This window comes from Artemia sp. Qi Xiang Cuo, chromosome 5 (assembly GCF_049724085.1).
Source record: "Artemia sp. Qi Xiang Cuo chromosome 5, ASM4972408v1, whole genome shotgun sequence".
Classification (NCBI taxonomy): domain Eukaryota; kingdom Metazoa; phylum Arthropoda; class Branchiopoda; order Anostraca; family Artemiidae; genus Artemia; species Artemia sp. Qi Xiang Cuo.
In genome coordinates, this window is record NC_142798.1 from 54,774,994 (window position 1) to 54,918,950 (window position 143,957).

Below are 143,957 nucleotides of genomic sequence, written 5' to 3' on the forward strand. Positions count from 1 at the left end.
ATTATTATTATTATCAGTTTTTGCTATTACCTTTCCCTTATTTGAATCCTTTTTTAAAATTTATACACACTGAATCTGCTCTTCTAGAACCGAATTCCGAATACGTTATTAGTTTACGAGCACATAATTCGAAAGGAGAAGGCCGTCCCATTTATGAAACAATGAGGACGAGAGAGGAGACTGTTTCGGAGCCATCGACACCTCCAGCCACCTTGCTCGGTTTGAAAGCCGTCGTTCTTTCTTCGTCAACTGTTGCGCTGTATTGGACAGACCCTTCTCTAGTTCGAAATAGAGTGAGTTCGTTTGTGTTTTATTTTATAATTAATTTTAGTCTGAGTTTAATTTTATGATTAAATGAATAGTTTTTTTTAGAAAACAGTTCCTTTACTGGATACAGTGCATTAAAGGATCATCCTATTTTTTCCATTACAAACTTTTTTAGCTCCTGTTACCAAACCATTTAGAGTTGATTGCGCTGTCTTGACATAACTTGTAGAGCTTGGATAAGAGACCCGAATAAAGAGCAGGAAACCAAAAGCCGAAACTTAATTTCCTGGAAATCTTAGAAAAACCATTTAAGTTCTCCCGTTTCGTACCGAGATAGAAATATCCAGTTTTAATGAAACTTATATCATCAGAAAGCGCGAATTTTATTTCCGATTAAACGGAGTAGAATTTCCCTTTGAAGTTTTAAGTCCTTCCTTATGACCTTATTCTATTCCATTCTGGGACGACCTGCTTTTTTGTTTCGCCCAAGATGGACGGACAAATAACACAATCTTTAAGAATCTGTCATACTTCATCACTAAAACGCGGCCTAGCCCTCAGTGTTAGTATTATAACCTTATAATAATTTTATGATTATTAAGTCTTAATTTATTTTATAGGACTTATTTATATATTATAATGTTACAGGATTTGATTACATTAATATTTGTATCAGAATCTTGTGATATCATAAGGTTTTCTCTTTTGCCACCAACTACTAACACCGCTATTATGTATAATAGCCTATTAAATTTATATATATAATACTAAATATAATATCTTTATAATAATTTTCTAGTGTTTTAATATATATCAGTTATTCATATATGTTAAAATGTTCTCACAACAATAATATTATTATTATAATTTTAAAGTCATAATTTTTCTTATGAAATAATTTAATATATATATATATATATATATATATATATATATATATATATATATATATATATATATATATATATATATATATATATATATATATATATATATATATATATATATATATATATATATATATATATATATATATATATATATATATATATATATATATATATATATGTATATATATATATATGGCCTTCTCGAAATTTTGTTCAGACGTAACTTACGAATTAACTTACGTAACGAAGTTCTATTAACGTAACGTAACGCGTCATTCCAATTCATTTCTCACTTTCCACCTTTTTAATTTTGTTCATTTTAGTTAATTAATAAAAAGGAATAGACCAGAAGTATACAAAGAAATACTAGAGCTATTAAAAGAAAATTTCAAGATCCGGGAGTTGAGCCAATTCTATTTCAGAGATTCCATCGTCATCTTGCATTGCTAAGAAAGATAAGGTGACTTGTATACACCCAACCCCTATTAAATATTTTGCCTCTAATGGTGTTTGTCTTCCTTATATTTACCTAATGATTACAATTTGGAGTTGAAGAAGGAGGGGCATTATCATTAGCCCCCCTGTTAGCCTCCCCCCCCCCCTTAGATTTTAAAAATACCTTTTTTCCGGTATGTTCATTGATTTTTTTTTCTGGTTATTCACTGAAATATTAAAAGGACAATAAAGTTGCCCTTGATTTTGAAAAATACATTTTGTCCCCTCCTCCAAATTTTTGTGAATTGACGCCACTGCTAAGGCCCAGCATAGGCACCGAAGAACTGACTTGAGTTTTACCGAAAAGCTTGCTCCCTTGAAGTATCTTACATATGACCTCCTAACTATTAAGAATCTTTCTCTTTGTACTACTTCTTGTTTATATAATTTAAAACATTTGGGTTCTTTGTATATTTATTTAATATCTTTTAACACAAATAAAAGAACAAAACATTTAATTTCAACTAATTCAGTTCACAGAAATTCACTCTTGAGATATGCTCCTGTCACTTCACTACAATGTAAAAAAAATTGATCTAATAGTTAGGATTAACATAGTCGAATCCCTCAAATTCATCACCGCTAAGCTGCTGCACCATACGATTTTCAGGCTCACTTAAAGCAGTTAACTCTGGCTTCTCCTTTTTAAACCTTTTATCGAAATTCTCTGCCTTTTTCTCATCACCAACTTTTGGCTTGAAACGGGGGTTTGGATTGTCTAGTTTCAATTTTTGACCAATCAATATCTTGGAATAAAAGATTAGTTCTAATGTCATCTTTCCCTTTTGGCCCACAGCCAAGTCTTTTATTTAGATCTTTCGTGAGGAACCCTTCGCAAGCATCTTTGGCGTCTTTTGACACGAATATGGGAAAGGAGACACTTTGCCCAACGATTGCAGAAAAAAGTTCTGACCGAGATTCACCCCTGAAAGGTAGTATCCCAGTAAGCATTTGGAATAGAATAACTCCATATGCCCACCAGTCGACCAACTTATCATACGGCTTGTGTAATATTATCTCTGGTGCAAGGAAATAACGTGTACCGCAAAATGTGTCGGTTTTTTTATCCCCTAGAATGCCAAGCTTACATATCCCAAAATCTGCCACTTTTATGTGTCCGTCTTGATCCAGCAGCACATTATCTAACTTCAGGTCTCGGTAGATGACTCATTTAGAATGTAGAAAGAACAAAGCTACAGCAATTTCAGCTGCATAAAAAGTTGCAACTTGCTCCTTGAATTTACCGCTCTGTGAAAGCTGAAACGCAAGATCTCCACCACTAACATATTCCATAATGAAATATAATCGATCATTAGTCTGAAAGCAGGCATATAGCTCGACTAGGAAATGGGATTTAGAGGAAAATGATAGGACATTTTTCTCTGCCATAGCGAATTCAATTGCATCATCTAAATCTACACCGTCCTTAATCTTCTTGTAGGTTTTCACTGCATAAAGTTCTTCAGTTCCTTTCCTTTCAGTTAAAAGAATTTTACCGAACCCTCCTTTGCCAATGATTCTCAAAAAATTAAAATCAATAAAAAAATCAAAATGAGAAAAATCCCAAAAACAAGGTTCAAACTTTTCGATTTTCTTTTTCGATTGACCAGTCCTTCATGCCAGATCCACTTCATCTGTCAAGTTATCGATGGTTGAACTCAATTTTTTCATTTGAAAATAAAAACTAGATAAGATGCCATTTAAATTACGTTGTCCAATTTCACTTTGATATTTTTCCAATTTTTCCGAAAGTGAGTTTGTTTTTCGCATGGAATCCATTATTTTCTTCCGTAATCTGAATCTTTTCTTCACTCCTGGGGATCTATAAAATATCGATAGCATTTTGGCAATTGTGGCAATCTCATTGGCTATTTTCTTGAACGGATCAATCTGTTTATTACCAGTTTTGTTTTCAATTTTGGAAACAATGTCAACCTTTTGTTCCATCTGTACTTTTTTAGCATCAGGTCCTACCTTAGAAATTCCAATAGGTACAACGATATTCACCTTCTTCACCACTGCTCTCTTCTCTCCTACAGGACACCATACACCTTTTTCCTTCCCGAAACTTTCAAGAACTGTACTGGGCATGATATATTGTTTGCTTTGAATTAACTTGTTAACTAATAATAAATTCACTGGAAACATTCATTTATATGCAAGAAGCAACGTCATAGAAAGCCAGAATAGGCAAGCTTGTGGTGACGTCATTCAACACCATTCTCCATTTTATCCGTCAAATTAGAAAATTCATTTGTGATGACGTCATGTAAAATCAATGGCTTCTCTATCCGGTATTAACAGTAAAAGAGAAAAATGCTAGCCGGTGTCATAGATGACGTCATCTAAAGGGGTTTGGGGTTAACGGTTCAAACCTCTTCCCACCTCAAATATTTATTTGACTTTTATTCTTGAGTTAAAAATGCTTTTTAAAAAAAATCTAATAAAAAAATAAAAAGTATTTCTCCAACTTGTAATTTGGTTGGACAATTGCTGGTAAAAAAAAAACTCGCCCCCCCCACAGAAAATCCTCTAGACAATTCCAACCCCGCTGAAAATATCCCAGAAAATCCCCCCCCCCCCACAAAATAAAATATCGGCATACTTCCCAATAAAAAATACTATACATAAACAATGGGCAAATTACGTGACTTATAGCTCTTTCCCTAGTGGCTTCAGGGGGTCATTTTATCCCCAAAGCCATAGTTATTGGACCTTTCGACTATTCTCAACAACCGGGCGATTGCAAACTTGTGAGGCGACAACTGTGGGGGGAAAGTGACGTGGGAGGGGGGCCACCTGTCCTACAACCTTTTTTTTCACTCAAAAAGGGCACTAAAACTTCTGATTTCCATTCAAATTAGCCTGCTCCTGGTCTTCTAGAATCACTTTAGGGTATGGTTCTCTGAAATGCTGAACGTGTCGTTGTGTTTTTCATTAAGACTACGAGACGTTTAGGGGACCTTTCCCCTCTTTTTCGAAAACCAGGCACATTTTCTAAGGTTCATAATTTTGATAGGTAACATTAAACTTAATGAACTTCATATATTTGGAATCAGCATAAAAATTTGATTCTTTTTATGTATCCGTTATTATCAACCCCCTACTCAGCCCCTCGCTCTTTACGCTAAAGTTTTTTATTGTTTTAAAAACCAAGTTGTGAGACAGAGTCAAACTTTAACGTAAAGAGCGAGGGGTTGAGGAGGGGGCAGCCCCTTTCATATACGGGATAATTTCTACTCGTTTTAAGTTTTAATGTAGCTCCTTGCTTTCAGTTAAAAAAAAACTCGTTTTTTTCTTATATAATTTCTAAACATTTTTGAGTTAATGCAGCTTTTATTTTGGCTCACCGTACGTGAATAACTAAAACGAAATTTGCATATTAATTTTACTCTTTTTCTTCTAAATGTCTTTCTCGAAATTCTGTTTAGACGTAACTTACAATTTAACTTACACAACGAAGTTCTACAGTCGTATATTTTTATTATGTATATTAGGGAGTTTGCGCCTTATTTAACACATTACTCTCTACGCTAAGTTCAAATTTTGTTCCAATTCTCAAAGAATGACCCCTTAATCACAAAAGGCCGTTAATTGGAATAAATAGCTCTGATGAAAGTACAAAAGAAAACTTTAGCGTATAGAGCGAGGTAATGAGTAGGGGGTGAACCCAATCATATACGTATTAGTTTCAGTTCGTTTTAAATTTTGATGTTGCTCCTTACTTTCAGCACCCCTTCAAAGCAATGTCCCTTCCCCCCATGAAAACTCCATGGATGATCCTCCCACGTAACACCCGACCCACCCCACCCCCCAACTACCAAAAAAAAATCCCCCCTAAAAACTTCTGTATACTTGCCAATAACCCATACTATATGTAAACATTGGGCTAAGTTCATAACTTGCAGACCTTCCCCCGGGGACGGTGGGGAATTAAGTCATCCTCAAAGACATAGTTATTGTACCTTCAATAAGAACCATATATTCCCCAAGGGCATAACTTACATCACCTGCCCTCGGGGGCTGTGTTGAGCCCTGAGTTTTCGTTATATGGTCTTTGAACTATTTTTAAAAAAAAGCTATCTCAACGTTCTTATCGGATGGGTATGAGGAAAAAAGGGCGTGGAGGGAGGGGGAGCTAGGTGCCTTCCAATCTCTTTTGCCTCTTAAAAAGTGAACTAGAACTTTCAATTTCAAATCAAATGATCCTTCTTGGAAGATAATAACGAGCATCCCTTAAAGAATATCCAGATAAGCACCAAGTGAATTACAGATACCGCGTGCCCCGGGGCCCTGGTGCATTTTTTAAGTACCAGAATTTTTGTTATATAATCTTTGAACTATTTTTAACAAAATAGCTATCTTAGAATTTTTATTGGAAGCATTTGGGAAAATAGGGTTTAGGGGGGGAAGCTGGTTACCCTCCAAGCGTTTTTAAGCGTCTTTTGACGCTTAAAAAGTGAACTAGAACTTTCAATTTCCAATCAAATGAGCCCTCTCGGAATTTTATACGACAGTGTTGTCTATACAAAACCTTATATGCCCCCAGGGCATAACTTACAACCCTTAGCCTGATTGCTGTGGGGGAGTTATCATCCTCAAAAAACATAATTTCCAGAACTTAAGACTACGTTTAATAAATTGGTTGTCTCCAAATTTCTAAGGGCTGTGTTGGGGGAAACGGTGGGCGTGAGAGGGGGGGGGGGCTATTTGCCCTCCAATCACTTTTGACTTTGGGGGAGTGTCCTCCTCAAAAACATATTTTCTATCTGAAAATCAGCTACGCTGAACAAAATGGCTATCTCAAAATTTTGATTGGATGTTTTGGGGGGAATGAGGGGCGTGGGGGGGGGGGCTAGGAGCCCTTAAATCACTTTTAATTATTAAAAAGGGCACTAGCCCTTTGAATTTCCAATCGAACGAGCCTTTTTTGAAGTTTCTAAGACACTATTTTGTATAAAATCCTTAAATAACCCAAGTCCATAACTGACAACTAAGACCCGGAGGGCTGTGGGGGAGTGTCCTCATCAAAAGATATTGACTATCTGGGCATCAACACCACTGAACAAAATGACTATATCAAAAGTTTGTTTGGATGGGGATGGGGGACTTAGGGGAGTGGGGGGGCTAGGTGGCCCCAATCACTTTCTAATAGTAAAAAGGGCACTAGCCCATTGAATTTCTAATCGAATGAGCATTTTGAAGTTTCTACGACACAGACTTCTTTAAAAAACCTACTATGCCCCCAGGGCATTACTTACACCCCTTGCCCTAAGTGTTGTGGGGGAGGGTTCTCCACAAAAACATTTTTTCTATTTGGAAATCAACTACGTTGAACAATATAGCTATCTCAAAATTTTGAGGGGTTGTATTTGGAGGACTGCGCGGCGTGGGGGGGGGGGCTAGTTTCCCTCCCATCAATGTAGACAATTAAAAATGGCACTATCCCTTTTAATTTCCAATCGAATGAGCCTTTTTTGAAGTTTCTACTACACTTCCTTCTAAAAAAACATTATATTCCCCCCGGGCATAACTTAAAACACTTGCCCTGAGGGTTGTGGGGGAGTGGCCTCCTCAAAAAAATATGTTATAACTAGAAAACAACTACGCCTAACAAAATGGCTATTTCAAAATTTGGAGGGGTTGTGTTTGGGGAAAGGAGGGGGGTGGGGGGGGGCTAGGGGCCCTCCAAACACTTTTGACTATGAAAAAGTGCCCTAGCCCTGTTAATTTCCAATCAAATGAGCCTTTTTTGAAGTTTATACGACATTGCCGTCTAGATACACCTTATAGGCCACCAGGGCATAACTTAAAGCTCTTGCCTTGGGGGTGGTGGGGGAGTGTCCTCCTCAAAAACATATTTTTTATCTGTAAAACATCTCCGCTGAACAAAATGGCTATCACAAATTTTTTATTGGTTGGGTGGGGGGGACGGCTGGGGTGGGGGGGCTAGGTGCCCTCCAATCACTTTCGACTGTTGAAAGGAGCCCTATAACTCTCAATTCCCAATCGAATGAGCCCCCTTTGAAGTTTCTACGACGACCCCTTCCGTATGAAGTGCCTCTAGGAAAAAAAAAAATAAATAATAAAACATTGTAGCCGTATGGCCTTTACTATAGGCAACGCTACAGCGTTGCCTTTGATTATTCTAAAAAGCTTTTTCCGTGGAATAAGTTTTTTCAAAAAAAAGTAAAGAGCTACATTAAACCGAAAATGAGTAGAAATAAAGTTAATAATTTTCCAAGCGTAAAACTACAAACAAATAACCATTAATAAATAATTGAAACCAAAAACGAATAGAAATTACGATAATTAACTTATTTAAACTCAAAACGAGCAGAAAATAAGATGAGTGGGCACTTGGCACGCGGCAGTCTTCTCTATATGGATTCTCAGTTTCTTCTAACCACAGTTAGAAGATTAGAAGTTAGTTTCTTGATGTCATGACGTCACCACAGGTTCGGTACAGCCACCGTGTGAAAAATACGGATTCTGTCTTAAAGTCCTGACCTATTCAGATCGTTTTTTGTGGTCAGTCATCTCTGTTCCTTCTTTTCCAACTGTATATTTCGTTATCTATTTTGGTTCATCTTTACCTCAAAAAGTTTTCTCCGTGCCTTTGTTTTAGCAGTTTAGATTCATACATCACCTCATTTAATTTCTTAAAGCATTATAGATAATAAATACGTCTTTTCTACCTTCCAAGCACATATCACTGTTCAAAATTTTGTTGACAATTCGATGTGATTCTTGCTGTCGTTTCTTCCATGCCTTTTTCTTTAGCGTTTGCGATTCTCACATTCACTAGTTTTATAATAAGATTTATCTGTGCTTCATTTTCATCAATCAATCCCTTAAATGTTTTAAATTATCTTAAATTAGAATTAGCGCCTTTGTAAAGTTAGTTTCTTTTGTTATTGGACCTTTAAAACTTTTGCTTTGGCTTTTCTTTTGTCATTATGAAAAACATAAAACCAAACCTTTGTTTTTTTTAACAGAGGCTGATACAGTATCAGGTTCTTGGCTAACGTCCTTATAAACTCTAATGCTGTTATTCTTAGCTATTTCATTGCTTGGAGCTTTTATAAACTGTTGAACGTCGACTTTTGCCCCGGCTTGTCTTTCGTCATTACGAAATATATATCGCCAAAAAAATTTTTTTTTTTAACAAAGGCATGGTAAGCATTGATGACCTTATCCCCGTCAAAATCCCAAACCCAATTATCATTTATATATTTTTTTAAACCCAATTTATGTATTGTTTTATTTTATATTATCCATTTGTGCATATACATTTTCTTTAATATCATTAACTTTATAATCATAATTTGAATTCTATGTTAAACTAAATTTAATTTTTTTTTTGCAGCCGACTAATGACAACAGATACTATGTTGTTCGGTATACACCGTATTTTGGCTCTGCGACAAAGGTTCGCTATAGGTATTTCAACTCGACGGATCTGAACTGTATGATTGACGATTTGAAACCGAACACCCAGTATGAATTCACTGTCAAAGTTATGAAGGGTAAGCTGCTTTTACAGTTACTTTAACTAAATTGACCCCCTTTACAAAAATTCGATATGTGACATACGCCCTTGTATATTCGGCCCCCTTTTTTGCTTCATATGTATTTATAAGGAAGCCATTTTTATTTCAATAGTGGTATTTATACATATTAGCATATTTAAAGTACCTTAATCTGTTGTAATCACACGTTTTCATTGACCCCCCCCCGCCAACAGTGGGGGGTTGCGACGCCGAAACGACCGCAGGTAGGGTATATTTGCCTCTAAACTGATGGGTATTTGATGAGTATTTACTCTGTTATTTGATCAGTAAAATGAGTGTTTGGTTAGTATTTACTGTATTATGGTTTGAGTGATATTCTTGTGAAAAATGTAAGGGTATTGCTTTGTTCAACTACTATCAAATCTTGGTTCTCTACCAGAATTCGTTGTCTGTTGAATTGTTCAAGATATGGTCATATTTTGTAAAGGCTAATAAGGGGAAAAGAGATGCATAATTGAATGAGAAAGTATTTACGACATGGTGCTTAGTTCTAGATTGTTACTTCCGTCTGGTCTCGCAGCCACACGTCAGTGGTGTTCAAGAACCAACGTTTTGTTCGAATACAGAGACATTTGACTCTCGAAGTGGCAAATGCTGTGTTCGAAGTGTCAATGTCACTTCGAACACAACATTGACATTTGAACACAGTTTTGACACTTTTGAAATGCCAAAAGTGTCAGTTTTGTTCGAAGTGTGAGAAGCTCGAGAATCAAGGTTGACCGTATAAGCTTTGCATTGCTAATTTTAATTACTAGGCCTCTTTTGCTAAGTTCTGATAGGAATTGGATATTGCTTTGGTGGCCTGATACCGTATAGGTTGACCGTATAAGCTTTGAATTGCTAATCTTAATGACTAGGCCTCTTTTGCTAAGTTCTGATAGGAATTGAATATTGCTTTGGTGGCCTGATACCATATAGGTTGACCGTATAAGCTTTGAATTGCTAATCTTGATTACTAGGCCTCTTTTGCTAAGTTCTGATAGGAATTGAATATTGCTTTGGTGGCCTGATACCACGTCCTTTATAGAAAAGAGTATTTTTATGCGGGTGAATATTATTGAAGTATTAATTTATAAAAGATTACTGTCAGCATATGTAGTACCGAACTCCCGGGGTCTTGTCCTCAATGCCACTAGTAAATAGCAACGTGAGTAGTCAGTGGCGTTAATGTAAAAAAAATTACGGGGGGGGGGGGCCAAAATGTATTTTTTTCAAATCCAGGAGGCGGGAAAAATTCGTCTTTTATTTGCAATTTTTCAATAAAAACACTAAAAAAAGATTGTTTCAAGGTATAGGGGTAAGGGCGAAAAATGCACTTGGAGCACATAACCTCATCCACTACCTCCCCCTCACCAATTGGTGCCACTGGGCTTTTTGAACTACCTTTTCTATAGTATCTGGTAATATGTATTATTGTGATTGTATTATCAATTGAGGTGATAAATGTGTACTGAATATGTGGTTCGCTTCTATCTTCCATTGAAAACTGTTTCCTCTGGTCGGTAAAATTATGCTTTTAAGCTTTTTGTTTACGCTCTTTTAAACGAAAGCTTTCCATTTGTACGCTGATAATCGCTATTGGTCTTATTCGCGTTATTCTCCGAAAATGAAGGATCCTTACTAACGGTATTTACCAATCAAGACAAGCCACTATACCCACTAAGACATGATTAATTGTCTTGACTTTTTTAATGCAGTTTCCCTGGTATTTGGATCTAGCTTACATAAAGTATTTGCTTCTGACCAAAGACGACGAATTATGTGAAGTGAAAACGACCAAACAGCTTTGGTATTTGAGCTAATCCGTTATAATCTCACGATTTTTTTCATTTTCCCATAATTTTCTGATTTTTCTCATAGAATAATGGGTTTGAAGGATTTGCCCCTCCCCCCCCCCCCCGAAAGAAATTCCTGCGTAGGTGCCTGGACTGGATTGGTAAAAATTATTCCATTTGCTAGGTAAATTATTGCCATTAGGTGAGCTCGGGAAAAGACTGCATCCTATATTGTTCAGTGATAATCAGTGCTTCCAATTGTGGCTTTGTTTCTTTTTCTTGTTTGTTTCTGCGTTGTTTATATGAAGCTTATTTTAGTAAAACTCTAAATTCTTAAATAAAATGCACGGAACATGAATAATATTTAAATTTGTCCTAGAGCCATGTATGTGACATGCATGTGTAACATAGGTTTTAAAAGGGAATCCAGCCGAAATTTTTTTTTTTTTTTTTCACTAATTCAGTCACAAATTTAAACTCATATTGTCCCTATCAAAGGTTAAAATCTATTGTTGTGCAGCTGACCATGGCCCGACACACATTTTGCCCATGCCTTTTCCCTACTCTGCTCTCTTCCCTATGGAAGAGAGCAACAGCTAAATAAGTTTCAATTCAGTCGGATAAATCACATGCTTAAAATATCAACAGCTTAGCTTGCGTAACTAACAAGTTCGACCACTACTGTGTATTAGTGAATTGTTATAGCTGTGACGTCAGAATCTCTTAATTAGAGACATAGTGATCTATCATTCAACGAGTGAACTTAATTGACTAGTTATACCGGTCTTAGACTCTGTCACTTGGATACTGCTTGGATACTTGCTAGTTAGTCTGTAATTGATGAAATTCTAAATGAAAACATAAATCTCACCTGAGAGCGAATTTTATAGCTGGAGAATTATGTCATAAGTCAGCCAGAAAATGTTTGATGATGGAATGAAGGTATTGGGAAAGAAACTGGATCTCATAATTAACCAACAAAAAGAGTTTGCCGTTACACTGTCCTTGATTTCGGATGAGGTTCAGACTTTGAAAATGAATCGAAGTCTCGTGATGCGAAGATTGCTAGTCTAGAAAGCCAGCTTGAGGAGCAAAAGTCAAAGTTTGATACAATCGAAACGAAACTGCTGGAAATCGAAGTAAAAGACCGAAAACTCAACTTAATCATCTTCGTATTACCGAAAGAGAAAAACCATCAGACAGTTCTCACGAATGTGCCTACGTTACTTACATCAAAAATGGAAATCACGGATAAAATCCAATTATCACAGTGCTACCGAGTGCCTCCGAAGTCAAATGTGTCTAGCCGTAGGCCGATCATCCCTCCAGTTTTCGTAACAGTGTCGACGGAAAAAGATATTCTATCAATCTTCAGTTCAGTATCAAAGCTGAATGGAATTGGGGTCTGGATTTGCAAGGACTTGCCACCCAAACTAAACTCTATTAGAAACGAGCTACTGTCTAAGGGTAAGGAAATGCAGGTAAATAGATCCGCACAACTCACACGAGTTAAACAAAAAGGGGCTAAACTCTGGCTAGAGTATAAATCGGATTCTGAGTCACAGTGGGAAAAAGCATAAGAAATATTAAAGGCGACTAGTGTATGATGTTAGATCAATCCCGCTCTAGATTGATAATTGTTTCGTTTTTGTGTTTGAGATATGTTGATTTTTTATTTTGATGTGTTATTTAGGCTAGCTCGGTTCAAGTTTATTTTGATTATTTCTACCCCAGTTATTTCTGTTCTACTTATACCTTCTCAACTTGGGTCTTCTCGAAGGATGATAAGCATAGTAGGTTTTCATGACTCGGCAGTGGTTTGGGCTCTTTATCACGCGGGCTTACTGGCGCGGGGTGGGAACTATCGAATATTATTTAGTTGACTTTAAAGTTTGCGGGTGCGGGGGGACCGTTAGATTGATAGCTTTGGAGGAAAAAGCCTTTAACCTATCTTTACTTTCTGAAACTTTTCATGTATTCGGTCAAAGAGAAAACCACACTTTTTCTAAAATAAAACCGTCATCTTACGTTTCTCCTGATGAAATAAACAGACTTGAAGATAATTCATTGCGAATGGGGTTTGTGAATGTACAAGGACTCATGAGTTCTATTGATGAACTAGCAAATTTATTGCCAGCAAATCAAATTGACATTTTGGGGATTTGTGAAACATTTATTAATGATAAGACCCATTATAATGTGAAAATCCCGGGATATAAATTCATTGATAAGAATTTGAGGTTTACACAGCAGGTCCGAAAGTGCCTTTTGGGATACTCTAACCAAACAGATGTCAGTGATTACTACAATGTTCATTTACCATAAGTTGGGGTTTTTTTGTGAGATGTCATTTATGTTGTCGATGGCAATACACCTGTTCCAAGTCACAACGCGTTCTGTGTATGCAAAATGCATTGTGGGGCGACTTAATTTGGGATGTCGAGTATAAGCCCATAGCAGAATCGTATTTGGAATTCGTTTAGTGGGAGGAAGTTGCTTTAAAATTTTAAGAAAATTTATTTCAACCAATATAAATGATTCCTGTAAAAGAAAAGATGCAGATTAGGCTCAAAATTTGAATTGAGAAAACAAGTCATGTTCTTAACTTAATTCAAGTTTACAACTTAAACCACATGTCCTCTACCCAAGCTTCTCCTGCCTTGATAATTGATTTCATCTTCTCTGCAATTTTTATGCAGAATTTTTAAGCATAATTTTTACAGATTTTCAGGAAATTCCTCTTTTTTCTTTTGCAGGGGTGGAATAAATGGAGTCAGTAGCTGTTGAAAGTATGCGTCGCATCAGTCAGTGCTCCACTTCTAATGTTCGAATTCTTTTTTCTTCTATGCTGTCTTTTCCTCCTACGAGCTTTTTGCTTCGTTTGAAGGAAATTATTGCAAGTTGTGCGTATCTTTCTTGAGTGCATTAAATAAAAAAAACAAGTTTTTTAAACTGAAAGTAAGGAGCGACATTAAAACTTAAAACGAACAGAAATTATTCCGTATATGAAAGGGGCTGCCCCCTCCACACCGCCTCGCTCTTTACGTTTAAGTGTTTTATTGTTTTAAAAAACAAAGTTGTGAGACAGAGTTAAACTTTAGCGTAAAGAGCGAGGCGTTGAGGAGGGGACAGCCCCTTTCATATACGGAATAATTTCTGTTCGTTTTAAGTTTTAATGTTGCTCCTTACTTTCAGTTTAAAAAACTTGTTTTTTTTATTTAATTTCTGATCGTTTTTTAGTTAATGCAGCTTTTATTTTGGCTCACCGTCATTGAATAAGTAAACAAAATTTGCATAAAAATTTTACTTTTCTTTTGCTAAATGGCTGTCTCTTAATTTGGTTCTGACGTAATTTACAAATTAACTTACGTAACGAACTTCTATATTCGTATTATTTTCTTCTGGCAAAAAACACAAAGTTGCATATTTTTGCAGATATGAGCTTGAAACCTATGTTATAGGGTTTTCTGATACGCTGAATCTGACGGTGTGATTTTCATTAAAAATTTTTCACTTTTAGAAGATGTTTCCCCCCTCTTTAAAAAATCAGGTGAGTTTTCTGAGGCTCGTAGCCTTTGATGAGTAATACTAAACTTAATAAAATTCATATATTTAGAATCAGCATTATAAGCCCATTCTTTTGATACATTTATTGACATCAAAGTTCCGTTTTTAAAAGTTTCGATTACTATTGAGCCGTATCGCTTGTTTTTTTTATTGTTTTTTTTTATTAAGTATATGTTATTAAGTATATGATGGGGTTCTCCCCTTAGTCAATACCACGCTCTTTACGTTAAAAGTTAAAAAAAAATTTAATTCACAAACCCCTGAATCACAAAGGCCGTTTAATTAGAATAGATAGCTCTTTAGAAAGCACTAAAAAAAACTGTAGCGTAAAGAGCGAAGTATTGACTTGGGGGAGAACCACCTCATATACGTAATAATTTCTGTTCATTTTAAGTTCTAATGTTGCTTCTTGCTTTCAGTTGAAAGTACTTGTTTTTTTTTAATTTAATTTCTGATCGTTTTTTAAATAATGCTTGGAAATCCGGCGCCCCCTTCATAGAAATGTCCCTTACCCCAAAGAAACATCCTCCACGGAAAGATTCTCCCGAGTAACCCCCTCCTACAGCCCCCTCCCCTCCCCCCACCAGAAAAAAAATTCTTCCTCAAAATGTCTGTATACTTCCCAATAACCAATACAATATGTAAGCAATGGGCAAAGTTCATAACTTGCAGCCCTTCCCCTGGGAACTGTGGGGGATTAAGTCTTCGTAAAAGACATATTTATTTGATTTTCGACTATGCTAAACACAATGGCTATCTCAAAATTTTAATTAGGTGAATTTGAGAAAAAAATGAGCGTGGAAGGGGGCCTAGTTGCCCTCCATTTTTTTTGGTCACTTAAAAAGGGCACTAGAACTTTTAATTTCAGTTCTAATGAGCCCTGTTACGATATTCTAGGACCACTGGGTCAATATGATTACCCCTGGGAAAAAAAAACAAAAAAACAAATAAACACGCACCCGTGATCTTTCTTCTGGCAAAAAATGCAAAATTCCACATTTTTGTAGATAGGAGCTTGAAACCTGTGCAGGAGGGTTATCTGATACGCTGAATATGATGGTGTGATTTTCATTAAGGCTCTACAACTTTTAGGGGGTCTCCCCCTTTTTTCGAAAATCAGCCAAATTTTCTCAGGCGCGTAACTTTTGATGGCTAAGATTAGACTTGATAAAACTTATTTGTTTGAAATCAGAATTAAAATCTGATTCTTTTGATGTATCTATTGGTACCAAAATTCCGATTTTTAGAGTTTGGGTTACTATTGAGCCGAGTTGCTCCTTACTTACAGTTCGTTCCCACGAACTGTTTGATAATGTGCTGATCAAGTGTGTTGATCTTGTCGTCTGCAAGTGTGTTTATTTGTGTGAAGGCTGTCTCCTCGACAACTTTTACATTATCTGGAAGTATTGTTATTGTGTTTTTTTTTTACCTTTCTCTAGTAAGATAAGCGATAGAATTCAAATTATGAAAGAAAAAAGATAATTATCATTTTAATTGAAAGTATATATAGAAAAAGAAAAAAAAGAATCACAATTTTGTTTTCTTCGGAGACGATAAGGCTGTTAAAGTGGATTATACAGCAGTGTTGTTGTTTTGCGGTTTTTACCGCCGCTAGTTTAGCCTCAATGTCTTTTGGCTGAATTAGTTGGAAGGGAATTTTGGCTTACGTATTCAATGATGCTCTGTAGATTTTATCTTATTATTGCTTTTTTGGTTCTGCTTGATTTAAATAAATATTGCATCATTGAATTTACATATTGTCGTTATGTGGATAATGGTTTAGATAATGAAGTTAGCTAAGAAAGTTCGTCTGAAAGGCTCATCATATAAGCTCTTTAATGAGAAATTCCACAAAAGTAGAAAATAACTTTATAAATTAAAACAATAAAAACTTTATATGCCCCCAGGGTATAACTTGCAACCCTTGCCCTGAGGGCTGTGGGGGAGGGGTTGTCATCCTTCAAGCCCTAATTTCCAAAACTTTCAACTACGTTGAATAAAATGGCTATCTAGAAATTTTGATTGGATGTGTTTGGGGAAAAGGTGGGCGTGAGAGGGGTGTTAGTTGCCCTCAAATCACTTTCGACTATTAAAAAGGGTACTAGCTCTTTGAATTTCAAATCGAATGAGCCCTTTTTTAAATCTTTACGAAAAAGATTTCAATAAAAACCTTATATGCCCCCAGGGCATCAATTATAATCCTTTCCCTGAGGGTTGTGGGGGAGTGTCCTCCTCAAAAATATATTTTCTATCTGGAAATCAACTATGCTGAACAAAATGGCTATCTCAAAAAAAATTTTGGATGTGTTTGGGGGAATGATGGGCGTGGGGGGGGGGGCTGGTTGCCCTCCAATCACTTTCGACTTTTAAAAAGGGTACCAGGCCTTTAAATTTCCAATCGAATGAGCTTTTTTTGAAGTTTTTACGGTAACGCCTTCTATAGAAACCTTATGTACCCTCAGAGCACAGTTAAAAACCCTTGTCCTGAAAGCTCTTAGAGAATGTCCGCCTCAAAAAATATTTTCTATCTTGTTCCCAAGTACGCTTAACAAACTGACGGTCTTAAAACTTTGATTTGATGTCTTTGGGGAAATGGTATGCATGGGGGGGGGGGGGCTAGTTGCCCTCCAGTCACTTTCGACTATTAAAAACGGTATTAGCCCTTCGAATTTCCAATTGAATGATCCTGTTTTGAAGTTTCTACGACAACGCCTTGTATAAAAACCCTATATGCCCCCAGGGCATAACTTAAAACCCTTGCCTTGAGGTTTGTGGGGGAGTGTCCTCCTCAAAAACATATTTTCTATCTGGAAATCAACTACGCTGAACAAAATGGCTATCTCGAAACTTTTATTGGATGTGTTTTGGGGGAATGATGGGCGTGGGAGGGGGCTAGTTGCCCTCCAATCACTTTTGACTATTAAAAAAGGCACTAGAACTCTCAATTTTCAATCGAATGAGCCCCTTTTGAAGTTTCTAGGACGACCCCTTCCATATGGAGTGCCCTGCTCTAAAGGAAAAAATAATAAATAGTACATTGTGCCAACATCGCTCTTATATGCCCTCAGTGTAAAACTTAAAACCCTTGCCCCGAGGGATGTGGGGGAGTATCCTCCTCAAAAATATATTTTCTATATTGAAATCAACTACGCTGAACAAAATGGCTATCTCAAAAGTTTGATTGGATGTCTTTGGGGGAATGATGGGCCTAGGGGGGGGGGGCTTGGCTCCTGTAGGAAACAAGTTACTTAGTAGCATAATGATACTTTTTAGACATAGAAACGCCGTAGATAAAGTTTTAAGAGACGAACAGTGTGGTTTAAGATAAGGAAGAGGATGCTTCAACCACATTTTCACTCTTAAGTCAATGGCTGTGAAGTGCCAATCATCAGACCATTACAGTGCTCGGTTTCATATATTACTAACAAGCGTCTGATTCAGTGGATTGAAGAGTTTTAGCGAGGTCGTTTCCTTGTATGGTATACTAGGTAAATACATTAATGTGATTTATGCTATGCTTGAGAACAATATTGCTGCGGTTAAGATAGGAAATGAGATTAGTAATTGGTTTAATATTGAATCAGGAGTTAAGGAGGGGTGCACTCTATTCCTGTTTATGTGGGTCATTTTGATGGACTTTTCCCTAAAAAACACAACAAAGGCTATGGCAGAGCATAGAATCAAATAGAAAAGAAAAACTCCTAGAATCAAATAGAAAAGAAAAACTCCTAGAATCGAATTATGATTTAAGTGTCATTAAAGAAAATGCTAGCAAAAATGAATGATTTTTTGGAGGTTCTGAGGTTTCAGGGTACAAAAACAGGTTCGAAAATTAATATTAAGAAGACCAATTTGCTAACACAAGTAGTAAATGAAGGTGAAAAAGTGTTGTTGGGTAACAAGAAGAGGTACTTGTTAATTAAACGAAACAAACTCAAGAAATACGCTTGGGTTAGATCTAAAAAAACGGCTTCATAGCTAGAAAGGAAAGTGAAGGATGATAGAATACATTGGACTTGTATTATTTGGGTTTATTTGTTTGTAAATTAGGGCTATGTCGGTAAATAGGTTAGGTTTTGTTCCGGTGAAATACTTTACGGTGTAAATATGTTAAGGGCTAGACACACGTAGCTGATTTCGGGAACCGATTTCAGCAAGGGTGTATTCCATGTCGAGTGATTATAATTAATGATGCTAAGAGGCGGGGCTAGTGACTTTTTTCGGTGATTAATCTTCATTAATTACGATTAATTTACAATAATCATTAAATACTATTAATTACATGCCTTAAGCTCTAAAGTCCTAGTACAATCCTTGTCTAGAACGTAATTGATGATGATTAATCACCGAAAAACGTCACTAAGCCCCGCCTCTAAGCATCGTTAATTAGAATCACTCGACGTGGAATACACCCTTGCTGAAATCGGTTCCCGAAATCAGCTACGTGTGCCGAGCCCCTTAGGTCCAAATAATACAAAAGTGAAAACTTTAGAAGACGGGCTGGATTTCCTAGTTGTTTTCCAAAGGAATGGCCTTTGGATTGTCTATCTGACTGACCATGTTTCAAACAGTAAGCCATACGAAAGTATATTTCTATCCTTCTTTTTAGAGCTATTATGAGAGAAAGATTGAGATGATTTTTTTATGTTTTATTGATAAAGAATGACATATAGCGAAAGATCGTCATTTCTCGACCAGGAGGATGGGAAGAGGTATTAAAAAAGGACTTAAAAGAAATTAGAGCTTTTTGGGAGGGTGTAATCAGAATCAGAATCATTTATTAACATAAAAGCTTTCGTAGTCAGGGTTTAAATCCCGACTAAATCGCGCTATTATTTACAAAGTGAACAAAGACACAAAAAATTAATACACATGTCACTTATTGTAGACAGAAACATAAAAAGGCACAAACGAATTGCTGAAGCGATTAGTGCGACACTTGGGCTGGGCTAGCTTTGTTGCTTTTGATCTTGTAGTTACTTTTTTTGTGAGCATTGAGGGTAATATATGTCTGTGTTTATCACTTGTCAGAAGAAACTGGCCAAATTTACAGATAAGTTGAAAACGGCGGTCGTGAAGTGACGGCAAATTTAGTTGAGACAGTGCTGATTCGTAATCGGTGTACTGACCAGACAGTATGGCCTCCACCGCTCTTTTCTGGACTGATTCAAGTACTTCGCTTATATAGGTAGTGTTCTGAACCTGTGGACCCCATACAGGGCACGCATACTCTAATATCGGGCGAATATATGTCAGGTAGGCTGTTTTCAATTGCGGCACTGAGAAACCAAATCTTCGCATCAGTAAAAGGGTACGCATGGCAGAGTTCGCCTTTTTCACTACCCCTTGGACGTGGAGGCTAAACGAACAGTCAACGCTGAACGTAACACCGAGAATAACTGCCGACGATACGCTTTGGTATGGTGGAGGGGGGCACTGAAAATCCCTTTTGAGAGGGTTAAATCGAAGAATTTTGGTTTTCGTTAACGTTGATTCGGAGACTGTTTTCAGAACACTGGTCTCTAAAGTTGTCGATAAATGATTCACTGAACTGGGGAACGGTTTGAGACTTCACAATGAGGTATTTTAAGAGGGTGGAAAGGTCATCTACGAATTTGAACCGTTCGTCAAAATCGGCAAGGACGAAGTTGATCACTGCCAAGAACAACAATGCAGCGAGTTTAGTGCCTTGTGGGCCACCACACGTAAGCTCAGACCATTCCGAATCAGTATCACCCGGGTAGAGACCATATACACTCTATAGTCTGTTGTGTAAGAAATCTATTATTAATAAGAGAATATGTCTGCAAGCTTCCATAGCCTTCAGATTGTTTACTGCAGTATAATGGAGTATCAAGTTGAAGGCTTTTATTAGTCGGCTAGGAGGATATCTACAATTGTGCCTCCTTGGTCAAGCCATTCAACAATAAGGTGATACAGACGCAAAAGATAAACAGTTGTACTACTACCTTTCAAGCACCCGTATTGGTATGGATCAAGAGAGCCCTGGACTTGTGACATAAGTTCACGATATATAAATGATTCCGCTACCTTAGAGAGGTTCGGAACTATCGAAATTGGGCGGAGTTGGTCGCAAGATTTTGGGTTTTTCACTTTTGGAATGACGCGCACATAAGCTCTCTTCCAAACACTGGGGAACACTAGTTCGCGAAAACACTGGTTAATAATAGAGCTGAGTGGCTTTGCGAGAAAGATGGAGAACTCGCGTAACAACTTCACAGGGAGTTCACCAGGGTAAGAAGCACAGTTTACTTTCAGTTTCTGAAGTTCCTTAAAGACGGCATATTCAGATACTTCACATATCTCATCAGTCCCGGTGTCAGCAATGATACTCTCAATTTCTGAGTTTGTGATTGATGGGTATGTGGTGCATATGCCGGTGAAAAATTTGTTCACTTCAGTAGCTGATGTCAGTGTGCCGTCATCTTTGAGTAGTCTCAGGTCCTTTGGCGTTGATTTCCCTGCAAGGGTTTTGACTGAGAAGTGCCATTTATGAGGGTCAGTGTGCAGTAATGGCGTTGTTTTCTCTTTTACATACTGTCTTTGGGCTAGTCTTTTTAACTTCACAATTATGTTACGCAAACTGGCTGCAGCCGCTTGATCTCCAGCTTTGTGGAGACTACAGCGAGTTTTTATCATCTGCTTGAGTTCGCTGGTGATCCATGGTTTGTCAGTGTCACAAACCGTAATAACTTTTATTGGAAAAAAATCATGGAACTTTTCCAACAGAAGGCTGTTCAGTTTGCTGACTTTGACATTAATATCGGCCTCTGCACAAATGTCCTCAAAAACGTAAATACCAATCCAGCGACCGAATTGAGCTATTGAAGACCTTGTGATGGGCCGACTTGTGGTTTTGTTCGTTTCGGTCGTGGGATACTTATTTGTGCTTCCCAGAAAATTATAAAATGGTCAGGATTCTGGAGGGGACCTAGAGATCGGGGAGCGTTATAAAGATCTGCCAAGTTCGTAAAGATCATGTCAAGAGTACTGCCACTTTGGTGAGTCGGAATGTTCACTACTTGTTTCATATCCAAAACGCTTGAGACCCACTGACGACTGGTCTGATTGAAATCGCCAGTAATCACAAAGGCAGGGGAAGTGTACTTGTGGCGCATTCTGTCGACGAACACTTGTATGTGCTCAATAAGTTCTCTTCTGTTCCCAGCACTTTCTGGATAGTACACTGACGCAACTATTAAGCAGGAGAATCTTCGTGACAGATGCGCCGGTCTGCACTCCACCCACACAATCTCCTGGCTCGAATCATTGGGGCTACTTAACAGTTTTGATGGTAGGTCGTCACGTAGATAAAGTCCTACGCCACCTCCGCGACGGACAATGCCTCGGTCACGTCGAGTGTTGAGGTAGTTTCTGTAACCTTTAATCCGTGCAGTTTCCTCAGTAATGTCCCAACACTCGCTGATAATTGCAATGGGTACGTTATTCTGCTTAATTAACACCTCCAGCTCGTCTATTTTATTGTTCAAAGATCGAGCGTTACACATTAGCATATTCGGAAGTTTGTATTTTGCTGAGAATCGCTCCGGACGCAAATTTGGAGGAGTAGGTTCCGAAGCACTGCAGTTAACATTCTCTATAAACCAGGGAACAAATAGGGGTGGAGTATCGTGAGGAGGAGCGCAACGGATTACGACTAGGTTACTCGTCCTCGTCGGCCGGTCCTTTGTCTTTCTCCTGCGGGAGATATGCACCGGGATTCTCATTTGGCGTTTCCTTTTTCCTCCTCGTTTGCCACGGTGGGTCCGCTTATTCAAGCAGTCCGATAAGCGAGAGCACTCTGGTGGCTCTAAGTAGCGAGCTATCTCAGTGCGCACTGGTGGTTTCTTTAAGAGTCCAAATAGCCACAAGTTACAAAAGGTAGATGGTGCCACTGATAAATCTGGTGATTGAATCTTCATTAGGGCCGGTTTTTCGTATTTAATTTGCATGATGATTGCACTAAGCAAAGTCAGGAACAGCAAGTCTTTGGTTACTTTCACTATCACAGCAGGAATCCGGATAAAAATAGCACTGGACTAGCTAAACTAAGAAGTCGGAGGCAGCTTTTTCAAAGCGCTCTCACCGCTATCTACATCAAGGAAACATCAGAGAAACCTCAGGAGCAAGAGATCACCGGGAGCAAGGGAAGCGTCGAGACCTACTCGCCTGTTCCCTGCAATTTATGGCCAATTAACCGGCAGGTACCAATACGGCACTTTCGGCAGGTCCTCTCCCCTCTTCTGCTTGATCCCAAGCGATCCACGCAGTCCACAGGACTTCACTAAATCAGAAGAAACATAAACATATACACACACTGATTTTAACCTTTTTTTTCGCCCGAAAACCAAACTCACAAACCAGAATGGCAACGCTGCGCGGCCAAAAATCACGTAATCAGCGCGTGCGCACCAATAGACACACCTGGTTCCTAGTATATGGCTCCTCTTAACTGGAAAAAAAAATATTCACTTACTTGGAAAGTCACAATTATAAATCTGGTTTCAAAAAATATCCAAATCTTATTCAAAACTAGTGAAATGACAGAATATATTTTCCTTAGTTATTACACCCAAGAAGAAAGAAGAAAGAAAAAAGAAAGAAGTTGTAAATAGAATGTTAAGGAGGAGGAGAGTGTTCAGTTTCCTGGCCTGAGGTGGTTTAGTAAGTGGTTTTGAGTGGCCTCAGGTAGTTGTTAGTAGTAATGATAGCAAATTGTATCTGTTCTTTTGGTATCTCTTCTTTGGTAGTGTCACACTGACATCTATGTTCTATTCTTTGCAAGAAATATCACTTAGAGGTTAAATTTCAAAAGCTGAAAGCAATACTTCATGATTTAAAAATAATTGGTATTCTGCAATGCCCAAAATGTCAAATGGACAATCCAGCCCAGTCATCGGGCAAAAGTATTCAATACTACGTAACGAAAATTCTTGGGGTATGTTATTAAATTTTTGCTTTGGAAATTTGATTGTTCAGTTGCCAGTACATTCAGTAATCCTAGGTTTATAGGCTACTTTAAGGCACTAAGGATCCGAATTGTTGCTCCATTCCCTCCATTTTTGTCTAGGTTGAAGTAGAAAAGACAGGGAAGAAATTATTTCATTGAAGTTCATTGGTTATTTCAGATCAAAACACAAAACTGTAATTTATTAGATTAATTTAAAACTTGCTTTTCTCTTCCAGGAGTTTAATTAGTCCATGGTCATTTTTAACATAGGTCTATATAAAAACTTGGAAATAATGGTTCACTAAATTTCCTAATGTTTTAACATTTATGCAAATAGGCCTAGGCCTATATTGACTGGATATCCACTCTTTGACTATTGGAACAAATTAGTTTATAAGCTTATATAGAATGGTACTATCCAATGTCCTTATAATTAAAAACATTTTAGTCATCTAGTGGGAAAATTTGGCCCATCTGTATAGGAAAGATCTAAATTTGCCAACTAGTTGACATTAAATGTTGCCCCAGCAAAACTTTCATTTTCCAACTTGTTGACTAATAACTTCTCCCCAGCAAAACATAATTTAGCCAACTAGCTGAAACAAACATTACCCCAGAAAACAATTTATTTTCCAACTAGTTGACTAATAATAGTTAGAATTTATTCTGAATAGCATAAAATATGTTAATAAAATGTTTTTTCAAATTTAATTATCACTATTGTTACTATTGTGTTACAACTTCCATCTCTCTCCTTGTCTCCCTCTTAATGGGAGATATATTTTGAGTTATATATTGGGCTTTGAAGCCAGGGATTTTTTTTAATTCCCAGGATAATTAGTCTTATACCTGGTCCTAAAAGTGAGATTGAATTTGTGAAAGCTTGGAGGGTTGTTCCTCCTGTCTGTTTGAGGAAAACAGATGCATATTTGAAGTTTTGTTTGTTTCTATCTTACATTTAAGTGACATAAATTGTGTATGTTCCTTCATTTATTATGTCTGTTTCTTTCATGGGGGAATATTTTGGTATCATTCTTCGAATTTTCAGTTAATTTTTCAAACTTGTTGACTACTAACTTCTCCCCAGCAAAACATAATTTGTCCAACTAGTTGACTTATAACTTCTCTGCAGCAACAATTAATTTTGCCAACTAGATAACAATAAATGTTGCCCCAGCAAAACTTTCTTTTTCCAGCAAGTTGACTAATAACTTCTCCCCAGCAAAACTTAATTGTTCCAACTAGTTGACTAATAACTTTTCCCAGCAAAACTTAATTTTGCCAACTAGCTGGAAAGAAACATTGCCCAAGAAAATAATCCCTTTTCCAACTAGTTGACTAGTAATTTCTCCCCAGCAAAACTTTATTTTTCCAACTAGTTGACTAATAACTTCTTCCCAGCAACACTTAATTTTGCCAACTAGGTATTACAACATTTATGCTATTTTTTGCCATCCCCCCCCATACTTTTGCCCTCCAGATCCATCAGTATTAAGTTGCTGAAAATTGGAAAACTAGTTGTTAAGAAAGAGTTTTATGGACAAAGAGAATTTTTAAATTGTAGAATAAATTGTATGCTTATTTCAAATTAAACTTTTGAGTTGGGGAGGGGGGGGGGGGCTGAAAACCTGTATTTCCAGGTTTTTAGCCTTGGATGATCAATTGTACTATTTTTGAATAGACACTGTTTTATGGGATGTGGCTAACAGTTACCACTCTTGAATTGGATTGATCAGTGGCCAGCACTCTTGGAGTATTTTTTTGCACTACATGCCATGAAAGAAATAATTGATGAATGTTGCATCATCAGCAAATTGCCTCAAGATTATAAGCTACCTAAAAAGAAAAGATAGCCTATGCTTGCATAACTCAAATTTATGTATTCACAAAGCTGAGCTGAAGCTTACTTCTTACTGTTTTTGCAAGACTTCTGAAACCCAACATTATCATGTCTGCTGATGAAATTACTATCTGTTTGCTTGAGAACTTTGACAACTATTTGCAGGACACTATTATAGGTGAGCAGGTTGACTGAAGCTTACTTTTCAGCCAAGCCGACAAACTTACTTCTCACTGTTTTTGCAAGTCTTCTGAAACCTAATATTATCATGTCTGCTGATGAAATTTCTACCAGTTTGCTTGAGAACTTCGACAACTATTTGAAGGACACTATTGTAGGTGAGCAGGTTGAGCTTGTGTTAGATGCTCAGAAACTCACCTAGGTAGAAAGACAAGGGTCCCGTCAAAGGGCGCAAAAGCATTTCAAGGCAGCTGTCAAACAGTTGATCAAGAAGTGCCCCATCTCATCTAATAGCCTTGTCAAAGTGCTCAGGTGCCTGGATCCCACAGAAAGGAAAAGAGCAAGCAGTCTATCAGATATAGCTGTGCTTCCTTGAGAAATTCCTGTAGGAATAATTGTTGATTATAGTAGAAGTTAGTGGATTTTGCTGCAAGCCAAGAACTCAGTAGAATCAACACCATCATATATCAACCATTACTGGCATCAAATCTTCTCAATGATGGATGCTTTTGGTGGGCAAAAGCATATACTTTTGTCAAAGCTTGTAAAAACCACATTGCCATTATTGTAAAGCAGTACTGATGTAGAGAGGGGTTTGTTGCTCTTAGGATTTGATGCCCTCTTGAAAGAGGCCACCAATTGCTTTCAGAGAGTGGTGGCTTCAAATGATTCCATGGACATTGCCTTGGTCAATTCCCTACTAGAGAGTGCCATGAAAACGTGAGAAAGCAAAACAGATGAAAAAAAGTAGGCAGAAAAGGACATACAAAAGAGGAAGTTGGACCTGATAAGCAAGTTCACCAATCTCTCAATGAAGTCAAAGAAGTGAATGAGTTAGCTTGCAAGCTGAAGTCTTATGGATTGTGTTTACTTTATACTAGTCTTGAAGCTGGTTTTCTATTTTTGTTATAAATAAACATAACTAAAAGTTTGAACAGAAAGAAAATGGAAAAAATTATACAACTGCCCATCTCCAGGGAAGTTCCCTCCAAGGCTCATGAATATGGTGATTCTTAGGGTGACTTGGCAACCACTTCTGATTCACAAGCAAAGGAATGTTTTGACCATGAACGGTATTCAAAATCCCTTCCCACTTTGGTCCCTTTTTTCACCCCTAAAAGTCTCTTGACAGGTCGCCAAGTCCCTTTTCTAATGAGCAGGAATCATTCCGAGCCCTGAACAAGCCATAATTGTCTTTCTAAGATGTCCTTCTGTCTGGTCCAGCCATTCCATTCCAAAAATGTCACCCAAATTGCACTTTTCAAGTACTATATGGCAATTTATGGCAGCTTTATTGAGTCAAATTTATTAATAATATTTAAGAATTAGCTTTTAAATAAGCCCTTAAGCTCTTCTATGTTACAGTGCCCTGACAGAGATGAACAAAAGAAAAGTAGGAGAAAAAAAGGATATATCAATGTTTTCCATGCAAAAAAGTGATTTTTTTTTGTTCAAGGAAGTGGTTGTAATTTTCCTGTATAAAGTTTCAACAATGGCAATTCAAAGGGTGTACTTTTTGGCATGCTAGGAGGCCATTCTCAAATTGCATGCATCTAAACAACACAATGCACATAGCTTTTGGAATAGCTCATAGTTCTAATGCAAGATTTTGTCTCCTGTGTGAGAATTAAGGGAAATGGAAGGGGGATAGGCACTTTAATATTTGTAGTGAAGCTGGCAAAAAAACAAGCTTATATGAAATTCATCATCACCTACCCAGAAGCTTCTTTACACTACACTACTTTTGTCTACAACAACTCATTGCTGACAATTTTGGTAATTGCAGAGCACCAGTATTTAATTTTATGTTGGTTTGATGTGTATATATTGTTTATTATGTATTGTGTAATGCTCTGAAGTTAACTGAATAGCATCTTTGCTAAATAGTAACGTTTAGGGCTGTTTCCCTTTTTTCGAAAATAGGGCAAATTTTTTCAGGCTTGTAACTTTTGATTGGAAAAATTAAACTTGATGAAACTTATATATTTGAAATCAGTATAAAAATCCGATTCTTTTGATGTATCTACAGGTATCATAATTCCATTTTTAGAGTTTTGGTTACTATTGGGTTGCTCCATACTTACAGTTTGTTACCACAAACTGTTTGATTATTCTCTCTTGACTGTGCCACAGGCCTGGGAAACACTAAAAATGGTAAAACTGTACTTTAGTCTCTATTTGGAAGGGAACTTTATAAAACAAACAGAGTAGTGCCATTAGATTCCTTCTTTTGTGCTCTTTCCAAATATCATGCTTGTTTTTTCTGATAATGCACCCACTTCTTGATGGTATGTGCCTGCCCTAAGTCTTCAATAGCACATTTTCTTCAAGCAGTAGAAAATGTTTTTGATGATGAATTGTTTGTATCATATCTGAGTTTATTGATTTTTGGGATCCGTGCCATAACCCTGACCCTGTACCACTGCGACTATTAAGCTGCTCCAAATTCCTACTTTTTTCAGTAATTTGTATTTGTATTTTTTTTAATATTAAAGAAAACAAATTTCAAATTATTAACTTACCCATCAGGCATTGTTTGATATAGAATAACCAGAAAATCTGAATGATTGCTGGCAGCATTGCAGCAGAAACCTTGGATTAATTAAAATTTGCCTGGGACAGGCCAGGATATACAATTAGGCCCACTAAGCCCAGACTTGGGGGCACACAATGCTAGGGGGCACAATAAATTATCACTATGTAATTTTTTTCTTAACAAAAACTGGACTGATGTTATTTATTTGGGGATTTCTCCAAAGATATTGCTAAAACGGAGCAGCAAAGCGCCAACCTTGACCACGGATACTGATTGGAGGGGGAAAATTGACACCTAGAGTTTGAAAATTAACTTCCCTTTTGCATCTTTGGTGACAAAAAAAAAAAAATACACTGAATCTTTTCCTTGTGCCAATCAGTGTATGGGGGTATACGTTTCCAGAGGAGGAGGGGGGGTACACTGAATATTGTTTTAATATCTAAAATTTCCTTCACCAAGCAAATCTTGGTCTCTACCCACCTGATGATATATATATATATATATACAAGGCATGTTTTTTAAGTAAGTACCGTTTTGCGATTCCGCCGCCGCAGCGCTACGGTTGGCGTTCTGTGCATGCGCGCTGGTTATCTACATCTCTTGTCTACGCACTGACGCCATTATAATCTGATTCTTCATTGTATACGTTGTTTACTGAGTGTTTAAGATGCCTCCAACAATCGTGAGTCCCGCCGAATCTAAAGTACGGGCTGTTATTCGGTTTCTTAGTGCTAAAGACGTAAAACCGACCGATATTCGTCGTGAGATCTGTCAAGTTTACGGACAAAACATTATGAGTGATGGAATGGTAAGACAATGGGGGAGAGCATTTAAAGATGGCCGCACAAATGTGCATGATCAAGAACGGAGTGGACGTCCCAAAAAAGTGAAGTTTAAGCAAATTCAGAAAAATTGAATTGGAAGATCTACAAGATCTTGTGTATATATATATATATATATATATATATATATATATATATATATATATATATATATATATATATATATATATACTCCTGCCATTTACCCGTGCCCCAGCCATTTAAACATTTGCCTCTCAATTACTTGGACTATCTGTCTTGGCTTTTCTCTGTCTACAATTACCCAGCGTCTTGATGCAACCTATTGCAAAATACTTGATAACTTCAATTCAATGTTCCTACTTGCTGCTGCTCAATGTTCACTTTATGTTCAAATTCACTTTATCCTACTTGCTGCAGACATTTCATGCAGTATGCTGATATAGAGATAATGTCCCACTAGTAGCACTGGCATTGCATGAAATGTAAATAATTTAAGTAATAATCCTTGTTACATTTATGTCAATTCTTTTTTTGGAGCTGGTTAAAAGAAATATATAGAAAGTAAAAATAACAAGAAGCCAGTTAAAATTTAGAATAGAGTCCAAAGTATAAAGAGTAGGATATTATCAGCCCTAATTAGGTTCTTCAATTACAAATTAAATAAAAAAAAATGTGTTTATAACTGAAATTAACGAGCAACATTAAAACTAAAAACGAACAGAAATTATTCTGTATATGGAGTGGTTGTCCCCCTCCTCAATACCTTGCTCAATACTTAAAGCTTTAAGCACTTTTGAAAAAGCTTCCTATTCAAATTAAATAGCCCTTGTGTTTCAGAAGCAGTTCCTTAGAAAACTGGGACACACAGTCAAGAGTAAAGAAACGCCTAAAGAGCATGGTATTGTGGGGGGGGGAGACCCCTTCACATACAGAAAAATTTCTGTTCATTTTGAGTTTTAATGTTATTCCTTACTTTCAGATAAAAAAAAAAAATTTATTTAACATCTGAAAGTTTCTCAAATAATGCAGGTAATCTATCATGGTATATTCATTTATTCTAGCCATTTTGTTTTAAATCTACTAGGCTATATTTGAATTCTTTCCAAGTTTCTGAAATTCTTTTTGTTTCATCTCTGAAATTTTGGTTGAAGTGTTCCAGACATAAATCGAATCAGCTAAAAATTGCTTCTTTTAAGTTTTGGAAGTCTTTTGCATGATACATTAGTAGTGCTGCAATGCAGTTTGAGATTTGTAGTTGATGCAGGGTCAAATCATTATCACTCAGTGTTCCCATGGCCATCCATTTAGGGCAGCGTTTTTTTTTCAAAATTCGAGATATATGAATGTATATATGCATTGTCTTTCATTGGTTGATGCATTAGATTCTATTGTGGACAATTGTTATGGCGTTTGGGAATTTTCTCCCTGCACTCGTTTCCATAATGACCTCCTCTCTTCTCTATCTGCCTCCTCTTTTCTTTCTTTAGCCTCTATTTTTTGTTTAATAATTTGTTTTTGATAATGAATTGTTTGTATTATATCCGAGTTTATTGATTTTCGGGATCTGTGCCGTAACCCTGACCCTGTACCACTGCGACTATTCGGCCGCTCCAAAATTCCTACTTTTCTCAGTAATTCGTATCTTATTCTCTGAGCATTTCTTTTTCATCCTAATTAGCCTAATTGCCTAACTGGTTACTCCAAATGCAAATTACACCTATTCGTTAAAAATACTGTCTCCATTAAGCAAATTACTCCAAACAGGACATGTCTCTCTCACCTTCCAACCACAAAACAGATAAATTCTCGCTCATTTAACTTACGAAATAGTATTATAGTCTTTGATACAGAAGATTATATCTAATAGTAGGGTTGCCACCCGATGAAAAAAAAATCACTAGATTCTTGGAAAATAAATCACTAAATTAGCACATAAATCACTAGATTATTGAATAGAAATCACTAGAAATAAATACTTTTTATCTTTGTAATTAATAATTGTTTTATTTCTTTACCATGTTCTATACGGGTGTACCTACAGGAAAGGGAGAAATTACCCCCCTAGATGTGGAAATATACCTTTAGATTGACGTTTTGTTTTTTCTCAAGGGAAATTACCCTTGAAATTTTGAAAAATGCCTTTTTTGCATCTTTAGGCAGAGAATATGACAAAATTCTTGCTTCCTCCCTGTAGTTTCCAGAATTGGTATCATTGGCTTATACCCTGATCACCGAAAATTGGTTATTGGTGATCTCATCAAAATATTTGCTTTTTCTTCTTAATTTTTTTCCTTGGCGATTCAAAACCTCAGTTTTTTTTAAAAAAAATATAGAAACTGTTTTCTTTTTACTCTAATTGAGCTGGCAAAATTACTGGGACACCAGCGACAATTTTGAAAATGGCCTTTTTATATTTTTATGGAAAAAATTTATCCCACCCTTCACAAATTTCGATAAGTAGTGGGCTTATTGCTTCTTTAATAAGAAAAAGGTAGTTATTAATTATATGGAACACAGCCAAGAAGTATAGTTATGTGAATCCTAATGAAATATGCCAAAATATGATGAAAATATAATACTTTAGTTTATATTTAACATTATAATTATATTATGTAATAATAATGTAATTTGGGCTATATATTTGCACATGGGGGTCTGGGGTAAAATAACATAACCTTACCTCTACCCCCCTAATGTGCAAATATGTAGCCCAAGTTATACAAGTCCAATGCATTCTGTCACCTGTTATTTGTCTTTGTGGCTATGAAACTGGTTTTCATAGATTGTACATTATCCTTGTTAGGCTATCCTTAGCAAATTATCCTTAGCATACTTTCATCCCCAGACCTATCCTCAGGGCCTGCGTGGGTCATGTTAAATCTAACGGTATAGTTTTGGAACCTTTCAACTATGCCAAACAAAATGGCTATCTTGAACTTTCAATCAAACAATTTTGGGAAAAAAGGGAGGTGGGAGGGGGGGGGCAGTTGCCGTCCGATCTTTTTGTCCAAATAAAAGGGACACCAGAAATTTTAATTTCCGTTCAAATGAGCCCTCTCCTGATGCTCTAGGACCATTGGTTCAATACAATCGCCCCTGGGAAAAACAAACAAACAACACACATTTGGGATTTTTCTTATGGCAAATGATACAAAATTCAACACTTTTTCAGATAGGGGCTTGAAACCTCTACAGGACGGTTCTCTGGTATGCCGAACCTAATGGTTTGATTTCGATTAAAATTCTTTGACTTTTAGTGGGGGTTTCCTCCCTCTTTCAGGCAAATTTTGCAGTTTTTTAGCCTTTTTTGTGTAAAACTAATCTTAATGAATATGATATATTTGGAATCAACATAATAAGCTGATGATATATCGATTGATATCAAAATTCAGTTTTGAGGGTTTCGGTTACTTGTCACTCCATTATTATAGATTGGTACCACAAACTGTTTGATATGTTAGCACATAAATCCAAAAACTTAAAGAATAGGATGTTAACTGTGCTTATTAGTTACAAATAAGAGAATTTGGAGCATTATTGGAATTTTGATTAGATATTGGAAGTAAAAATTAAAATAAGACACTAAGTCCTATTATTTTTTTCAATTATTTCTTTTTTTCATTTAGAAAATTATATTTAATGTATGCTACCTTCTTATTTTTCAATGACTCCATTTCTGTTGTATTTGAAGATCTATAAGGTGTATTCATATCCACCATTCACTCTACTTTCAAAGGTTTTAACAGAAGAAAATCTAATTTAGAGCCGACAGATTATAGAGAAAAAAACAATAAATATGAAGACAAAAATTCGACCTGAGCAAATGTTGTGAAATAGGAAGTATAGAACTTTGTTGCGACTTTGCAATTGATTAGGTTCGTCTATTATCTTGATGATATCGCTCTGAGTTCTATATCTGATATCGACGTATGGTGGGAAATCAGAGGTTTCAAAGATGGCATATTTGCATAAATGCTAATCTGGAACATATTAGGAACTATAGTGAATCACTATTTTGCGTTTTTTTTTTATTAATTAGCTTCTTGTATGATTTATTTGATTGTTTCATGAATCTACGCACTATGTTTTGAAAAATTACTAGATTTAGGAAACAATCACTAGCTTTTGAACAAAAATCACTATAAATCACTAGCTAGAAGAAAATCACTTGACAACATAAAAAACTAGAAATAGTGATAAATCACTAGGGATGGCAACCCTGTCTAATAGTCTGCTAAATTCGCTTGACAAATAATCCGACTTTAACTTTCTCTTCGCGTTCCTTCACCCCGTAATATCAATTCACGCCTAACTCAATTCCCTAATTAGTTCAACTTATTCCCTTTTATTTTCAGTCCTGCATTTCGTCAAGTCTTATGGATTTTCAACACTCCAATTAATCATATGTATTTTGCAAGCTATGTAGTGTGTCCTGTCATACTTTAATTATCAAGTATTGAAACTAGGTGAAGCCCAGCAAATTTTCTATTATTTATCATTTAAGTATATTGTGGCATAGCCGCTCTCAAAAACAACAATTAGTTTTAAATTTCCAGGTATTTTAATTTTTTAGGTGTTTTTTTTATAGACTAGAGCTAGCCCAAATCTTCAAAAACGCAGTTTTGGCTCTCCACCAGTGTTCTGATAGTGCCATTAGTCTGTCACTGCCATCAGTGTAAGAACACCAATCTCAGAATGATGCCACTAGTGTGGGCACTGCAGCCCACAGTGTCACAATTAGAAATGACGGCAACCTGTAAATACTCTCTTTGTAACCCTAACCGGGTCCTGGAAAATAATCAATAGCGGTTGTAGAAAATATAACTCAATTTTATTGACAAATGAATCAAATCCAACGCACAATTACATCAACTGAACTAACTGCAGAGATGAACTCCTGACTGTCCTGAGACAAACTAACAAAAAAAGCCTTTTTACAAAAGAGGTTAACTCGCCTCTTTAGCCAACCAGTTTCGACGCTAGCCAATCAGCCCAATGGAACCCCGAACTTAATTTAAATTATCTATAAATTAAGAATCAGGGGAAGACATCCAGTTAGCACCTTTGATGACTCACATAGAATATTGATACCAATCCAATATATTCTCTCTGGAGAAACTAATACATTTCAAGTGCCATTGAAAGCAGGCTATTTTCTACGAGAGAATTTAAAGCGCAAATAAAAATTGCCTTGGAGGTAAATCTATATGTAGGAGAAAAGGGAACATTTATTTGACAATCAGGGGCAGGGACGCCCAAACAATTTTGTTTATGCAACTTGGATGTACAAAATATCATTTGATTGGGTTGAACATCCTGCTCAATATTTCCTGAAAGTTTCAACGTAATGCCCTTAGCAATTCTGGAAATATTTGACTTAGCTGATATCATTTTGATAATCTGCATGTACATAGTGTCTTTTGATTTAGTTCAAAATAACCCTCAATATTCCCTAAAAGTTTCAACTCAATAAACTTAGGTGTTCCTGAGACATACTGTAAATATCGCATACTGACAACCTGGACGTATAATATGTCTTTTGATTGAGTTCAACATTCCCCCTCAACATTCCTTTGAAAGTTTCAACTTAATACCTCTAGCTGTCCATGAGATACTGTAGATGCACCTTTTGGACAAACGAGACGAACATGGCATGGTTTGATCTAGTTTGGTACCCCTCCTTTCAACATTGTTTAATAGTTTACACTTAGAGCATTTTACATATAATACATTACAATAGTTTACACTACAATAGTATTACAATAGTTTACACTTTAGAGCATTTAAACTTAAATGCTCTTGAGATATTGCAGATACACTCTTTGATCACCTGATACACGTAGTGTACTTTGATTTAGTTCAACCTCCCTCTTAAAATTCCCCGAAAGGTTCAACTTAATTATTTTAGCTGTTCCTGAGATATTTCTGATACACCCTTTTGACAACCTGGATGCACTGATTAACCAGTCTGAAAAGTTGATATAATAGCTTAATTTAAAAAAATAGATGATTTATTGGTCTCAAAAAGCTATAGTACAGAGTGGAATCTTTAAAAATTGTGAGAATTTACTTGATCCCAGTATGATTTCGATCATTCAAAAATCAGTGATTCTTGATTCAAATTCACCATCCCATCACTAAACTCAATAATTCTCCTTAAATCATATCCTGACACACCACTCCTTAGTTTTTGTTTCTTCTATAAAAATCAAGATTTGGCTAATGTTTGACAAAGTTTGACAAACTTGACTAAGGACACTTTCTGTATATACTCTCCTTTCTATTTTCTAGTAACTGGAGAAGTATTGCAACAGAGATACAATGAAAACGAAAAAGTAAAAGAATATTATGTTCATTATGAAGGTTTTAATAGGCGTTTGGATGAATGGGTTACTGCCAGTAGGTAAGTTTTCATTTGTCCTATAGTTTAGCCTTTATCATTTTAAAACTGTTGATTGCTTGTAGGATAGCTGGGGAATCAATCAGATCAGTCTTAGCAGAATGTGTGATCTCCCAATTCTTCACTGTGAGAAATTATAGCTATATCAGAAATTATTTCATGTACAAACATCTTCTTTATATTGCTCCTAAACCATTTTTCCCTTAAACCTTCATCTAGTTTCTTCTTTCCTTGTATTTTACTGTATAATGTTTGTTTAGTAAGGATATATCTACCCTGATGTTTCTATTTTATATTACTGTTTTTACCATTCACACATTTCTGTTGTTGTTGAGGCTCCATAGAGGGGTAGAATACAAAGTTTAAAAATACACAAGAAGTGGAAGGAAATTGGAATTTTAAACCAAAATTATCCTTTGCCCTTCAAAAGAAGGGTATATTAGTGGAAGCTGCTCTGCAAAAAGTGGGGTAGCAAAGTATTAGTGCTCCTTGGCAGTTTTCAAATATGTTTGCAGATTTTGTCTGAAAATACCATTTTTATATATAAAAATACTTTTTCCTCAAAGAAAAGCTGTCAAAACACAAGTTGTGCTTCATCGCGCAAGAAGTGGGGTAGCATAGTAACAATGCTTCTTGGCAGTTTTTGAATTTGTTGACAGCTTTTGTCTGAAAATACCATTTTTACATATAAAAATAATTTTTGCTCAAAGAAAAGCTGTCAAAACACAAGTTGTACTCCGCCCTGCAAAATATGGGGTAGCACAATAGCAATGCTACTTGGTATTTTTCATGGCCTAGTAAAACTTGTTGTTAGATTTTGTCTGAAAATACCAGTGCTTCCTCTATCCCCGAATTTTTGGGGATGTCCCCCAGTTCCTCAAAGATCCCCTTTCTCTCAAGGTTGCCATCACTAGTGATTTATCACTATTGGCAATCCACCCCTATAGTAACTATCACTTTCACTTCACTTGACATAATTTTTTCACTACTTTCCAAAGCTTTTGTCTCAATTTTTTACTACACATAAAACATCAGACATAGATCATTGAATTACTGACCTTTCTTCCTATGCTAGTAAAAGCATAATGTTTATAAAGACTATACCATTTCATCAAAGATTCTCTTGTGACTCGTGGTAGAGAATTTCATTTGAACACGTTTATGTTCAGTGTAGTTCTGAGCATCGATGCAAAGAGGGTTATTTTAGACTGTTCGACCCTAAGTTTTAATTTTGTTTTCTTTTGCTATTCTGTTTAATTTTCAAAAGTCTGAAAATATAAGACTTAGGTTGAAAAATTATTCTACGGAATATATATTCTGCTCAAATTAAGGCATTGGAATTTTTTGTTTAATGCCTAGGCCTACCTCCACAACTTCCAATGCTTCAGCAATTAATGACTCTGTATGAACGCTAATCCTGAGATAAAGACAATAGAATTAAAAAAAAAAAGAACTGGTAGAATTTGCCATTCAGAACTTTTCCTAAATATATCTTCTTACCGTAAAAATTGCAACCCCTCCCCTCTACTCCTCTTAATGAGACAAAATTTAGCTATAGATTATATTCAAATTCGGGGAATAGTTGTCTAAAGCGGAAGCGACCCCATACCATGATTCGTAAAAAATTGTATATTATAGCCGAAAGTAAAAAATTCGGTTATTATTTCCCGATTGTTTTCTCGTAAAGTTTCATATTTTTCAGACTTTTTTTTGCAAACGTTTGGTCTTTATTTCTTACTCTGCTACCTGATATCTGTGTTTGAAGATTGATCAAACACTTCGTGGTATTGAACTGTAAGTAACTCGACCCAACAGGAACCAAAACTCTAAAAAAGAGCAAAAAAAAAAAAAAATGGCTGTTTTCGTTTTTGATTTTCTTTTTTTAACAGGTATTTTATCTCTTCTCACGAGATATATGTATCTCTTCTCACGCTGCTGCTTTTCGAAATTTGTTCAAACTAAAATGTAATTGATTTTCAATGTCGCTATGTGAAAATTTACTTTTAAATCGTTGTTACCCTTTGTCCTTGTGGACAAGTTTTTACTTAATCCACTTCTCTTGATCTGAAACTGAATATTTGTCCAAATCTTGCACGAACAGTCCAATTCTCTCAAAACTGTCAGTCTAAAGAATCTTACAAGGGCTGGTAGCTATCGAGGTGTACATACAGGTAAAGCAGGTAATAGGAAATCTGGAACGTGGTAGATTAGTAGCCTAAAACTGCCAGGCTACAATGTACCTGCTCTGTTTATTTTGGGGATTAGATTAGGGCAAAACTAATATCACAGCTTCATTTCATAATGTATGTGACTACCAGGCTGTCAATCAATATTGTTCTCCCAGAAAATCAAAGGGCTTTTTATAGTTGTAGCATGTACTATGAGTATCAAGCATGCAGTTGGCTATTCATTATTTCTATAATACCAATAGCATTGGAGTGTACAAATCCATCCATAAAGTAACAACAGTAAGCTATATACATTGCACTTCAGACTTTGAACACTATACCCAACTAACAGTATTAGAGTAAATATGATACAGTAGGACTACTTTTCATAAAATGGTACATATAGAATTATGGAATATGATATTTATGGCTAGTATAGGGCTTGCCACTGAATTAGATTACATTGTTATTTGCGATTCAGAAAACTTTTGATATTTCTAACTACAAGCTATACTCAGTTACATTTTTTACTTTTCTGCAAATTCTACGTTTAAAAATACTGCTCAAAGCAAAGCTGTCGAAAATCAAGTTGTGCTGCTAAAGTTTCGGCAGCTTTTGGAATTCTGCTACTGGCAGCTTTGGAACTTTTGCACACCTGAGTGGGACAAGGCCGTACCCAGGATTTTTTTTCGGTAGGGGTTTTACTCAAAGATTTTTTTTTCGGGGGGGGGGGGGGTTACACATAAAAACTAAAAAAAATGCATAAAAAGTTTGTTTATATCCATTTTGGTTACGTTTTTGCGAGTCAGACAAACATTTCGGGGGGGGGGGTTCAAACCCACCTACCCCCCCCCCCCTGGTAAGGCCTTAATGTGGAACGTTTGGTGAAGTAAATTTTAGACATAAAACTTGTTTCCAGCATATTCCTCTCTCGAAAATACCCCCCAAAGGCCATATCCATGGGGAGTCTTTTAACCCCCCCCCCCCCCCCCCCCAAATGTTTGTTCGACTCGTGAAAATGTAACAAAAATGAAGAAACTAATTTTGTATGCAATTTTTTGTACCCCCCTCCCGAAAAATTCCTTTTGTACTCCCTCCCCTCAAAAACGAATCTGGCTACCCCCCAACAGAAATGCAATCCCTCCATGCTGATTCACACAAGAAAAATCGATTCCCATTCATTTTACTTTTTAGTCTAATGAAAATCTGATTCACATTCATCTTACTTTTTAGCCTAATTAATTCGTGAATATATACAAAAAGAAAAAACTAAATTATAAAAACCCTGAACTATACAAAAGAAAAATAAACTTACTTTACAAAAATCTAGTCCAAAATAAAATTTTGTTTTAGTTGAATATATTGATAAAATTACTCTCAAAGTTTAATTGTTTTGTCAACCTGCAAGGCTCAATTGATCTGCAAGACGGCTAATTAATTAACCAATCGCTGCTTACAAATTTGATGCAAATAAAGGATCAAATACAATGCGAAATAAAAAGCTAGGGGGTGGTCGTTGCTCTGACCCCTGATTAGTAAAGTTGCATCTGAGATTAATCTTTTTTAGTGAATATATATTCAGGGGTTCTTGAAAGAAATTGCATGGGTAATCTTTCACTGAGTGCGTTTGTAGATTTGGATCTACATTATAAAAGGCAGGGAAGACAAGTAATGATTTAGAGGGAAACAAATTTTTCAATTTAGGGAGCACGTATATTACCAGAAGTATTTTTTTGCGCCATATAGGCTACTAAAATGAAGAAAAAGTATTTTGCCACATATTAGCATTTTTGAGACTTTGCCTCCTTCAGATCCTTTTGAACAAATCTCTCAAAATTTAAGTTTTTCTTTTTCTGTATGAAATGATATGGTTAGCCTTTGGGTTTATGTCCCAACTATTATAGAGTGACAAGAAGCAAATTATGATTAATAACACCTATATTTTTTTTTATCTCTTTTATTATTTGTTATTAATACTAAGTTTTGGCCCTTTCTGACTATTGTAAGTGCAAAAAAATATAGTATTAATCTCTTGTATTTATTGAGCTGCCTCTAAGGAACGAAATTCGTTGTTACATCCGGTTTTAGCATCAAAATGATATAATAAATAATTTAGAATCCTCAGTGAAGACTCGGCTTCCGTAAACCCATCAAAAGATATGACAGGGACTTCTTTACGACTGCTCAACTTCATATACTATACGGCTGCTCATTTTCATGCTTTTTCAAACCTACAGTTTTTACAGGAAAAAAATTATATACGCTTGATTGCACTTTAATGATATAAAGTGCAATGGTCCATTATCCATATATAAAGGGGCAGAGACAGGTTCTTGGGGGAGGAGTATTTCTACACCTCATCTGGGAGATTCTACTTGCTCTTCAAGCTTAAATCATAAGAAGATGGGCTCTAAGATGGTTATAGAAAGTTTTTAACCTTTTAAGATTCTTTATGTATAGATCCTGGAGGGCCCACTTTGTCTTTCCAATTTAAAGAATTCATTTATGTTCTTTTTCAGAATTAAAGAGACGGAGGCTGTCTTGATTTCAAAGACTAACATTGTGCCAAAATTAGAGACTGTTTTATTTGATCCTTCATTAGACCAAAGTGATAGAAAAATCACTAGAAACCAGAAAAGAAAACATGATGAAATTAACCACGTTGAACAGGTAATTTAGTACCTAGACTGTAGAATGAACTATAGGCTGTAGTTTGTTTCTTTTAATACATTTGTGCCTTTTTATTCAAAAACAAAACTTCACTTATGTCATCTATATTATACAGCAATGGCTTGCTGCAAAGGTAAGCTTAAAATAACATAAAATCTTACAAAAAGAACGATTTCAGATTCAAAATTCATAGACAGGATTTATATCGTTTTGGGTTAGATATGAAATGATTCATATACAATTTAAGATATCCAAGAGATAAGTTTAAATTTTTAAGTAAGTGCCAAACAACAACAAATGTTGTTATTGAATACTTAATAAAAAAGAGTAAGATAATGATAAAAAGTCAATGAACGTAGCATGTTTACATAGTGTATGAATATACAAAAAAAGTGAAAAGTTAATTGTAAAACCAAAGAAACTGTCTTTGTTTTTGGTAGGTGGTGCTAGGTTTCTTTGAATTAAAAGTTGTAAAATGTTGCATCAAGAGGATCACGGCGTCAAGAAAGTATTGTCGCCAAGGTCCTTTTGTTTAAAAAAAATTGATTAGCATAAAAGGACTGATTGATCTATTATTATTTATTTGGGCACGTTGTGAATTTTTGAAAAAGAGGTAATGAACACGCTTTGGGATACTAACTGGAGTCCACTATAGAGAAATTAAACCTTTGCGATCATAATCAAAAATGTTTGTCTACTACAGTCTCGGTGCGTATAAAAGCTCCTCCCATTTTCTCTGTAAACTTGGTTTAAACTATCCATTGTATATTTTTCATTAGCTCGAGTAACTTTGAATAATGATGCGAATTTGTATTATTCATGATTGTAAAAGCAGAAAGAAATGGGGTGAACCGGCGAAGTGGTTCGCCACTATCCCATCTCACAGGTATGACTTATGACTGAACTGAGTGGCCTATCTAAGATTTCTAAAAGGGGGTTTGGATTAAATTTTAGCAAATACAGAAATTTCTAGTGCTAACTTCTAATCAACACTGTAACAGGGAAATAACCGGAATTTCATAAATAGTGGGAGAGCATTCCACGAAGTGGCGGAACTATTTGAAATTTGTCACAAAATGTTATACCACAAAGGGGGGGGGGACCTAATAGTTTTAACACAGATTATCTATTAGACTGCACAATAATCTGTGATTTTGATGATAATATCACGCCATAAGACGTCAAAACTTTTTTCTTTTTTGTAACGAAAAATATTCCCTTGAACTTCTTTTATACTCTTTTTTTTGGGGTCATAAAAATGCCCTTCGAAATTTGACGTTGGACCTTTGTTTTTGTCTTAGAAAATTGAAAATTGTTCTAGAAATTTGTTTTTGTTCAGAAAATTAAAGGACATAAAAAAAATTGTATTTGTATATAAGGCAATGCTTGTTGTTATTATTGTTGTAAATATTTTGCCACAAACTTGCAAGTTACGTAAAATTTCTCATAAGAAAGCATTTTTCATGACTCATTAAGTTAACCCTCAGGATTCTTTTCATTGTCTTTCCAGTTTCGCGTTACGTGCAAGTTTGTTATAAAACTTAGAATGTTTCAGAACTGTGTTAAGATTATTTAAAATTATTTAATCATTCTAGTTACCAAGTTGCTAATCTAACTTTTGTTGTCCAGGGCATGTTTGGAGCCAGAGGGAGGGCGTATGACCCCTCACAAAATCCACCAAGATCCACAAGATCCGCCTTGCTTGCATAATTTACTGTAGCTTAATTATTAAGCTATATGATATAGCAAAAGACTTTTGCAGATGCCAAAACAAATGATTTTAGTCATGCGCATTTCTAGGATTTTCTTTTTTGTAGAAAGGAAGGCTATTGGTTTTTTTGTTTTTGTTTCTTTTGATTCTTTACATTCAGCTCTCATTTTAGCTGTCTCGGCATAATTAGCTTCGCTTTTTGAGAAAATTGTCGTAAGAAGAAGGAAGTGACGAAATTTAATTTAGCTGCGAGTCTGCATTCTTCCGGACCACATAATTTCCCTTTGAGAAAAAATTGATAAAACTATGGAACTGAAATATTAATGTAAAGCACCAAATTTCCTAATCAAAAGTCATCATGTTATGGAATCGTTCAAATAAAACTTATTTTTTACCTTGATTATCCTTATAAATTCATTCTTTGTTTTCTCTCCATTCCCAAACTAATGTTATCTTTACCTTTTGCATTGTTACAGCCATTCTAATTATTTTCCTTTTTCTTTTTTTTATTTCTTCAACGTATTACATTCTTCCTTATCCCCTAGACGCTCGATTCGTCTTATTTCTTTTCTTGCTGTTCAGGCTGTGAGTACCGATGCCACACGTGTGCCTACCTATGAAAAAAATCTAATGTCGCTTATGTTTTTTCTGGTTTATATGTTCTCCGGTGCTGCTGCATGTCGGTTTGGCTTTGTCTAATGGCTGAGAATGGGAATGATTGTACTGTTTATATCTCTCTACAGTGCTGAAGTCCGACAACTTGTTTGATAAGTGTTAATTTATGGAAATTGTCAGTCTATGCAATAGCACAATTTTTATTAAATTTTGTTACCTATCTAACCTTGAAAATTGTATTTTATTGTAATAAATCATAGCTTTAATTGCGGGAATTTTAATTAATTTGTCTACTGCACCCATTAAGATACGAATTACATCGTTAATAGTTTTGAATCGTTTCTTTTTTTTTTAATGGAAAAACTAAAATAACTGTAAAAAATGTCCTTACATTGAGAAATCTTGGCCTGGAAAATTGATTAGTATTTTGTTCTTTCTGATTTGTATCTCTTATATATCTTAACTTGTGTTCATTAAGTTCAAATATTAATATAGCCTGATGTGGAGGGGAGGGGGGAGCTCACTCTTATTTAGGCACTTTCTTGTTGTTTTGAATTCGACTTTATTGTGCATTATATTACTCAAAAGGTTGCTTCGAAAAGCAGCAAAGGTGGCTTTTCAGCAGTATCGTCAATGACTCCTTTAAATTTATTTTATGAAAAAAGTGAAAAAAAGTTGTTTCTACACTTAATATAGCAGTAATGTACATAGGTTATGACTTTGTCTCTCTTTTTTTTATGTTGGTTGGTTGTAAGTGAGGCAAGTGTCCGATTTTTATTGGAATTTTTCAGCCTATAACACTGGCGGATCCAGGGGGGGGGCGGGGTTCCCTGGCCCCCAGGATTTTTCTGGTATCCTCGTTCCGCTTGTTTTTCTATTTTTACTCTTTTTTTTAGAATAAATTCGTCAATTTGGTTTATTATTGGCACCTTTGTCACATTGGGCCCCCCAAGATTTTGCTTATTGGAGCCCTTGTTACCCCCCCCCCCAGATTCTTGCCTTAAAACAACCTAGGAATTCAATTATTTTTGAAAAAAACCTAAATATACAGTTTTGCCGATTATGAAAATTGCATACGCCCAAATAAAAGAAAAAAAAGTCAGCCAAAAATAAGCCAAAAAATAGTAAGGAGTTAAATAGCTTAACTTCCCTGTAGATTTCCTTTGAAACTGTAGTTAATTTAGCGAATCAATAGATGGTTCATGTTTGAATTTTTACGGATGAAAAGCATTGGCACATTTGAAAAATTAGTCTCACTCTTATTAATTTTCATGAGGACAGGTAAGGATTCTTTTTTTAATAAAATAGTAGATTAAAATACGTGTATTTCCAAGGGCATCTACAGGATAGCTTCAGCCCCATAGTAAACCATAATTTACGCGCATTTTCAATCCTTAATGACTATTGGATGAAATCACGGCTGTCTGAATATTTTGACTAAATATTTAAATTTTGCCCAAAATTGCAGTTATAATCCAAAACCATAGTTTTAAAGCAGAAAAACTGAAAAAGCTTAGAAACATTCCCACAAATAACTAATAAAGAAACTACATCAATAAAAAAATGAACGGAAATTGATACCAAAAAATGCTCAAAGAAAAAAGGTTTTTGATGAAAAGTACAGAGCCATATTCAATCATAAAACGAACAGAAATATTTTCATATAATATTTCAAACTTAAAAAGAATATAGATTACTATAAGCAAATTGTGAAACTGAAAACGACGAGAAACTGAAATAAATAATGACATCAAAACAAAGGATAAAAGATTGCAGATACTGCTATGGGATATTAGATGAATCCTGAAACGGACAGAAATAAAAATGAATGATCAATTCATTCCTAAACCCTGTAAAAGCCTGATTGTCATTTGTGCTTTATTGGAAACAAACTATATTCTGAATAGTTTCTCTTTCATCATTATTAAATTGAAAAAACAAAATTTGGAAGACTTGCAAGAGAAGTCTTGTAGATAAATACCATAATATTTTAAAGAGTCAGTATAGTTTCTATAGTGCGATCTGCAGTAAATTTTTATCCATCATAAATCTTTTATTGTTTTCGCTATTAAAAATATCTTCAAAATAACTTTAACAAACTAAACAGATAGTCTAAAAAATTGTCAATATTCATTTAAATAGCATTTTTAGAGATCAATTTTCTACCTGCATTTATGAGACGGAATCAAAAGAAAAAGTTGTGGTAAAAAGCGTCCTTTTAGAATAGTAACATTAAAAGAAATGTAGGTATTCTAAGAAGCATTCTTCTCTTTCATCATGAAAATCACACTGTTCAAGATACATACGGTTTTCAATAAATTGAAAGTGACGCTCAAGCCTTTTAGAAGGTTTGAGAGGGGGGTATTTCCACCCTTATTTGCGGTAGCAGCTATCTATAGCATTGGTTAGCCTTTTGGTTTCGTTTTGCTACTGTATTGTTAATGATGTTAGAACAAATATAAAACTCACAACTAATAATACAAATCGTTTTGAGCGACACGTAATGTCACTCTGGCCTTTAAAGGGTATACGGGATGTATACCCCCTACTTGTAGTCCTCGTTAACTGTGGTGATTTCTGTTCATTTCAAGTTTTACATGATTATTCATTTTAGTTTCAAACCATTTTTGGTTATATAATTCTTTCATAGCAATTTATATTCGTTTTGAGTTATAATTATTATATAATTTTATTTCTGCTCTTTTTTGGTTTGAAAACGGATCTTTACTTTGAAGAAATTGATACAGTTGATAAAAGTTGATGTACGACTCTTTTCAATTATATTTTATTAATTGGTAAAGAACGTAATGCAGACAAAAGTTATTTAAGTATCGCATTATTCAATGGAATTTACATTTTTAATATATTAAGCAGCGTGTAGCTAACGAATGCTGGTCATTTAACGTTGTGTACACTTTCCCTTTATTTTCCTTTTTCCCTTTATTGGATTATCCTGCAGATGGTCTTATTTGGCCATCAGTCAGACGGCAATCGGTTTGACATAGTTTTTTGTTTCACAAAATACGAGATAAAAGTTAAAAAAAAGTTTCTAAATTTTAAAGTTTTGTTTAATTACAGAGTTTGGAAGACATGGACCCCACAACAGCAGCATTGGAAAGAGAGCATGAAGCCTTGACTAAAGTCAAATATATAAACAAGGTACAGATTGGAAAATATGAAATTGACACATGGTACTTTAGCCCTTATCCAGATGAATACGGAAAAGTACCGAAACTGTGGGTGTGTGAATACTGCTTAAAGTATATGAGACTAGAAAAAACCTACCGATATCATTTGGTAAGTCCAAGTCATGATGAACAGCATTGTTTTAACAGCCTTTTTTTCCACCTTAATTCATAGCATGGAAAATAAGTTGATTGTCTAAATCGAAGTGAAATCAAGTGATGGGCAGGAGTACATCTGATCCCTGTTTATATTAATTATTTTTATAGATGTTAAGAAGTTATGTTATTGATGTTGTGTTACGGATGATAAAAATGCTAAAAAGACTAAGGCGCATAGACTAGGAATAAATAATGCAAAGAAGTGATGTTAGGCAACGAGAAAATGGATGAAGTGGATAGCTTCACTTACTTGAGTAGTATTATAAGTAAACATGGTGGATGCGGTGAAAATATAAAAGGGAGAAGAGCAAAGGTATTGGGAGATTCTCGCTGGGAGAATTGAAAAAGTTTGGAAGAATAGGGAAATAAGTGATCGAAGTGAATAGAACGTTGGAAGCCAATGTAATGACAGTGGTCGACAATGGCTCTGAAACCTGGGCATTTTGAAAGGCTGAGAAAGATTTTCTAAATATTTTCCCTGGTCAATGTCTAAGGTTAGTCTTGGGTACTTGTTTGACTGATCCTATGGAGTCTGATTCCAATTTTTAGGGCTACAATGACAGAAAGGTTGATATGACTAGGTCGAGTTCTACGAATTAAGGATGTTAGTTTTCCAAAGACTGTAAGTTTTTGCCATCCATCTTGGTCCAAAACGAAAAGAAGGTTACCCTCGAATGGGGAGGGGGTGGAGGTCATAATGAAGGCTTTGAAGATAAGAATGTCGCTGGAGGGGTTAAAGAGTAAAGGTTTGAATACATAGGGTGGAATAGGAGCTTCTGCACTAGTGTTGGCCTTAAGTGGCTTGATGCTGTAGTGGGTTGTGAGTAGTAGTAGTAGTCTTTTCGCAAATTGCAAATAATTTACCTGTTGTGTCTCTAATCAGTGTCATCGCAGTATGTATGTCCATTCTATGGGTGGAAATCTGAAAAGGTCAGGAGACCATATGCTTCCGCGTGAGAATAACTCGTCCTATTTCAAAGAAAATAAAATTATACAAATTTTAAAGGAGTATTTTCCTAATATTGTGCAACGAAAAAATGTAATGTTGTTATTGCGTTCATTACTATCTATTCTCCTTCCAAATATCGGTTTACTAAACCTTTCTCCTCCTCCTCGAGATTCATGATCCATTGGCTATTCCGTTTTTCATCTGGTTATTTTTTTCTAGTCTGGAAGGACATAAGAGTTCTCTCTGTACTGATTGTATATGCAATTGTTTTAAGAATCTATTTCTTGATAAATAACATATTATCGTTGAAGCATATGATGATAAAAAACGAATTATTTTTTAAGGGGAGGGAAGAGGGAGGGGGAGGACAAAACGACACATCATTTTTCATAGTATTTTCTATTTGTTCTAAGTTTAATCTATAAGCTAATTTATGGCTCACTTGAACTTTAAATTCGGTCTTTAATTCCCTTTGAAAAACAAAGTTTAAAAATTTAATTCCGGTGTGTTGTAAATTGCTGTCACCTGTTAAAACAAAAAAGGGCGCAGATCCCCTAAATGACAGAGTACATAAGGGGAAAAAAAGAGAAAAGAGAAGAAAACTTATACACTGAACAAAAAAGTAATTTTTACAATCATAATAATCATAGACATAATCACAAATCATATATCATAATCATAAGATAATCAAAAAATAAATCAAAAGACATAAAAAAAAATCATAACCCAATCATAAAAATAATAAAAATAAAGAGGACCAATCCTGATTTAGTTTACTGGCGGAATATTTAAAATCTTTCACTGTTTTATCAATAATTGTGGAAGGAAAAATGAGCTTAAATATGAATTAGAGGGACAGGGCCTATGCCGTACTCCCTGCTCACCCTTAAACGATTACAAAAAGTCTTAGTTGCACCAAGAAAGGGGTGCAGGATGTCTCTTCTTAAAAAATTAGGTTGGGGGGGGCCAAGACAACAAGGCCCTGCTTTAGGCACTCGACAAGAAATATGTACTTGCCGCGCTTGTTTTCGTTACACATCACTGCTTAGCCCAGTCCTATGATTATTTTAGACCATTCCCTGACTGGTCAATGAGTGATGGCGTTTTTAAAGAAGTGCTACATGTCTATACTTTTTACGTTGAAAAGAAATTGATCTATAAAGCCTTTGCTTTAACCAGGTATTTTCTTGTAAGGCTGTTGTCAAGGGTGCTGTCCGCAATAATGTTGTTAAAATCGTATACTTTTAATCACCTACTTAAAAAAAAAACCTCAAATGCCAACTGTGATTGAAAGTATGCAAGCTTACGGCTAAAATTGCATTTTTTTTTTGCCCCATTCTTGTAATTAGTGATTTCAAACACCCTCAAATGGTTTCCTTTGTTGGAAACCTAGCGTCCTTTCTTTAATAAATACTAACTGTGTTTTTGTTTGGGATCACTATCTAATCATTTAGAACAACTCCCTGAATAATTCGTGAGCAATAACAATTTAAAAGAGGTACAACATATATATGCTTATGAGGTTGGGTGTTGTGCAATTCTGTGGAAAATTATTTCACGATTCCAACTTCAATAAGTTATAACATGCACATGGTTCCACTAAAGTTTACTTATAACACAATTATTGTAAAATGGGCTATTTATAATTTGGAGTTTTTGTCAAGGGGGCTGCAAGTGTACATGGCTAAAATTGCAATCTTAGCTCCTTATTTACAGTAATAAACATCAAAATTCCGAACTGCCGTCTTTGATAGAAATCAGACATTAGGCTCTGATATGAAAATCACTACACTTTTATATTATAATTCCATGCTGGGCTCTGATTCCGATAAGATTAAGATATACTAACCAGCAACTAGATCGATAGTTTTTCCTAGATAAACTATAAGATAGCATCTACGAGACTGTATTGTCTACGAAAATTATAATTTAAATAAAGGAGAACAACTCCCGATTTTAGAGCTTGGTTTCGAAATGCAAGAAATGGATCAGTCTAATTATTGGCCCGTCTTAAATATATCCGTCGAGATCCGTTAAGTAAGTCTCTCCGTCAATAAAAGTGTGCTTCATTAAATTTAATATAATACCAAACAACAATTTATATTTTGAACAGTGTCCTTGTTGCCTTGTAAAATGAAAGAAGGTTCCATGCAAACCCAAAGTCTTGAGTAAGTGTATCTGAAGTCAAACACTGCTTAAACAAAAAAGGTTCGCTTATAGATTTTGCAGACGTCACCAATCACTGGAGAATATATTATAGCCACATATGGCGCATCCTACTCAATAGCTATTGTTTGGAGATAATATATTTTGATATTGGATGACTGCTTGATTTCAAAGCAAGAACTGACTATTTTCATATTGTTATTTCCTTGTAGTAATCCCATTATGTGTACAAAATCCAACCTTTACAAGAAAAAAACGGTTGGTTTTCTTTGAATTCTACAAATTTGAAATAAATAAAATGCACCGTGAGCACTGGAATTCGTATTATCCACTAAGACTAGTTTTTCGCTTCTTCTGAGTTTTTAGTTTTTGGTATGCTACCTCCGTAGTGCTAGTGGTTTGTATAGGCATGCATATGACATTCCAGCACCTTTCAAATGACTGTATTTCTATGTTAGGGTGAATGCAATTGGTGTCAGCCTGCCGGACGAGAAATCTATCGCAAAGGATCTATATCAATGTGGGAAGTAGATGGCTCTGATTACAAGGTTTACTGTCAAAATCTTTGTCTACTAGCAAAACTATTCCTGGATCACAAAACTTTGTATTTTGATGTGGAACCTTTCTTGTTCTACATTTGCTGTGAAGTTGATCGCTATGGAGCCCATGTCGTTGGGTATTTTTCAAAAGTATGTTGTTTTTATTTGCTTCTGCAGTGCTACTATTAAAGCTAAAGTAATCAGCCTGCCCTATTTTTGAACGTCAAATATCAAGTATTTTTCAGTACTCAGAATTATTCATAGCTAAAATAGCCTGTGAACCCATCTGTTCCCAAAAGCTGAGCTTATAGTCGCTTAAGATAAAAAAAAAGTAAAAACATTAAAGGAACAATGAAAGTAACGTTGGATACTTTTTTTTTACATAATAAATTCTTTGCTTACATTTGTTCGTACATTTTTAACCTGGCCTCCAGAATCCTCTAGGTCCTGCTGAAATCTAGGCAGGCCTTCCATAATGACTTCTTACCATTTTTGAGATTATTTTAGACGTAGTTTATAATAGAAACGACGAAACTCATAATATTCCCATATATATTAATGCCATATTATCTATTTGTATGTCTTTAGATAGTAAAAAATTTTTATGTCAAACAAATGTTCTCCGTTTAGATCAAATGCTGAGGAATCAAACAGATACTAAATCATCATTCTATCTCCATATATGCATGTGATTTAGATTGTTATTAAATAAAAAAAAAACATATTTTTTTTTAACTGAAAGTAAGGAACGACGTTAAAACTTAAAATGAAAAGAAATTATTTCGTATATGAAAGGGACTGTCCCACTCTTTACGCTAAAGTTTTTTATTGTTTAAAAAAATAAGAGTTGTGAGAAAGGCAAACTTTAGCATAAAGAGCGAGGCGTTGAGGAGGGGACAGCCCCTTTCATATACGGAATAATTTCTGTTCGTTTTAAGTTTTAACGTCGTTCCTTACTTTCAGTTAAAAAAACTTGTTCTTTTTATTTAATTTTTGAACATTTTTGAATTAATATAGGTTTTGATTTTGGCTCATCATACATGAATAATTAAAACAAAATTTGCATATTAATTTTACTTTTATTTGGTTAAATGGCTTTCTCGAAATTTGTTTAATCGTTATTTACGAACGTTTTTATTAGTAATAAATATAGGTAACTTACGAATTAATTTAAGTAACGACCTTCTATATTCATATATTTTTAATACCTATAATAGGGGGTTCGCCTCCTAGTCAATACCTCGCTCTTTAAGCTAAAGTTAGAATTTTATTCCAATTCTTTAAAAATGACCTCTTAATCACAAAGGCCGTTAGTTAGAATAAATAGCTCTTATGAAAGTACTAAAAAATCTTTGGCTTAAAGAGCGAGGTATTGAATAGGGGGTGAACTCAATCATACACGTAATATTTTCTGTTCGTTTAAGTTTTGATGTTGCTCCTTATTTTCAGTTCGAAAACATGTTTTTTTCTATATTTAATTTCTGATTTTTTTTTCATAGCAATGTCCCTTCCCCCATGAAAACCCTTCATGGAAAGATCTTCCCAAATAACCCCCGACCCACCCACCCTCCTACTACCAGAAAAAATCCCCCCTGAAAACGTCTGTATGCTTCCTTATAACCAATACTATATGTTAACATTGCGTCAAGTTCATAACATTCAGCCCTACCCCCGGGGACTTCAGGGGATTAAGTCATCCTAAAGGACATAGTTATCATATTTTAAACCATGCAGAACAAAATGGCTATCTCAAGATTTTGATCAGGTGACTTTGGGAAAAAAATGAGCGTGGGAGGGGGCCTAGTTGCCCTCCATTTTTTTGGTCACTTAAAAAGGGCACTAGAACTTTTAGTTTCCGTTCTAATGAGTCCTCCCACGATATTCTTGGGATCACTGGGTTGATACGATCACCCCTGAAAAAAAAAAAAAAAAAAAAAAAAAAAAAAAAAAAAACACGCAAAGAACACGCCGTGATCTGTTCTTCTGGCAAAAAAATGCAAAATTCCACATTTTTGTAGATAGGAGCTTGAAACCTCTACAGCAGCGTTCTCTGATACGCTGAATATGATGGTGTGATTTTCATTAAGGTTATATAGCTTTTAGGGGGTCTTTCCCCTTTTTTTCGACAATCAGCCAAATTTTCTCAGGCGCGTAACTTTTGATGGGTAGGACTAAACTTGATGAAAGTTATATATTTGAATTCAGCATTGAAATCTGATTCTTTTGTATCTATTGGTATTAAAAACCTGTTTTCTAGAGTTTCGGTTACCATTGAGCCGAGTCGCTCCTGACTTACAGTTCGTTACCACGAACTGTTTGATTAATACAGTTATTACTGGAAGAAGGAGCTCTTATAGTTTCTGTTTCAATTGGTGTAAGGTCATCTTTTTATACTGTTTTGAGTAAAAAGAAAATAAAATAATAATAATAAAAAAAAAAAAAAAAAATGTAACAAACCCAAGTTCAATTTGTAGGATTAAGTTGTAACTGAGGGACTTAGAATTAAAGTAGTCCAAAATTAGTGATATCTCCCCAATTACTTTGAATGGTTTTATACATATTTAAATTATTATAAAGGTAATTCTCTACTATTACGAAGAAGTGTCTATCATAATAGATAGATATTTTTTATTTCAGCATTGCAATCTGTTTGAATGTCTTGAGATATAAAATATTCGCAACACTATCTTGCAATAACTATACTGTAGGCCAGCGTTCGGCAACCTGTGGCTCATGAGCCGCATGTGGCTCTTTCGTCGTCGAACTATTGCTCTTGATAAACTCTTTGTCATTCCGATTACCCTTGTTCCACAGTCCAAATAAGTCACCAAAAAAGAACGAAATTTTTGTCAACATAAATGATTGGAAATTGAAGGTACTCCACACAATTTGTATCCACTTTTTACCCCGTCGTATTTTAAAATTTTGTTATTAGTTTATTTCCGAGGAAATTTGTTTTACGAGGGGCTGATAAATATTGCTACTTTACCATCATATGCATTACACTCCATCTTGCTGTCAAGCTACTTATGGGAGAATTTGTAGTTTGGAGCATTAATAGTTTGGTATTAGTAGTAATAGGTATTAGTAGTAATTTAGTTTTGTATTACTACTTTTATTAGTTTAGTATTACTACTAATTAGATATTAGTAGTAATATTCTTCAAATTAGGAGAATTTGGAGAATTAGTATTTTGCCAGGGGAAACAATGTGAGACAATAACTCGAGGACGAAGTTTGAGAAATGGATTTGAACTGTCAGGTGCGGTAGTCCTACGTACGCAGTCAGAGATTTTATTTGCCATCAATCAAACGCAAAATATTAGAACTAATTCAACAAATTCAGTTATCGATTGCCTAAAATTTGATTTTAAGTTGAAACTCCTTTGAGTTCTAATTAACATTTGGTTTTTTTTTTAAGAAGGGTTATGAGCTGTTGAACAAAGTTTTTAATAAACATCATTAGTTTTTATCATCTAGTCTTGATCTGGATACACTAAAGAAAAGTTTACGATGAATTGCCGGTTTGATAAGATATTTGAGATTTTATTTAGTGTTTCATTAGTTTAATTTCTACGCAAAGGTTATGGTTACAAAGTGAACAACACATGCGTTTTTATAGATTATATTTTACAGCCTAAATTTGGCTCTTCGTTGTTGTTATTATTTTTTTTTTTTTTTTTTTTTTGTACTCGTTAAAAGTTTATTTGGCGTTTTGAACTGAAAGGGTCGCTCATCACTGCTCTAACAAACTATCATGAATGCTTTCTAAAATTGTTCAAGCAATCGTTCAGATACTTTTATGAATCTTCTAATTTTTGACGTTTTCAAAAAAAGCTCAGGAAACAATGCATACGCGCTAATAAGCCTGCAAAAAGGCTAGGCAGAATTTAACTCCTACCTAAGAAGCGTCCGGTAACTGTCTTCTCGCTTGGAAGAACTTGAGAGATATTTATATACTCATTTGATCAAGCATTTGAAATATGCTGCTGAGAAAATTTAATATATGCAGTAAAAATGAGTAAATGTAGGTATAAAAAAATGTCCAGGGAGTTTAAGTGATTGCCCATTCACTTGCGTATCGAAAGTGTTCTTCAGTGCTTTTTAGTTGGGCTTCGTTAAATAGGACTCTAAAAAAGTTGTTTTTGATTGTCACTTTTTTTCTTCTTTTTTTTTTATACAAATTCTTAATGTTAAAGAATACCCTTATGGATGTGTAAAATAAATAGTCAATCAAGTATTTGACATTAAAATTTCATAAATCTAAAGACTGGACTTGAATAACTTGGTTCATGGGAGATTCCTACAAGATGTGTTGGACTGATTAGTAAGCTACCATAATTTAAATAAAGGTTATTTTATAATATGTTTTTGTGGTTTGTTGAAGAGCATGCTTGATTTACAAGCAATTTTTTTTTGCAAGCTTGTTGTCATATCTGATTGTTAAATTCTTGCCTTTGCTCAAGAAGCCAAAAACTGATGTCCGAGGAAGAGTTACCGCCCATACAACTTTGTTAGCGCCACTTTGGGCCGTAGCTGGGGCTCCGGGTTTTTTTTTTTTTTTTTTTTTTTTAACTTCTTATGAGATTCAAAAGCTACAAAAAGAAAAAACACGCTGGAATATTTCAACTATTTATGAAGCGATTCGAAAGCTGAGAGGATTTATTAAGACTTCAGAAAATTTATAAAATTACAACTTCGACCCTTAAGACTCCCTCTGCTCTTGGTGCCTTAAGCCCAACGGGGATTATCCTAAAACACGTTTATAAGGAGAAAACTGCTAATTAATTCAGAATCGAAAAAGGATAAGATTTCGCCAATTCTCTGAACAAAGAATATTGGTACAAAATTTCTCCTTACATCTTACATGAAATTGAACAATGCATGGTTGCAAGAAGGGCTCTATCTGTCGAGTTATCGAGTAGGAAAAAGAAATTGTCTATGAACAAATGTAAAGTGGTGAAAAGAATAAATAGTCAAGAGAGATGCCGATGTCACAGCAAAGTTGCTATCCCTAATCCTGTGTTTTCTCACCCGTATTGCATTTTTTTAGGGTCGGAGTTGGTGTATAATTGAACTTTTCAGAAAAATTAAAAAATCAAGCTTTAAAAGCGAGAAAGTGCGTTAATATGGCATGTATATTCGGCTGAAGAGCAGAAAATTAATGTGGGGAAAAAGGGAAGGTTACTGCTCGATTCAACATATTAAAAGGCCTATTTGTGATTAGAAATATGAGCTTTTACTTTAGCTCCGTGGAATAATGTTTTTATTTTCTTTAGTTTTGGCTGATGAGTACATCTTTGGCACCAGTGAACCTTTAATAAACCTAGTTCTTTTAATGCGCATATCCAGCGCAGAAAAGAGAGATGAAATGTATTCAATCTTGTTCTTTCCATCAGACACCAAAATTGTCCGCTATTTTTCAGGAGAAAGTGTCTTCTGAAGTAAATAACGTCGCTTGTATTCTAACTCTACCGCCATTCCAAAGAAAAGGTTACGGGAAGTTTTTGATTGCCTTCAGCTATGAACTCTCAAAAATTGAAAAAGTTGCGGGAAGTCCAGAAAAACCTTTGTCTGACCTTGGAAAGCTGAGTTATCGATCGTACTGGTCTTGGGTTCTCTTAGAAATCCTCAGAGACTACAACGGGACTCTCTCCATAAGGGATCTAAGGTAGTTTTTTTGTAGTTTTTCTTGGTATATCTTTTTTTTTTACAATAAATTGATCCCAAAGAGCCCCATGGAACCACCAAGATCACATAAGGATTAAAATAAGATCTTACAGATAGAGGAAAATACATTTGAATTGTGTAAAAAAAAATAGAAATTCTAGTATGGCAACGAAAGATAAAACCTGTTCTCTCCTGTTATTGTTTGAAATTCCCGCCATACAATCATAGGCAGCGCAATAGCACTGCCAAAGTGAAGAGCAAAGTGGGGTAGTGTATCATTTTTTTTTATTAAGGCACTTAATATAGAAGAAATTGTCGTCGAAACGTTGGAAGGAACTCATTTGATTGGAAATTGAACAAGAACATATTTTGCACTTTACTGAAAACAAAATATATTTTAAAATTTTCTCTTTTTTTTTAGCTTTAATAGATTCAATTTTATTAAGATTTTCAAGAAGGAATGTCAATATGTATATTAAACTGTCGATCCACAGTAATAGGTTTTTTTTTTCAGTAATTTTGGTTATGATGGTAATATGTCTTGCATAATTATGAGAAATAGAATCATAAAGGTCGAAACAGGGATTATTTTCAGTAAAGTGCAAAATATATTCTGGTCTTTGGAAGGCACAGTGGGCGTCAGCCCTATTCGTCTTAGTTTCTGCTCGTTTTGAATGTGATTCGGTTATTTATTGTAATTTCTGTCCCTTTGGGTTTTCTTTTATTTATTGATAGTAATTTATGGTGGTTTTAAGCTTGAAAAATTATTTGCCTTTATTTCTGCTCATCTTTTTTTTAATGCAGCTCTTTACTTTTCTTTGAAAAACTTATTTTGTGGAAAGGGATTTTTAATATTAATAAAATAAAAAAAAGATTGAAATTCATGCTCCTATAAGAGTTAAGAATACACCAAGAGTTCAATTTTGTATTATTTAACTACAATTATATCTTGCTGCCAAACGTGAATCGCTTTATAGATTCAAACTTAATTATTCTCGATTAATTAATTCTGAATCAATTCATTATAGATTTGGCAGGTCTGAGGTTTCACTTTATAATTTTGTTATTATATTTTATTATTATTATTATTATTATTATTATCGAATTTAAAACCAACGAAAACGGTTTTTAAAAAAAGAGCCTTAAAAATATGTTTGACCTTAGCTGTTTCATCTATTATTTTTTCTCTTCCTCACTTCCTTTCCTCTGAAATTCTGAAGTGTGTAATTTGAAGGTTAAGAGCGATTTCAATGGTCCAATTTGTAGTATGCCCAATTTTAGCTTCTCTCAATAGACATTTAATCACAGAAAAAGAAGGATCGTAAATTAAAACACCCTGAATCTGAATAAATGTCTTTTTTGAAAACAGATTTTATAAATGTCTAAAAGTTTCGCAAAAAAACTGCAAGAATATCTAAGAAAAAGAACAAGAAGCTCATTTTGTCAGTCAGTGGCTTTAATTCAAGAAAATTTAAAGGTGGGGGTAAAATTAATATTTCAAAATTTAAGGGCAGGCAGTTTTTTTTTAATTTTTTCAGCGAAATACAAACAAAAGGAATTTTTCAATGAAAATGCTCTCCAAAAAAGGTATGTTTCAAAATTTAGGGGGGGGGGGGGCGGAGGGACGACGGAACTGTTGTCAATAATCACGAAACAGGAAAACTATTGGAATTAATGTAGCCATCCTTTTTACTAACCTAACTAAAAGAAAAAAAAAATGTTTCTGTTGAATGGCACCCTGTGAGAGAGGGGTCATGTTCCTCCCTTAGGTTCATTAATTGTATTAAAAAGATATATTGGTTTTTATATTATCCTGGATATATAGACATAGGCTAATTAACTATACAGTGATTCAAAATTACTTCAGAACATTCATGTGTTATCCATCAAAGTTGTCAGTCAGATCGTCAACGAGTAACTTTCGTTTGTCATTTTTGACATAAATCCTAGTGGTTTACAAATTTTCTTAAGGAAATACTAAGATAAAGAGTGGGTGTTAACTGGTTTAGCTCGTAACGGCTCATATAATTGTATCTATGTTTAGATTTATTGTCCGTCATAAATGTGAACACTGATGGAGTAACTAATAACAAACACTGATGGAGTAACCAATAAAAAAGAAAAACAACAAAACAAATACTGTCAAAAAAAAAAAAAAAAAAATCAATCGAAAAACACAATCTGCAGAGAACAGTTTTGAAGGTGCTTACATCTGTAAACTGCTTCCAGTACCTCTTGTTATCTCTTTTGCTTCATGACCACAAAATTAGCAACTCCATATAGTGAAGACAAAGAGTTCTAGACAAAAGAGACAGTCCAAGCTAATATTTTGCATACTTTAAAGACAAATTATAATATCTTTAATATCCATGGGCGAAAAAGAGACCAAGATGGCGCAAATATATGGTGGTTAAATTCTAACTTTAGTGTAACTAATAAACCAGGCTTTCTTATATATATATTGAGAAAAAATTCATTGAAATTTTTACGGGTGGTATTAAAATTTTAGCAGATTAGGTTGCCAAAATACATCATTATATCTTGTGCTTGAAGCTCATGTTCCGCAGATGGACATTTAAAGGCAATCAGAGCGGGTGTTGTACGCCGAAACACTCAGTCTTACTCTCGTTAAGTTGAAGACCAAGGCGCTTATACTCAGCATTAGTAATCCTAAAATTCCCTTTGACTCCTGACACTGTTTTAATTATATTAAGAATGTCATCTGCGAAGTTGCGAGAGAGACATCCCTAAATAGGCAATTAGTTAATACCTTTTCTAACGGCTGACAACAGTGTTTTTAAACAGAGGAAGTGAAGTAACTGCGCTCGGTCTGATGTCTCTTTTAACTTTAACAGGCATGCTAAGCTCAACCTTACAAGGCGAATCATTGAAGCCTGCTCTTGCATTCAACTCTACACTTATCACATAGAACTAGATTTTAGTGTGGGTAAATAATGTATTTGCCACAAAACTTGTATTTCAGCCTGGTGCTTCTACGTCTTCTAATGAAGTTACATTATAGGTTTTTATATTTAATATAAACATACCTAGTAGGAACAGCTCTAGATAAAAGTCATATACCTTGTGCTGATAATATTTAGCTATTCAAAGATAGCTGAACTGTAAGCCCAAGGGAGCTGGAAGGAGTATTTCTTTTTTTTATCTCAACGTTTGCTATTAGAGGTCTTATCAGGACAATAATATTCTAGTTCCTAAATTTCACAAAAATATGCTAGTCCATAATCAGATTCTGTGAAAAAATTTAAACCATTTGCTGTTTTTCTAGTGAGCATTATGTATAACGAATTTGACTTTCAAGATGCACCTAAATAAACAATCCAACATGGTTGCTTTTCAGAAGATCTGACCAACCTTCGTATGTATGCAAATTTATTGGGTTTCTTCCAATACTAAATGCATCTAAAATGACTACGTTGCTTGAGATATGACTGGCTATCTGGGCTATATACTGCATATATTTACCAGAGTAAGATGTTTGACCGTATTTAGCTATGGCAGATATAGGTAGTACATCCTATGATGCTAAACGAGGATAAGGATATGTTACAAATATTTCAATTACGCCACTCATGAGTGAACCATAATTAGTGCATTGTGTACTAATTTTTAGTATACTTGAATAAGAGCTATTACACTGCACGTATATGAATTTGAGACTTACTGCACGCAGTCAAAGGGAGCCTTAGGAATGAGCCGTTTCAATAAAACAGCATCAAGGTTGGTAGAATAGCTTCAAACCAAAGTGTCAATTTCAGGAAAGGTCGGGTGAGCAGGTGCAATTGATCTTATATAACTTAGGCTAAAATGATCTAATACCAATAGTAGCGGCTAGCTTGCTTTTATTTATTTTTTGTTTGGTTAATAACAACTGCTCGTGACAGCCAAGGGTAAATAGTTGATGTGCAACATTTGACGGTGTTCATTTTTTGGAGGTAAAAATGGTGCCGTATTTATGACGACTGAAGCGTTTTGGTAATCGTATAGGAAGAGATGTCCCTGCATGTAAGGGTCCAACACAGATTTGAACCTCGTAGTGACTCTACTTGCTGTTCATGTCAAGCGGAGTTCCCTAGCATCTACTTGGACAGACTATCTTGAGAATTTGTATTTGAGAAAGACATTGTCAATCGCTGTGATAGTGTGTACACATATGGATCCAACAGAATATTCTTGACACATGTAATGCTATTTCTGTTATTGCAATTTTTGGTGTAGTAACGGCTAATCTTTCTGCTCAGTCTTGTTACTCTCGTAATAAGTTTATTGTGCTTGGAAGGTCTCTACGGGTAAAACCATTGTATGAAACTTAATTATTTCTGTCTTCGATGATCTGTGAGGATCACAGAAATCGTGGTTTTTTAGGCCGTCCTCGTTGACTTTGGGAATCCTGATATCATTTTGCTCTTTCGGTGGATGCAGTCTCAATAATCCATGAAATGTTTGAGTCAAATTTGGCTGGAGATTTCTGCTTCAACCTGTAATTCTAGTCCCTTTCCATCAGTAGTGAGGGGTAATTTCTCTCGCTTGATAAATGTCTATCCTTGTACGATCATTTTAACCGTATTTCAAATTGTGTCAAAGATTCATTTTTTTTTTTTGACCTGGGTGACCTAATCCACCTAATTATCCAGCTCATTTATATTACCACCAATTTGTAAACTAAAATCAATCTCAGCTGGATGGTCTGGATGCTTATGCCTATTCTGACAGCTGAAGGTCCATTTAGGTAATTATATTGAGGTTGCTTCTCCGTTTCTTCCAATTATTTTTCTTTGTTTTTGAATCAAATGATACTTTATGATTCTTCAATGTGGTTACCCTGCCCCCTATACAGGAAAAGTGCATTCAGGGGCCACAAATAGTTTTGTTTCACTGCTTTGGCTGCCACTATGTCAAAACTTCTCAAACATCTGCTGCTATTTAGTCTGGAATATTGTTCCACATATTGTATAATAATCAGTTTGCTTGCATGGAACATATTTTAGAAGAATTCGCTATTTTCATTCTCAGGTTTCCCCTGTCCTCCTTCTGGAAAGTGACTTTACGTGAACTTGACAAAATGTTGCCATTGACAAATAATACTTCCAGGCGTAGATCTACAACTTATAGTTGTGCCTGGGAAGTCAGTTTCATATTCCTGCTTCTACCGCTTTCTCTCTTGCTTGACTTGAATGATTCCGTAAACATATGTTTATACCTCTCTTAACTTAATACAAATCAAACAGTTCGTGGTAACGAACTGTAAGTAAGGAGCGACCCTGCTCAATAGTAAACGCAACTCTAGAAAACGGAAATTTGATACCAGTAGATATATCAAATGCATCGGCTTTTTATGCTGATTTCAAATATATAAATTTCATTAAGTTTAGTCTTATAAGACTCAACTTAATGAAATACTACTACTACTAACAACTCACCGCAGCACCAAGCCGCCAGAGGCCAACACAGCTACGCACGCTCCTCCTCCACCCCAATAAATTCAAAGCCTCCCGTTTTACACCCGCCCACAAAGTTCCCACTTCCTTTAAATCTTTCTTTATGACGTCCTCCCACCCCAGACGAGGACGACCTACTTTCCGTTTAGCCTTAGATGGTTGGCCGAAAAGAACAATCTTCGGCAATCTGTCGTCCTTCATCCGCACAACATGCCCTAACCACCTCAACCTTTCTTTCATTATAGACCTAGAAAGCGGTATTGAACCAAATTTTTCGTATAGCCTATTGTTTGAAATACGGTCAGTCAGCCGGGTACCCAGAACAATCCTTAAACAATTTCTCTGGAAAACATCTAGCAAATCTTCATCCGCTTTTCGGAGCGTCCATGTTTCAGAGCCATTTTTGACCACTGTCATCACTGTAGCTTCTAATATTCTAATCTGGGTTTGCAGACTGATCTTCCTATTCTTCCAAACTTTTTTTTAACTGTGAAAAAACACCCTGAGCCTTGGCTATTCTATATTTAACATCTTCACTGCTCCCACCATCTTTACTAATAATACTACCAAGGTATGAAGCTACCCACCTGATCAATCTTTTCATTATTCAACGTCACCTTTTCATCTTCACTTATTCCTAGCCTTAGTGACTTAGTCTTCCTAATATTAATTTTCATACCAATTCTAGCACCCTGAACTCGCTAAACCTCTAAAACTTCATTCATTTTGCTCACACTTTCATCTAGGATGTTTAAATCATCAGCATAATCCAAGTCCAGGAGACTTTTTCCTCCCCATTTGATTCCGTGGTCTCCCATTGCCTTTCCTGTGCTCCTTAAAACAAAGTCCATCAAAATAATCCATATAAAGGGGGATAAAACACAACCCTGCTTAACTCCTGATTAAATTCAAAACCAGGTGCTAACCTAATTTCCTACCTTAACCTCAGCAGTGTTATTCTCGTACATAGCACTAATCACTTTAATGTATTTGTCTGGTATACCATACAAGGATAAAACCTTTACTCAATAGAATCGAACGCTTGCTCATAATCTATAAAACTGAGGATCAAAGGTGTTTGAAAACTCAGGCACTTCTCAATTATTAGCCTAAGAGTGAAAATTTGGTTGACACATCCTTTAACTTTGCTAAAACGACAGTGTTCTACTCTTGAAGCTTTGTCTACGTCACCTCTCAGTCAAAAAAGTATTATATTACTATGTAGTCTACTACCTACGGAGACCAGAGTAGTGCCTCGATAATTATCACACTCACTTTTTTAACCTTTCTTATAAAGTGGCTAAATTAAGGCTTTCCTAAACTCGTAAGGTACTTCCCTTTTTCAAAAATCATATTCATAATCTTTAGTAACTTATTTCTAACCTTAGAGCCACCATATTTAAGAAACTCGTTTACCATCCTATCAGCACCTTGAGCCTTATTATTTTTTAACCCTTTTAGTATTGTTGTTATTTCCTCGTCACAAAACAAATTTTCCTTCACATCCAAGGTATCATAAACTTTTTCCTTTTCCTCTATATTTTTTCCTGTAACTCTATCTCGGTTAAGCAAATTCTCAAAATGTTCGGCCCTTAATGAAATATATATATATATATATATATATATATATATATATATATATATATATATATATATATATATATATATATATATATATATATATATATATATATATATATATATATATATATATATATATATATATATATATATATATATATAATTTTTATGAAATTTATGGGTATACCCATTAAAGGTTACGAGCCTGAGAAAATTTTCCTGTTTTTTTTTTCAAAACGGGGAAACAGCCCCTAAAAGTCAACTGATCTCAATGAAAATCACACCATTAGATTCAGCGTATCAGAGAACCCTGTAGAGGTTTCAAGCTCCTATCTGCCAAAATGTAGAATTTCGTAATTTTTGCCAGAAGAAAGATCACGGATGCGGGTTTATTTATTTGTGGCATTATTTAAAAAACGATCAGAAATTAAATAAAAAAATTAGATTTTTCAACTGAAAGTGAGGAGCAACATTAAAACTTAAAATGAAGAGAAATTATTATGTATATAAAGGGGGTTGTCCCCCCCTCAACACATCACTCTTTACACTAAAGTTTGAATTTTGTCCCAATTATTTAATAATGACTCCTGAAACACAAGGGTCGTTTAATTAGAACAATAAGATGCTTTTTTAAAAGTAAAAAAAAAAAAATTTATATATATCCTAGGGCTATATGGGGGATCATCAGGGGGTGGGGGGTGCATTGTCAGAAGAGTGGCCATATATTTACCTTATTTTGTTATGTACCTATCTGGCAGTGGCGGATCCAGAAGAGGGGGTGCCGGGTGGACGCCCCCCATGGTTTCTCTGGCGCCCTCATTTGTTTTTTCTCTTTTTTATCCTTTTTTTTAAATAAACATGTCGATTTGGTTAATTATTCCCCCCTCCAGATTCTGCTCTAGGTCCGCCTTTGATATCTGGGGACCATCAAGCCGGGGGGGGGGTGCAGTGTGGGAAAAGCGACCATAATGTTTACCCCCTATTCAGCTTATCTTACCTAGCCTATTGCAGAGGTTGAATGGTTGAATTAAATGGGGGTTGAGTTTCATTGAGGTTGAGGTTAACGGAGCTTGAGTTCCACGGCGGTTGAGTTAAACATGGGTTGAGTTGACCAAGGGTTAATTTAAAAGGTGGGCTGCGTTACACGAGAACCGTATTCAGACATCGATTAACATATTTTAGAGCACTTGAGAGAAAGGCTGTGATGGCTAGGGCACGCTCTGCGGATGAAGGATGACAGATTGCCAAAGATTGTCCTTTTCGGCCAACCGTCCAGGGCTGAACGAAAAGCAGATCATCCTTAGATGGGATAAAAGGATGTCTTAAGAAAAGATTTAAGGGAAATGGGAACTTCTTGGGAGGGTGTAAGAAGGGAGGCTTTGAATAGATTGGGATGGAGGAGGAGCGTGCGTAGCTGTGTTGGCCTCGGGCGGCTTGATGCTGCGGCGAGTTTTTAGTAGTAATAGTAGAAAATGTATTTCATCACGCGTAACTATTTACGTGTGTTCCCATCAAACTAGCTCATGCGGACTTGCTGTTTAGGAATCGGTCTGAAAAACTTAATTTAGTTCTCCAGAATGGTATTCTTTGTTTTATCCAGATCATTCATCAGGATCAACTAAGAAACTTGTTTCTGCTGCTTGCGCAAGAAAATTACATACACTTTTCAATGATCTAGTTTTGTTAAAATCCCTTGATTGTCACAGCTTTTCCGTTAGAACTCGTTTTTTTTTTTTTTGCACAGAAAAATTTCAGAGAAGAGGATTTAGTGATGTAGTTCAGAGAAAGTGTTGTTTAACAAGAAATACTTCCAGAATAAGTTCTCGAATTTCCACTTTTCTTGAATTATTTCCTTCATAGGCCGTATTAAGCATAAAGGTTCTATTCCAATTGAGTTTTGTCATGGACAACGCCAGTTTGTTGCTTTTGTGTCTTTTACGTGTAAAAAAATAGAAAAAAGAAAAATCAAACACTGTACTGGTTTTTTCTTTAATGATTTTTTCCAAGCTGAGACTTTTGTATAAATGTTAAAAATGGAAAAAAAAAGACTGAAGAACGTTGGTGACAAAATTTTTAATATATGGAACTTCAGTTTTATTTTGTTGTTATTAGCAATGCAAATTAAATGACTAAAATCTTTCCTTCAGTATGTGACCACATTTTTCATTTGAGTTCTCTGTATAGAATATATATATATTTCAATATGTTGCAGCCTTGTAAATGAGTCATCAGTAGTGTTCCTCTGTGATTCCTTTATTTCTCTAAATAGAGGTACAAATCCCTCTTTCGGAGGAAACGAGGAATAATCTCAATTGGAAACCCCCCTGTAAAAGGTCAAATTTACGATACAAAAAAAATGATTTAGTCTGAAAATGTTTTAAAAATACTATCAAAAGTTGCTAGTATTCAAACTTGAAAGTAAGTTTCCCCAAATCGTCCTTTTATCTTAAATATCAGAAAAAAATTCTACTGTCAACTTTTTAACTCATCGGCCTTGGTACAAAACGGGCAGTGCTGCTTGAGCTACTAATTTCTCCGCATTGGTGTTGTGACGTGTATTATTATGGTATTTGAGTGTTGTAGTCGTAGATGCCTTTATTCTCCCTTTATAGGGGAGATAAACTCTGACCCTAAGGTACTTAAACTTTGGTAGCGTGCCTTAGGCTATGACCGAACTAATGAGGGGTACCAACTGGGTATGTTCGAGGGACTAAAGGTAGATTGTAGAGAGGTTGTCTAAAATGCAATACTTTTCTTCATTTATCATTTAATAATAATCGGATATATACTTTCTGCTAGGACTGGCTGTCCCAAGTAGACCACAAGTCTCAAAAACTACAATAATATATAATAAGATACATAGACACTTACAATGATATGACGAGGTTCCAAGGTATTTCTAAAAACAATGGACCAGAGGTTAGTCTGGCATAAAGTTAGTATCGGATCACCCCTTCCGATAAAATGTATCTTTTATACATTTTTATCAACCACGCCTTCTCACGTAATCGCTAGGGAGTGGTAATTTCTCAATTTCCTGTTAAACAGAACTTGGCAGGATATGTTCCTTATCTTAATAAAAAGTGGTATTTCAAAACTTCATATTTGCGTTTTATATATTTTTACTAAATTAATAATTAACTAAATTAGAAAGCTTTACCACATTGGAAGTTTTTTTGTGCAAAAAGAAAACTGTTCGGTAAAGTGTGTTGTATGTTGTGCACATGTAATTTATACCCTACTCGAAGAATTACTGGCCTAAATTTTTGACCATTACCCGCATGTTTCCCTGGAGTGGAATGAGAGCTGTGGTAAAATTTTCTCATTAAGTTGCCAAGGTACATCTTTTGTTTATTTTTGCAAAAAAAAGAGGTAACTTATGATTAAAGGCAAGCCTGAAGCCGGAATCCGCATCTTACAGACTACGAACTGGTAAAGTATTTTAATTACTAGGTCGATCCCGGTCACTAGAATACGGTAGGGGGTGATGGCATTTGATTTTGGCTGGACATATCAACAATTTGAACCACCTCACAACCGAGCTATAAGTGTTGAGATTCCATCATTTCATCGTGTCCAAACCAAAAGGACATCTGAAATTTATAATGTAGCCGAACAAAAATCAATCTTTTTTTCAATAGCCTTTTATTTGAGGATTTTAACATTTAAACCCAGAAAAAAAAATTGACGGCGTAGCTGAAGAATGTGGCTTTCAATTTGGCATATATGTATGTTACAGGGCTATAATAAAATTATTGATATTGAAATCTGGTGGATGACTAATTATGCGAATGCTATGGCCCGACTCCAATGCTGACTGTATTTCCGTCTACCTTTTTACTGGTTCGCAATGGCTTCTTGTCTCGTCTTGTTTCAAACATAGTGCTCATGACACTGTTACAATAATTTTCTGCACAAATATTTCATTCTGTTTTATCAGAAAGGATGAGATGGCTAGGACACGTTCAATGGATGAATGGTGACAGGCTGCCAAAGATTATCCTTGTCGACCAACCGTCTAGTGCCTAACAAAAAGCAGGTCGTCCCCCACTGTAAAAAAAAGTGTTTGTGATTCTACAAAAATTGTTTGTAATGTTTATTAACAGCAAAATTGGAATTTCAACAGCTTATATTGAATATTAGAGACTATTTTGGAATTCCATTATTACTACTGAATATCCAATCTGCTGAGAAACAAAAATGTTGGATTCCAATACCCGAATTGAATTTTCAGACACAACATGTTGGGTTTTAAGATCCTTATTGGATTTCTGTTTTGTTTGTTGGATATCCTGTTCTTTAATTGTATTTCCATTACTATCGTTGTTCAATTTATTAGGTCTACAATCTTGTTTATTAGGTGAACAATAAAGTAGTTTGATGTTCTAACAGCAGCAAGCAGTGTTGCCAGAAGGTGTACCAAAAATACGCCAGACTCTTTGAAAAGTACGCCAAAAATACGCCAGAACCTTGGAAAACCCTGACTGCCATCACGGTCAGTTCCTAAAGTGCTAAAATTTCCCAAGCTTGAGTGTTTCACAACGATTTTCAGTGCTACAGTCGAAAAAAAATTTGCGCGTGTCGCGGCTTGTGCCGCGACACACGCATTGCCCGCTAGCTGAAATTGGGTTAGTTTTAGGTCAGTTTTTTTTCTGCTTCTGAAGAAGCCCAATTCTGAACCTTTACGCCATGCGCGGAAGAACAGTGTAAGGTTGGCAGAACTTTGCGGCATATATGGCACTCTGAGGATGAACACTAGGTTGGTTTCATTAAGTGGGCAACCACTCGAGCTACCTTTCTTTAAATTTAGAGTTATTTATTTGTGGTCAAAAGCTTATTCACGATACCAAATAACACCCACTTAAAAAAATAGGGTATAGTCTAGCGCTATATCTCGGAATTGAGCGAGGGGGGGGGGTATACTTGATGTGACTCTGAACTCCCAACAATTATAAACTTTCTATGAAGTAAGTTTTTTTTATTATAGTGTTCAGTTCGGATAAGGAATCTTCTAACAAATTGCCAAATTTAGCGATACCGACCACTGGCGGAAATAAAAGAGCACAACGGTCACAATATACTCACAAAATAAAAATTTGGCTCCACTTTATACGAAAAACATAATAGGGTGGCCTATGTAGACTCATAGGAAAGGAACCAGGTTACTTTTGTCTTATAGCCACCATAGTCAAGATCTTGTATCGCAAACATGAGCCAATAACCGGTTTCCATGGTCTTTATACCAGAAAATATTAGCTTTAGCTTGGTGGGAAACTACATTTTAGCAATATTTTAATTGTATATTTAGTGGGTATTTTGGTTAGGTTAGTTACGTATTTAATATAATGCGGTCTGGGAGGCCCCCTTTCCATAATTCGTTGCTGTAGTTTACATAATTTTGTTGATAAAGTATTTAGTCCTAAATCTAGCCTATTCTCCTAAATCAGACAGACAATTATTGAATATATTAGCTTATGCTGTGGTTTTAGACACTATTTGTTTAGTTAGCTAAATGTTTTGACACAATAATTCCTGTGATCTCAGCAGAACTTTAGCCGACAGACACAGGCGAATTTTTTTCCCATTTAAGAAACAGAAGTTAAAAGTCTTTAAAACAGTAAAAATCAGGATTAGAAAAGGCGTGAGGCTCGAAACACTTTCCTTCTGCCCCATATGAACTGCAGATCAATTTTGAATGTTTCACTTTAATACCATGAAGAATTTCTAAGATCATCAAAGGTAAGTGCCATTTGGAGAGAAACGGAACGGAAATACTTAATCGTGGAGAGCCACTAATCTGCACCTTTACCCTTTATGCATCAAAGCCCCAAATCTCCGATATATGAGCTCATTTATATAGTTGCCATAACTGATTTTATAGGTCTTATTACCTTATATAGCGAAGTAGGGATATCCTCAAACCCGTAATAAAATCCTCACTAGGCTACTGTATATTATTTATTATGCTTCATCTTTCAAAAGTAAAAAAAAGTATGGAAAAAGTAAAAAAAAATTCGTCTCACAACAAAATAAAGTTCTAGTTCATACTCAAGAACAAACCATTTGAATTTTGAGCCATTTGAACAAACCAAAGGTAAGTGCCATTTGGAGAGAAACGGGATGGAAATACTTAATCGTGGAGAGCCACTAATCTGCACCTTTACTCTTTATATACCAAAGCCCCAAATCTCCGACAGAGGAGCTTATTTATATAGTTGCCATAAATTATTTTATAGGTATTATAACCATACATAGAGAAGTTGGGATATACTATAACCCTTAATAAGACCCTCACTAGGTTACTGTATATTAGGTAGCTATGCTTCATCTTTCAAAAGTAAAAAAAGGTGTGGAAAAATTAAAAAACTTCCACTCACAACAAAATAAAGTTCTAGTTCATACTCAAGAACAAACCATTTGAATTTTTTCAACTAAATAGTGTGCTTGTGGGGTCCGAGTCCGAATGACAAACAAAGATTAATGACATTAGGGCCGTTCTTTTACTCATCTTTGTGCTAAGATCTTTCATCCTTTGACAAAGAACGCTTAAAAGTGAAATCTTAGTACTAAGATCTTACATCTTCTTGCGATTCTTTTGCAAACGTCTTTCATCATTCTGTTCTGATCAGCAGTCTAAGAACAATGATGAATTTATCATCAAAGTTCTCTAATCATTGTTCTGTATGGCAGAAAGATGGCGTCCTTCACACTTTTTGCTAAGATCAGTGAGCTGTACGATCTTAGAACAAAGATGAGTTAAAAGAACGGAAATCTTTGCAAAATGATGTGAGATCTTAGAACAAAAGAACGGTCCTATCGTGTTACCTAGACTCAATACAAGTTTGTTAAAAATCAAGAAGTGACGCTCTTATAGTCTTACGAGGGGAAAATGATATTCATATATGCCAAATTTCTTTGTCTGGTTTTCGAAATAGATAGTAATACAATTATTATGAAAGGAAAGAATATTTCGATACTATTGGACGTTACAGCTTCGTTACGTGGCAAAAAGTAATTGGATCCAAATAAGGAAATAATTTCTTCCAAATAAAGTATTTCACGCTAAAAACACACCAAGATTTACGCCTGGCGGGATGCTCAGAATTTTCCCTCCAGTCACCGTCAAAATACGCCAGTTTGGAGGGAAATAAGCCAATATGGCAACAGTGGCTGCCAGGAATGGTCCTTAATGACCAGTTTCAGATACAAGCCCGGACAGGTCTTTCTCCTACTCAGAGGCAGACTTTTCCGCTCATCATGAAGTTTAGTGGAATCGTCGACCGTAGATGAATCTTAGATGAAAACCCAAGTAATCATACTTCAAAAATAATTCCGTAAAGTATGAAATTAACATTTAATAAGTCCGGTCTTTTGTTTATAGGTAAAAAAAAGATTGTTTATTTTTTGTTAATACACTGTAACTATTCCATAAGCCGTAAGTGATTCAAAAATTCATATTATATTCTTTCATTGCTCCAAAACATTAATTATAAACTAAAAACGTTTATACATGAATTTATGCACGTTCATAAGAACATTTGTACAAAAATTCACTTTAAATGGCACCATAGTCAAATTCAAAATTATATTCAAGAAAACTTCAATATAGTGTTGAAGTCCAAAGCATTTTGATTAATATGACCAATTTGCGTCGAAAATTACTTTTTTTTTGCTGAAAAGGGCATAAATCTTAATAATTTCAATAATTTTGTTGGAATTCAATAAGCAAGTCACAGTTTCAACAGAAAAATTGGATTTTTTTTTTACTTGTTTGAATTCAATAGGCAAGTCACAATTCCAACAGGAAAATTGGATTTTTCTTTTGACTTGTTTGAATTCGAGCAAAACATTATGTTGGAAATAAAAAAAATTTTACAGTGCCAAATGGGGTAGGAGGATGTCGTAAGGAAAGATTTACGATAAATGGGAATTTTTTGGGAGGGTGTGAAGAGGGAGGTTTTGGATAGATTGGGATGGAGGAGGAGCGGGTGTAGCTTTGTTTGCCTCAGGCGACTTGGTGCTGCAGTGAGTTGTTAGTAGTAGTAGTAGTAGTATTCTATCAGACAGGGTATTTTATCTATGCAACGCAAAGACATTGCTTTAATTCCTCAAAATCCATTAAACGGGTGAAATATACGAAAAATACAAGAATGTATGGGAATCTCGTAGTATCCGGACGTTTCGGGGGAAAGGGACTGAATCCTGATTTATATTCGTTGGAATTACTTTGTGATCAATCGATAAGGTGTCACAAAGGAGCGAAAATAAAGGAGATAAAGGAACCCTATTAATTTCGGGGAAGATATTAAGACATGTTAAGGTGTTCCGTGACAAAGGGGATAAAACTCTCGAAACTCGTTACAATACTAATCGGTGAGAAATATGGGGCAACTGGGGAGGGTAAGCGTAGGAGACGAGGTCTGAGCTATTTCAAGTGTAGGAGACGGAGTCTGAGCTAGTTCAAGTGTGAAACTTTGGGAATATATCCTCAGTGCGGATAAGCGGCACGCTTGCCGCTAGGCAAGGGCTTGAAAATGGCGGGCCGAGCAAAGTGCAAGCATTTGCCATTCATCCTTTCTTCTAAGATGGTGAGGCACGATGCTTTAAGAAGAAAGGAGTATGGGATTTCTTCCCTTTTTGTAGACGATCCTGAGTGAACGTTTCTGGACAGACTAAATTTCGTTCCTAAGTTCACTGTAAAGATGGGAATACCAGACCATACAGACATAATCCAATAGCAGCCTGGCGAAGATAAGTTTGACCTATCAATTTATTATAGCTAAAATCTTACAAACCTTTCCAGTTTTTTTTTTCTAGTCAAACATGAAGAGTGTAGATAACCTAATTTTTCTCGATGATTGGTTTCATTCATCCATAATAATGGAGCTTCAATTTTGGTACGTATCTGCAGCTATTTAATTCCGATTTGGCATTGTTTACAAAAGCAATATTGCCAATAGCTTGAAAAACTTGTCTCTAGCATGTCAAATCCGTTACAAAGAATCTTTAATTACTTTTTTTCTCTAAATTTCGTTTTGGCGTCTGGCAGACTGGAGCTTTATTTTAATAGCTGTTATTATTCAAAATTGTTTTGGAGAAAATGAGGGCACGGTAATTGGAAAACATGACATACGTGTGAACAAGAAACAAATCCTTGCCGCTAGGAAGAAACAAGGTACTTGCTCTTTTCTAAGTTTGTCGAACTTAAGATGACTAAAGGCTGCTAACGGATTGTCTTAGTACAAAATTTTATTTTAAAGCTTAATAAAAATTAAAAAAATATTAATATATATGGTAAACTTCGAATCAAAACATATAAAGTTAAAAAATAAAGGATTCGATCAGAGAGGAATGGAAAAAAAAAGCCAGTGCCTCACATTTCAGTGACCGTGTTTTTTTTTTTGTTTTTTTTTTTAAATGAGTTAAGTTAAAATCTTTTTGGGAATGAACCATAGTAACTCCATTGCGAAAGAGCATTCTATAAAATGAATAACACTTTTGTCAAGTTTTTGTGAAAGAATTATTGAGAAATGCTACACTAATGGATAGTTGGCCTAAAGACCAAACATTACATAGTTATTCCGTCACTTACCTGTTATAATTGCAGAGTCAATGTAAAATTATACTAACATGCCGTACACCTGTCAAACGAAGCAGGGCTTTAGTCGTATTGGCTACGCCAGCATTTTTATTTTTGTGTTATTTAAGCAAGTATAGAGTATTAGAAGAGCGAGCTTCGCTCGGTGAAGTAATTTTCAGACATAAAACGGTATACGACGTATATTCCCCCCCCCCCGGAAAAGCGTACCCCCTTTCTGATTCACAATAGAAGAAAAAGAGTATGTGTAATTTTTCTAAATTTAGGTTTTTCAATGCGAAGAGACAAAGTGGAAGGTATTTTACAAACTCCAGGGGGTCAATTCTCTCTCTCCAATTGACATCTGTGGTAATTACAGAGGCTGGAAAATCTTATTTTAATGGTTGGTTGGTTATAATAAATGCCATGGGGTTTACGAACGACAAAATAGAACCTAACCCAAAATAAAATTTCCACGTCTGTAGAAATACCTATATACAAATAAAAAGTCCCAAGATACGTTATGGAATAGCTAATGTTTTATACAGAAATCATAATTTCGATAATAATCGCTTAATCTCTTCTTAGCCTGGTTTGTTAATAATAAAAAAAAACCCACCAACTTTGTAATCATTGTTCTGGGACCGTTTTAAGTTTGAATCATTATAGGAGTTTATTTCTGCTCGTTTTATAGTTGTAATACCAGGGGGCAGAGCTTCGCTCGGTAAAATGAATTTTAGACATAAAAACGGTTTCTTATGTATACACCACTTCCCCGCAGACAGTCCCCCCACGGCCATGCATACCCCATATCCTGATTTGCACAAGGAAAAACCTGTTCGATTAATTTTTCTAGGTTTAGTTTTTTTTGTTTTTTTTTACAAAGATACAAAAGGGAAAGTGTTTTACAGGCTTTAGGGTTCAGTTCTCCCCATCCAATTGGCATAACTGGAAAGTTGCGTTACTGGAACTTTCCAGTTTTACAAGCTATGGGTTTTACAAACGACAAAAATTGAACCAAATCCAAAATAAAATTGCCAATAAAAATGCTGGAGCTACGTCCCTGCTGGTACGGTCCGGTCAGCTTCGAAAGAGTGGAAGATCTTACGTGTAGAGATTGAGTTTGATTGGTACCACGCCACAGTGGCCCGAGGGTTTTTTGTGGATCACCACCACCTGTACTGATTATAAGTGTTAGGTCATGGACTTGCTATTGTTTTATGGAGTGCTGCCGATTCTCGATAATTTTCGTATCTTGCGTGGGCCAACTACCTATACAACTGATAATTATCTGTTATTGTTTCACGATAATGGAGATCTTTAATACATAGCTAATATATACAGAAAAAGCACGAAGCCCAGTATTCTGGGCTTGTGTGGCTACTCCTAAAATACTCTACATTACACTTTTGCATCGGGTTACCACACCTTCCATCTACCAACATACCAACACAATATTATAAATCTGCTCGAGAGATAAAAAAAAAAAATGTTATTTTTTAAGTGTATACTTTGTTCTCCATCTGAGGACATTTTCACCCAAGATTTCTACCTTTAAAGTGACGAGAGTAACTTCTCGCAACATCGCTGTAGTGGTCCAGGCATGCTTGGATAGGTGACTAGTTTCAATGTGGACCGCACTCTCAGTCGGAAAACTCCCTCCTCGTGTAATTCTACAGGAGTTTCGACCTTTTGTAATGGTTAAAAAATTATTTGCCCAGTTTAGCTATACATCGATGTTGTTATTGCACCTGGAATCTTGCTATAAAAAAAGTATTTTTTTTACTGATATTTCTATTTTTAAATTTTATTTTCCTTTCCAGTGAGATAACAAGCATCACAGAAGCCGATATTATATACACGATGCAGCTTATGAACCTGGTGAAGTACTGGAAAGGGCAACATGTTATTTGTGTCACAGGCAAAATTATAGAAGAGTTAATTCGGTCAGAACACTTCAAGCGACCACAAATCACGGTTGATCCGACATGTATTCGATGGACGCCATATAAAAAAGCTGCCCGATCTAAAAAGTAATATTGTATGAAAATTTTTGTTATATTGCATAAATTACCTGCGGCCGTAATTTTCAAACCAGGCGACTATCTAAAGCGTTAAAAGCAAGGGGGCTGGTTATGATGACTCTGAAATAGGAGTATTTGGAGTTAAGGAGTGAGACAGAGGTTAAGTCTTTCACATAAAGCACAAATTTTGGTTTGATCTAGTGCTGATCGGAGTGTAAATTCAAGCTTAAGTTGGTTTTAGTGAAAATACCTGAATGGGTGGCAAATCCTTTGCTTAAAGCCAAATATTTATATAATGTAGCTCAAAACGGAAATGTAGTTGAAATGAGTTTAAGTAAGGTGTTTTCCCAGTTTTGATGTCTACACTTGCAAAGGAAAATTATAGCTCTTGCCCTTACTCTAGTGGTTAGTATTGGCCACCGTTCGTGATTTTTGTCCGCCCAGGCGGCTCCCAGGGTGGTGCATAGTTCCCTCTTGGATGGGATGTTTGATGAAAACTAAAATCGGTTTACGAAATGAGACTTATAACCGCTTTACTGAATGAAACTATAACTTTTGTGTTCACAAACGGTTCATCTTAGCTTTTACATTTTTTGATCACTTTGTTTTAGTGCTCCACTTACGGTGAATACAGTGTTATAAACGTTTCAAAATAAATTAATTTGAAATAAATTGTTTGATATTTCGTACATTTGTTTAAGGGGTCAGAGATGTAAGAGTGATACGAGTTTTGGGTCTTTGTTTAAAACACTCATCTTCTGTGAGTACTTCTTTTGCTGACAAATCCTCAAAAATAGAAATATGCTTAAATGAGTGAGGAAAAGAAGCGAAATTAAACTATACATCGATTTAGCTCTATATCGTTGTTTTGAAGACGATCGTTTACAGAATATGAAGATAAGAGTTAGTCAATAATTTATAAAACAACTACATAATCAGGGTATACTTGAGATGAGTATCTCTCTCTTTATCTCCTTCTGTTCTTCTGTCCCTTTTATTTTCTTCTTTCCTATTTTTGTTGTTTGGTAGAACCGGTCATTTCCGGCAATCACATTGAAAATTTGTGAAATTTAATATGTCATTACGATTTTTGTTGTGAAGGAATACATCCGAAATTCATTAATTGAACTTATTTTACATGCTTGTTCGGAAACATGGTTGCTAATATAAGACTAGATGAAGTTTAAATATTGAATACTTTGGTGTCATGAGGATATTATAACTTAGATTAGACAAAACCTAAACATAAAGGGATTTAAAGTACATCAATTTATCATGTGATGGATATTACAGACTAGTAGAAGAAAGTTGATAGTTGAAGCACGTAGTGAAGCCATCACATCTCAATATACGGCATGATTGAAGCATATTCTATGGCCAAAAAATGCAAAAATCGTCTTTTTTCGCAGCCAGAAAAGATGCTTTAACATCAAATATCCATTAAAATGTCCCTTTTCTTCTTTTTCTCAGTATATCCTAGCTTTTACACTGTCTTCTCTTGGGTGACGACATTATTCTGCATCCATAATGTGTGTCAGATAGTCCTTGGCTTTAAAAGAGCTAGTAAGATCTTTTGGTAGTGCTGTGGAGAACGACATCCCTGTTCCTACGAAAGTTTGAATCCATATGACATTAATGCGTAGCATTCTCCTTTACGGCTGCAAAATATGGTCCCATAGAAGGAGTTTGAACATAATTGTTTTGGAGAAATCCTCGGAACATATCCGCCTGACTGTAAGTCTTGTATGTAAATACAGCAAATGTTGATGTATTAAGAGAGACGCTGGTCTCACAGTCAAAGAACGGCGGTAAAAATTTCTGAGCCATATCTTACGGAAGCAACTCTAGTACGTGCTTGCCAAATCCTTGTCCAAATCCTTTCAGGTGATAAAAGAGACGTCAAGGAGGATAAAAATAAATCGGTGGCACCTAGTCAAGTTAGACTGCGAACCTATTGGAGTCCATAGGCTCCAAATGTTGAGAAATTTTGGTCACTGATGGACCCACTAGGTCTCATTCGCGGAGTAGCTGGCAGTATTGATTTGTTTGAGTGATTTACCAAACAAATCGTTTTTGTTATTGATACAGTCTATGCACCAAAGATGAAAATCACCAAACATCTGGAAGATTGCTTGGAATTTGTGAAGCAAAAGTTCCCTAAATCAGGTATAATAATCCAGGGAGACTTCAACATTCATCATGGCCACTGACTGAAAAGTCGTACGACTTATGCGGAAGGCGTAGCTCTGCTAGACCTGAGTCTTGCTTATAGCCTAGAACAGCTTGTTGAATTTGACTCTTATATTGACCCCCATGGATCATCCCGGCTTTATCTCTTCTTAACCGATCATTCAGATTCCTTTAGTGTTGAAAGCTACCCTTCTGCCAGCAACCATGTGACAGATATAGTTCTTTGAAATATGAAAATACCTCCACATTTAAAGCACGAGTGGATCATCTGGCAGTATCACTGCAAAGACCGGGATGATCCGTAAAACTTCTAATCAGCAAAGCCATGGAGTACATTTTTAAAAGAAGGTCCACATAAAGCAATGGCACTTTACGAAAAAGCGATTACAGAGGCCATTTAAAAAATTTGAGCTGTTTATTGATGATCGTGGGGAAGGTCGTTCCATGAAATTCGTAAATTGCGCTCAATCTGATCTCGAGGACGCACTGAAAACAGTAAAGTCGATTTCTGCAGGAATTGACGGTCTTAGCCTTAAGGCATTTAAGGATGTAGCCGCTTACGTTTTGCCTTGTCTTCTATGCTTGGTGAACCTATCTATGTAAAGAGGTCAGTTCCCAGATGCTTTAAACAAGCAAAAATTATACCTTTACATAAAGGTGGTGACAACAGAGAAATGTTAAGCTTGAGACCTATATCGATTTTGTCACTGTTCTCAAAATGTTTGAAAAGGTTGTTCATAAGAAACTGTATTCCTGTCTTAATCGGCTTTGGTTTTTATGTGACACGCATTTTGGATTCCGAAAATATCATTCTACTAGTCACGCATTGCACTATCATCTTGATTTTTTAAATATTGTATTCGAGAGTGATTCTAATTCTTTAACTATTTTATTGATTCTAAAAGAGCTTTCCGTACTGTTGATTTTGGGCTGTTGTTAGATAAAATGTCACATTTAAGCATAAAAGGAAATTCGATTGATTGGTTTCGTTCGTATTTGTATGGTAGATCAATGCATGTAGTAGTGGGGGATATTGTCAGTTCACCTCGTCCCGTACTATATGGAGTATCGCAAGGTTCTGTGTTAGGTCCGCTTTTATATCTAATTTATTTTGACACATTACAGTTTTATATTCCTGATGCTGCCATAACATCCTTTATGAATGACACAGCTATAACGATTGCTGGAAAGGCTTTGAGTGAGCTTGTTACAGAAGCAAGTAAAGTACTTGTTGAACTACATATTTTTACTAGTCTTAGTTGCTTAGCAGTGAATGTGAGTAAAACTAGTCACGTGATTTTTATTAGTACTGGAGTTATTGATAATGTTTTCGGTTTCGGTAATTTTAATAGTACAGAGATTAAGCAGATATTTGATACAAGGTATCTTGGTTTTCAGATTGATTGTAATTTAAATTTCCAAAAACTTATTGAAATCGTATGGGGGAAAGTTATATGGGGCTTAGGACTGATTCGTAGATTTAAACATGTTTTTCCTGTTTCAGTTTTGAAAATTTTATATAATTCACTTATTCGTCCTTACATTGTATACGGTTGTTCTGTGTGGGCAAGTAATTTTGTTGTAAATTTTAAACGGATACAAATTGTGCAGAATAAAGCACTGCGCCTGCTCGGTGATTTTGAAAATTCTGAAAGTACATTGGATTGTTATCACCATTTTAAGATTTAGTTGGGCAGTTGAGGGAATATCAGACAGGTATTTTTATGTATCAGTGTTTAAATAAATTAGCACCTTATTATTTTTGTGATTTTTATCATCGAATTCTGCGTACCATTCTTATGATACTAGGAATTCTGCGGACCTAGTACATGAGACACGACACACTGCTAGGTCTAGTTTTGTATTTAGGCATGTGGGTTTTTGGTATGGAACAGTCTCCCGGAAAGAACTAGGCTGGCTGAGAGTGTGTCCTCTTTTAAAAATAGGTTAAAGAATTTCTTAATGAATAGGGATGGCTGAGGGGGGGGGGGGGCTGTATTCTGTCTTTTGTCTTGTGTAAGGATTGGTTTGCAATTCCCATGAGGTTTACTTTATATTTATTTATTTGATTTCATTGTTATTATTATTTTTCCATTATATATGTGAGTAAGTTTCTTTTTCAATATATATATGAGTGAGTAAAATAGTGAGTCCTGCCACAAACAAATCTGTATAGATTTTCACGTGGTAGGTCTGTTTGATATGTTTTTTTTTTGTGAATATTGATATTTAATAAAAATGAATTTCTCTCTAATTTCTCTCTAATTTAGCAGTTCGTCCCATCAAAAACAGTAAAAGTCTCATCTCGAGATAAGCCTTGGTTCAATGCTGGTTGTAGAAAGGCAACCAGGGCCAGAAAGAAGGCTCACAAGAAATGGCGTTCGATTGAATCTGACGAGGACCGGGCTGCACGTCAAATTACAGCTGATTACAAACACAAGTTTGGAGACAAAGTGAAAACTGCCCCTGCAAAGCGGTGGTGGAGGGTCGTCAAAGAAGCTCTACCGTCATCTAAACCAACATCAATTCTCTTGCTTTATGTTGAAAAGACGATGATCCAGTCAGACCAGGAAAAGGCAGATGCTCTTGCACAAACCTTTTAAAAGGTCTCCCAACTTGATGAAGACAGAGTCTCCCCTCCCCCCTTTCCGCCACGAACAAATGCAAAGATCACCAGTGTTAACATAACTATTAGTAAGATGCTCAGAATGCTATGCCAGCTGGGTGTCATCAAAGCATCAGGACCTGACACGATTCTAAATCTGATCCTTAAAAGATGTGCCCCTGAACTTGCTGGTCCTCTCGCCTCTGTGTAGAGAAAATGCTTTGCAGTGAGATCATTCCCGAAAGCCGGGAAAATTGCTCATGTGGTCCCTGTTCCAAAGGCAGAGTCCAACCTTGTTAATGTAGGATCGTATCGTCTAATAAGTCTGCTGTCCTGCATAGGTAAAGTTTTTAAAAGCGTCATTAATAAGACCCTTTACCAATACCTTGAGTCACAACTGTTGTTGGCAGACACGCACTACGGTTTTTGCAGAAATCGGTGTACATTAGACCGTCTGATTGCACAGTATCAAGAGTGAGCTGAGCACCTTTCTGAGCGGCACGATATTCGTCTTCTCTTCTTTGACATCGCAAAAGCATTTGATCGTGTATGGCACAAGGGACTTCTCTGTAAACTTGAAAGCCTACGGAATTGATGGTCGACTGTTTGAGGTGCTTGCTGAGTTTCTTCGCCAACGATTATTGCAAGTTGTCCTCGACAGCTTCATATCAAAAGAACACCCAGTCTTATCAGGAGTACCCCAATGAAGTATTCTTTGGTCAACTCTTTTCTTGCTGCTCATGAACGGCCTATGGGACAACCTTGTGAAGAAGGCTCACCACTTTGCGGATGACACGAGAACAAAAACATCAATTTCAAAAAATTAAGATCCCAGCGAACCCCACATGGAGCTTCAGGCTGACCTGGAGAGAATTGAGGCGTAAGCAGATGCATGGCTTGTAAGTTTTAACGCATCGAACACGAAATAGCTCCTAATTTCTAAGGTGCGTAGTATGAGGTTCATCCTGATTTCGTCTTCAAGGGAAAGGCAATAACGCTAGTTGATACACTTCGCCTATTCGGAGTTAATTTCTCCTCGGATCTCTCATGGACTGAACATCTTAGTAAAATTAAATCTTTTGCTCCAAGAAGTTAGGAATTATCCTAAGATGCAAAAGTTTTCTCCCTGATGAGTCCACTCTGCCACTTTTCATTTGGTCTATCAGACCTCTCATGGAATATGCATGTCCTCTTTTCGGTGGTGCACCAAAAAGCCACATCGCTCCACTCCAACAAATTCAAAATCGAGCAGTTCGAAATCTAAAACCTCACAGTTTGATCCAGGAACGCCTCGATGGGGCGTCCATGTTGGTTTTCTACAAGTACATGTATAACCCTCCATCAGGGGAGCTATCGAAGCTCGTTCCTGATAGAGCAAAGCCTTTGTGATCAACTCACCGAAGTACAGCTTGTCCGAACTATTTTGAGCAGGGTATTCTCCGCTAAGAATATTTGAAAACGACTTTCGCCTGGCGATCGGTTGCCACATGGAATAGATTGCCGGCAGAGGTAATCCCGGAGAATCTTTCCCTTGACGCGTTCAAGAAAATATATGACAAATAACTCAGTTTTGGAAAATAAGGTAATTACCATGACTATATCATCATCTGTGATGGAGCCGTGGAGCTTGTAATAAAAAAAGTAAATCGTTCACCATAGATCAAAGAAGTCTCAGAGATCCTCGATGCCGAATGAGGCTGAAACGCTTGATTCCTGCCATAAATAAAGTAAGTGATTGGTGAATCCTTAGGTGGCGGTACACTTTTTGTACCGTCTTCTGTTTCTTAAATAACTTGTGAATCTTATGGTCATTATTGGTTATCCGATGAGCTTTATGTCTTCAAAAAAGGGTTTAAAATCAGTGGGATTGATTCGGACCTTTCAGGGATCGTTTTACGGGCCAATAGGATCGCATATCTTATTGGGGGAGAGGGAGGATGTTTGGGGGACCAGAAACGGCCCAAGAATCGTTTTATCCCTAATTGGTTTGAAACTTATTGCCGTAAGTCATTATTCCAAGATGAACCTAATGTACAAATTTTTTTTTTGGTTGGACACGTCTCTCAAAAATGGCACTCTAATAAGTTCCAAATAAAACTATTTCATTGTGTCGCAGCTTTTATTCTTAAATTCTTTGGCTAAGAGGACCCAAAGAACATAAAAAAAAAAAATACTGGTTCCCTCGTAAACGGGGCCCCTTTTTCCTTCTGTGTGGCTTGGAACTCAAAATTTTAATTCTTCTGGTCAAGGTAATTCTAATATACAAAAATAATTTTAGCCTGGGGGCATGGACCCCACAAAAAGAACCATTTTTTGATTGTCTTTAAACTTATATCCTTGGGCTATTGGGCCGAGTCCTTGAACCAAGGGGACCTCAATCCACACATTAGATTCAAGGCAAAGAGACAAAGTGGAAGGTATTTTTCAAACTCCAGGGGGTCAATTATCCCTCCCCAATTGACATCTATGGTAATTACAGAGGCTGGAAAATTTTATTTTAATGGTTGGTTGGTTATAATAAATGCCATGGGGTTTACGAACGACAAAATAGAACCTAACCCAAAATAAAATTTCCACGTCTGTAGAAATACCTATATACAAATAAAAAGTCCCAAGATACGTTATGGAATAGTTAATGTTTTATACAGAAATCATAATTTCGATAATAATCGCTTAATCTCTTCTTTGCCTGGTTTGTTAATAATAAAAAAAAAACACCAACCTTGTAATCATTGTTCTGGCACCGTTTTAAGTTTGAATCATTATAGGAGTTTATTTCTGCTTGTTTTATAGTTGTAATACCAGGGGGCAGGGCTTCGCTCGGTAAAATGAATTTTAGACATAAAAACGGTTTCTTATGTATACACCACTTCCCCGCAGACAGTCCCCCCACGGCCATGCATACCCCATATCCTGATTTGCACAAGGAAAAACCTGTTCGATTAATTTTTCTTGGTTTAGTTTTTTTTTTTTTTTTTACAAAGATACAAAAGGGAAAGTGTTTTACAGGCTTTAGGGTTCAGTTCTCCCCATCCAATTGGCATAACTGGAAAGTTGCGTTACTGGAACTTTCCAGTTTTACAAGCTATGGGTTTTACAAACGACAAAAATTGAACCAAATCCAAAATAAAAATGCTGGAGCTACGTCCCTGCTGGTACGGTCCGGTCAGCTTCGAAAGAGTGGAAGATCTTACGTGTAGAGATTGAGTTTGATTGGTACCACGCCACAGTGGCCCGAGGGTTTTTTGTGGATCACCACCACCTGTACTGATTATAAGTGTTAGGTCATGGACTTGCTTTTGTTTTATGGAGTGTGCCGATTCTCGATAATTTTCGTATCTTGCGTGGGCCAACTACCTATACAACTGATAATTATCTGTTATTGTTTCACGATAATAGAGATCTTTAATAATTTCGAATAATTGTAATCCCGAAAAATCCTTCCCTTGACCCGTTCAAGAGAAGGTATAACAAATACCTCAGTGTTGGAAAATGAGGTAATTACCAGGACTAGCGGCAAATCATCATCTGTGATGGAACCGTGGAGCTTGTAATAAAAAAAGTAAATCGTTCACCATAGATCAAAGAAGTCTCAGAGATCCTCGATGCCGAATGAGGCTGAAACGCTTGATTCCTGCCATAAATAAAGTAAGTGATTGGTGAATCCTTAGGTGGCGGTACACTTTTTGTACCGTCTTCTGTTTCTTAAATAACTTGTGAATCTTATGGTCATTATTGGTTATCTGATGAGCTTTATGTCTTCAAAAAAGGGTTTAAAATCAGTGGGATTGATTCGGAGCTTTCAGGGATCGTTACCAATTGACAATAGTATTGAACCCGTTACAAAAAGGTCCTTAAGACTAGCTGCTAAAAAAAGCAAGATTAGCTTTGAAAACTTGCAGTTAATAATTTCATTTTATTTCGTTTGACTGGATTCATGCTCTCTCATAATTTTATTTATTAGTCCTGGTTGAACTTCGTTGAAGTAAGGATACTGGGGCTGTTTTAAAGGTTTTTTAAAAGCATTTTTAGTTTTTAAACTTCGTATTTTAATGTAAGTTGTTTTTATATATATTTTTTCTTTAATGTTGTGCTGAAGACGGCCCTTGGACATAGGGCCGAAATATTCACCGATTTAAATTGCACTGTTTTGAAAAAATTTCCCTATCGTTTTTAAGTTGTGTTTTGTTTGATATGGAAAGGCAGTGTGGTCTTCGTCAATATTTGCGTCTAGCTTATTGGGAGCAGTTGACCTATGATATTTTTTATTTTATTAGTTTAGGTAATAAACATGCAAATATTATTAATCAACAAAAAATTTTAGAATCCTGCAGAAACGAAAATCTTATTCCAAAGTCGTTAAGATATAAACTACATCTAAATACCCGGAAAGAAGGGCAATTTGCTCATACACTACAATTAAAAACCTTAGTCCATATTATTAAGGACAAAAAGCAAAAAAGACATATCATTTCCTCAGAAAGAAAATCTCTCGAAAATTTTTTGTTTGAAAACCTGTCCACTGTTGATTTTTCTCAAGTTGTTAGATTAGAAGGGAATTTGTTTAGCGATGATTTTCACTTGTCAAAGGAACGACTATATACAAAATTGGAAAAATTGAGAGGAATCTTCGATGAGAAACCGTATTTATTCTCCAAGATTCACTCCTGGACCCGCTATTGCTAACCTCTCTTCTAGAACAATTGAAACCCAGGAAATCGAAACACTGGAAAAAGGTCCAAAATTTTCTTTTCTGCCGAAAGAAGCTCCCGTGGTGGATATAGTTTCCTCTTTAGAGTCCACTTTGCATAAATACTAGCCTACCCATCTGTCTCTAACCCTGATGAAGTTAGGTCTTGTCTCATAAATACCCTTTATAATAGCCAAAAAAAAGGGCTAAGTCTCCTACCACTTTCACAGGAAAAAAATTTGCACGACATAAAAATATTATCTAACCTCCGCAAAGACCCATCTATTATAATAACCAAAGCAGACAAAAGCAACTCACTCGTTGTCATGGATACGGCAGACTATGACAACAAAATCTTTTCACTTTTAAAAGACACAAGTACATATAAACCGATCACTCATGATCCTACTGATAAATTTACTAATAATATTATAAATGAATTAAAACAGTTAAAAGAGAATGGTAAAATCACACCACAATTATACAACAAATTTTACCCCCGTGGTAGTTTCTGTCCAAAACTTTACGGCTTACCAAAACTGCATAAACGAGGTATTCCCCTAAGACCTATCGTAGCATGTACTAAAGCCCCCGCTTCCAATATTGGAAAATGACTTTGCACAGCTTTCAAACCTTTGCTGTATTCACAAAATTCCTACATCAGTAATCCGACAGAAATTGTTAAAAAACTTATAACACAAGTATTTCGGAAAACACAATAGTCAGTAGTTTTGATATTGTTTCCATGTACACGAATATATATGTGGCTACTTCTGAGCAATTATTAAAAACCAAAATAGAAGAAAATTGTCAATTAATCGAAGACTCAGCGACAGGGATTGATGGTGAAGTTTTATTTAATCTTGTTAAAATTTGTAGTAAGTTTTCAATGTATTTTCAGTTTCGTGATTCTTTTTATCAACAAATAAATGGGTTACCACTGGGAGCAGCTTTATCCGGCCTACTGGCAAATATTTATGTCGAGAACCTTGAAAATTGGGCATTAAATTCTTATTTTTTTAAACATGTATATTGGTGTCGTTACATGGATGACGTAATTTCACTTTGGAATTATGGGGAAATTGAACTTCGGGGTTTCCTAGATCATCTTAATACTTATGATAGAAATTTGCAGTTTACCCTAGAAATTGAATTTGAAAATAAACTACCATTTTTAGATGTGCTAATTATCCGTAATACTAATAATTTTGACTTCAATATCTATAGAGAACCAACACAAAACAATAGATATCTTCATTTTAATTCAAATCACCCCCCACAAGTTAAAAGAGCAGTTGTAACTTCTCTCATTGACCGCTGCCCTGAACATTTGCTCTGATTCATACATAAAAGCAGAAATAAATTTTATCAGAGATATTCTTTTTGGCAACGGATACCCCATTCCTTTTGTCAATAATACGATTAACCATAGACTAAAAAGACATTTTCGTAAAATCAATGATATTTCACAATGTGAGGCTCCGGAAGAACCCTCTAATATAATCTATCTTCTGTGCATCCCAAGAATTACCACAAAAATAAAAAATATTTACACAAAAAACAATCTGTATTTTGTTTTCACCAATAATTTTATAATCACAAATTTCTTAAACTCCAGTAAAGATAAAACCCCAGTTACTCGCCAAAGAGGGGTTTATCAAATACCATGCGATTGTGGCAATTACTACGTTGGCAGAACTCATCAGAATCTAGAATAACGGTTACACCAGCATAGAGAAGACATGGACAAAGCGTTAATTGCTACTAGTTCTAATAACTCATTTGATTCTGCTTTAGCTAGCCATATATTTAATAATCCCAGTCACACAATACTTTTTAAAAATCTTCTCTCATTAGTAATGATTTGGGGATAAAACAGGTGATCAGGGAATCAATCGAAATTAGACTCAAAATAAATCATAATACTTCTTTAAATGGGGACTAGGAGGAATATTTACTAAATTCTTTATACTCGAATTTAATTAAAAATTATCTAACAAAATATTTTATTAAACCAATTGACAATAGTATTGAACCCGTTACAAAAAGGCCTTTAAGACTAGCTGCTAAAAAAGCAAGATTAGCTTTGAAAACTTGCAGTTAATAATTTCATTTTATTTCGTTTGAATGAATTCAACCTCTCTCGTCATTTTATTTATCAGTCCTGGTTGAACTTCGTTGAAGTAAGAGTACTGGGGCTTTTTTCAAAGTTTTTTAAAAGCATTTTTAGTTTTAAACTTCGTATTTTAATATAAGTTGTTTATATATATATTTTTTCTTTAATGTTTTGCTGAAGACGGCCTTTGGACATAGGGCCGATATATTCATCAATTTAGATTGCACTGTCTTGGAAAAAAAAAATTCCCCTATTGTTTTTAAGTTGTGTTTTGTTTAAAACTGTTTCATTGTGTCGCAGCTTTTATTCTTAAATTCTTTGGCTAAGAGGACGCAAAGAACATAAAAAAAATACTGGTTCCCTCGTAAACGGGGCCCCTTTTTCCTTCTGTGTGGCTTGGAACTCAAAATTTTAATTCTTCTGGTCAAGGTAATTCTAATATACAAAAATAATTTTAGCCTGGGGGCATGGACCCCACAAAAAGAACCATTTTTTGATTGTCTTTAAACTTATATCCTTGGGCTATTGGGCCGAGTCCTTGAACCAAGGGGACCTCAATCCACACATTAGATTTCTCAGAAAAAGAGGGGAAAATTCTTTTGTTTTTTTTAGGTGGGGTTTGAGCTCTCTAAATATAGAGCCCTGAAATAATCCGGAAAATGTATTGTCCTGGTCTGTTTTAAAATTACAGCTATAAGTCCCTGCACCAAGGGTGAGCTAATGCAAACAAATTATTTGGAGGCAGGGCCCCCCCCCCCCGTAAAATGGGTTCCAAAAAGGGCCAATTTTTTTCTTATCAGCTCAGAGCTTACAATCGCAAAACTCAGAAGTATAAGGTATCAATTATTTTGAATTGAATTGTATTAAACTTGATTAAACACATAAAATCATTTTCAAACTTTCATTTTCTTGCTACAATGTTGACTTCTTCAAAGCGTAACATGAGCTAAAATTACGAAAAATTATATGTAGATCTCAAGTTTACTTGACAATGTCTATGTTATGGATGAAACTCCATAAGATTACCTGGTATAGCGTCGTAAGCGTAGTCGTAAGCTATTCTATGATGAAAGATTCCACGGCGCAGTGTGAGAGTACAATTAGGTTATGTTCAACTTTGAGTATAATTTTCGTGAATAACTTATCAAAGTGAAGACTAGAGGTAGATTCTTTTGATATTAGAAAAAAAGAAAATTCGGAACAGCTTTGTTCCTATCGGTAAGTATAATCTGACAGAAGGTATAAATATATGATATTAGTAAAAACTCCTTGGGATAATGTTTTTGCTGACATTGGCTTTTCATACCGAATTATCGTCCATTCAATTTTCCGTTTTTTGGCACAATTATGATGTTAAATTGCACGAAGAACACTGATCGTTCATGGAATTTATATTTTTCTTATCGGCAGATGTGACTATGGACTATGTGGACATTATCTGAAAATTATAGTCATTATAAAACCGAAGTTTAAGACGTCTGGCCATGACGTTGCAATAATTTATAAGATGAACTACCTAACGGGCTCGTAAATTTGAAAAAATAACATTTATGGTTTCCTACTACATTACATTGGATTAATTTTCCCACGGGTCAAGTTTGATCCTTAGTTTGGCATCTTTTTTCATCAAATTGTTCATAGTCATGAACGTCAAGTAAAGAACGACCTTTACTTTTATCAATAGAAACTGAAACTCTAATAAGTCCGAAAGTTTGATAATAATATGCACATAAAAGAAATCTGCTGTCTATTCTGATAGCAAATATCTAACTTTCATTGGTTGATCTATCAAAATTCATCATTTAAAGAAAATTTGCATAATTTTAGAAAAAGGGCAAAAACACCGCAAAACACCGCGTTTCACCACGATTTCGAAAAATGATTAATCCGCACGGAGGCGTTGACTTGAAATAGGGTCAATAATAAGGTGTATGTCTTCCTTTGAGCCCTTGTTCAGAATTGGGAATCAGTTAGAAAACAGACAAGGTATTAAATAGTCTTTAAATGCAAAATTGAAGCTCGACTTATTAATTCGTCTATTTTGTTGAAAATTTTTATTTTTTTTTTTTTTTTTTTTTTTTTGAAAATTATTCTTTGGATTATATTCAGTCTTCCATAAAATATATTTATACAAACTGTCACAGTATTTGTCTGAACATCTAATATTTCGGGAGATTTTTATTAAATCATAGGTATCGCAATAGTGCTGGTAAGTAAAGAATGATGTGGACACAATGTATTTTTTTTACCAGGGCAATTCGTATAGAAGGAATTGTCATAGAAACTTCAAAATGAGCTCATTCTATTATAAATTGCACGTTCGACTGCCCTTTTTAATAGTCGGAAGTGATTGGAGGGAAACCAGCCCCTCCAACACACACCCTTCATTTCCCATAATACATCCAATCAAATATGCCCCTGGGGCATATAAGGTTTGTACGGAAAGGGTGGTCGTATAAACTTCAGAGGGGGCTCATTGGATTATAAATTGCAAGTTTAACTGCCCTTTTTAGTTGTCGAAAGTGATTGGAGGAAAACCAGCCCCCCTCCACGCCCTTCATCCCCCCCACGGCCTTCAGAGCAAGGTGTATAAGCTTTACTAGTTGCCCATTGTTAACATTTAAGGTTTCTGGAAAGGGTGGTCACATAGACTTCGGAGAGTCTATATACCTCCTACAATAATGTCATTAGTGACACAATAATCAATCACCGTCATGCCATTTCACCAAATCCATGAGAATCGATCACCGTTGGTGCATAATCTTGGTTGCGGCCCACTTTCGCGTTAAAATCACCACACACAACCAATATGTCGTGGCTATGAACTTTATTTGTGACGTCACTAAGCAACTGATAGAAAGTGTCTTTATCAGAGTCGCTTGTTTCTTTTTTTGGTGCAAACACGGCTATATACGTCAAATTTTCCAGAGTAGTCGCAAAACGCGCTCTCAGGATACGATAGTTGATTGGTTCCCAATCAAGAAGGCATTTCTTTGCTGCACCACTTAAAGCCTATGCCACTCCAGCCGCTTTAATATGCTCTATCCCAGAATAAAGCACATGATAATTCTCGCACTCAAGGGTCCCAAACTGTGGAATTCGTGCCTCGGATGGTGCAGCCACATCTATCCGATACTTATCAAGGATTCTCATCATATTATTTATCCGACCCGGCTGAGTATCTGGGTTAATCGTTCTAACATTCCAAAATCCAATTCGGAAAGCATCTTTCGTAGTCAAAAATTGTGTCCGGGGGCGTTCAAGGTTAAGTATCTCAAGATCGGTCAAAATTCCGAGGCCATTCGTCGTTGATTCAGTAATAACTGTTTTTTTTTTTTTTTTTACGGTGACAGGTTATTAGCCTGCCGACCAACCCTCGCCACTTTGCGGACTTGGGACCGTCAGTTGTGGCCTGGGAGAGCCAACATGGTAACCCTGTTAACCTCCCGGGCACACATCAGGTGTGCCCGGGAGGTGTGCTCAAATTCTCGGTATTTAATCGCTTATTTTAAGGTCCTTTAACATTCCATCTGGCCTATCAGCTGCTTGAATTCAATTAAAAATGTTAAGTTTTAATTTAGGCAATGTTGCGCATCACAGATAAGACTTGTAACGCTTTTATAAACTGATAAGTTAGTCGGATATATTAAACAGAGAAAAATAAACTTATTTTCAGTGATTCCATCCTTTTAAATTTTTTTTCATTTTTCCTAGACAAGTGCTAGCATAAAATCTTTTGAAAATGCCCAACACGTCATATGCTATAGCTATTTAGCGTGTATAGCTGGAGGAGAGACCAGTGGTTGAACCAAGGGGCTGTCTTGTAGTTTCAATGACCCCCCTCCCTCTCCCGAGTAAAGAGATTTGTATGAGTACTTGCTTTTGACTAACCTCGTAAGTTGGACTAACCTCCAAAAGCAGTTGCAGCCGTAATAAAATTCCGTGAAAAAAAAAAAAAAAATCAAGTCTTTTAGTTAAGGTTAGACAATATTTTTCGCACTGAAATTGTGTGAAAACTCTGGTTTTACTTTACTGGTTACTTGGCAACTTATTGAAGAGATGGATTATAGCATTTGAAGTTTCGTCACCTATAAGATGATTCCAATAATTATGCATTTTATTTCTAGGCTGTGGGATTCTTCGTGTCATTTTTGTGTCACAATCGGTCAATAAAGTTACCAAGTAACCTTCAGCCTACGAGGCCAAGGCTCTTGTGCCTTTTCTTCTTATTGCTTTTAATGCCTTAATACAAGTTTAATACAAGTTTTTTTTACTGGAAGTAAGGAGCAACTTTAAAACTTAAACCAAACAGAAATTATTCCGTATATGAAGGGTTGCCCCCTCCTCAAGAACGGCTACTGAAACACAGAAGCCGTTTAATTAGAATAAGAGGCTTTTTAAAAGTACTATTAGCTCTAGCGCAAAGAGCAAGGCATTGAGGAGGGGGGACCCTTTATATACGGAATAATTTCTGTTCGTTTTGAGTTTTAATGCTGCTCCTTACTTTCAGTTAAAAAAACTTATTTTTCCATTTAATTTCTGATAGTTTTTCAAATAATTCTGGTAAATCTGGCTCACCCTCCATGAAATATACCCCCCACCCCCCTCACGGGAGACTCTTCCGTGGAAATTCCATGCAACGTAAAGTACACCCCCCTCTCTTAACTCCCTCAAGACCGTTCCATCCTCGCTGGAATTCACCCCCCCTCCTCCCCCACCCGTAAAATTTCTTGCGGACGATTCAGCCTGAAAAATTATTCTTAGCATACTTTCATTTGAAAAAGACTTTAATATCTAATCGGCCTCTCGATCACTCCGGAAATGCCCCCTTCTGTGGAAATTTTTTTTTTACCGGAAATCAAAACACGCAGAAAATAGCCCCCGGATAATTGGTAGTGGTGGCAGTTGCGGTATTTATGTGTTCTTATTTTATTTTGTTACTGGAGAGGGTTTAATAGCTGTAGATCACTTTTTTGCGAAATTTAGTCTCTGATTTTGGGTTGCCTCCCGGCTCAAATGACATTGGAAGATATTTTTCGTTGTTGAACCTCCCCGCCCCCCTCCTAAGAAAATTAAAATTCTTGGAAAGGATGAGTGTTCGATGAAAGGGGCTATCAATAAGTTCTTTATAAAGGGTGTCGTCAGGTGCAATATCCACTTTTCTAGTGTTTCTAACTTGAAAAATAAAAAAGGGAAAATATTGAAATTTGTCAGCCTAAATAGAATGTTGGACAAATAAACGAAGAAAAATAAAGCCATTATATTCCATCATCAAAGCCCACGGATTTATCTCAATTCTTTTCTTATCTCCAGGCTCAAATGGTATGAGAAAATATTTCTCCCTGCTGAACCTCCTCCCCACCCTAAAAAAATCCAAATTCTTGGAAAGGCTGTGTTGTATGAACAGGGCTATAAAAAAGGCCATTTTAAAGGATATTATCACATTTAATGTCCATGTCAAATATTTTCCCATGTCATTTGAACCGGGAAATTACCCAAGGATGGGGATTGGGTTTCGCAAAGGGGTAATTTACAGCTATTGAACTTTCTCTAATGATGGAATGGGGTGGAATAAGAACATGTGGGTGCTGTGGCTGCTACTGCTGGTAGCTCACCGGGGCACCTGGGGCCGGCGCGGCTGCGCGCACTTCGCCTCCGTCCCGGTCTGCTCGGGGCCTCCCTCTTTACACCTTTCCAGGGAGTCAATATAATTGCTGGTGTCCTTGGTATTAAATATCTAAAAAAAGGTATTTTGATAACAATTAATACGTTGCTGGTGAGTAGGAGTGCTTAAATGAGGTAACAGTGTAGATTTAAAATTCTTCTGAAGGAAATAATGTAAAACAAATGGAGTTAGAACGTGATTTAGGTTATAAGTTGGTTATAGGTTATAGATTATAAGTTATAGGTTATACAATACATGATAAAGAGTATAGGTTAGAGCATGATTTAGGTTATAAGTTGATTATAGGTTATAGATTACAAGTTATAGGTTATATATGATAAATTGTATAGATTTAGGTTAGAAGTTGGTTATTATAAAGAGTATAGGTTAGAACATGATTTAGGTTATAAGTTGGTTATAGATTATAAGTTATAGGTTATACATACCATTTATCTAGTATACAGAGTGTATTTACCATTTGGCAGCTTTAAGGAGCCTCCCCCAGGCCATTCAGCGTGTCCCCAGGTGGCGATAGGGAAATGCCCTAATATATATAGGGTGCCTCCATAGGAGGCACGGACCAAGGAGGGACCTTGTCCCTAGGGGTCCATAATAGAAACTGAGCACCCTCGCTCAGGGCTATAAATACAGGCGGAGGAGGAAGAAGGCCCCTCAAATGCACACTCAATACGGCCCACCGATGTGTCCACACGTCCCATGAGCCACAAACCTTCTCCCAGTAATGAGTTAAATTACATGGTGATGCAGAACACCATCGCGGGAGGATCCTCTGTAGGAGGAAAACTGCGGCAGGGCGTAAGATCCAGATCAATGGACAACGGTCTCTGCAAAGGGCTGCCTCGACCCTTTCGGGGTACCTGCAAGACTGGGGATCTTGCGGTCAAGTCTATTCCCACTTGAAGAGTGGTGCCCCTAGTAGTATGTTACCTTATACTTTGGGTAGATTATGTTCCATCCTGTGCTATTTGCCCACACTACGTTCCATGGCACCTTTCCATGGCAGATTACCAAGGCAGATTATCAGACTGGTTATTAGGAAAGGTTTTTTAGGGAAAGCTGTTAATCACCCATGTGTTATCCACAGTTCCATTTTTGAAGTCTGTGGAAACAGTTTGACGTGTTCGGTGAGATTACGTTCCTTGGTGTTTGATAGACATTTGCAAAAAAGGGGTAATTAGTGATTGGATAATTTTTTAACGTGAAATCTCTGAATAAAATATTTTTGGAGCATGTACTTGACGATGGATAAAAGGGTTAAGGTGATTAGCAATTACGAGCAAGGATCCCCCCACTGGTTCCTGGCAGTAGGCTACACAAATCAAATTGCTGTACTGTGGGTTAGGTAACATGATTAAACACGCTTTTAAAATCGGAATTCATTGACTGACATTTGCAAAAAAGGGTAATAAGTGATTGGATAATTTTTTAACGTGAAGGGTCAATTTTGGAGGGAAAACCAAAAATACTCAGAATCGAAAATAAAAGGGATCTGCGTAAAGGGCAAGGCTCACAGACCCATCGTTCCCCCATTTCTGAGGGCAGGGGAGGGGGTCAATTTGGGAGGGAAAATAAAAATGCTCAGAATCGAAAATAAAGGGGATCTGCCTCATAGGCACGGCTCAGAGGTCCTGCGTGCCCCCAGTTCTGAGGAGGGGGGGGGTAAATTTTGGAGGGAAAATCACAAATACTCAGAATCGACAATCAATGGGTTCTGCCTCACGGGCACGGCTCTGCGGCCCTTTTGTCCCCCATCTCTGAGGGCAGGGTAGGGGGGCGGACAATTTTGAGGGAAAACCAAAAATACTCAAAATCGAAAATAAATGGGATCTGCCTCAAGGGGAAGGCTCAGAGGCCCTTCGTTCCCCCATTTCTGAGGGCAGGGGAGGGGGGATCAATTTTTGCGGGAAAACCAAAAATACTCAGAATCAAAAATAAATGGGATCGGCCTCAAGGGCAAGGCTCAGAGGCCCCTCCTTCCACCATTTCTGAGGGCAGGGGAGGGGGGGGGGTCACTTTTGGAGGGAAAAACAAAAATGCCCATAATCGAAAATAAATGGGATCTGCCTCAAGGGGAAGGCTCAGAGGCCCTTAGGTACCCCATTTCTGAGGGCAGGGGAGGGGGGTCAATTTTGGAGGGAAAACCGAAAATACTCAGAATCGAAAATAAATGGGATCTGCCTCAAGGGCAAGGCTCAGAAGCCCCTCATTCCTCCATTTCTGAGAGCAAGGGTCAATTTTGGAGGGAAAACCAAAAATACTCAGAATCGAAAATAAACGGGATCTGCCTCAAGGGCAAGTAGTTCATTTTGAATTTCTTTCATTGAAATGCAAGAGTTGGAATATTTCAGTAGTGTTTTGTTGTGCTTTACCTTGTCACAGTACATTCTCTTAATTTTTCAAAGTTCATTTTGAATTTCTTTCGCGAGATGCAAGAATTGGAATATTTCAGTAGTGTCTTGTCGTGGTTTACCTTGTCACAGCTATATTCTCATGATTTTTCAAAGTTCTTTTTGGATTTCTATCCTTGAAATGCAAGAGTTGGAATATTTCAGTCAATTTTGGAGGGAAAACCGAAAATACTCAGAATCGAAAATAAATGGGATCTGCCTCAAAAGCAAGGCTCAGAGGCCCCTCATTCCTCCATTTCTGAGGGCAGGGGTAAATTTGTGAGGGGAAACCAAAAATACTCAGAATCGAAAATAAACGGGATCTGCCTCAAGGGCAAGTAGTTCATTTTGAATTTCTTTCATTGAAATGCAAGAGTTGGAATATTTGAGTAGTGTTTTGTTGTGCTTTAACTTGTCACAATTACATTCTCTTAATTTTTCAAAGTTCATTTTGAATTTCTTTCGCGAAATGCAAGAATTGGAATATTTCAGTTGTGTCTTGTCGTGGTTTACCTTGTCACAGCTATATTCTCATGATTTTTCAAAGTTCATTTTGAATTTCTTTCGTTGAAATGCAAGAGTTGGAATATTTCAGTAGTGACTTGTTGTGCTTTACCTAGTCACAGTTACATTCTCTTGATTTTTCCAAGTTCATTTTGAATTTCTGTCGTGAAATGCAAGAGTTGGAATATTTCAGTAGTGTTTTGTTGTGCTTTACCTTGCCACAGTTACATTCTATTGACTTTCATAGTTCATTTTTAATTTTTTTCTTTGAAATGCAAAAGGTGGAATATTTCAGTAATGATTTGTTGTGCTTTTCCTTGTCACAGTTACATTCTCTTAATTTTTCAAAGTTTATTTTGAATTTATTTCGTGAAATGCAAGACTTGGAATATTTCAGTAGTGTCTTGTCGTGGTTTACCTTGTCACAGCTACATTCTCATGATTTTTAAAAGTTCATTTTGAATTTCTGTCGTGAAATGCAAGAGTTGGAATATTTCAGTAGTGACTTGTTGTGCTTTACCTTGTCACAGTTACATTCTCTTGATTTTTCGAAGTTCATTTTGAATTTCTGTCGTGAAATGCAAGAGTTGGAATATTTTAGTAGTGTTTTGTTGTGCTTTACCTTGTCACAGTTATATTCTGTTGATTTTCATAGTTCATTTTGAATTTCTTTCATTGAAATGCAACAGTTGGAATATTTCAGTAGTGTTTTGTTGTGCTTTACCTTGTCACAGTTACATTCTGTTGATTTTCATAGTTCATTTTGAATTTCTTTCATTGAAATGCAAGAGTTGGAATATTTCAGTAGTGTTTTGTTGTGCTTTACCTTGTCACAGTTACATTCTCTTAATTTTTCAAAGTTCATTTTGAATTTCTTTCGCGAAATGCAAAAATTGGAAAATTTCAGTAGTGTCTTGTCGTGGTTTACCTTGTCACAGCTACATTCTCATGATTTTTCAAAGTTCATTTTGGATTTCTTTCGTTGAAATGCAAGAGTTGGAATATTTCAGTAGTGACTGGTTGTGCTTTACCTTGTCACAGTTACATTCTCTTGATTGTTCGAAGTTCATTTTGAATTTCTGTCGTGAAATGCAAGAGTTGGAATATTTCAATAGTGTTTTGTTGTGCTTTACCTTGTCACAGTTACATTCTGTTGATTTTCATAGTTCATTTTGAATTTCTTTTATTGAAATGCAAGAGTTGGAATATTTCAGTAGTGTTTTGTTGTGCTTTACCTTGTCACTGTTACATTCTCTTAATTTTTCAAAGTTCATTTTGAATTTCTTTCGTGAAATGCAAGAATTGGAATATTTCAGTAGTTTCTTGTCGTGGTTTACCTTGTCACAGCTACATTCTCATGATTTTTCAAAGTTCATTTTGAATTTCTGTCGTGAAATGCAAGAGTTGGAATATTTCAGTAGTGACTTGTTGTGCTTTACCTTGTCACAGTTACATTCTCTTGATTTTTCGAAGTTCATTTTGAATTTCTGTCGTGAAATGCAAGAGTTGGAATATTTCAGTAGTGTTTTGTTGTGCTTTACCTTGTCACAGTTACATTCTGTTGATTTTCATAGTTCATTTTGAATTTCTTTCATTGAAATGCAAGAGTTGGAATATTTCAGTAGTGTTTTGTTGTGCTTTACTTTACCTTTACCTTACGTGCGCGCACGTAACCTCTTCTAAATTAACCTTAAAAAATTAAATAAAGCTATGTCGACTTTGCATATTTTATTCAACATATCCGACAATTGATGCAGAAAAAGCATAGAGTTTGTTACTTATTTACTTACATTTTTTTTTTCCATAATTTCTTGAATTAAATTTCTGTATTGTACATCCAAATGGGGAATTCAAGAAAGAGTTTGTTACTTACTTGTGATTTTTTCATAATTTCTTGAATAAAGTATCTGTATTGTGTATCCAGGGGGTGACTTCAAGAAAGAGTGTGTTACTTACTTACAAATATTTTCATATTTTCTGAATGAAATGTCTTCTTTGTGTATCCAAGAGGTGAATTCAAGAAAGAGTTTGTTACTTACTTACTTACCTAATTATTATTTTTTCATAATGACATAATGACATATCCAACAACGGATGTTGATAAAGAATTTATTCATTCTGATATCTAAATTTTGTCAACGTTACCTCATGTGTCCGACAATAGATGTATGCAAACTCCTTTTCTCAAATCTCCGATGTTTTAATATACATTCTAAACTGTTGATATGCTAGCTTACTCTAAAAATAATGAAAATATAACAATGTAATGCATAATATATGTTTAATGAAATAATGCTATGTAGAATATTAATACAAAATTATATTATGACACATAGTCATACACACGTTCACTCTTAAACATCCAGAAACGATGGTCCCATGATATGGAATAGTTTTTACCATGTCTAATGCATTTATCACGATCAATTATGACCTTATGTATCCAGTGCGCGAAGAACCTGACCTCATCTTCAGGACGGTGATAAACCCCTTCAAATTTAGGACAGTTAAATTCTTCTAGATTGAAAAGTGGATTCCTAGGGTCACAATTTTGAATTAAAAATTTATCTGTAGGTACATTACCCTTTACGTGGAGTGCTTTAACCCCGAAAAAGCTGCAAATTTCACTGACTTCCTCCTGAACATTTCTCAGTTCCTGGCTACTATTATTAAGTGTTGTAATCACTCTATAGTAGAATCCCAGTCTGTTTATACGATGTAATGTAGTACTCCACAAGCTTTTATCATATTCATACATGTTGTAGTTTACTATCCAATGATAACAGTCAATTTCTTCAAGTTCCATTGACAATAATAAAAATGCACATTCAAATATGACACCACAAGATGATTTTTTCAAACCGAAAAATTCTGTGTCATAGAGTCCTATCATCTTGGAAGGTATTAATGTACTTGTTAAGAAGAGAAATACATCATCAAACTTTTATACCTTCGCTCAAGGTCGAATGGAGTTATGGCTAAGGAGGGTTACTCCTATAAGCATCTGAATTCATTTTGGGGAGGAGTCATAAAACCCTTAGAATTCATTGCGGGGAGGAGTCATAGAACTCTCGGTATCTCTTGCATGCAAATGAAGTCTGGAAATTATGTTTTTTTTTATAATTTCTATATTGTGTATCCAAGAGGTGAATTCAAGAAAGATTTTTGTCATTTTAAGGTATGTACAAAAGAAAAAGATAAAAAATAAATAGAGTTGTATAATTTCGAAGTTTAAAAAAAATTATTTTGTTTTATGAAAAAAAAATAGTGAATTAAAACCATCATTCCTCATCATTATGAGTATCCAAACTGGACTTAAGTTTCACATTTGAACTAGAGAATTGTATTTTCCATAATTTTCTTACAAGAAAACTAGAGTTTACGGTCAAAAAACCCTTATTAGCTCGGATTTGAAGGAAATAGTTTTATTTTTCGATCCAAAAATAGACTTAAGTTTCACATTTGAACCAGAGAATTGTATTTTCCATAATTTTCTTACAGAAAACTAGAGTTACGGTCAAAAAACCCTTAATAGCTCAGATTTTACGGAAATAGTGTGTCTGACAATAGATGTACGCAAATTCCTTTTCTTACATCTCTGATGTTTTAATGGACATTCTAAACGCTTGATATGCTTGCTTACTCTAAAAAATAATGAACACATAACAATGTAATATTTTTAATGAAATAATGTTATGTAGAATATTAATACAAAATTTATTATGATACATTATTAATATCAATGATTAACTTTGGAAATTTTGAATCTGTTCCATAGAATAGCTCACCATGTTCTCTCTTGATAATGGAGTTATTGTCTTCTTTTAGTTCGTAATCAGTAGAATAATCATTATTCCATTTTGAATCATACACAATTGTCACTGGTGTCTCATGAACAGGCTCAATATGCTTTTAACAGCCTCTATTTTCTGTCCGTTTTTAAGTTTTGATGTTGCTCCTTACTTTCAGTTGAAGAAATGATATTCCAATTCTTGCATTTCACGAAAGAAATTCAAAATGAACTTTGAAAAATTAAGAGAATGTAACTCTGACAAGGTAAAGCACAACAAAACACTACTGAAATATTACAACTCTTGCATTTCAATGAAAGAAATTCAAAATGAACTATTAAAATCAACAGAATATAACTGTGACAAGGTAAAGCACAACAAAACACTACTGAAATATTCCAACTCTTGCATTTCACGACAGAAATTCAAAATGAACTTCGAAAAATCATGAGAATGTAGCTGTGACAAGGTCACACTACTGAAATATTCCAACTCTTGCATTTCAATGAAAGAAATTCAAAATGAACTATGAAAATCAACAGAATGTAACTGTGGCAATGTAAAGTACAAAAAGTCACTACTGAAATATTCTAATTCTCGCATTTTACAACATATATTCAAGATTAACTTTGAAAAATCATTAGAATTTAACTGTGAAAAGGTAAAGCACGACAAATCACTACTGAAAAATTCCAATTTTTGCACTTCGCGACATAAACTCAAAATGAACTTTGAAAAATTAAGAGAATTTAACTGTGACAATGTAAAGCACAACAAAACACTACTTAAATATTCCAACTCTTGCATTTCAATGAAAAAAATAAATAATGAACTATGAAAATCAACAAAATGTAACTGTGACAAGGTAAAGCACAACATAACACTACTGAAATATTCCAACTCTTGCATTTCACGACAGAAATTCAATATGAACTTCGAAAAATCAAGAGAATGTAACTGTGACAAGGTAAAGCACAACAAGTCACTACTGAAATATTCCAACTCTTGCATTTCAACGAAAGAAATCCAAAATGAACTTTGAAAAATCATGAGAATGTATTCGTGACAAGGTAAACCTCGACAAGACACGACTGAAATATTCCAAATCTTGCATTTCACGAAAGAAATTCAAAATGAACTTTGAAAAATTAAGAGAATGTAACTGTGACAAGGTAAAGCACAACAAAACACTACTGAAATATTCCAACTTGCATTTCAATGAAAGAAATTCAAAATGAACTATGAAAATCAACAGAATGTAACTGTGACAAGGTAAAGCACAACAAAACACTACTGAAATATTCCAACTCTTGCATTTCACGACAGTAATTCAAAATGAACTTAGAAAAATCAAGAGAATGTAACTGTGACAAGGTAAAGCACAACAAGTCACTACTGAAATATTCCAACTCTTGCATTTCACGACAGAAATTCAAAATGAACTTTGAAAAATCATGAGAATGTAGCTGTGACAAGGTAAACCACGACAAGACACAACTGAAATATTCCAATTCTTGCATTTCACGAAAGAAATTCAAAATGAACTTTGAAAATTAAGAGAATGTAACTGTGGCAAGGTAAAGCACGACAAAACACTACTGAAATATTCCAACTCTTGCATTTCAATGAAAAAAATTCTAAATGAACTATGAAAATTAACAGAATGTAACTGTGACAAGGTAAAGCACAACAAAACACTACTGAAATATTCAAACTCTTGCATTCCAAGGAAAGAAATCCAAAATGAACTATGAAAATCAACAGAATGTAACTGTGACAATGTAAAGCACAACAAAACACTACTGAAATATTCCAACTCTTGCATTTCACGACAGAAATTCAAAATGAACTTCGAAAAATCAAGAGAATGTAACTATGACAAGATAAAGCACAACAAGTCACTACTGAAATATTCCAACTCTTGCATTTCACGACAGAAATTCAAAATGAACTTTGAAAAATCATGAGAGTGTAGCTGTGACAAGGTAAAGCACAACAAAACACTACTGAAATATTCCAACTCTTGCATTTGAATGAAAGAAATTCAAAATGAACTATGAAAATCAACAGAATGTAACTGTGACAAGGTAAAGCACAACAAAACACTACTGAAATATTCCAACTCTTGCATGTCACGAGAGAAATTCAAAATGAACTTCGAACAATCAACAGAATGTAACTGTGACAAGGTAAAGCACAACATGTCAGTACTGAAATATTCCAACTCTTGCATTTCAACGAAAGAAATCCAAAATGAACTTTGAAAAATCATGAGAGTGTATCTGTGACAAGGTAAACCTCGCCAAGACACTACTGAAATATTCTAATTCCTGCATTTCATGAAAGAAATTCAAAATGAACTTTGAAAAATTAAGAGAATGTAACTGTGACAAGGTAAAGCACAACAAAACACTACTGAAATATTCCAACTCTTGCATTTCAATGAAAGAAATTCAAAATGAACTACTTGCCCTTGAGGCAGATCCCATTTATTTTCAATTCTGAGTATTTTTGGTTTCCCCTCAAAAATTGACCCTTGCCCTCAGAAATGGAGGAATGAGGGGCCTCTGAGCCTTGCTCTTGAGGCAGATCCCATTTATTTTCGATTCTGAGTATTTTCGGTTTTCCCTCCAAAATTGACCCCCTCCCCTGCCCTCAGAAATGGGGGAACGAAGGGCCTCTGAGCCTTCCCCTTGAGGCAGACCACGCTTTATTTTTGATTCTGAGTATTTTGGGTTTTCCCTCCAAAATTGACCTCCCCCCTCCCCTGCTCTAAGAAATGGGGGAACGAAGGGCCTCTGAGCCTCGCCCTTGAGGCAGATCCCATTTATTTTCGATTCTTAGCATTTTTGATTTTCCCTCAAAAATTGACACCCCCCCCATCCCCTGCCCTCAGAAAAGGAGGAACGAGGGGCCTCTGAGCCTTGCCCTTGTGGCAGGTCCCATTTAATTTTGATTCTGTGGATTTTTGTTTGTCCCCCCAAATTTCACCCCCCCCCTCCCCTGCCCGCAGAAAGGGGGGAACGAAGGGCCTCTGAGCCTTTCCCGTGAGGCAGCTCACATTTGTTTTCGCTTCTGAGTATTTTTGGTTTTCCCTCCAAAATTGACCCCTCCCCCGCCCCGGCCCGCAGAAACGGGGGAACGAAGGGCCTCTGAGCCTTCCCCTTGAGGCAGATCCCATTTATTTTCGATTCTGAGTATTTTGGTTTTCCCTCCAAAATTGACCCCCCTCCCCCTCCCTCCCCTGTCCACAGAAGTGGGGGAACATAGGGCCTCTGAGCCTTCCCCTTGAGGCAGATTCCATTTATTTTCGATTCTGTGTATTTTTGTTTTTCCCTCCAAAATTGACCCCCTCCCCTGCCCTCAGAAATCGGGTAACGAAGGGCCTCTGAGCCTTCCCCTTGAGGCAGATCCCATTTATTTTCGATTCTGAGTATTTTTGGTTTTCCCTCCAAAATTGACCCTTCACGTTAAAAAATTATCCAATCACTAATTAACCCTTTTTAGCAAATGTCAATCAATGAATTCCGATTGTAAAAGTATGTTTAATCATGTTACCTAACCCACAGTACAGTAATTTAATATGCTTAGCCTACTGCCAGGAGTCAGTGGGGGGATCCTTGCTCGTAATTGCTCATCACCTTAACCCTTTTATCTATCGTCAAGTACATGCTCCAAAAAATTTTATTCAGAGATTTCACGTTAAAAAATTATCCAATCACTAATTACCCCTTTTTTGCAAATGTCTATCAAACGCCAAGGAACATAATCTCACCGAACACGTCAAACTGTTTCCACAGACTTCAAAAATGGAACTGTGGATAACACATGGGTGGTTGACAGCTTTCCCTAAAAAACCTTTCCTAATAACCAGTCTGATAATCTGCCTTGGTAATCTGCCATGGAAAGGTGCCAGGGAACGTAAAGTGGGCAAATAGCACAGGATGGAACATAATCTACCCAAAGTATAAGGTAACATACTACTGCCCCTCGAGGAAATTATAGCCTAGTAAACGACACAGCATTCGCACGGGATTCTGATTAATGAACAATTCTTCTGGGCTTGGTCTATTTTGACGGGCACTTTCGAACTGAAAAAGCTCTTCCTAGCTAATTTATCTACTATGGGCTGCCTCCCCGTAGTAGCATAATATTTGTAGGCATGAATATATAATGAGTCGGAGGTAATAGGCTTGAGATTGTCTGTGCAGGATTTCGACTCTTGTTGATAGAAGAGCATCGCCAAGTTCTGAAAACTGTGTTGCGACCAAGATGGGACCAGGATTGCAGAAAGCCTCATTTCATACTGGAGATCCCAGGGACTTCTTGCTGTCCGGTTCTAAGCCGGCTTAAGCACTTCCATGTAGACTTAAGAAGATATGTGATCCCCGTCCTGCTCTGGTATGCAGGATCATTGCTTTTCCTGGGGCCAAAATAATTTCAATGATTTAAAGAACCTGAAAATTGGAACTTGGAATGTTACGACGTTAAAAAAGACTATCGTATCGACATTTCGACTGACGAATTCAGACGATTCGAACTGGACTTATAAGGAGTTTCAGAAACTCATATCCCAGGGGTAGGAAGCATGAAATTAGGTGACATAGAATTTGTTCACTCAGGCAGGAAGGATGGGGTACATAGACAGGGAGCAGGGCTCATGATGAATAAGGAAGCTGCTAAGTCTTATTTAGGTTGGCAAGGTATTAATAATAGAATACCAATGGCTCATTCTATGACTAAAAAATTCAGGGTATCAGTTGTAGTAGTATATGCTCCTGTAGAACCGACTGACGGAGATACTAATGACTCAGATGAATTTTACTTACAGGAGCAAATAGACAGGGTCCCAGGTAGAAATATGATGTTTTTACTAGGAGATTTTAACGCCCAGTTCGGTAGAAATAGGTATAGATGGTATTCTAGCCTAGGTAAATTTGGCGTAGGAAAAGAAAACAATAATGGGTACATACTTCTAGAATTTTGTAGGTATAACAATCTAGTTATAGCCAATAGCCTACGGTATTATGTTATAGTAAACCGAAGACTGACAGGATCAATACAAGATACTAGGATATATAGGAGTGCCGTTATTGATGTTAAAAGTAAAGATCACCATCTAGTAGTGTCAAGGGTTAACCTAAAGCTGCAATATAGGAAGGGTAACTACCTCCCGAGAAGCTATGACGTTGGTAGACTCCAGGATGAGAATCTGAGAGTAACTTTCCAGGAACAGTTGGATACTATAATGCAGAGTTTAAAATTTGACAATGCCGAAGATGGTTGGAATAATTTAGAAAAATAATATGTGAAGTTGCTGAAGGTGTCTTAGGGAAGAAAGCTAGTACTACAGCTAAGAATATTAGTAAAAAAGCTTTATGTTTAATAGAAAGGAGAAGGGACTTGTACAAGAATGATCAGAGTGATAGATCATATGAAAACAAAATGAATGTAAATAAAGTGGAGAAAGGATTAAAATATGAACTAAGGAGGTGTGTTGTGGAGGCCATGGATAAAATTGCCGAGGATCTAGAAGATGCAGCTAGACGGCATTATAGAAAAATATTGCACTGGTATGTCAATAAATTGAGGGGGAGTTGTCAATCCGGACTTGTATCAGTTAAAGATAGGAACGGGGCCACAATTAGTGATAAAGAAAGAGTTCAAGAAAGATTAGTGGAACATTTTGATAATTGGGTAATCCGTGATAGAGTAACTGGAAACGATATAAAGAAGAAAGAAAAAGTTTGTGATACCTTGGATGATAAGAAAGATTTGTTTTGTGAGGAGGAATTAGCGACAGTACTAAAAGGATTAAAAAATAATAAGGCTCCATGTGCTGATAGTGTGGTAAACAGGTTTCTTAAATATGGTAGCTCTGAGGTTAGAAATAAGCTACTGAAGATTATGAATATGGTTTTTGGAAAGGTGAAGTACCTAAGGATTTTAGGAAACCCTTAATTAAGCCACTTTATAAGAAAGGTGATAAGAGTGAATGTTGTAATTATCGAGGCATTAGTCTGGTTTCTGTAGGTATCAAATTACTTAGTAAAATGATACGTTTTAGACTGAGAGATGCTGTAGACAAACTTTTAAGAAAAGAACACTGCGGTTTTAGAAAAGGTACAGGATATGTTGACCAGATTTTTTCTCTTAGGTTAATAATTGAGAAGTGCCTGAGTTGTCAAACACCTTTGGTCCTCAGTTTTATAGATTATGAGCAAGCATTCGATTCTATTGATATTAGAGTTTTAGCAAAGGGTTTGTCCTTATATGATATACCAGACAAATACATTAAAGTGATTAGTGCCATGTACGAGAATAACACTGCTGTGGTTAAAGTTAGCAGCTGGTTTTGTTTTAAATCAGGAGTTAAGCAAGGCTGTGTTCTATCCCCCTTTAGATGGATTATTTTGATGGACTTGGTCTTAAGGAGCACAGGAAAGGCAATGGGAGACCATGGAATCAAATGGGGAGGAAAAAGTCTCCTGGACTTAGATTATGCTGATGATCAGGGGCGAATCTTTAGCATTTTAATTGGGGGGGGGGGGGCAAGAGGGGTCAGTATCTGGATAGTCAAAGGGCATTGGATGTATAATATATTTTTTTCCACATTATTGGGGGGTAACTGCCCCCCCCCTGCCACCCCCAAACTACGTCCCTGCTGAGGATTTAAGCATCTTAGATGAAAGTATGAGCAAAATGATTGAACTTTTAGAGGTTTTGCGAATTCAGAGTGCTAGAATAGGTTTATAAATTAATGTTAAGAAGACTAAGTCACTAAGGCTAGGAATACGTGAAAATAAAAAGGTGACGTTGGGTAACGAAAACATTGATCAGGTGGACAGCTTCACTAACCTTAGTAGTATTATTTGTAATGATGGTGGGAGCAGTGAAGATGTTAAAAGTAGAATAGCAAAGGGTCAGGGTGTTTTTTCACAGTTAAAAAAAAAGTTTGGAAGAATAGGAAGATATGTCTGCAAACCAAGATTAGACTATTAGAAGCTACTGTGAAGACCGTGGTCAAATATGGCTGCGAAGCATGGGCGCTCCGAAAAGCGGATGAAGATTTGCTAGATATTTTCCAGAGAAATTGCTTAAGGTTTGTTCTGGGTACCCGGCTGACTGAACGTATTTCAAACAGCAGGCTCTACGAAAAATGTGGTTCAATCCCGAATTCTAGGGCTATAATGAAAGAAAGGTTGAGGTGGCTAGGGCACGTTGTGCAGATGAAGGATGACAGATTGCCGAAGATTTTCCTTTTTTGCCAACCGTCTAGGGCTAAACGGAAATGACGTCGTCCTCGTCCGGGGTGGGAGGATGTCATAAAGACAAATTTAAAGGAAATGGGAACTTCCTGGGAGGGTGTAAAGAGGGATGCTTTGAATAGATTGGGATAGAGGAGGAGCCTGCGTAGCTGTGTTGGCCTCGTTTGACTTGGTGCTGCGGTAAGTTATTATTATCATTAGTAGTAGTAGTAGTAGAAAAATTTAGTTGGCAAAGAAAACGTAAGACAAAAAAAGAATTTTGTATAAAAATTGTGTCAAATCCCCCAGTTTAAAATTTTCCGTGGAAAATTCGCCCCCCCCCCCCGGAATTTTCCTCTCCAGGGAATATTCTTCCTATGGAAATCCTCCCCAAGCACAAAATACCCTCTTCGAAAAATGTCTGTATATTTCCCAACTACAAATACTATACGTAAACAATGGGCAAATTTCATGACTTATAGGCCTCTCCCCACGGACTGGGGAGGGGGTTCATTTTACTCCTAAAGACATAGTTATTTGATCTTTCAACTATCCTGAAGAAAATGGCTATCTCAAAATTTTGATCAGATAACATTGGGCTAAAAAAAGGCATGAGAGGGGAGCTAGTTGCCAGTAGGGGGTGCCTATTCAATACAGGGCGAAGTGACAGCACAGCCTCACGCTTATTGAATACAACCGGTACAAGATTACATGCCTCTTTCTAAGCCAATCGCAGAGCTAGAACTGGGCGAAGTGACATCAGAGCAGATTTTTGGGAATTTCAGCATTGGATTTGCGCAATAGTCCCCAAGAGGTCTTAGCAAGCGCAACTAATACAAGGAAGGATTTTCAATACAGTTGTTATTAGTGTGAGAATAGAATTCAAGAAGAGAACAGTTTGACTATACTCCTATATTCATTTATTGAGATATATTTGCAATAAAGAGTGGAATGTTTACACTATTAGAAATTTATAGTGGAGCTGGTAGCAGCAGCAATGATAAAAGAGTACCAAACATTGCGGTAGAAATCACAAGAGGATCACGGCTTCGTCTTGAATGGGATGAAGTATATGCAAGATACGTGTTAACATTGACAAAATTTAAATCGGAGGACCAATTATGCTTCGCTGCAAATTTTGATATAGCACATATAAATAGACTTCAAAGTGCTTTAAATGCAATAGTGAAGTATATTGAGGACAATAAGTTATATCGGTAATTGAATATGTGTAATATATTTTTGTTGTAATTATACAGACACACAATAAAATTGTTTCGAAATCGAAAATATTCCCTTTCTTTTTGTTAGATTTTTTTTTAAAGTAGGTTATCGAATATTCTTGAAGTAGAAAGAATCATGGTTAGTCTAGAATCAGCAGTGAGAGTGTTAGGATTGAAAAATGAATAAATTTGAGAAAGAGAGAATTAAGTCGAATCTTGTGTTTATGGAAAATGTTTGATTCTAGATGACGATTTTCTCGAGTTATCTCTTCAACGGAAGATATTTTCTCAGGGAACACTTGACAATATAATGGGGAATGATTCTCAATTGGACTATTGTATGAAGCTTTTACGACGTGACTCAAATGCTTTTACTGAATTTATTGATATATTACTTGAATGTATGTACACTCTTAGCAGTTGGTCTTTGTTCGTGGTATTTTGGCCACCAATGTTATACCGGTAGGCCATAACGCCACCGGCGTGGTAATATACGGGTGTCACCACTTATTGGAGGGGAAAGCCCCGGCCCCAAAATATAATGTGATGCCGCGTCTACCACACCGGTTCTGCAAATATCGCGTTTGGTACTACCCGATTTACAGTATACCCTGTCCCAGGGTATGATAACGCGATCAAGTGGTCAAATGGCCACTTTCTAAAGCCAAGTGTACCCGCCTTGGGTTACGGCTAGAAAATCTCTAACCCTCTCCTTGGAGGTAACAAACCTCCCTGTCAATATAATAATGAAGGTACCTCGTAGCTCTATTCCTACCCTGCCTGGGTTACGGAAACTAGTACACAGTTTGTAGAAAATACCTTACTTGTATTCTTCCAAAAGCGTCACAATAATAACATCTATAAATTCCAATTACAGACTCCCTATCAGGGGTCTCAAAGTGGACTAAATCAGAATAATATTTTGTACACCACTGTTCATAGGGGTGGACCTTCGCTTGGCCCAGCCAATCATCTCCATCCCCATTCAAACCCAATTCTACCTCTTAGCTTTATCTTTCTATGACTCCAAACCAGAAAGTCCAAAATAGAATTTAGTTCAATGCTTACTTATTGCGACACCTCTAACTTAGCAACGAGAATTTAACCTGTCTTTTAGAATTATACTATAAGCAAATGTAATTAAGAAAAAAAAAAGAGGTCTTTTATCTGAAAAAAAAAGAAACAGGATTAAAACACCAACACCTCCTCTCTTAAGGTAAATGACCAACCATGCGCTACCTTGGTCCATCCTTGCGAACATAAGGACATAGCTTCAACCTTACCAAATCAATTTGCCTTCTGTTTTCCACCAGTGTCTCTGCCATTGTTTTCACTACTTGTCTCTAGATTAGTCGTATTCAATACGTCTCTACTGTAGGATCATCATGGTGTAAATCGTATAGCCTCCGCAATACGCTTTGAATGTTAAAGTCCCCAAGATTCGTAGACACTGATTGTGCGTAGCACAATCAAAAACGAAAAATTTTCTCACTCTCTCGAATTTATATTTGAGAGGAGCAGAGAATCAGTTTCTGGCACATATGATGATGCCAGCCATCATGAAAAATTGGCTGCACTAGCCTCTTAATTTCTACCTGTGAAAACAATCCCACATCTCAATAAAAAAGGAAAGGGCTCCTTGACATATTTTCAGATACTTTACAGGCGAACCGTCCAAGCCCTGAGAGAACTATAAAGATAGATGGAATTAAGAAAAAATTTGAGTGAACCATGAGTTGTCTTTTTTCTGGGTTCCCTCCCCTGGGATAATTAAATGAAGATTATGCGTTGATGTTAATTGAAGATGAAACTTGGATACTGAATATGGTTTTCCGGAATTAATTGTCGATTCCCATGAAGAATAACAGCTATGAATAGGGTTACTGGACAAAGGTATGGGCGAAGTATGAAGTGACTGGGGGAGAGTATCCCCCAAGAACTCCAGATCAGAAAGGCAAAATCTCGGTAAAGGGATCACAACTTGTCCGCCAGTTGTGCATTGAGGAAAAGGGCTATCTTTTGCGACTTCCCGCAGGGGATTTTCCCCAAGGGATTCCTCCTCCTCATAAAGGACCGACATATCTTTTGGATTGATAATACTAATCTCAGATTGCTTTCCAAGTTTTTCCAATCCGACTCGACATTCCATATCTCCCAACTCTCCCCCAATCCGTTGTAGGCCATTCATTTCTATTTTGTAACCATCTTGTTTTATTCTCCATGGGTCTTTGACCTCTTTTCCCCCCCTATTATTTATGTTATCAAGGCACAGCCCATCCAACTTTTCGTTTTTCGCCACTGCAGGCTATATTTTCAAATTTTGTCTCTTTTTTACACTCCTCTTTTCATCTCTACTTTTCTCAATTTTATCATTCGCGCAAAATACTAAATCATCGTTAAATCTGATTTTGACTCCAGTTTCCACCATCTTTGACTGCATTTCTTCATTGTAGCTCCGTTTAATATCTCTTTTCTCTATCTTATTTTTCTTTTCTTTTGTAGTAGCATTAAATAAATCGTCATGAAATCTGAATTGGAATCCAGTGTCCATCTTTGACTGACTTTCTTTATTGTAGTTCCGCTTAATATCTTATTTCTCTCTTTTAATCTTCTTTAATTTTACCGCACAAACAAATATTTCGTTATCATATGGGAACTGAACTCCATCATTTTGTTTTTCATATTGTACTAAAATTTCCCGAACTTTGCGAGGAAAAGTGCGTACAATAAAATTCGTCTCATTTTTCTCTGGTGCAATCAGCGCTTCAAATTGGCAAACCATTTTTCGGTGTCTCACACTCGTTAATAGTGTTCTCAAGTTTTCCATTTTCTGGAAATTTGGATTTCCAATATCTCCAAAGTCTCCTCCTACTAAAACATCCACTGCTAGCGTAGGTACTAAGCCTGCTTTTATCGTTTTTCTCTGGACCGTACCGTCTTTCTTTGCAATTTCTATTCTTACCCAAGCAGACGGGCTTCGGTGCTTATCTCCATAATAACACAATGTTGTAATATTATTTTTATGGTCTATTTCCGTCTTTTTAATTAGGTCAATTCGCACAAAAGTTTGCTGACTCCCTGAGTCAATTCCCATTTCGGTCAATTATCCGTTTAATTTTCCTTCTATTTTATGTGATTTCACAAACTCGCCAATATTTCCTTGATTATGTGCTATAGCCCAATTCGTTCTTTTATAGGTTACTTTCTCCTCTTTATTATGGCAATTTTTAGAAAAAAGGCTCCGAGAAATCAATTTTTACCAGATTATCATCATTTTGACTATCAAGCATTTCTTTTTTCCGATAGGGTGGCGCAGCCTCCCAATTTGTTTTATGGGCTGGTCCACCTTCCCCCGTAGTCAGTGAAGTTGTATATTTTCTCGTAAAAGTGTTTAATGTTTGGTAATTTTCATTTTCTCGCGATTGATTCTTAGATAAACTATTATGGCTATCTGACAGCCTATAAGTAAGTTGTGACAAAATCTCACATCCTGGGATTCCCCAGCGGGGTTCTATTCGGCTTCTTATAGTTCTTTTAAGCTATTGGTGATCTCTCTTTTCTTTCTCTCTAACTATTTTATCATTCTCCTCTTTTCTTTCTCTGGCTATTCTATCAGCCTCTTCCTTTCGTTCTCTGGCTATTCTATCAGCCTCCTCCTTTTGTTCTCTATATATCCTAATATTCTCTTCTCTCTTTTCTCTAGCTATCCTTTCTTTCTCTCTTTCTTGTCTATCTTTTTCAATTTTGTACATACTGGCCTGATGAAGTATTTCATTGGCTTGACTATCTTTTTCAATTTTGTCCATACGGGCCTGATGAATTTTTCTGTCTATCCTCTCTTTCTCCAAGAAATTTAATATACGTTGTGTCATCTTTATTTGGGTACTTTTTCGCGAGCCCCTGCGGATCTCGATTCAACACTGCTCCTTCTACTCGGACTACTTTGATTTCGTCAGTCATTATTTCTTCTTAGTTCATTTTCTGAATACGTTTGTTCTATATACATATTGTCTCTTTCTTTATAGGCCACTCTAGCCTTTCGTTCCTCTTTTCTATTCTTTCTAATTTCATCTTCCTCGGCCTGCATTTTTTCCTTATATTCTCGGTGCTCTCCCTCAAAGGCCTCTATATTAGCGTTTCGTTCTATTTTGCTACTTTTTCTATGGGCTTCACTCAACCTTCTCGGTCTTGAGTTAATCTCATCTCTGTCCGACATAATTTCAAAATTCCGTTAACTGAAATTACCTCTTCAGTCTAAATGAAAATTCTTTTATCCATGTAACTTCCGGTTTCTCGCGAAAAACTGCTGCGACTCAATTAGCCGTATATTTTTGCACACTAATTAGTTGCGCGATATATTGGTTCGTAAATTTTTCAATTATGATCTAACAAGGCATAGCCCATAATAGATCTTCATAATTCTATTAATTGATTCCGTATTTTTTTTTATATGTAACCACAATAGGCTAATCTTGTAGGCTAAATTACTTGTCTCTTCGAAAACGCGGATTTCTTTTACTATCAGGTTTACTGATAGCTCCTTTTCTGCTGCCACCAATGTTCGTGGTGTTTCGCCACCGGCACCAGTGTTATACCGGTACGCCATAACGCTACTGGCGTGTTAATATACGGGTGTCACCACTTATTGAAGGGCAAAGCCCCGGCCCCAAAATATAATGTGAAGCCACGTCTACCACACCGGTTCTGAAAATATCGGGTTTGGTACTACCCGATTTACAGTATATCCTGTCCCAGGGTATGATAACGCAATCGAGTGGTCAAATGGCCACTTTCTAAAGCCAAGTGTACCCGCCTTGGGTTACGACTAGAAAATCTCTAACCCTCTCCTTGGAGGTAACAAACCTACCTGTCAATATAATAATGCCGATATCTCGTAACTCTATTCCTACCCTGCCTAGGTTACGGAAACTAGTACAGAGTTTGTAGAAAATACCTTACTTTTATTCTTCCAAAAGGGTCACAATAATAGCATCTATAAATTCCAATTACAGACTCCCTATACGGGGTCTCAAAGTAGACTAAATTTAAATAATATTTTGTACACCACTGTTCATAGGGGTGGACCTTCGCTTGCAATCATCTCCATCCCCATTCAAACCCAATTATACCTCTTAGCTTTATCTTTCAATGACTCCAAATCAGGAGGTACAAAAATAGAACTTACTTCAAAGCTCACTTATTGCGACGCCTCCAACTTAGCAACGAGAATTTAACCTGTCTTTTAAAATTATACTATAAGCAAATGTTATTAAGAAAACAAAAACAGGTCATTTATCTGAAAGGAAAAGAAACAAGGGTGGAACCCCAACAATCTTCATGTGAGAATTGTACAATTATAGATGAGTATAATGAAAAGTGCAAATTATGCAATCCGTGTAAATTAAATAGAGGATATGCAGTACAAATTAAAGGCTGTAATTCATGTCTTGAAGAAATTTGTGACTCTCACCCTAGAGGGCAACTATGATCAAATTGTCACTATGACAAATGTGATCAGTGGGAGAATACTTTTCCTGGTATGATTGGAAGAAACCTAAACGTGATTTTAGTTTATTTCTACGAGATTGGTGTCGTTTTGGTTTTAAATTATTTTGGGAGGAAGAATCAGGTCCACGATTCAACTGTTGGGGTTACAAGACGATTTGGTTTCTACGTCATCCTTGTGACAACACTGCCTATCACGACTATAAACCTAGTGTTTTTTATTTGGCTGTTACCCAATGTGATTCACCCCTTGAAAACACTGTATGTGATATTACTTCAAATAGACAAATTGAAACACATGAATATCACAATATGAATGCAAATAGTATCATTGACTATACAAAGAGATATGACACGAGTGAAGTTAAATAGTACTGTAGAAAATGTGACCCTGACTTTGCAGCCAATCAAGATCAATATACAGTGAACTCAAATGATCTACCAGCATTAGTTGTTCTTGAAACTTGTCTATACACAGAAGAAGAAATCTAAAGTGGAAAATAAAGACATTGTTGTTGTATATATACATTTTTTTTTATTAAAAAACAAGTTTACATAAATTTTTAAAACACTTTCCTCGAAGGGCACTAAAATCAATATTATATAGGTGTGAGAGGATATTTATCACCATAAAGTTGTTTAGACTTAAAATATCTGCTTGAACGTTGAGAAACTCTTTGCAAGTATAACCGTAACATATGAACACAAAATATAGTAGCGTATGGAAACCGCAACTTTTAGTCATCAGATCCTACAGTCTCTTCTGGTTTTGAATAATAATTTTCCCACTGCTTTCAATATAGTTGCTGACGTATGGAGTGTAGAATGTATAGGGTAGGCCGAGAGGATAAAAAGATTCAATAGTTTTCATTGTTTGAAAGATGCACAGCCAATGGCCGGTATTCGCAGTTGACGGACTGCTGTTAAGAATGATTAGGGTATTGTTTGCACTTTGAATTTTTACAAGGAAGTATGATGGTAAACAACAGGATCTGTATTTGAACATGCGGGGTTCCATATTAATTGCACTGATTATTTGAATAGTGTTCATAGTGCAAGGTCTAGTAGAACACTGCCCTCGGGAGAAACTTCCCATTAGGTTCCAAAGTTATTTAACGAGATTAGTGATATACTCTCAGGAAAAGGGTTAGCAAGTGTAAACTCTAAACGCAAACTCCCGTTCGTACTATACTCTGATCTTGAGTACCAGACAGGTCTATTACAATGATACCATGTGTTTTAGCGAATATGTTTTCCTTTATGTCATTTTCAAATAGTTGTAAATCATAATCTAGGGTTTACATTGTCAACTCCTAAAATATCTTGTAGGTTTTATCAAAAGATAGATTGTAGAGTGGGATTCCATTTTCTTTGCAGACAAGAGATGAAAGCCCAAACATCTCAAATTTATGCTGGCAGCCAGTCCACGATCCTATTGCACTAGCTCTTTTTACAAATTTCAATGCTAATTTTGATGGAATTTCGCCATTGATAAAGGATGAGTCAGTGAATGTGCGTGAGCCTGTGGTAATATGACGTTTATTGGTGATTGTATGAGGAACAAGTAGTTTAATATTAATTTCCCGGGCTGTCAGTTTTCCCACTGTCAAACCAACGGAATTTACAACCTGATGCTTTTTTAAATACAATATTGTCAAGGTAAACGAGAGAGTTCACATCTTGATTGGCAGGAAGTTCCTTTCGTAAAATGAAACTGGATGGAGCAAACATCAATTTTATATCCACTTTAATATTTGGTGGTAGCCATTAGGGTATATGAAATATCTCATGATATATTTTTCAACTAGATGTAATTCACTAGTTGAAGCATTTTTAAGTGTATCTGTACTATCAGTATCTGTAATATATTCATATCAATTGGAGGTGCCTCGCAATTCCGTGTATGACTTGAGTGTCATCAACATGAACTGCATATAGCTTGTATAATTTGAGAGATTGTTGCTTGTGCTCACCAAAATAAAAAAATTATGTAAAATAAAATTTTCATAGGACATTCCATCAGCTCGAATTGGCATTCCATTGTCGGATTTCTTGACTACCATATGTAAATCTATAAATGTCAAAGACATGTCCATAAAATAGTCTTCACGGGAATAAATTTGAACGTGGATATTATCAGAGAGTGGTTGTTGTGGATAAAATTGTTCATAGTACCCATGTTTTACACTCACATCAACATTTTGTGAATTGAATAGATTTAAAGATGAAGTGATTGAAGGATAAGAATCCTTATGAGGTAGATATGCCATTGTTCAGTCTATGAAAAGAAATCCAGTTTTGATCTAACAATTCTCTTCCTAGGGCTTCTTCTTCTACTGCTTATTTTACGTGTTGTCCTTTTCCTTCTTTTCTTTGACAGGGGGTATGTCTTTCGTTTCTGACCTTAGTAGAGACTGATGAGTGATGCATTGTTTCTCAACCTTTTTAAGCCTCTCCCATTTTGTCGAGATTTCAATTGCTCGCCAAAGGCTCGTGCACTGGACCTTAAATTTTCCGAAGCATTTTTTTTAAATCCTTGCCAAAGCCCCTATCGTACACAGTAGTGGATGCGAAATTCGTCGCAGCCGGAACAATATTTTTTTTTGCCTGAGGTAGTGCAGAGCGAAACAACTTAGAAAACCAACTTCTAAGACCATAGCCAGACATTGATGAACGACTTTTGTATTAGTCCATTCCATTGCCCAGTTGTCTTGGGCCAAGAGTATTAACATAGCAGTCAATATTAGGACAAATGAATACCACATTTCTATTAGACATCTTGTTTGTTTTGAACACCGACAACGATGGGTCGAAAATGACATGTAATTACAGCCAAACCTTTTGATATTGCTAAAGGATCACCTAATTCAGTTCTTAGTGTTAACTGGCAGAGTTCCAAATAGGAAGTGTTTACGGGGATATACTGAAGATGCTTTATATTGTAATTATGAATATGATCTTGATTGGTTTTTCGTTCAAGAACTCGTAGGAGGGGGACATTGCTTTTGCCAACTCTGGATGTTTCAACAAATGAAGCATAAAGAAATACACAAGTGTCCGTGGAGAAGGCTGGCGGGTGGTCAGCAAAAATAACATTAGTGTTTCCGGCACTTTTACCATTGATTACTTAAGTTTAAAGCCAAGAACATATTTTAGATTATCATTGAGAATAACCTTTTTACTGGCAATGGGTGAACTAATGTAGATCTTGTCCTCTTCCTTTGAATAGTTGAAATGAAATGCTTCTTTCTTACGAGCGGAAATTCTTTTACTGATAAAACGACATAAACAATTCATACGAGTGAGTTATTCGCATGGTAATTCAATATATGGATGATCCATCCAATTGATCTTTTTAATTTTATGTTGAACGCTAACGGCTGGCGACCAATCATAGGGTCTAATTTTTATATCATATTTGTGATCTCTTCTCAGAATATCATAGGTATTTTTGAGAATACAGTCGACAAGAGCCACTTTATACGCGCCATCGAATTTGATAGTGGGGGAGTTTTTTGTCCAAAAATCACTTGTTTTATCCAAATCATTCTAGAGTGGGTCGAAGATATTGGACATGAAAGTCGCCAAGAAATAACTTATCATTGCCAGTGTGTTCAGCCGCAACCAGAGCACCAAATCATATTTTTATCCTCTTCTGCGAACAAGCAGCTGTTTCTTGCCCCGGAAAGTACGTCTCTTTAACATCTTTTCAATTTGATAAATTTCACTACTGTTTCTAACTTTTTGTAGTTCATATTCATAAAAACCACCGAGGATCTCATCATCTTTGGTGTCTCGCAGATGATATTTCGTGGGTTTGGTGTCTAGGATTTTAGACACTTTAAAAAGTTCAGTGCTCCATAAATAATTTCCCTTTTCAAAAATATTGCTGATTCTATTAATTCGAACAGTATCGCCAACATTGAATTTCTTCTTCACATTTTTTGTTTTTTCACTGGAATATTGTTTAAGAAAAGTGTCAAATGTATTTTCACTGCAATGAACTTCCTGAGGACTACCACTTGAAAGTGATTGATGAAGTCGTTGGTTATATATTTGCATAATTTTATCTAAATAATGAATAAAATCAGCAGTATTTTTCAGTGTACAATATCTCGAAATTAATAGACGAATTGTTCTTATCAATCGATCGGCCAATGCAGCCTTTATCAGACTGTGACTATGATAGAGCGTTGTATTATGTTTTAATATAATCTTTTGCACATGAGGATTAACAAATTCACTACCGCGATCCGATTGAATTTTTCTATAGTAATCCTGTTCAAGAATACTTTCTAAAGCATGAGCAACTACAGCACCTCTCTTTGATCAACACCTCTCTTTGAAGTGTAAAAAGCTACCGCCCGCTTAAAGGACACGTTTTCTTTGCAAATCTTTCCCTTTGTTTTTGTGTGTCAAGGCACAAGTAGTAGAGCGATGTTGCTTTTTCTGTTGTCGAACACCTTCTGGCAACTGCACATTGCCGCCAGATAAATTTAAACGAAGTTCAGATATTAGATTAATAAATTCTTTGTCAACACCATGTTTGAGTATGGCCTTCCTAAGTGGGGGTTTTGAAGTTCTTAGAACGGAAAATAAGTGTCTATTTTCGTGTAGTTTCTTTAGTGTCATGATGGCAACTAATAGCCTTTTCTACTGTTCACTGGAAGATATGCAGTAATTTCTTTGTCGAAAATATCTGTGACTACACGTAAATCCTCGGGTGTTTCAAACAGTTCGTGGTAACGAACTGTAAGTAAGGAGCGACCCGACTCAATAGTTACCGAAACTCTAAAAAATGGAAATTTGATACCAGTAGATATATCAAATGCATCGGCTTTTTATGCTGACTTCAAATATATACATTTCATTAAGTTTAGTCTTGTAAGACTAAAATTATAGCCATAAACACATGCATAGAATCAGATTTTTATGCTGATTTCAAATGTATAAGTTTCATTAAGTTTAGCTTTACCCATCAAAAGTTACGCGCCTGAGAAAATTTGCCTCATTTTTGAAAAAAGGGGAAAACACCCCCAAAAAGTTATATAACTTTAATGGCAATCGCACCATCGGATTCAGCGTATCAGAAAACCCTACTGCGGAAGTTTCAAGCTCCTATCTGCAAAAATGTGGAATTTTTTTATTTTTTTTTTTGTCAGAAGAAAGATCACGGATGCGTGTTTATTTTTTTTTTATTTTCCAAGGGTTGATCGTATCGATCCAGTTGTCCTATAATATCTTAAGTGGGCTCATTCGAAAAGTAACGAAATGTTATAGTGCTGGTTTTAAGTGTACAAAAAATTGAAGGGAATTAGGCCCCCACCCACGATCATTTTTTTCCCAAAGTCCTCCAGTCAAAATTCACAGGTAGCCATTTTGTTCAGCAAAGCCAAAAATCCTCTAAATATGTCTTTGACGATGACTTAGTCCCCCAAAGGTCCCGGGGAAAGGGCTGGAAGTTATGAACTTTGCCCATTGTTTACATACAGTATTGGTTAATGGGAAGTATAAAATCTTTTCAGGAGGGATTCTTTTCTGATGGGGGTGGGGGTGTCAGAGGAGGGGGTTACAGGAGAGGATCCGTCCAGGGAGGCTGTGGCCTTGGGAGCAGCGATATTTATCTGAAGGGGCGCCGGATTTACCAGAATTATTTAAAAAACGATCAGAAATTAAATAAAAAAATTAGTTTTTTTAACTGAAAGTAAGGAGCAAGATAAAAATTTAAAACAAACATAAATTATTATGTATATGAGGGGGTTCGCCCCCTAGTCAATACCTCGCCGTTTTTGCTAAAGTTATTTTTAGTATATTCAAAAGAGCTATCTATTCTAATTAACCGGCCTTTGTGATTCAGGGGTTTGTTATTCAAACAAAATTTGAACTTTAACGTTAAGAGCAAGGTATCGACTAGGGGTGAACTCCCTAATATACGTAATAAAACATACGAATATAGAAGTTCGTTACGTAAGTTAATTCGTAAGTTACTTCAGAAAAAAATTTCGAGAAAGCCATTTAGCCAAAAAAGTAAAATTAATATGCAAATTTTGTTATAATTATTCATGTACGGTTAGCCAAAATCAAAGCTGAACTAATTCAAAAACATTCAGAAATTAAATAAAAAAAAGTTTTTTTGAACTGAAAGTAAGGAGCGATATTAAAACTTAAAACGAACAGAAATTATTCCGTATATGAAAGGGGCTGTCCCCTCCTCAATACCCCACTCTTTACGCTAAATTATGAATCTCTCAGTAGTAAGGCAATACACAGTCCGACGAGTGATTGCGTAATATGACTTACCACGGGGCAGTCACCTATGGATCCGACGAGTGATTGCGTAATATGCCTTATCAGGGTCATTTGCCTATTACAATGAACTCTACATGGCTTGGTAGACATGTTTTTTTATTATGAAATAGATTTTTTGTGTGTCAGTCGATTAGAGAAAGTTGGTGGTTAGTCCAATATAATAACTTGATTGGTCGGTTTTGTAAAAAAAACTTGCCATGGTATAATGTACTCAATTAAAAAAACCGATATAATGTCCCTACACTGCATTCCAATTTTCATTATGTTTTAAGACATTGTTTATACTACACCATATATTTTTAACTTTTGAAAACAATGGATTTTTAAATTTTCAATGTTATTACACTTTTCTTTCTTTTTTTTCCCCCCCCCCCCCCAAAAAAAAATAAAGAAAAATGTTTTACTAGTAAATTCAAATTTCAGAGGGACTTAGCCCCCCTCCCCTCCAACAAAGAAAAATCTTAAGAATATGACGACTATATTTGATAGACACGTCAAAGCAAGTTTTTTTCTATTATGTAAATAAAATCTATCCATCATAGGTATGTTTACAGGTTTTAATTGTTTTGAAAAACACTTCTTTATCATTCAGAAACAAGCCTTTTCCTAACATGATGTATTTTTCTGCTTTGAATGAAAAGCTTGCGTGTTACAAAGAGTGTAAGAGTTTTGGGGGGGGGGTAAATTTCACCGGCTCTTGCTATAAACGGGGTTTGTCTAATTCCGAAGTCACGGTGGATGACTTTGGGAAAAAAAATTAGCGTGGGAGGGGGCCTAGGTGCCCTCCATTTTTTTTTGGCTTACTTAAAAAGGACATTAGAACTTTTAATTTCCGTTCGAATGAGTCTCCAGATAGGAGCTTTTAACTTCTATAGTAGGGTTCTCTGATGGTGTGTTTTTCATTAAAGTTCTATGAGTTTTAGAGGGTGTTTCCCCCCTTTTTCGAAAACCAGGCAATTTTCCTCCGGCGCGTAACTTTTTATCGGTACAGCTGAACTTGATGAAACTGATATATTTGAAATCTTAAGGATTCGCTCTTTACGCTAAAGTTTTTTATTGTTTTAAAAAATAAGTTTGTGAGACAAGGTCAAACTTTAGCGTAAAGAGCGATGCGATGAGGAGGGGGACAGCCCCCTTCATATAGGGAATAATGTATGTTCGTTTTAATGTCGCTCATTACTTTCAGTTTTAAAAAACTTGTTTCTTTTATTTAATTTCTGATCGTTTTTTAGTTAATGCAGCTTTTATTTGCACAAAAATTTTACTTTTCTTTTCCTAAATGGATCTCTTTACAAATTAACTTACGTAACTAACTTCTATATTCCTGTATTTTTCTTCTGGCAAAAAAATACAAAGTTGCAGATTTTTTGCAGATATGAGCTTGAAACCTATGTAATAGAGTTTTCTGATACGCTGAATCTGACGGTGTGATTTTCATTAGAATTCATTCGCTTCTAGGGGATGTTTCCCCCCTCTTTAAAAAATAAAATCGGGTAAATTTTTCTCAGACTCGTACCCTTTGATGAATAATAGTAAACGTAATAAAATTTATATATATTTATAATCACAATTAAAAACACATTATCTATATACGTTTATTAACATAAAAATTCCGTTTTTAAAAGTTGATATTACTATTGCACCGTGTCGAGTGTTTTTTTTTTATTGTTTTTTTTTCTATTACGCTTAATCTTTTTATTATTATAGGGGGAGGGTTATACCCTTATAAAAAAACAAGCAAATTAAGTTAAAATTATAAAAAAAAATTTTTATTCACAACCCTCTGAATCACAAAGACTATTTTTAATTAGAATAGATAGCTCTTTTGAAAGCACTAAAAAAAAAATTGTAGCGTAGAGAGCGAGGTATTGACTTGGGAGAGAACCCCCCAGTATGAAGTATGAAATTAATAATAGGAGCACCTTAATGAGCAATAAACAAGAGGAGGAGGAGGACAAAATTTGACCTCTTAACCATTTATCCAACAAAATGGAAAAAGGGAGTGTTTTTTTCATGCTAAATTTTGCCTTTTTTTCAAGGAAGCGGATACGTGCAATAACCCCCCTTCTGAAAAGAAAGCAAGATGGAGCGAAGCTGTATTAATGCAAGCCGCAAGACCATCAATTATCAAATATGCTGGTATAATTACACACGATCTGGACCAGCCAACGACCACCCAACTTATAGTGCCAGAGCCCTATAGCCCCAGTGTTAGCTCCGCGCAATCCGGAAGGAAGTTGAAAAGAGAATGGACTGCTTCTCAAAATGCCTCTGCCGAGCCTACTGAAGATCGTGAGCTTGACTCCCTTCATGTTTTGTCAAGGAGTTCAGATGTAGAAGCCCAGTCAGAATTTGTAAGTATATACATAATTTTTTCTTTCCCTATTTTCAAAATTAAGGTAAATTTTCTCAGGCGCATAGCTTTTGATGAGTAAAACTTAAAATTGTTTTTAAACTATTCTATAATAATAATTCTATTTCATTTTCTTTCATTAACCAAATTAGCAGTATATAATGGAATGCTTATAACAATGAAATAGCTTATCATACATTTCTAAAAAACCTTACCTTGTAACTTCTCTCTTCTAGCCTAGACGTTTTTCTAATGCAATAGTCCAATAATCCTTTTAAAAAAGTAACTATATGAAAGCATACAATTCTCCATTTCACAATTGACAAGCATTCATAAACTGAATTATGTTTTACAGTAAGCTTTTGTATACATCCGCTGCTTATCTGATCTCTCATCGTTAAATTTAAATTAAAATCTGCTCAATACCTCTAAATTGAATTTTAAGTGGTGTTGTTGTGACAGAATGTGTATTTCCGATAAGATATATATTAACAAATAGGAAGAAGGTTTTTAGTAATATCCAATTATGTCTTCACAGTGTTGTCAAGAAACATTATTTGGGGCGAACTCATTTCATTGAAACACTTAGGTGTTTTTGAGAAAGAATTTGAGGCTGTTCTATTTGAATAGTGTTGTGAAGTCTGATATCCCAACTCGAAAGGGTATCGATCCTCCTACCTCAAAGTAAGCTCCCGGTTCCCAAGGGTCCTCCCAGGGGGGCTCTAAAAGGGACCATCCAGCATTTTAATTGCACTTTATTTTTTGATATGGATGGAGAAAAAAAAGTTCTTCTCTCTTACAATCATTTATTTAGTCTAGGTCAACTATGTCCACAACTTCAAACAAATCCGTTACCAAAAGACATAGGAAAATTCGGATTGTTGAGAAAGTAACACCACCAACCGCCGACGTATGGGACTCGTGTCCATTAACTGAAGCTGAGGAGCGAGTGTTCATACAGCATACCGCGTCAGTCGAACGATGGTCGGATTTCATTGAGAGTTATAATGAAGAGGGTCAAGCACTAGAATTGGACCCATATTTTGCAATTTTATTAAAAAAATTTTGGAATAAAACCGTTAGTTTTTTTTTATCATTCTCTTGTTCTAGCTTACTCTTCTAAGAATAAAACTATATTTTCCTGACTAAAACAATATACATATTTTTTTAACATGTTCTGTTGTCATAATGAAAGACATGTGGCAATGTAACTTTTTTTTCTTCTTTTAATTGTTCAGGTGGTGATGGGACAATGACTATGAGAAATTGACATAGTTTTTTAACTTTATAAAAATAATGGTTATTTTACATAAAAAATAAAACTTTTTTTTCTACAGATTAAAGATATAGCACCACCACCGACACCATTGAGTGATGAACCAAGTGTATTTACAGGACCAATTTTATCACCACCACCGGAGTTCAGTGATGAACCTACACTAGTTCTAGAGGATATGGAGTGGCATAGGGGGTTCCTTAATGATGTTTTTGGGGAAATGGCTAGCCTGGATGACTTAAGCTGTGATATTGACATGCTTGAGGATCCGGAGTGGACAGAAAGTTTTATGCGTGATCATTTAGGTGATGCTACTAGTGCATCTGAACCGGGTCCTCATAACGAAATTCCATCACAGGAAAATACAGGCTGGCTCGACCAATTATCCCCAAATACCTTGGAATATGTACTAAGGGACCTCATGCCGCATCCCCCCAATTTGATTGAACAGACTCTGAGTGGTGGTGGTGTTATTGACAATTCCCTGTCACCCTCCTCCACCATTCCACTTAATGATATAGATAGTAGTAGTAATACAACAGCAACAGTATCCCCTCTTCCGGATTTTTTTTTGTCCAACTCTGCCTTGCACCACACATTGGTCTACAGCGCCAAATTCGGTGACCCTTTAAACTCTCTAGTCTCGGGGGATATAATAACAGAGCCCCTGGCCATTACCCAGTCATATACTGATAAGATTCGAGCCATTCTTGAACAACAAATGGGGGTGTGGGGAGTGGGGGTCAGTTTAAAAGCATCAATAGCACTAAAAATATTTTTTTTAAATGAAAGTGCGGGTGAGATGTATTCGAAATACTTGCACACAGAGATGTTGGCAATTCACCCGCATTTATCAACTTCTGGGGAGGTTTTTCTAAATGGGGCTAATAGTATTCAAAGTAAGGGGGAGAATTATCCTGATGGGGTTATTGGATCTTTGGTTTTATTTATTGAAAATTTAAATTTTAACATATGTAGGTTTAAAAAGGCTTTTATTGTCAGAGGTGTAGGGAGGTAAATTGAATTAAAATATAATTCAGAGTTATAGGGGAGTCAGGGGATACAACGAATCTGTGTCGATACGAGGCTGCGGTGTTTCAAGTATGCGTTTTTGATTGCAGCATACAGATCTCTGCGCGATGATGCATCTAACAAAAAGTTGGACAAAATGGCAGTTAATGTAAGGGAGGGTTCAAAGTTCCCCAAAGTAAATTTTAATTGTTTAAATGGTCAATATCCTGTGACACTAAAATGAATAGATATTTTTGAGCGGGCTAATGCACATTTAAAGATTGGTGTCACGGTGTTACAGTATGAAACAGAATTTGAAGAGGGTCAGCGTTCCGATAAGAAGGATGTATTATTTCCATTACGGTCTCCTTAAATCAAATCAGTAAAAAATTGGGTGTGGCTTTTATATACCCCACTCACAGACTCCGGTTTAATTGGTCATTTCAATGCAATTACAGATATTAGCAGGGTTCTAAGTGAGGGTAAATATCCGGGTGGTGTATGCTATTACTGTCCAACATGCCTCTCAAGATTTTGCTCTGATTTAAAGTTAAAGCATCACATGAAACACTGTAAACGTCATGGATACCAGGTTATGGAGACGGTAAGTGGAGATATAGCAATCTTACGTTTTAAAAATTTTCAAAACACGCCCCTGCAGAGCAATAAGATCGCGTTGGACTGCGAAGCTAAGCTGACAGACGTGTACGATCCGTCAAATTCAAATCATGTTAAAATAAATGAAGCCATAGGGGTCTCTTACGCTCACGCGCAACGAGATTCCAATAATACCATGCAATTGTTGGACGTATTTGAGATGTTGAGTGACGGTGAAGACTGCATGCGCTCGGCATTGGTCAGTCTAATTAAAACAGCGAACGGTGCAATCTCGCGCCTTCGTTATACAAACTATCCTATGCTCCTATCACCAGATGACATAGTGGCCATTAAAAATCGTAAAATTTGTTGGGTTTGAAAGGGAGAATTTGATGTTGGTGTTGGGAATGGGGGGAGGAGGAAGGTGATCAACCATGATCATTTGTGGCAGGAAATTACATCGGGAACGAGTAACTTTAGAGGGGTAGCACACCAGTCATGCAATTTAAACGTTAGACAACAATATTTCGTACCTGTTCTTATACACTATTCCAATTCCAACTTAAAGTTTGTTCTTCCGGCGTTGGCCCACATTGCCAAGTGAGGAGTTGTAGATGACGCATAGATAGATGGTTCTTTTTCATATAATATCATACCCAAATCATCGGAGAAGCTACTGCTGCTAGAATTCATGTGGAAAACAGTTGACAAGGGTAACACGTGCCTGAACAAAATCTATTTTTAGACTCTTTCAGCTTCTTCCCCAAATCTTTAAGTCAATTGATTCAGGTGCAGAAAAGTGACAATTTTGATAGCTTCCCCCTCCTCAAACAGCGCTTCCTCGATGATGAAATGTATGATTTATTAACGTGTAAGGGTATATATCTATATGATTATTACAACTCTGGCTCGAGGCTAGAATAGGTGTCATTACCGCCCATTGAAGCTTTTTACAATTCCTTTACTGAGAGTGAGTGCACCACTAGCGACTGCGAATTTGCTAAGAGGGTTTGGGGAAAGGGCGGATATAAAAATGGGTGGGATTATTGTAAACTTTACTTGGCCAGTGACGTACTCAATCTTCTGGACATTGTGTGCAAAAATACGGATAAAACTTATGGGGAATTTGGGTTGGATTTAGGTTATTATTTTTCCACTCTCCATTTGGTGTTGGACTTGATACTTAAAATCAGCAACTAAGAATTCGGTCTTATCGCTGTGGGGGATCAGCCTCTTTTTTTTGAGAGAGAAAGGAGGGGGGGCCATGTTGGTCACGGGGATCGTATAATTAAAACTGATCCGAGTGGACAGCACACCGATGAAAAGACGGACGCAGTTTTTTTGGATATGGATTCCCTTGACCCATCGGCAATGTCTTACTACTGTTTGCCGTGTGACAATTATACATGGCTTAAAAATCCCTGTGCCTTGAATTTCCCCGATATTGCCAGTGTTGAGGAGAATGGGGCACAGGGATGGTTTTTTTAAAATTGACGTTTAAAAACCCATGGATATCCATGACTCGGTAAAAGACTTTGTTTTTCCGTGCATAAATTGACCGGTGGGTAGGGAATCTCTGAGTCCCTACAATTTATCTTTAGTAGAGGACGGGAGTATGCACTGGGTACCTTCAAAACAAAAACTAATTGCCGACCTCAACCCGAAACAGAATATCGTTGTTCATCACGTGCTATTGAAATGGATGGTGTCCAATGGTTTCAAGGTCACAAAGATTCATAGAGCCCTCCAATTTGATCAAAAGCCATACATGAAAACGTTTATTAACACCTTTGTCAGTAGGCGTTCACAAGCGAAAACGAAAGTTGAAAAAGAAGTCTATAAACTCATTTTGAACTCAGCTTTCGGTAAAATATGCGAGAGCGTACGACACAGAAGTCGATGTGACATTGTAACCAACCCCAAAGAGTGTGCTTGAATCATTACAGATCCAAACTTCACATCGTTCACAATCATAGACTCCAATATGGTGCTCCTACATCGCAAGAAAAGAAACATTGTATTAAATAAAAATATTGCAGGCGGAAGTGCAATAACTGAAAGATCCAAGAAACTCATGTTGTCATTTTATTATAATGTATGCAAGGTACAGTGGCCGATTGAGGGACAAGTTCAAGTGTACTACGGGGTCACTGATTCACTCCTTTTAAAAGTCAAAACTGAAAATCTATTGAATGATTTGGAAAATGGCGAGTACAATAGCTCACAAATGGACTACACTAACTGGGACGATTACCTTTACCCAGAGCTAGTGAAACGCCAGGCCCCAAATCAATTGTTAATGTTAAAATCTGAAACGGGTAGCGATCTCATATCCAGTGGTGTGTTTCCTGGACCAAAGGTAGGCTATACTGCGTGGAAACGCACGGCAAGGACATCAAACAAGTTTGCAAGGGGGTAACTACACACTTTGAAAAAAGTAATTTCGACATGAGTGTGTATAGAAACTGTGTAGAACGTAGTCTAGTACCAAGGGCGAAAGTCATTGCGATTCACTCTTTACAATTTAAAAACTACACAGTTAGAGTTGAGAAAAACGCCATGTCTGCCATATCGTAAAAAGTCTATGTACTTGAGGATGGTGTGAAGGTAATACCACACGGGCATTATTTAATTTCAGACCGAGTTGAATGCATAGAGTACAGAAAACAACTCGGTCTAGAAAAATTAACTTAAATTCATTAAGAAAAAAAAAAGTATAAATTGGGTGGGAGGGTTTTTTGGGCAATTAGGTGTTTTTTTTTAATTCTTTTTTTTCTTTATCATAAGCAATTTTCAATGTGTGTGTGCAAGGCAGATCAATTTCCAGTATTTAATGCCAGCCCCGGCCTGGGCCCGCCGCCGCGGGCCCCCGGCGCGTCCCGCCCCCGGCCGCCGCAGTGGCTGCCCCCCGGGGGGGAGGGGGGAGGACCCCAAAATTTAAAACGCTGTAAATAAAAGTGATATTTCAAGTGCATTATTCCAATAAATGTTTTAATTTTTTATTAATAAATAAAAAAAAAAGTGTATTTATTTAAGTGTTTTTTTTTTTCTAGTGGCTATATAAATGGTGTATTTTTTTATTATAAATAAATTAAAAATGTGTATTTTTTTTTATTCATGTTTAATGTGTCTTTTTCAATGTAGTATTTTTTTTTAAAAGTATTGTCACCTTTTTTATGTATATAATAAAAGAAAATATGATTCTTCTTCTTCTTCTTCTCGTTATTATTCTTGAACGGAGTAGAAGTAGTAGTAATAGGGAAATTATTTAGTCATTAGACAGCCATAGTCTGCAGTTAGTTGTCAAGGTGAACTGTTGAAGGGAACATGTATCAATTTAAAACACCATTCAGATCGTTTCTGTGTGGACCGTCAATGTCAGGCAAAACAACACTCTTAACTAAAATAATTAAAAATTGCGATAAAATGTTTGTGGAAAAGCCGAAAAAAATCTACTATTGCTATAGGATTTGGCAGGAGTCATACGATTAAATAAATGCAATTGCTGCCACGACGGGGTTGGTGCAGGTACAATTCATACAGGGACTTGATGTTTTCAACATTATTGAACAAAACTCTTGGTTGATCATTGACGATCTGGCTGAATCTATTGAACAATGGTCCCAGGAAATGATGCAACTGTTCACTGTTCGCTCTCATCATGAACAAATTTCCGTTACTCTGGTTCTACACAATCTCTTTCATCAGAGCAAATGTATGCGAACAATTGTATTGAACTGCACCTACTATATCATCTACAGAGTTGTTCGTTATTCTAGCTCGCTAATAACTCTCAATATACAAATCTATCCGGGGGCCCCCAAATTTCTGCTCTCAGCATACAATCAGGCAACTAATAAACCCTACGGCTACATCCTATTGGATCATAATCCAAATACACCCGAGGATCTGCGTTTAGTCACAGATATTTTTGACAATGAAATTACACTATATCTCCCCGTTAATACTAAAAAGACCTATTAGTTGCTATCATGACACTGAAGAAACTACATGAAAATAGACATTTGTTTTCAGTTCGAAGCACTTCAAAACCTCCGCTCAGGAAAGCAATACTCAAACATGGTATTGACAACGATTTCATTAATCTAAAATTTGATCGAGGGCAATGTTCAAGTGCCAGCAGTAGTTAAGAAACAGGAAAAGCAGCATCACCCCATTTTAAGAACATGGGCCTTTAAAAATAAGGGAAAGAATTTTAAAAGGAAACGACTTCTTCAGGCGGGCGGTAGAATTTTAACACTAATACGACCAATAATTGCAGGACTTCTAAACAGTATTATCTAAAGAGAGAGAGAGAGAGAGAATGGCAAAACCCTATAAATTGACTCCAATAGAACTCGCTCTCTCACCCGTCGAACACTTTGAGAACAATCTGAGTAAATTCCTTGACAATGAAAATATTGAGGATGATAAAAAACTGCTTTTACTTCAAGATGCACTTCGCCGAGTGGACAAACACAAGTCCTATCGCTCGAAGCCCACTGCTGCTGCTGATCCCAAAAAAAGAATCATCTCCTCAGGATTCTGCTGCTGGAACACAATTGAAGAAGGAGGAATTGGATTCGATTGTAATTAAAATTGTAAATCTAATGCCCCACTAATATCTTGAACAAATTACACGAATCCGAGCCTATATCTTGGAAAGTGATCACTTTCAAGTTGAGAGCAATGGAAAATGGGTTATAATTCAGGGCAAGATATACAATATTCTTGATTTAATCTATGATATGGTTACAAATCGTAAAGGACTATTATCATTTGACACTCATCTATACAACTTTCTAAATACATTAAACTTCCCCAAAAGTCTTATTGGCAATAAAAAAATTCTAAGAAAATCAAATGAACATGCATCATCATCATCATCATCAACAACATTGAGACCATTAAAAAATGAACTTGAAGAAGAAGATTTTAAATCAATTTTGGAAAATACTAGCACACCACTGATAGCTAGACAAAAGCGAAGACGTATCAACTCAATATCACCACCACCACCACCACCAAGGGCCAGTATACAAAAGAGTAGTGCTCGTTACACAAAGTGTTTACGTTCAAAATGGTTGAAGTTCTGACCGGTGCTAATGAAAATATTGGGGATGCGGGGAGTTTAAGTTCCCCCACCACTCTTTCCAAAGTCACTGGTGTTCACACTAAAAGTGTACAAGACTATCTACAAAATGAATCAAGTTACACTCTGCATAGAAATCATAGACTTCGTGCCAATCAATATCGAAAAACTAAAGCGAAAAACTAAAGCCTTTTACCCACTGCATATAATGCAAGCGGATCTCCTGACTCTAGATGAGCTTCAAAGACGTCAAAATACTCCGTACAGGTACATTCTACTTGCAATCAGTGTTTATAGTCGCTATGCATATGCAATTCCATTGCGAACAAAGAGAGGTGTTGAAGTTGCTCAGGCCATTGAAAGTATTCTCCAACAGGATTCGTATAAAAAAGTTCAAACGGATCGCGGTAGTGAATTTGTTAATCCACATGTTGCAAAAGTACTAGAGTAATATAGTAGACTGCTCTATCATAGTCACAGTCCTATAAAGGCTGCATTGGCCGAACGATTGATAAGAAATATTCGACTTTAAATTTTAAGATATTTTACATTGAAAAATACATCGGCTTTTATTCGTGATCTTGATGAAATCATGTTGATTTATAATCAACGACCTCATCGATCATTGTCCAACTCTACGCCAACGGAAGTTCATCATTCTGATCATGATACAATTGACACCTTTCTTAAACAGTATTCCAATGAATCGTCGGCTGTCAAGAAGAAGATGAAAAATAAATTCAATGTTGGTGATACTGTTCGAATTAATAGAACAACTAATGTTTTTGAAAAGGGGAATTACTTGTGGTCCACAGAACTTTTTAAGGTGGCAAAAATCCTAGACACTAAACCCATAACTTATCGCCTGCATGATACCAAAGATGAAGAGATTCTCGGCGGCTTTTTTGACTATGAACTACAAAAAGTTAAAAATGCTAGTGAAATCTATCAAATTGGAAAGATATTAAAGAGACGTACTCGCAGGGGTAAGAAACAGTTACTTGTTCGGTGGCTAGGATACAACTCTGATTTTGATTCTTGGATCGGTTTTGAAAATATTGACAATGCCCAATGATTTCTATGTAACATTAATGTCCAACGTTTCCGATCTTCTCTACAGTGACTTGAATACGACAAGTGATTTTTCGACAAAAATCTCCCCTGCCATAAAATTTGATGGTGCATAAAAAGTGGCTCTTGTTAACTGTATTCTCAAAATTACTTTTGACATCCTGAGAAGGGATCGTGTGTATGATATAAAAGTTATACCATTTGATTGGACACTCTTTGTCGACTATGAATGGGTTGAAGCACTTAAATATAGTGACTATCCATATGTCAGATTGAAATACATTGAATATGACAATATGGGAGATTTGTGTCGTGCAATCAATAGAAAAATCTCATGTCGTAGGAATAGTATATTATATTTTAATTATTCATTAGAAGAAGATAGGATTTACATTACCTCACCTGTTGACACTGAAACAATTGCTCTCAATGATAATCTGAGAAACGATCTTGGCTTTAAACAGAATATGATCAGTTGGAAAAATGCTGGCACCGTTTAAGGGATGGATCAAGTTGTTTTTTCCGATTATCCACCTGGTTTTGACTCGGACTCTTGCATATTTCTCTATGCATCCTTTGTGGAAACATCGAGAGTCGGCAATTCAAATGTCCCCCTCCTACGTGTTCTTGAGCGAAAAAAAAATCATGAACTTGTTCATCACTATAATATTAAGCATCTTCAGTATGTTCCTGTAAATACTTCCTATTTGGAACTCTGTCAGTTAACACTAAGAAGTGATTTGGTTGATCCTTTAACAATAACAAAAGACCTAGCAGTGATTACACACCATTTCGATCCATTGTTAACGACAGCAAAATCACCTAAAATGAACAATAGGAGAATTCCATTTGTCTGCCCAATATCGATTACTATGTTGGTGCTTTGAGTCCACGTCAAATAGGCAATGGATTGGAGTACTACAAGGGGCATACTACAATGTCTGGCTATGGTCTTGGTCGCTGGTTTGCTAGGCTATTTCGTTCTGCACTACCCCTTGCCAGAAAATATCTTGTACCTGCTGCATCAAATTTTGCTGCCTCCACACTACAGGACTGGGGGTCGGGCAAGAATTTCAATGAGAGTGTTAAGGAAAATATTACATCTTCAGCAAGAGCCGTTGGTGAGCAACTAAAATCTCGACAAAATGAGGAGGGATTGAAAAGGATGCATTCGCGTCATTCACTCATCAGTCTACACCCAGGCAAGAAGCAAAGGACATCAACAAAGAAATTGATGATTAAAACAAGGAAGCCCAATAGCCAGAAGAAAAAAAAGAAAAAGATTGTTAGATCAAAGAAGGATTTCTTCTCTTAAGATGACCTATCTCCCCCACCAGGAATCATATCCATTAGTTAGGTTCTCATTTAATCTTTTCAATACTCAAAACGTTGGTATTAGTGTCCGATATAGCTACCTTGATCAATTTTATTACCAACAACCCCTCTTGGAACAGATACACTTTAAAATATTTTCCATTGAAGAATATTTCATTGACTAGTCATCAAAATTTATTTATTTAAATTTCTTGTTTAATAAAAAATCATATAATAAAACTCAAAATTACTGTGATGGTCTCTACTATGAAAAATGTATTCTACAAAACCTATTCAAACAAATTAATGTATTTATTAATGGAACAGTGGTGAGCACTAGCAATAATTTATCAAACTATGAACGCTACATACAATTTATGATGATGACACCAAAGGCCTACAAGGACTTGAAAGGACAATCATTAGGCTATGAATATCGGTCAGGTGTTGATACTGATGGTGAGTTGACTACTGCAGTGACCCAAAAGTATCATCTAGTTGGAAAATTAAATCATGAGATATTCAATATATCCCAATGGCTACCCCCCAATGTCAAGATTGACATAAAGCTACAGATGTCCCCATCAAATTTCATTTTGAGAAAAACACTTCCTGCAGCACCCGATGCAAATGTTATTATCACTTCGGCAATTCTCCACGTCCGAAAACAACAGGTTATGAGCTCTGTTGCAATGGCAGTGGAAAAGCTAAGAGCCAATGGCAACAAAATTAAACTTCTTGTTCCTCATACGATCACCAATCAACGTCACATTGCCACCGGCTCTCGTAGCTATAGTGATTTATCATTTATCAATGGAGAAATCCCATCAAAAGTGGCTTCGGCCATTGTAAAGAGTGGTAGTGCCGTTGAATCCTGGACTGAATCCCCCCACCATTTTAATTTTTTTGGTCTATGGAGTCTCGTGTTCAAACCGAATGGTATTCCACTGTACACTTTATCACTTGAAAAAAAATCCTATGGAACTCTGTACAAGTTGACTTTGAGATCCCTAGTTCATAAATCTCAATTATTTGAAAATGGATTAATCGATTCAATGTTTTCAAAAAATCATGGGGTTATTGTTTTGGATTTGTCTGGCACACAGGATATGACCATAGTACGAACAGGGAATGTACGTTTAGAGTGTACATTTGCCAATGCTCTGACCAAGAGTATCACGCTAATATCACTGAGTCAATTTAAAACCTATTGGGAAATCACGCCCGACGGCAGTGTTCTGCTAGACCTAGCACCATGAACACAAACCAAATAATCAACGTATTTAGTATGGATCCATACATGTCCCGGTACAAGTCCTATTGCATACCCTCGGACTTCATTGAAAAAATTCCACGTGTTAACAACATCCTAATCATTGTTAATAGCAGTCCGTCGACTTTGAAGACCGGTCATTGGCTATGCATCTTTCCAACAGCGAAGAATATTGAATTTTTTGACCCTCTTGGTCTATCGTATAAATTCTACGCACCAAATATCAGCAACTTTATTGAAAGCAGGGGGGAAACCATTGTTCAAAATCAAAGAAGAGTACAGGATTTAGCAACTAAGACATGTGGCTTTCATGCACTACTCTTTTTCATGTTCAGATGTCGTGGCTACACCTACAAGCAGTTTTTCGATATCTACGTTGACCTACCTCGATTGAACGGCTTTCTATTTGAGAATATACTTACATTTTTATTTAATATTGATTTTTGTGTCCAGATAATAAAATTTTATAAAGATTTATGTTGAATTTTTTATTAATAAAAAAAAAATTATATACATGATAAAAACGACTTTTCTACTCTTTAGATTTCGTCCACTACTAGGTATTTGTTGACAAGAACTAGTGCAGGTAGATAGTCTGAATTCACTGTGTACTGATCCTGATATACTGCAATGTCAGGGTCACATATTTTATAGTAGAGTGTGACTTCACTCTTGTCATATCTCTTTGTATTGTCAATGATACTATTCTCATTCATTCTATAGAATTCACATGTTTCAATTTGCTTATTTGAAGCAATTTCACAAACAGTGTCCTCAACTGTCGAATCACATTCTGTCACTGCCAAATAAAAATCAGTGAGCTTATAATCATGACACCCAGTGTCTTCACGACGATGACGTAGAAACTATCTTCTTTTGTTGTTCCAACAGTTAAATCGCTGACCCGATTCCTGCTTCCAGAACAATCTAGAACCACGACGATACCAATCTCGTACCAATAAACTAAAATCACGGTTAGGATTCTTTCCAATCATACCGGGATATGTATTCTCCCACTGATTACATTTATCATAATGACATTTGGAGCATAGGTGACCTCTAGGATGAGAGTCACACACCTCTTCAAGACAGGAATTACAACCTTTAATTTGTAAAGTATATTCTCTATGCAATTTACACAGGGTGCACAATCGACACTTTTCATCATACTCCTCAATCATTGTACAATTCTCACATAATGAGGACCAACTGCCCATTGAGTACATATATAACGAACATGTATTGAACGTTTTGTTATATGTCGATACTCTTACTGACATAATGAGACGGTGCAAGCACGTAAAACAAGTATCCGAGAGATGTAGAGGGAGGGGTAAATTATCATTGAGCATCATTTTCCACATAAATAAAGTCCTAAATTTCTACTATAATGTTTCTTGGCTCACCCACCAGCCCCTTTTGCCGTTTTGCTGCCCATATATAAATGCGTCGTGTCATTGCATGTTGGCCACAATTCCTTGGCTGCTTGCCACGCACAATTGATGAGGAAAAAGTTTTCTATATGTCATTGAGCAACCCCAGTTGCACTAAGTTACTTTGTATAAACAACTCTAGAAAATCATCATCTAGAATCAAACGTTTTTCCATAAGAACTAGATTCCTCATGATTCGCTCTTTCTCGAATCTATCCATTTTTTAGAGTCCTAACTCTCTCACGATCAAATTCAGACTAATCAGAATTTCTTTTTCTACTCTAGAAAATATACGCTAGTCTACTATAGAAAGAAAGAAAAATATCATTGATTTAGAAACATTTTTATTGAACATAATTACAAAAATAATAATCACTGATGCATTTTGTTCTCATCAATATATTTCGATAGGACATCTAATGCTGACCGAAGTTTATTTATATGGAGAATATTCACTTTTCCAGCAAAACATAGTTGCTCCTCCTGCTTAAACTTGCTTAATGATATCACGTATCTCGCATACATAATGTCCCATTCAAGACATAGTCTACAGCCAGCGTTTATTTCCACAGCTACATTAGGTACTCGTATATCGTTGCTGCTGCTGCTGTCGGTTCCATCATTAATCTTCAATAGTGTAAATGTACCACTCATTTTTTCTCCACTAATATCCTCTCAAATAAGCTATTCTCTCTCTCTGAAATCAATTCACTTACTAGTATGAACTACTATGAAAATAACTACCTATATCCGAATCCAACTACCACACAAGTAGTTAGTGTGTCCACCACTCTCTCTCTCTCTGTTTGACCTCCAAAAATGGGTGTTTCATTAGAAAACCCGTCTAGCAACCCATGTAGAGTTCATTGTAATAGGCAAATGACCCTGATAAGGCATATTACGCAATCACTCGTCGGATCCATAGGTGACTGCCCCGTGGTAAGTCATATTACGCAATCACTCGTCGGACTGTGTATTGCCTTACTACTTCTCTCACATAACTTTATTTTTTAAAACAATAAAAAACTTTAGCGTAAAGAGCGAGGTATTTAGGAGGAGACAGCCCCTTTCATTTACGGTATAATTTCTGTTCGTTTTAAGTTTTAATGTCGCTCCTTACTTTCAGTTAAAAAAAACTTGTTTTTTTTATTTGATTTTCTGATTAAGATCTAGCAAATTGTACCCTTAGGGCTGATTTGTTCCATGCCTCTATGCTTGAAGTAGGAAATTTGGGGCACCGGAATATATTTGTGTGTAGAGAGTTAATACAGAACTTGAATTCTGACGAGCTCAGTAGGTGATGCACATGGTGAAGTTCAAAGCAAGGGTCCCCATATAATTGCTCTGATGAAATAGATTGTGTAGAACTAGGGTTATGGAAATGTGTTCCTGATGAGAGCGAAGAGTAAACAGCATTTCCTGTAAGAATTGTTCAATGGATTCAGCTAAATCATCAATAATCAGCCATGAGTTTGGCTCAATACTATTGAAAACGTCAAGTCCTCGCATGATTTATATTGGCATGGATGTAGCAGTGGCAATAGCTTTTATTTGGTTACAGGACTCTTGCCAAATAATATAGCAATAGTATTTTTTTTGGTTTTTCCAAAAACATTTTATTATAGTTTTTAATTATTTTAGCTCAAAGTGTCGTTTTCTCCGACATTGACGGACTACAGAGAAACGATCTGAATAGTGTTTTAAATTGATACATACTGCTGTTGACAGCAGTTGGACTACAACGAACTGTAAACAATACTTGTCTAATGAATAAATAATAATAATAATAATTTTCCCCTGGACCAGTAGCATATACCTAGTACGTTATTCAATAGCAACAAGAACAACAAAAACTTTTTTCTTTTATTAACAACACTTTTTGTACAACAACAACAACAACAGCAGTTTAATATTTTTCATTTACTGGAAACTTAAAATACAGCAATAACAGCAATAGCAGCACAGTTGAACATATTTGTAGACTAAAAAAGACTTTATTTCAACATTTAAAGGATGAGAATCCCCCCCGGGGCCCCCCCCCCCTCCCGGGCCGGGCCAGGGCCGAAATTTGGGACGGAACCCCCCGGGGTTGAAGGCCAGGGCCTTGGGTGGGACCCCCCACCCCCGGGGGGCGGAAAGCACGGGTTTGGAAAGTGGAAAAACACACTCTGTATACAATAACAGCAAAAGTTAAATGATGATGATGACGGTGATGGCAATGGAATGAAAATTATATGTGAAATTACTGTTCTCCTCCCCCACCAAGTACTATTTTTGAATTTAAGTTAATTTATCCAGTCCGAGTTGTTTTCGATCTGAAATACGATAGTGGCCTAGGGGGAGTACTCTTGCACCATCCTCGAGTACATAGACCTTGTCGTATATGCAATACATGGCATTTTTCTCAACTCTAACAGTATAATTCTTATATTGTAGAGAGCGAATTGCCATTACTTTTCCTCTTGGCACTATAAAACTGTCCACGTAGTTTCTTTAGACTCTCATATTAACACTATTTTTTTACAAAGTGTGTAGGTACCCCTTTACACGACTATTTTATATCTCTGTCGTGTGTTTCCACGCAGTGAACTTTTGGACCGGGGAACACCCCATTGGATATTAAATCGCTCCCCGTCTCAGATGATTTGAACATTAATAATTTATTGGGGGCCTGGCGTTTCACCAACTAAGGATAGATGCTCTCATTCCAAATCGTGTAATCCATCCGCAGACCAATGTGAGGATCATTTTCCAAATCTTTCAATAAATTCTCGGTTTTAACTTTTAACAATAGAGAATGTGTGTCCCCATAGTAAACTTGAACCTCCCCCTCCCTTGGCCATTGTACCTTACACACATTGTAAAAGAAGGACAACATGAGTTTCTTGTAAATTTCAATTGCTGAGCCCCCCCTCACCGCAATATTCTTATTCAGAACAACATTTCTCTTTTTTCTGTGTAGCAGAAACATATTCGTGTCTATGACCGTGAATTTTGTAAAGTTAGGATCAGCGACAATTGGAGCACATTCTTTGGGGTAGGTTACGACGTCTCAACGAGATCTGTTTTGTACTGTTTCCCATATTTTTCCAAAAGCTGAATCTAAAATAAGTTTATACATTTCTTCTTGAACTTTACTTTTTGCCTGTGAACGTTTACTGACAAAAGTGTCAATAAACATTTTCAAGTAGGGTTTCTGATCGAATTGCAGGGCTCTGTGTATCTTTGTGACCCTGAAACCATTGGTCACCATACCTCGCAACAGCACATGGTGAACAACAATTTTCTGTTTCGGGTCCAGATCTGAAATTAGTTTCTGCTCGGAGGGGGTCCAATGCATGCCCATATCCTCGACAAAGGACAAATTGTATGGACTCAAAGACTCCTTGGTCACCGGTCTATTTACGCACGGAAAAACAAAATCTTTTACAGTGTCTGGAGTTCCAATGTTATATGACCGTCAATTTAAAAAATCCATCCTTTGGTATCATTGTCCTCGACAGTGGGAATGTCGGCTAAATCTAGGGCGCAAGGATTTTAAGGCTTTTTGTAATTGCCACTTGGTAAACTGTAGTGAGACATCGCCAAGGGGTAGAGTGAGCTCACGTCAAGAAAAACAGCATTGGACTTTACACCATCAACAGAGTTCTGACCAGTTGGATCAGTTGTTAGGATGCCATCCCCGTGAAAAACATATCTCCCCCATCATAGATCTTTTTACAAATAGGTGTTGATCCACATCGGTGATCAAACCTATTTCTTCAATACTGATTTTTAGAATTAAGTCCATCGCGAGTTTTGGTGTTGAAAAATAATAGGCAATATCTAGCCCGAATTCCGAATAAATTTGGTGTGTGTTCTTGCTGGCAATATCTAAAAGAGTCAACACCTCTCTTGCCAAGTACATTCTACAATAATCCCAACCATTTTTACAGCCACCCTTAGTCCGTACGCTTTTTGAAAATTCATAGTCTTCGACAGTGCATTCACTATCGGTAAGTGAATTATGGAATGCTTCATTGGGGGGGGGGGGTTCTCCTCACTTAACTTTGCGCCAGAGTTGTAATAGTCATACGCATATATGTATTTACAACTAAGTAAGTCTTACATTTCACTGTCAGGAAAGCGCTGTTTGAGCAGAGGGAAACTATCAAAATTGTCACTTTTCTGCACTTGAATTAGTTGACTGAGAGCCTTGGTAAAAAAAAAACTATAAGAATCTAAAAACGGATTTTATTCCAACACTATGCCCATTATCCACTGTCTACCATTTTAATTCTAGAACCATCAACTTCTCAGCTAATTTGGGTATAATATTATAGGTAAATGAGTTATTTAGCCTTGGACTATCTGCACCCCCTCCCTCCCTTTGCTTACGTGCCAAAGCCGGTAAAATATATTTCAAATCATAATTTGGATTGTGAATGAAAACTGGTATAAAAAACTGCTGGTTTACATTCCCATTGCACGATTAATGTGCTACGCCACGAAAATCACTATCCTCTGATGATATTTTCTGCCCTAAATGATCGTGATGACGCACTTTCCCCCTCCTTCCTTAGCTATTTCTCCCTAGTCCGTTTCCTCTTAGCCCCCTCTTCAAATCCCCCCTTACTTACCCAAAATATTTCATATTGTTAATGGCCAGGAGATCCTCTGCTGATCGTATCATTGGGTAGTGTGTGTGTCTCAAACGAGAGATAGCCCCATTCGCAGTGACAATTGATTTAGTCAATGCTTTGATCATGCAATCTTTCTCATCCAATATCTCAACTATTTCTAAGAGACGCATATTTTTACTGCTGTCTCTTTGTGCGTGGGCATAGAAAACTGCAATAGCTTGATGTTCTTTGATACGATTTGGAAATTGTGGGTCGTTCACATCCATAAGCTTGGCCTCACAGTCCAAACTTATTTTATCACTTTGCATACGTGTATTCTGAAAGTTTCTAAGTCGTAAAATGGCCCGGTCACCAGGAACTGTCTCTACTGATTGATAGCCGCGTCTTTTGCAGTGTTTCATGTGACTTTGTAGATTTATATGGCTACAAAATCTAGACAAACACATTGGGCGATAGTAACATACCCCAAATCGCTTACCCCCTCCCAAAACTCCACTAATATCAGTAATTTGGTTGAAATGGCCAACTGAATTAGGTTCACCACGCGGTGTGTACAACAGCCAAACCCAGTGTTTCACAGATTCAATAGATGGAGCCCTTATTGGAAGTATTACCGCTTTTTTATGAGAACGCGCCCCCTCTTCAAATTCCGTTTCGTACTGTAGCACTGTAACACCAATATTTAAATGCACGTTTGCCCGTTCAAAAATATCTATACCTTTGAGTGTTACAAGAAATTTTTCTGTTAAACAAGTGAAATCTACTCGGAGAAAATCAGACCCTTCTTTTCCATGCACGGCCCAGTAGTCCAAATTTTTCTTTGAAGCTTCATCTTTCAGAGGTCGGAAAGCCGATATCAGAAATGCGTACATGAAACACTTTTGGCCTGTTTCGAAACAGATTCGTTGAACGCCCTTGCATTCTTCTAAACCGGGACTATACTTTAAAACTATAGACTCTGGCGCTCCACACCCTCTTAAAATAAAATCTTTTTTAAATTTACATATATTAACACTTAAATTTTAAACAAATAAAACTACTGAACCACTACCATTCTCATTATAATTGTCGAGATGCTTGACGACATTCTTGATCCAACCCATGAAAACTTTCTCATAATTCTCCAAATGAGGGTGCAACACCAACATTTCAGTGTGCACATAGTGATCAAAGACCTCACCATGACTTTCATTTAAATAAAATATTTTTAAAACCATTGAGGTCTTAATGCTGTCTCCTCCCCCCCATAGTTGAATTTGGTTTTCAAGAAGTACTCGAATTTTCTTCGCATATCTATGGGTGATATCTATAGGGTTGGTTATAATATTCCCCGCCATCAGGGTATTAAACGGATCACCAAAATTCGCAGTGAATACGTCTATTTTATTCAGAATTGAATTTGTTTGATGAAATTCCGGTAGCGGTAAGAATTGTATATCATTACCTTAACCCCCTCCCCCCTTTGTTTAACCATAGGGCTGGTGTGTGGAGTAAAATCCCCAAGTCCGCTTAGCATATCCACTAGTGCGGTAGGGCTATGCAAATCCATTCAAGCGAATTCATTTTCTTGTTCAATTAAATTTGATTGAAATGGGGCAATATTCATTAAATCTGAGGGGGGAGGGTTCTTGTTTAACTCACGACTAAAATTATCTAAAACTTTTATGGTATTTGGACTCAACCATAGTAAATCACTCTCTAGCAAATCTTGTTCTGAGCTAACTTCATTACATTGTTCAACTGTACTAGCATCTAAATCTAAAGAATTATTATCAACACTGAAATATTTTCTAATAAATTATCTGCCCATTCTGTGTCGTTAATAACGTTAGCAGGTGTACCATCTAAATTATCAATACCATCATAACAACCCCGTAAAAATTTACCATACCCTTCACTGATATGCGATGGCGTTTCAACAGCGTCACGAAATTGCATTGGTGCTTCAATTAAAACCAGTTCGTCAATGCGGTCATATAATTCATGACATGTTTCTTCAGGTGGGTGTGAGGGTAGTGATGAATCCGTTCTAACCTATAAAGAAAATAGACATTTATTTACAATGGGTATAAACCACCCTATTTTTAAAAAAAGTCAAAAATCGGATTAATAGCAAGCTATATTTTCTAATCATTTAAAACAAAAGCATTAGAATAAATAATAAAAAACACACACTTATTGTAGCAATAACACTAGCTGTGTGCGAATAGTGACATTTGGTTAATTCACTGTTCCCCCCTAACCACTATATATATATTTATATATATTCCGAAAGTTTCAATTTAATAGCCACCCCATATGTATTACTGATATTTCATGTTTACAACCTAAAGGAGAAATAGTAGGTTCTGATTTTGTTCAATATTCCATGAAAATCTCATCTGAATACTCATTATCTGTTTTGGAAAAATCAGGTATTTTACTTGTTTTGAAACGGTTAGTCTAAACCCTTCAGGTCATCTCCTGAAAATAGCTTATTTTCAATGTGTATAAACCACCCTATTTTAAAAAAAGTCGAAAATTGGATTAATAGCAACCCTTATTTTCTAATCATTTAAAACATAAGCATTAAAATAAATAACAAAAAAAACACTTATTGTAGCAATAACACTATCATTGTGCGCATAGTGACATTTTGTTAATTCACTGCCCCCCCCCTAACCACTATATATATCCTGAAAGTTTCAATTTAATAGCCACCCAATATACATTACTGATATATCATATTTACAATCTGTACGGGACATTGTAGGTTCTGATTTTGTTCAACATTCCCTGAAAATTTCATATTAATACTCTTTATCTATTTTGAAAAAATCCGGGGTCTTATTTGGTTTGAAAGGGATAGTCTAACCCCTTCAGGCCATCTCCTGAAAATAGCTTATTTTCAATATGTATAAACCACCCTATTTTTGACCCAAGAATCACATCCGTTTATGTGAGTCTGTTATTTTCAAGATTTTCTGGCTCCTGGAACATACGATAAAGGGAACAAATAAGTTTCGCATACCTTATCGAATGTTCCAAATCCGGGCGAGCTGTATTGAAAGCTGACAACAAATATTGCGTAAATTAGAACATGTAATATTCTGGAATTATTTCAAAGCCTTTATAACGTAACTTGACATCCACATGTGAAAGTAGAAATGAAAAAAGGTACAATCATTGTCCTTCAAATTGACTATTCCCATTGGGAGAAAAATCATTAGTGAAAATAACAATAAAATTTAAACCCACTTTATTTGTTCCTTGCAATGCCAACGTATTCATTGGCAATTTGCTTTCTTCTTCTTGTATATAAGCCGTCGCATGCCCGATGTATTTAATTACTGAGGCACGTGAGTGGTTCTCATCCTCAATTCGAGCCTTTTTGATGGCTGGAGGGGCATCAAAATTATCATAAAAAAGAAATTAAATTATAGTTTCTTTCATGTAGAGAAAAAAGCATACAAAATGTAGTGAAAAACCAAACTTGTCCCGTCTATTATACACCCCCCCCCTTTTGGGGTGGGAGATGTACATAGGTTAGGTTATGTATTTAATATATGCTATGCTTTACCCCCTAATGTGCAAATGTATAGCCCAAATTTGTTTCTTAACTGTTATATTTTCATCTTATTTTATTTCATTAGCATTAACCGAACTTGACTTCTTTCGTGTCTGTTCTATAATGCATAAGTATCATGTTTCCTTCAGAAAAGCCTATAGAACAGAATGGCACAAAAAAACATAATATAGCGCAAAATACTGTAGATATTATAGAAATTATGCTTCTAAAAACCAGGGCTAATGAAAAAAACAGAGAATGCTAAAACCCGGAATTAGGGGGGGGGGCGGTAAATGGTCAAATTTAGATAGCTAGGTAGGCTACAGACCCATGAAATAACTTTAAAAATGTTATAAGCTCTAGAAACCGGAGGTATTTAGATATAAGGGCTTGATAACACAGTTCCAGCATATAGGCTTAAAATTAGATAGAAAAAGCTCGTTAACACACACACAGCTTATAGTCCTAAAATGTATACCAAATGACAGTTTCAAAAGCTAGCCTAATAGAAAATAAATTAATGTGTTCAGAGGAAAAATGTCAGCTGGCTTACATTTAACATAGACTTCATGCAATCCCATCCCTCTAATGTGCAAATATATACCCTGAATTGGAATATATAGGGGTATGGGGCTAAAATTCATTTCCGACCAAAAATAAATATTATACTCAGACGCCATTTCCAAAAGCTAGTTTAGTAAAAAATTAATGTGATCAGAGAAAAATGCTAGCTGGCTTACACTTAACGTGGACTTTATGCGGTTCCATCCCCCTAATTTGCAAATTTATATCCTGAATTGGACTATATAGGGGTGTGGGGCTAAAATTTATTTCCAACAAAAAAAAAATATTATTGTATTCGGAAAGAGCAGAAAAAATGCATCGAGTGCTATATCTACTTAAGTCAATAATATGATTTGGTAAAAATTTACCATGCAAATATCTCAATTAATTATTTATAAAAAGAACTTACGTTATATAAATTTGCGTTGCAATAACATCTAAAACATCCATTCTATCTGATGTTTGCTCCATAATGCTTTGAAACGAACAGTTACTTTGGCCTTGAAGCGCGGTTAATATAAACAAAGTCTCAAGGTGGAATTGTGACAAACAAATATTACGTAAATTCAATGCTGAAATTCAAGGGAGTCTGGTGATGTAACACACGGCAGTATTTCTAACTCTGTGATTGGTTTAGAAAGAGGATGTGGTCTTGTTCGTCCATGGATTATACTCCTCTGATTGGCTGTGATCTTGTGCCGGTAGTATTCAAACCCCTGTGATCTTGTACTGGCAGTATTCTAGCTCATTGGAGGTCAAAGATCTTGTACCTGTTGTATTCAATAAGCGAGTGGCTGTGATGTCACTTCGCCCTGTATTCAATAGGCGCCCCCTACTGTTGCCCTCCAATATTTTTAGTCACCTAAAAAGGCACTAGAACTTTTAATTTCTGTTTGAATGCACCCTCTCCGATCTTCTAGGACCATTATTTCGATACGATCCTCCCTGGCGAAAAAACATAAATATACACGCATCCGTGATTTTTCTTCTGGCAAAATAGCAAAATTTCGCATTTTTATGTATAGGAGCGTGAAATTTCTGGAATAGGTTTCTCTGGTACGCTAAATCTGATGTGTGATTTTCATTATGATTTCTTGAATGTTAGGGGGTATTTCCCCCCTATGCCATAAATCGGACAAATTTCCTCAGGCTCGTAAATTTTGATCGATCACACTAAAGTTGATGAGTCTTATATATTTTGAATCAGCATAACAAGCTGATAACAGCTAATGGCATAACAAGTATTTGATATTCAAATTCAGTTTTTTAGAGTTTCGGTTACTATCGAGCCGAGTCACTCCTTACTTACAGTTTGTTCCAACGAACTGTTTGATACGACGCTGGTCAGCATCATTATTTTACTATTATTCCTAAATGTTGTAAAGTAATGAAGGAAATCCCTACACGAGAAAGTAATTATTTAGATTATATACTTATGTAGCCGAGTGTTTCTTAAGCAGATCTTGTATTTAAGAACTTAGCCAACGTTTTAGAAATTCCCTCTTCATGACTTTGACTGGTCAGTGATAATTGAAGCATTAAATCAGGTTTAAGGTAGTTGTGGTTAAATTCAATTTTTTCAGAAAGTTCCTGTATCGAACTGTAAGTTCTTTAGAACTTGTGTGTAAGTTCTTTAGAACATTCATTTGTGAATGTCCAAAATTCCTTTTTCTCAACAAGAATTCAAATAGCTTTGCAAGTCAGCTTTTTCAACCTTATGCAGGCTATGATGGTAAAATTTAAAGTTAGATTAAATTTGGTTATAAATATCAGAAATGGGTTAA

General features: G+C 36.1%; 2 protein-coding genes and 1 pseudogene across 2 annotated transcripts; 1 reads left to right on the forward strand and 2 right to left on the reverse strand.

The window, feature by feature from the left end:
• Nucleotides 1–2,188: 2,188 nt before the first annotated feature.
• On the reverse strand, nucleotides 2,189–3,743 carry LOC148952281 (protein kinase C, brain isozyme pseudogene; annotated as a pseudogene).
• Nucleotides 3,744–20,439: 16,696 nt separating this feature from the next.
• On the reverse strand, nucleotides 20,440–21,228 carry LOC148952282 (uncharacterized). The gene has a single exon (XM_089089168.1). It carries the CDS (start codon nucleotides 21,226–21,228, stop codon nucleotides 20,440–20,442), a length of 789 nt encoding a protein of 262 aa, XP_088945294.1.
• A 2,175-nt stretch (nucleotides 21,229–23,403) lies between these two features.
• LOC148952283 (histone acetyltransferase KAT8-like) lies at nucleotides 23,404–74,433 on the forward strand. Its single transcript, XM_089088913.1, has 7 exons — nucleotides 23,404–23,527; nucleotides 35,190–35,301; nucleotides 39,986–40,136; nucleotides 45,541–45,759; nucleotides 49,380–49,610; nucleotides 54,886–55,130; nucleotides 73,567–74,433. Exons 1-7 carry the CDS (start codon nucleotides 23,449–23,451, stop codon nucleotides 73,778–73,780), a joined length of 1,251 nt encoding a protein of 416 aa, XP_088945039.1. The 5' UTR covers nucleotides 23,404–23,448; the 3' UTR covers nucleotides 73,781–74,433.
• Nucleotides 74,434–143,957: the final 69,524 nt, after the last annotated feature.

What these genes read in the sequence shown, in the direction of transcription:
- LOC148952282 (XM_089089168.1), bottom strand. Translation starts at nt 21,228, where the DNA reads ATGATAAAAACTCGCTGTAGTCTCCACAAAGCTGGAGATCAAGCGGCT.
- LOC148952283 (XM_089088913.1), top strand. Translation starts at nt 23,449, where the DNA reads ATGCCCAAAATGTCAAATGGACAATCCAGCCCAGTCATCGGGCAAAAG. An exon ending in AAACCTACCGATATCATTTG is followed by an intron (nt 45,760 to 49,379) that starts GTAAGTCCAAGT and finishes TTTCTATGTTAG; the next exon opens with GGTGAATGCAATTGGTGTCA. An exon ending in CTCTCCATAAGGGATCTAAG is followed by an intron (nt 55,131 to 73,566) that starts GTAGTTTTTTTG and finishes TTTCCTTTCCAG; the next exon opens with TGAGATAACAAGCATCACAG.